The 133,145-nt window shown below is 58.0% G+C and overlaps 3 protein-coding genes and 1 long non-coding RNA gene across 14 annotated transcripts; 1 reads left to right on the top strand and 3 right to left on the bottom strand.

Moving 5' to 3' along the window:
- Nucleotides 1-32,529: 32,529 nt before the first annotated feature.
- On the bottom strand, nt 32,530-34,794 carry LOC133254466 (uncharacterized). Of its 2 annotated transcripts, XR_009738679.1 has the most exons (3): nt 34,641-34,794; nt 34,132-34,520; nt 32,530-33,843 (listed from the first exon to the last, which is right to left on the bottom strand). It is a non-coding gene; the product is annotated as an uncharacterized LOC133254466 (long non-coding RNA). The 2 variants fall into 2 exon arrangements; XR_009738680.1 differs by lacking the exon at nt 32,530-33,843 and having other exon boundaries at nt 33,992-34,520.
- A 19,010-nt stretch (nt 34,795-53,804) lies between these two features.
- LOC133254318 (E3 ubiquitin-protein ligase synoviolin-like) lies at nt 53,805-59,018 on the bottom strand. Of its 2 annotated transcripts, none has more exons than XR_009738650.1 (4): nt 58,341-59,018; nt 56,963-57,861; nt 55,801-55,949; nt 53,805-55,284 (listed from the first exon to the last, which is right to left on the bottom strand). XR_009738650.1 is itself a non-coding variant. In XM_061428584.1 (4 exons), the coding sequence occupies exons 1-3, from the start codon at nt 57,842-57,844 to the stop codon at nt 55,852-55,854; spliced, it is 636 nt and encodes a 211-aa protein (XP_061284568.1). In that variant the 5' UTR covers nt 57,845-58,071; the 3' UTR covers nt 53,805-55,284; nt 55,801-55,851. The 2 variants fall into 2 exon arrangements, 1 of the variants encoding a protein (XP_061284568.1); XM_061428584.1 differs by lacking the exon at nt 58,341-59,018 and having other exon boundaries at nt 56,963-57,233; nt 57,578-58,071.
- Nucleotides 55,941-84,486, top strand: FRMD1 (FERM domain containing 1). 5 transcript variants are annotated; one of them, XR_009738649.1, is made up of 14 exons: nt 65,169-68,686; nt 68,918-69,270; nt 74,077-74,167; nt 74,630-74,709; nt 74,987-75,063; nt 75,842-76,028; nt 76,486-76,641; nt 76,888-76,953; nt 77,050-77,118; nt 77,712-77,886; nt 78,179-78,484; nt 79,642-79,724; nt 79,987-81,291; nt 82,600-84,486. XR_009738649.1 is itself a non-coding variant. In XM_061428581.1 (14 exons), exons 3-14 carry the CDS (start codon nt 69,202-69,204, stop codon nt 80,188-80,190), a joined length of 1,563 nt encoding a protein of 520 aa, XP_061284565.1. In that variant the 5' UTR covers nt 65,169-66,341; nt 66,643-68,686; nt 68,918-69,201; the 3' UTR covers nt 80,191-81,935. The 5 variants fall into 5 exon arrangements, 3 of the variants coding, with proteins under 3 accessions (XP_061284564.1, XP_061284565.1, XP_061284566.1); XR_009738648.1 differs by lacking the exon at nt 82,600-84,486 and adding an exon at nt 81,737-81,935; XM_061428581.1 differs by lacking the exon at nt 82,600-84,486 and having other exon boundaries at nt 65,169-66,341; nt 66,643-68,686; nt 79,987-81,935.
- A 2,449-nt stretch (nt 84,487-86,935) lies between these two features.
- KIF25 (kinesin family member 25) lies at nt 86,936-132,219 on the bottom strand. 5 transcript variants are annotated; one of them, XM_061428575.1, is made up of 15 exons: nt 131,592-132,219; nt 123,752-123,817; nt 119,344-119,460; nt 116,615-116,753; nt 115,924-116,030; nt 113,198-113,286; nt 111,527-111,563; nt 104,420-104,487; nt 98,384-98,458; nt 95,931-96,080; nt 91,170-91,346; nt 89,815-89,987; nt 88,532-88,726; nt 87,995-88,150; nt 86,936-87,183 (listed from the first exon to the last, which is right to left on the bottom strand). In XM_061428575.1, the coding sequence occupies exons 1-15, from the start codon at nt 132,186-132,188 to the stop codon at nt 87,044-87,046; spliced, it is 2,286 nt and encodes a 761-aa protein (XP_061284559.1). In that variant the 5' UTR covers nt 132,189-132,219; the 3' UTR covers nt 86,936-87,043. The 5 variants fall into 5 exon arrangements, with proteins under 5 accessions (XP_061284559.1, XP_061284560.1, XP_061284561.1 ...); XM_061428576.1 differs by having other exon boundaries at nt 115,924-116,027; XM_061428577.1 differs by lacking the exon at nt 123,752-123,817.
- Nucleotides 132,220-133,145: the final 926 nt, after the last annotated feature.

Raw genomic sequence — 133,145 nt, 5'->3', positions numbered from 1 at the left:
CGTGTTCCGGCACTGTCTCTGCATCAGGGACTGTCCCCGCTCCCCGCCCCCAGCAGGGACCAGGCCGCTGGCCCACAGGAAGCCTCTCTCGGCTTCTCGCTGGGCTTTACGGTGGCTGGTCTGCTCTCAGTCTAGAGGCATCTACATTTTCCGAGGACGCTTGGGGTGGGGTGTGCTCGGGACAGAGAAGGTCCTGACAGGGAAGCACATTTCCTGAGGACGCTTGGGGCAGGGTGTGCTCGGGACAGAGAAGGTCCTGACAGGGAAGCACATTTTCCGAGGATTCTTGGGGCAGGGTGTGCTCGGGACAGAGAGCGTCCTGATGGGGAAGCACATTTCCCGAGGACGCTTGGGGCGGGGTGTCTCGGGACAGAGAGCGTCCTGATGGGGAAGCACATTTCCCGAGGACGCTTGGGGCGGGGTGTCTCGGGACAGAGAGCGTCCTGATGGGGAAGCACACTCTAGCTCTATCACTGATCTGGGCTGTTGGACGGTTTTCTCTCTGCAGCAGAAATGATGGTGCCGGTTGAACTGCCAGCTCTTCCACGTTGGTGGGTCCCCGCGGTCTGCTCTCTTCTGCACACAGCCAAGCGCTGTGCCTTCTGGACGCTGCGCTAGTCCCTACAGAGGGACCCGGGGGCATCGACACCAGGGCCCTCTTTACTTGAGTGCTATCTTCCAGGCTCTTTGAGTCCGTGCGCTTTCTGGGCCGTGGACATGTGGTCCCCCAGCTTCCCAACAGGAAATGTTTATGTAACACACGGGACGTGGGAGAGAGAGAGGGGGCAAAGGGTGGGGTCATCACATGTCAGAGGTCCCCATCCCTGACGGAGCTTCAGGAAAACCGTAACCACACTGACCCACAGTCTGGATGATTGGACTCGAGAATGTTGAAGGACATGCTTTTTATTTAAAATTCTCAGAACTTCCCTGGTGGTGCAGGGGCTAGGACTCTGCGCTTCCAGTGCCGGGGGCCCAGGTTCAATCCCTGGTAACAGAGCTAGATCCCAAAGGGCACCTAAGACCCAGGGCAGCCAAATAAAGAAGCAGTTTTCAAAATAATAAATTCTCGTTTCCTCACTTTGGCAGTTTTAAAGAACCCTGTGTCTTTTCTTATCAAAGTGATTTTGGCTTCTCTATAGTATAACTTAATATCCAGCACTGGATAAACAGGCAAGGAAGTATGTCCATCAACTGGCTGGAGTCTTTGCAAATCTAAGGATCTCTAAGAAACACACAGACACCTGGACAGCAAAAGTGAGACCGATGGTGGTTTACAGTTAACCGTGACCACATCTGAGGAGAAACCTTCGCCGGGAACAGGGAGAGAGACAAACAGTTGCTAAAGTGATGAGCATACGAGGGGAAATGGGTTTTAAGGTTCATTTTGTTATTCGAAAAAAAGCTGTGTTTTTAAATCATGCCACAGTTCACAAAGCACGACTCAGCGCACGCGTGCTCTTTGGTCCCAGGTCGCGTGAGCAGGTTCAGACCTGCAGGTTCTGCCCCTAAAGGAGACTGCACTGCTCCTAAAGGGAAAAGGCAGAAGGGAGGACGCTGAGGGCCTGGTGCTGAGCAGAAACGAGCTTGGGATGGGAGGCGCAAACTCAGAGGCTATGTATTGGGCTTTCGTTTTCACGACGGCGGGGATTATTTTGGTTTACAGCTACCACAATCCCTCAGGGTAGCACCGTGCCTCAACCAGACTCTAAGGACAGGCAGCCTTGCGCCCCAAACTACGGTTCACGTCCAAGCCAGGGGACTCGGGCCTCTCACAATACTGACCGTGCTTTATGCTTTATTTCTCGTAAGAAGGCCCTCGGTAAAACATAATAAGCTTGTGTTTGCAGAGGCACAGGACACGCCATGAAGGGCTGTGAGGTGTTTGTGAGTGAGTCTCAGAAGGGGGCTTGGAAGAAAGGCCTGCCCGACGCGGTGATTCCAGCCGCTCCGACTGTGCAAGGACCCCAGAGGCAGAGGAGCTTGGCGGCCGTACGCTGCTGGCCGGGGTCCTGGTTAATTTTTAAAACATCTGTGAGCACTTAGGGACTGCTGGAGAATAAATGAAAAAGCCCTTTCAGCTTTAATCGTCCCCAAGGGAGAAAGCACCATGCCCCTAGGAAGGGGTCACGGAGGGTCGAGAGGAGTGAGGGGCAGGCTTTTCATGGCCCGGCCAGTGTTTGTGTTAAATAAATATTTTAAAAGTCGAGATCCACAGGCCTCCATTTGGGGACCAATTAGTCTTTTCATCTGCAGTTTGTTCAGCCGGACATTGTGCCCGGCCTGTACAAGGCCCCAGACAGCTGCTCAACCCCTGTCTTGAATCTACCCTAAGCCCCCGGCCCAGTGCGGCGGGAATGCAATGCTTCCTCTGAGTGGGTTCTTTGAAGAAGGAGGATTTAAAAGGAAAGTCAGATTATTTTTTAAATTGGGAAGTTTGGGAGCTCCAGAAAAGACTTGCAATTGTAGGATAGTTTATTTAAATTCAGCCTTTCCTTTTCATATTATAATAAGCTAACCTCTTGTCTGAAACTCCTTCCTGTCTTGAGAGCAAGTAGCTTTTCGAAAGGTCGCAGCTTATCCGTTCTTCGGCTCCTCTCCCTCTTCCCGGAGGTGCTCTGTGATTGAAGTGCAGCATAAGTGAAGGTCGTCGTGTCCGACTCTTTGCAGCCCCATGGACTGCAGACTGCCAGGCTCCTCTGTCCGTGGGATTCTCCGGTAAGCATACTGGAGTGGGTTGCCAGTTCCTCCTTCAGGGGATCCTCCCGATCCAGGATTGAACCCATATCTCTTGCATCTCCTGCACCGGCAGGTGCATCCTTCACCACTGTGCCACCTGAGACGCCCTCAGCTACATCGGCTCGGCCCATCTGATCCTCCTGGGCTCCAGGAAGAGAAAAGGCCAAGCTTTCCTTTCAGCAGCCCCTCTGTGGACATCCTCACCCCCACAGAGAGCTCCGAGTTCCTCATAAAATACAAACCCATAAATAATAGCGCGTCAGGGCTGAAAGAGCAGGCTGGGAGCGAGTACACTGTAAGGAAATGATCGTATGAAACTGCAGACAGTGTACTTGCCCCAGGTTGCGTCTGTCCCTGTTTTCGTCTCTGGGTCTGCAGCCGTGTAGGCATTTGTTCCTGGCAGAAAAGCAGCTGTAGTTTTCGTCACCCACTTCTGCAAAGGCCACACGCGGCCCCCGCAGCCTCCTGAGAGTGACTCGGGTGTCACTGAGGTGTGAGCGAGGGAGCAAGGGAAGGGCCGGCCTCTCTGTCCCCAGCGGGACTCCCGCAGCGTCACACACCACCCAAGGTCAAGTGTGCAACCGCGTGCCTGGAGACGCTGACCCGGGAGCCAGCTCTGGATGACATCCCGGCGTACACAAGAGTAGCTCTCATCAAAGCCAGACTCAGGGAGCTTGACGGCTGCCCAGGCCTCTCCGCAGGTGAGTGTCGAGCTTCTGAGCAAACCCAGTTCTTTCAAATTTCAAACCTCAAAACTGTAACGATCACTAGCTGGGACAGCCTCTAAAGGACTGAGTCAGGCAACGGCAGTGAGGTGTCACTGGCTTCCTTTTCATAATTTCAGGCTTTTCACTACGAGAACTCGGGGAAGCAGCATTCATGTTCAGATGCCAACTTGTCTTCAGATCATACGGTCCAGCAGCCGCCCCAGACCTGCCTTTTAACCAGGTGCCCCGGGACTCAGACGCACTGAGCGTCTGGGAAGCAGCTCCTTGTGTCATCAGAGTACACCCTTGGCAGCGTTTCCAATCGTATTGAGGACCGTCTGTGAAAAAGTGATTGATAAAAGGCAGTGACAGTGAATGGGAAGACAGTTCACGGAGCTCAGGTCATGCTTTGCTCCAAAGGGATTACGGTGACTTGGAGTTTTATCTCAGGTAAATTTGGCTTGAGATTGAAAATTTAAGTGGTTATAAATATAAAATGTTAAGATGATCAATAGAAATACTGACAGAAATACATGATTTTAAAAAGTGTCTCTTATTCAAAGGCAGACTTTGATGTATATTTCAATTGTCATTTATTTTCTTTCAATTTAGAGTAAGCGTTTTTTGCTTTAATTTTTTTATTACAAAACAGTTGAAACAGTTGAAATCACTGTAGAAAGTTTAGAAAGTACAGTTAAATGAAGACAAGGAGAGGAAAGGGGGGCGGGGGCAGTCTGTAGTCTACAGTCCAGAGCCGACGCACCCCTGGCATTCCCGTGCAGCTGATTCTCAAAGAGTGAAGCGTCTACATTTACAGATGAAGCGCTGGATAATGAAACTGCTTTAAGTAAGCTTTTCACTTAATAAGTGTAGCAAGAACTTCTTCCCACAGAACTTTGACTTTTTAATCCAAAAATGTTAAAACAGAGCTATCGGTATACTGGATTGAGAGCAGGAGAAGGGGCAAGAGGAGGAGACGGTTCGACGGCATCACCGACTTGATGGACACGAGTGGAGGAGCTCCGGGAGCTGGTGATGGACAGGGAGGCCCGCGGTGCTGCAGTCCAAGGGTCACAAAGAATCAGACACGACTGAGCAACCGAGCAACAACAACCACCAGTTTTAAGGAAATAAGAGGAGAAGAAAATGTCAGAAAAAGTAAAGATTTTTTGGCAAACTTCTCAAACGACACTGCCAGTCTGAGGGCCGATGTTGAAAAGTATTCACCGCAGCAGCTGAGGCCCTCCGTGATGGTCTGGTGCGATCCCGTGTCCGGAAGCAGAAAGCGGCACGTTTCTCCTCCTAAGGGTGGGCTCTGCTCCTGTGGATGCTTTCTCTAGAAGGATGGCTTTTCCAGCTGCTCAGTTCAGGACCTCCTCAGTGGAATCCTGTGTCCTGGCAGGAGCTGGGGTCAGAGTTCAGAGGTCAGCAGGAGGCTGGTCCCATGAAGCCAGATCCAGGTGGGGTGAAGACTGCCGTGCCTGAAGCAGGGGGGTTCTGCCTCTGGTTCTGAAGCCAGTGGGATTCAGGGTGTGGATGGGGAGAGCCCCCTGCCTTTCATCCTCACCACCCCTTGCCCCGGGCAGGCAGATGGACTCTTCACCGCCCCTTCCTCTCTGAGCGTGAAAGGACTGCTGCGTCACATGTTCTGCCCATGAATCCTAGAGGTATTTGCTTCTAGATGTGAGTTTCCTCTAAAGTGGAGTCAAAGGGCCCAAGGGGACTCTCCTGATCTTGTCTGAGTTTGCAGTCTTATCACACTGCCCGCCGGCTGGTGACTGCCTCCCCCAGCTGGGGGCCAAAGGGAACTCAGGAGTGTTTGTTAAATGAAGCTAAACTCCATGAAATGAGGTTTCAAGGCAGCCAACTCCATTTTGCCTCAGCCTCCAGGACCGTGAGCCCACGGGCCCCTCATCTCTGCCATGCGCGGTCCTCTTCCTGAGGACGGTCCTAACCTCACAGCACACATCGCAGAATTTCAGGTGGGGATGGCAGGTCCTGCCTCCCAGGGTCCCGCCTGCTGGCCCGGGCCGGTGCCCCTCTGGGGGGCGGTGTCTTTGTGGGATGGGGAATGCCGCTTCTCCCCTCGAGGGTGAGCGTGATGAGTGGGACTCGGGCTAAAGCGCTGGCGTGATCAGTGGGACTCGGGTTAGAAGCGCTGGCTTCATCGTCACCGTCTCTACACCAGTGCCTCGCGGTGGTCATGGGAGCCAGCTCCCTAACCCGTCCACCGGATAACGTGAGACTTCTCCTTTTGGATTCCTCTTTGGTCCACAAAAACACACCTGTTTGCAGATACATCTTTGCACCTGTGGGCCACTCAACTCCTGCACTGATTTTCCAGCCGCGAGCACACGGTGCCTCACCGGCTCAACACACAGTCGAGCTGGGTTGCCGGGGAGCACGGCACACACCCCTCCAGGGAGGGAAGCCGAGTTCGTGAAGGGACAGCCCCTGTGAAGGGAGACCCCCGCTACAGGACCCAGACGGTAGGGACCCCGCTCCCGCCCTCAGCATCAGCTTTCGGAGAATGAGAAGCCTGGTGGGCGCCTCCCCTCTCCTGAGCCCGCCTGCCCTGCGCGGCACACGCCTGGCCTGTGCAGACTCTCCTGAGCCAGCCTGCCCTGCGCTGCGCACGCCTGGCCTGTGCAGATGCTCAGGTGACGCTTATGGACCAGGAAGAAAGCGAAGTCACTCAGTCATGTCCAACTCTTTGCGACCCCACGGACTATAGCCTACCAGGCTCCTCCAGAGTCCTCCTCTTACCAGGATTCCGTCCATGGAATCCTCCAGGTGAGAGTACTGGAGTGGGGTGCCATTTCTTTCTCCAGCTATGGACCAGATGCATTAATAAAAGAGTGAATACTGTCCAGACATCTGCACTCATCCAATAAATAATCAGACTGGTAGATTGAGGTCTGGAGTGGCAATGAGCCAGCTTCATTCTACAAAGCAATGCCTGTGCCTTCTTTTCTTTGATGCACAGCTTGCCTCAGGAGAGCGATTATTTAAAATCCTTCTCCGAGTAGTCAGTAAACATTCCTCTGAAAGTCACCGCCAAGCCTCAGGCAAAGCTGCCTCTTATCGAAGAACCTGTTTTGAAATCAATAGTTTTGAAGGGAGGCACAGGGTTCCTCAGCCACTGATCGGGAGAGAATGACAGCAAGTCTGGGGTCCTCACGACAGACCCCAGGCAGCAGGTCGTGGCCCTGGAACCTCAAGCGTCAGGCCCCAGGCGGAGAGGCAGCCCCCAGACCAGAGGTCGCAGCCAGTCTCAAGGGTGCACTTAGTTCCGGGCTGGCCGACTTCTAAGTAGCTTTGTGTGTTCCTTTAAAAAAAAAAAAAGGTAATGATTCTTTCTACACCCAAATCCTAGACCATGCAAGGTTTACTTATAACAAAAAGCTATTTGAAGTTCTGCCCATAAATTGTTACTTAGAGATTCATGACCTACGTCCTACACATAAATTTCTGCTTGCTTCGTTGATTTATTTCCCAAACAGCACGTTTTTTCAAAGTTTGCCTTTTTAACACAAGATGCTCAAGGACGTGCAGTTGTGATTTTCATTTACGTGGCAGCGGGAGCGCTAACTGCACGCCGACCCGGAGGGCAGGTCCCGGCCGCCGGTGGCATCACTCAGCTCCGAATGGAGGCTCTGAGCATGCTCAGAGGCTAAGCCCGACTTGCATTCTCAGATGCTGGGGTGCCCTGGGTGCCAGCCGGGGCAGTGATCCCCTTCCCAGTGGTTACTACAATAACCGTCCCAGCTCACCTGGAGAAGGCAATGGCAACCCACTCCAGTGTTCTTGCCTGGAGAATCCCAGAGACGGGGGAGCCTGATGGGCTGCCATCTATGGGGACACGACTTAAGCGACTCAGCAGCAGTAGCAGCAGCAGCTCATCCTCGGTTTATCAAATGTGCTGAGACTTCTGTTTGAAATCGAAGTCCCGTGGGCGGGCAGTAAGCCGGTGATGATGTGGGTCACTGATAGACCTGGGCTCAGAATTAATCTCCCGATCTTGCCAAGAAGACTGCTGCCAGGGAGCCGCTTAACCCCAGTGCCACGGGGACAGGCGCTCCGCTTTCCTCTGAGAGCCACAACGGAGGATGAAAACGAGCTCCGAGCGCGTCAGGAACCCAGCGCTCGCCGGACCCAATGCGGGAAAGCCTCCACTCAGCAGATGAGACCCTGAGCGCCCCCAGGGCCGGGGAGGACAGGGCCCGGAGAACTGAGTCCTTACCTCTGGAGAGAGTGGTCATCTACTAAAAGTTATTCTTGTTCCACTCATTCTGCTGCCTTAGTAAGTGAAATAGAAAACTGACACTTTAAAAAACTTTTTAAAGAAAGCTGACACTGCTTGCTATATGTAGCTGGAGCTTGGCATCTCAGACCAGCACCGTGTCCCACAGACAAATAACTTTCCCAGGAAATCTTCCAAACTCAATAGACCATTTGGCCTCTCGGGTGACATTTTTTTTCCCTGTGAGTGAATTTTAAAATCTTAACGTCTATCAGCAGACCTAACTATATGGACTCTCCATACTCCCATCCCGGGACGCTCCCCAGGACCCCTACCCCCAACACCCTGCTCAGGAATCCTGACACTGTTGCGTAAGCCCCCACCTGCACAGATGCAGTGTGGTGTCTACTCCAGCCTGCAGCAGAGGCTGCCAGCCCAGCAGACAGAGGGCAGGGGTGGGAGACTTGCTGTCTCCAGGGGAGGGAGCGGCTCCCACAGGGAACTGTTTCTACCATGAAAGGACACAGGCTCTGGGGAGGCCCAGCGGTGGGCTGGGGGCTCTCCGAGCCTCTCTCTTCTCCTCCGTGAACCCGGCTTGTTCTTGGCCCTCATATGTCTGCGCCTGCCCTCCCGAGGCCCACGCGTGACCACAGACGTGTGACCGGACTGCTGGGGTGGGGTTGGCTTCTGGGGGCGCCACGGAAAGTGCCCCCAGGATTCCGCGTGCCCGGAGCAGACGTTCAGGGTCCTGGGCTCTCTCAGCTTCCCGGGCTCTCGGCCTGTTTGGCCCCCTGTGCCCTGCCTGTAGGAAAACCAGCGCTCACGGGCCACTCGAGGCCGTGGCTGGCGCTCGTGTGCAGTGAGCGCGTTTCTCCCGCCTCTCAAACGCACAGTGCACTTTAAATAGAAGAGCCATGTGTAGCAAGCAGACTGGACCCATGGACGGCTAATAAAGCACAGCTCCCCGCCACTGCATGTTGTCAGAACCCTCCAATCTGGGCTTATTTTTGATGACTGCAAACCCCCAAGCCTGGCCTTCAACCCCAGGCAAAGCCACTCTGCCCTGGGGTCTGCAGCCACTGAGGCTGACGGCCTGGCCTCTGGGCTGCAGCTTTCTGAGCAAAGTGGCCCCTGCAGGGCCAGCGTTTGCACCCAGCCCCGCGGCTCTGCGTGTCCCGAGCTCACTCGCCCTGGAGACAGCTGTCTGAGCCAGTGGGGCAGGCCTGCTTCTGCTCCAAGCTGGCCTGGGTGTTCCACGAGGTGAAAACCATTTTCTGTCCATGAGCTGCGATCTCCATTTCTGAAAGGACCACACCGCCAGACCCAGTTCCGTAGAACACTCTACCCTGTGGGCAGGCAGCTGGCTCCAGACAAGCCGGGTCGCTGGCGGCAAGAAAGGGCCTGTGATCCCCCGCCTCCTGGGTGCGGGATGCATGGGTGAACAGGACGAGCCTTCCCCCCCTGAGAAGCCACCCCAGATGCATCAGCAGGCTGGCATGGTTCTCCGGGCCCGGCGTGGTTCTGATGTAGCAGAAACCCACACCAGGAGCCCTCAGGGCCGGAGACCAGGTGCTCTGGGCTCTGAGCTGGACGCTGCCCTCTCCAGGGGCTCAGCCAGGTGGTAAAGGGGCGAGAGGGTCTACGCTGGGTGGCTGGAGGGCCGTGTGTGCAAAGTGATGTGGCAGGTCAACCTTTCCACCTAAAAAAATATAGCCTATTCCTTTAGAATAAATGTTTCCTCCAAAATCAGAAACACAGCAGCAAGGAACAAGAGCTTTTGCCCAAAACAACCTCGGCAGAGACAGAAAGACGATTGCCAGAAAGAGGCTGTGGATATCTGTGGTGGGAACGGGCCGTCCGCAAACACGCAAAGGAAGCGATGCGGGCCCTGAGTCAGGGAGCAGGCGGGCGCCTCAAAGGGAGGAGGCGATGCAGACCCTGAGTCAGGGAGCAGGCGGGCGCCTAGGTGGGGTCTGGGGCAGGCATCTCCCTCCCAGCCGAGGGGCACAGGGGCCTGGCTCTCAGCAGCAGGGAACGGGCTTTCTCTTGGAGATGCAGCGGTTCAGGGTCCAGCGGCAGCTCCGGCCTGAGTTCAGGTTAAATATCTACCCAGGCGTCTCTTTGCATCCGAACTTGCGGGTGGGGAGGCGAGTGGGGCATTCTGCAGGGTTTATCCTTTATTAGTGTCCCTGCTTTCTGCGCGTGGCTCAGTGTTTCACTGGGTGGAGGGTCAGTCGGGCAGGGTCAGGGCTGCCGGCAGTCAGCTGTAAGTGCAGGGCTTTCCCCTTTTTTCCGCTCTCTATCTTGCTCTTTCCGTTTATTTTATGCTTGTTTCTGGTGAGTCTGCTGTTTCAGTGACAGTTTTCGGTGGTGTCTTTATGAGGCACTGATCTGGAGGAGCCACAGCGGAGGTGCCCCTGGGGGTCCCCGAACAGGACATCGCGGCCTCCGCACTTCCCCAGAAGTGTCTGCGAACTGCCCTCGGGGGCGGGGAGTCCAGCAGCCGGTCAGCCGGACCCTGGGGAAGGAGGGCCGCTACGCACCCCGGCTCGGTGCACTTTAAATAGAAGAACCGCGGGGAGCAGGGCAGAGTCTTCGTCCCCAGTCACCGCTAAGGGGGTCCTTGCAGGCTCCGTGGCCTCAGCTCCCGGCCCTCGTCCTCAGCCTTCCCAGACCAAGGTCACCGCAGCAGCCTCTCCTCGGACGCCACCACCCGCTCCCAGCGCACGGGCGGGTCTGCGGTTCTGCGGCGGGAAGACCTGGACGGGTCTGGGAGAACGATTCCCGGCGGGAGGCCGGCCTACCACCAGTGTGGGCCGCAGGGAAGAAGTCAGCCAGCACCGTCAGGGTGGCTCCTCCGTGGGTGGACGAGGGGAGCTCGGCCTGAGATGTGTTCAAAGCATGTCTGTGAAATTTTACCGTAAGGCCACCATTCCTGAGGGAAAATATTTTGGATGACCTTGTTGAATCAACTTGGAACCAGAGAAATTTAAAGCTGGCCTTCGGGTCCCCTGGCTGTGGGTTTTTGTTGGTTGGTCGCCTTTGTCTCCGTTGCGCTGCGCCCCTGCAGGCCCTGGGCTCGCTCAGCTTCAAGAACCCGGCCTCCGCCATGGAGACAGCACGGTGCAGTGGATGGGGGGCAGCACGCACGTCGGAAGAGGGTCCTGGAGCGGCACCCACCCACCCCGTGCGGCGGGCAGCAGGCAGGGCGTGGGGGAGGTGTTCCCAGTGATGGGGGCACCAATCCCAGGTTGGCTCCTTGGTTACCAGGGAAACCGGCGGAGGGCGGCCCCGCCCCTGCGGTAACCTGTGGTGGGGGCAGAATCCTAGCAGGGCCTGGGGCAGGGCGTGGGCACAGATGGTTGAGAGGGGAGGTGGTCAGGTGAGGAGGACGTGGCGAGGCGGGCCTGGGGGGCAGGGGCCCCCAGGGAGGAGAAGAGCAGCCCTCTCGAGGGGCTGACCATGCACCTCCCCTAAAGCCTCTGCCGTTTCTCCAGGACCGTCTCAGAAATACGCAGCCCCCGTGGAGGCTACTCAGGCTTCAGCAAGCGTCCCCAGTGACAGACAGTTTACCCCTGAGGCTCCACAGACGGTCCTCTGGCGGAACCCCCTCGCCAGCCCTCACTGGCCACCAGCTGGAGGACCGACGCCTCGTGGCGGGGGGCGGGAGGACTCACGGAACCAGCCTGGCCGAGGCCCTGCCCCAGGCGCTGCTCCGGGCCCTCTCCCAGGCCTCCTCCGACTGCTCCTTCCTTCGGCGCCAGGGACAGACCCCAGCCTGGGCCCCCACACCCGGGAACTGGGAATCCCGGCCCCCAGCGCCCCGGATGCCAGGGCCCCGACCCGCCTCTCCGCCAGACCGCCCAGGCCACCCCGCTGCTGGGCAGGCACCCCAAGTTCAAGGCTGCCAACGGAGGAGGGCTTAGGTGCTAGAGGTGAGGATGCGCGTCGCCCCCTCAGGCGCATTCAGGACCCCAGTGCCGGAACGGACACACACGCAGAACGCCGGACCGAGCGTCAAACAAACCGCACCCCTGCGGCCAGCAGCTCACACAGCGGGCGCCCGAGCAGTCACTTCCTGATCGGTGACCCGCTCCCCGCCGCCGGCAGAGACACCCAAACGTGCGCCTCCCCACCGCGCAGCCGGCTTCTAGTGACCCCGCCCCTCAGCGACCCCTTCCCCTCCAGGGCGCCCGCGCACCCCGTCTGCAGTAGCCGACCCTGCGCCAGCAGCGCTGAACGCCCCTTTTCTGGGCGAGCGGTGAAACGGAGCAGGCCCCGGCGGAGGGGCTTGCGTTGACACCTGCAATCTGGGCGCCACGGTCTGACCCCACCCTCACCCCACACCAGGCAGCAGTGACACGAGTGACCTCCCGGTGTCCCTCCCGTGGGTCCCGCGGGCGGCACGTCTTCCCTGCAGGCCTGAAGGGAGGAGCGCCCCTCACAGGTCCCCGGCCGCACCCCCGCCGCAGGGGCTCTCTGCTTCACCCAAGGGGCCACCCACGTCCCTGTGCCCTGCTCTTCACTCTCAGTGGGGACCACGGGCCGGCGCCGGGTCCCTGGGGCAGTTTCCAGGCCCTGTCGCCCCTGACACGCAGATTCCGGGGGAGGAGGTGGACAGGCCTCCCAGGAGCGGGGCTGGGCGTCTGGGAGCAGGGAAGGAGTGAGGTGTCTCCTGATACAGCGGAGCTTTTAACCCGAAAACCGGAGGGTAGGTGTCAAAATTTCAAGAGCGTTTTCTGGCTTCCTTTCCCTCTATTACTTTGGGTTTCCAGCGCATAAGAAATTATTGAACCGAGTAGTGTTACATACACACAGAGTCCAAGCTGAATTTTAAGCATTAGTAGCCAAGACTAAAAACTTAGGGTGCAAACTTAGTGACTCATGAGCCCGAGGATGAAGGCATGGTGTATAGACTGCGGTCACGTCTTACAGAAAAAACAGTGTTGTAGATAAGAAGCTTGCGGGATTGAAATCCATTATTAGCTTTGGAAGAAAAATATTTCCAATTTCGTTTTAACACCACTCAGATCCTTCCAGTGTTCGTAATACAAATTCATCTTTGACGTTCGGGGTTTAAGTCTAATTCAGCCCAAAGACTTTACAAAAAATGGCAGTGTTTTTATGATTCAGTCCCTCAAATAATAAATGATTCTCTGCTGGTAAAAGTTCAGCATAATTCCCATACAAAAATTGCACTCATTGGTGTGCCAAGTTATTCAAAACTGATGGTAAATTCAGAGTGAGTCAGAATATTATTAACCACAGGATCGAAAGTTTTGATTTGTTCTCAGCATTTCAAAAGTTCTGCTTTTCTGAATTTTAGTCAAATTAACATGCCTGTGAAATTGACTTTTCTTCCAAAGATGAAAAATTCTTGGCCTGACCCTCAGGTCAAGGGAGAAAACGCTATTTAACCCCTCTCTACAGAAGACAGTTTCTAGAATATTCAGTTATATCAGCTCACTTGTTTCTCAACAGTTCTGACACTTGAAAGCATGTAGACTGGGGGAGGCGCTGAGGGAGATAAAACAGGCGTTTGGAAAACAAACAAGTCCCCCAGATGCTGTTAGTAAAACCTGCCATTTCTGGGCTCGGTGTTCGCCTTCCCCAGCGACCACAGTGAGAGATGCTGGAACCCTGAGCCCCAGCCTCGAGCTGTGAGCTGCTCTCCCGGGAAAGGAGAGGAACCAATTGTCTTTGCTCGTGTGGTTCCAGCCACTCACCCTGCCAGCGGCCCGGGATGAAGCCTGAACTGGCACCGAGAACCGAGCAGACTTCTCCTGCTGAGCCGGTGTGGACGCTCGCTCATGTCTTAACAAGCGCCGTTTTGTTGTGCCCAGAAGCTCCTTGAGGAGAATCAGCAGTGTGTGCCCAGAAGCAGTGCTGTCTGCTTGAAGCTGCCGTCTTAAAAGGCAGCTGCTCATCAGGGCCTGTGTTATAAAGGGTTTACGCAGGAGGTACAAGAAAATCACACTTATCTCAGGTATTGAACCGGGAGGAAATTCATGGTGATTTGCGTGACTGTGCTTGTGTCTGGGTTACAGGGACCCTCCTCCCCAGACGTGCAGTTTCCCCCCCAAAGTGGAGATGGGGACCACGGGCACGTGGACGATGACCAGGCCAGGAGGGGACAGGTTACACCGACTCAGCAGTGGACTGGAGCTGATCGGAGGAAGCGGAAGCTTTCTGCGGGAACAGCGTGTGCCCTATTGTTCTTTGTGTTACGATACAACGGGCTTTTTTTCCTAACACCCTAATTGTAGAACTGTAAGTTGATCTCTTGGCTCCAGTCTCTTTGATTTGGGACGATTTCTGAGGAAGTGACAGCCGGGCTTTGACTCTCCGTGCTGGGTAAACTCGGGGGTGTTTTCCTTGGCACCTGGGGACCTCGCCTGTCCCAACTCCCGAGGAAGCCAAAGCCCTCTGGGTCTCCTGGGCAGAATGAGCCTTTGAGCTGAAATTCTACATGTAACGCGTCCTGTCAAGGTGGAAAGAAAAGCTTTGAAAAGCTGAATCCGCATGTTAAGTAAACGGGGGGTGGTTGTTCATCCGTGAGTCCCCGGAAGGCGGGCGCCGTGCAGGAGCGTCGAGAATGGCAGCTGTGTCAAACTAGAGTTGAAGAGTTTAAGAAAATAAATCACACTTTTTAAAATCGGGGTATAGTTGCTTTACAGTGTTGTACAACAAAGCGAATTAGCTGTGTGTACACGTAGAAAAGACAACCCTCAGAATGGGAGAAAATATTTGCAAATAAAGCAGCTGACAAGGGATTAATCTCCAAAATATACAAACAGCTCATGACGCTCAATTTAAAAAAAAAAAAAAAAAAACATCAAAAAATGGGCAGAAGACCTAAATAGACGTTTTTCCAAAGAAGACACGCAGGTGGCCAAGGCACATGAAGAGACGCCCCGAGTCACATTTTTTAAACAAAACCATCAGTAAAAGTGCCTTTTTTGACACTGTTCCTATCACATCACTGAGCTTTTATGTCCTTCATGGCAGAGCAGGGAAAGCAGTGAGCACAATCACGGGTTACACGGACAGATCCGGGTCTGGGCGGACACTCGCTGCATGTCTTACACGGACAGATCCGGGTCTGGGCGGACACTCACTGACCACAATCACGGATTACACGGACAGATTCGGGTCTGGGCGGACACTCGCTGCATGTCTGGACTGGGCTCCCCATCTCTGCAAGGCGGTAAGTCCCCTGGAGGCAGAGACGTGGTCCTGGGACGCAGGCAGCTCAGAATCCAGAAGGTCCGCGGCACAAGTCTCGTGTCTGAGGTCTCAGCAGTGCTGGCCTGGGGGCTGGACACGGCTCTGACCTGCGGGCTCACGTTCTGTGGCGGAGATGGGTGTGAAACCTACAACCCGCAGCTGTTTCGTCAGTGATTTGCTAAACAGGCTCTTGTGACAGCAAAGGGAAGGACAGGGAACCACGAGCGTCAGCCGGGAGATCTGACTGGGCAGGAGCTGAGACTGAAGGCACCCCTGGGGTCAGGCCTGGCGGGGGCAGAGACGCCCAGGAATGGGAGCGAGGGAGAGGCCGTGTGAACCTGTGCAGGGGTCCCAGTCCGGTGGGTGCCACAGACAGACACGCAGACGATTAGCAAGGCGCTTGGGCGGGCAGGCACCGGGAGCCCAGCAGAAATTTGGCAGCGATATGTCTCACCACCGACTCCCTGGTCCTGTCTCATCTGGACGCCTGCACCCAAGGGCCATCCCAGCAATGGGAGGTCTTGACCCATGACCTCCGAGTCAGCTCTGCTGGGGGTGCCCCTGGTTCTCCCCCGTGGAAGGAGACCAGCTGCGCCCCTCTGAGGCCGCCAGCCCCCCACCATCCCTGGGGCTGCCTCAGTCCCTCCCAGTCGCCCCCTCCCATGCTCCCTCGGCTACCTCCTGCCCAGCGCGTTCCCCCAGCCCTGGCTGCTGGTGTGGCGTCCTCAGCCGTGAACCTCCAGAGGCTCCCCTCCTCTGACTGGATGAAGCTCCCAGGACGTCTGTAATCTGGGATCATCTCTGGTCCCTGCTCACCGACCCTGTCCCCACGTGAAAGTCACTCAGTCGTGTCCGACTCTGCGATCCCATGGACTCTACAGTCCATGGAATTCTCCAGGCCAGAATCCTGGAGTGGGTAACATTTCCCTTCTCCAGGGGATCTTCCCAACCCAGCGATCAAACCCTGGGTTCTATCATCTGAGATTTACTGTTCAATAACATTTTCCCATGGCAATAAATTGAGCTTTGAGTAATCAAATGTGTAGGAGACCTAGCTTTTTAAAATGACATCCACGTCCTCAGGGAGCTGAGTGCACTGTCAGCTTGCCATCCAGGCTCCCTTCTCTGGGGACGAGAGAGGTCAGGAGATGGTGCCCCCACCCCGGGGCCCTGGGACAGGGCAGACGGTACCTCCAGGCGCTGCGGCACTGCGACCAGAGGCCCGGCTCTTTTCCGTGTCCACATTTCAAGTACTAATCTGTTTTTCTGGCTTAGCTTGAAAAAATTAAGTTTGATCTTGTTAAGGGAAAAGAATGATGTGAGGGTGTTGGCTGTTCCTTCATGCTATAATTAAAGATGTCCTGGGATCACAGGCAGTTTAGACGGAATGTGATGTTTACAGGCTTACGGGCTTAAAAACAAATTTCCTGGAGGCGACCGTCTGTGAACACACCTCCTCCTTAGCGGGATCCAGTGGGGACGAGAAAACTGTAATTACGCTGCGGCCTGCTCAGGCTGAATCCAGCAAGGGGCACCCTCCTGCTGTGGGAGGCTCCGCTGAAGCACCGAGAGCAGGACGGAGAACCTCCAGGAAACTAAACACAGCTCCACGTTGTGAAGAGAGAGAATCAGGGGCTGGGGGGAGTCATCCCTGCAGCTCCACCAAGTCCTCCCAGGACGGCGCGGCCCACCCTGGGGTGAGGAAGGTGCTATGGAGCCACCCACCCCAATGCTGGGCGCCGGGGGTGAGGCTGGGGGCCAGGGCAATGCTGGAGGGCTGGGGCACTGGTGGAGACCTGGGAATGATGCTGGGGGCCCAGCGCAAGGCTGGGGGCGGGGGGATGGTGCTGGTGGGCCGGGAAGTAACGCTGCAGGGTTGGGCGCATTGCTGGGGGCCGGGAATGATGCTGAGGGCCCAGGGCACTGCTGAGAGTCTGGGGGCGATGCTGAGAGGCCAGGGGACGATGTTGCGGGGCAAGGGGCCAAAGGCTGACCAAGCCTCAGTGCTCACCCTTGAGATCCAGGCTGCTCCAAAGCTTCACCTCGCCTGGGGAGGAGGAGGGGGCACTTCAAGTGGGAAAGGAGACGCGTGTGTGTCTCACCCTCAAACATAAAGCCGAGAGGCAGCTTTCTCTCCAGGGATGAGGCGCAGCAGCCAGCAGACTTCTGAAGGCTGGTTCCCACGCCGGGGAGGGTGGCTCTGGGGCTGTGCTGGGCACGAAACTCAGCCATCCGCTGCTGGGCGCCCAGCACACACCCTCGGGTGCCCGAAGCTCAGGGACACACCTACCTTGTCTCCAGGACAGTCAGGGCTGGGATCTCACAGCCTCTCCAGGGGCGTCTCCAGCACGAATCAGGTCCTTAGATGGACGCCTGATTCCGTTCATCCCGGCATCCCTGACTCCCACCCCTCCTTCAGCTTTGGCTTCTGTGGGAGAGACCTCTGGGACCCCTACACAGGGCAAGGAGCCACACCGCTCACTCTGTCCACAGACCCCAGGGTTTCAGCCTCAGAGTGTTTCCTCAAAGTCTCTGGGTCCTGATTTGTCTCCGTGCCTGCTCCTTGAGCCGTGGGGTCCACCTCGGGGCCACGGGCAGGCTCCTTGAGCCGTGGGGTCCACCCTGGGGCCACGGGCGAGTTCAGGCACAGAAGCCTACACAGAGCGGCGTTCCCACGACATCACAGGGTTTAAAGCAGCGCCTTAAACAAACGTCTCTAACACGTCCGCGTTCGCCCTCATCCTGCCGCAGGGTTCAACCTCCGGGAGCCTGGGCCCAGGCGGGTGTGGCTCGGGGACAGTTCCAGCGTGGCAAGCAGGGGGCTTGGAGCTGACACCGCCCTCTGAGCTGCGTGCCGCCCCCCATAAGGCTGTTATGATCGTAGCACTGTCTCATGGAGCAGGCAAGGAAAGGCACTGAACACAGTGCCAGTCAAGTCCACTCAACACACGTCAGTCGCTTTCTTCCTGGAATTCACTGGGCACCTACTGCTGAAAAAATGCGGAGTGCTCAAAGTGGAAGTCGCTCAGTCATGCCTGACTCTTTGCGACCCCATGGACGCTAATGTCCATGGAAGTGTCCCGGCCAGAATCCTGGAGCGGGTAGCCATTCCCTTCTCCAGGGGATCTTCCAAATCCAGGGATCAAACCCAGGTCTCCCACACTACAGGCAGATTCTTTACCAGCTGAGCCACCAGGGAAGCTCATGTCAAATGCCACCTCCCCAGTGAAGCCTTTTATGACATGACCTCCCAGACTGCCAGGAGCCTGGCCCCGTCTCCCCACCCCCACAGCCCCACCTCTTAATGGCCGGTGCCATCACCAGCCTCAGTCGTGGCTCCAACCCCGGGCCTCCGAGTCCACACCCACCCTCCTCCCGTGCCCCTGAACTTGAAAGGTTGTTGTTGAATCACGCGAAGACACCGGGATTCTTGGCCCCTGGAGGAGAAGAATGCAATCTGGGGCCAGAGACGAGGCTTGATCGCTCAGAGCTTTTGTGTAATAAAGTTTTATTAAAGTATAAAGGAGTAGAGAAAGCTTCTGACATAGGCATCAGAAGAGGGCAGAAAGAGTACCCACTTGCTAGTGTTAGCAATGAAGTTATATACTCTCCAATGAATCCAAAGAATGTCTGGAGGTTGTAAAAACCTCACCAGACCTAGTCGCATAATTTACATTTTAAGATAACAGAAGGTTTAATCCAGAGACTGTCCTTAATCCAGAGACTGTCCTCAGGTGGGATACATTATTGTTATATAATCCTAAGGAATGTAGAGAAGGAAAAAAAGTTTGTCCTTTCTTCCTCCTTGAGAATTCCAGACCCCTCTCTCCTTGGGGACCCCTAGACTCCTTATCAACCTGCCTAGGAAATGACTCTCTCAAACTCACGTTTACTGAGCAGCCACCCCTGCTCACAGCACGCTGGGCACGGAATACCAGGACAGATGAAGCCGTGGAAGCGGGTGGCCAGGCACCAAGCAAGCCGACCCCGCCGCCAGGAAACACAACAGCAGACACTGCGGAGCCACAGGCAGGGGCCAAGCCCAGAGGAGGGGCGGGGGAGGCAGACTGAGCGAGGCCCCCAGGCGGGACAGCGACACTGCCCACGAGCTCAGCCCCACGGGGAAGTCCGGGGAGAGCCCTGCTTCCCTGAACCTTGGAGCTGCCAGCCCCCCACGCCACAACCCCCCCCCCAATCGTCTACACACATCCACAGGTCCGTGGGGACCACCTGCGTCCATGGACGGGGTTCCAACTCCACCCTGGGCCCCTAACCCAGAGGACTTCGAGGTCCAGGCTCCGGTCCCTGCCCCGTGTGTCCAACAGCTGGCCGGACCCCCTCCCCGTCTCCAATGGAGACAGCAAAGCCCCCCGCCCTGTTGAAAGTAATGCTATTTCTGAGACCCTCATCCTCCATGTTATCACATCCTTAATTAAAATGAGGCGGCTGTGACCTCGGGCGTCTACTCTGTGCTCCTGTCCAGTCGGCTCTGACTTGGCACTTGCTGAGTGGTCTCGCTCCTCCTGTGCCCTTCTGCCCGCAGCGGCACGGTGAGGCTGGAGGCAGCAAAGGGCCCTAAATTCCAGGAGCTTGTGTCTCCTGACGGCTCTTCAGGGCATTTCCCATGTTTACAGCTTTCCCTCCACCCAGAGAGACCTCCCCTCCCAGCCCTTCCCCGACACCAAGCCCACCAGCCCCCGACCCTAACCTAAGCTAACCCACCAACCTCCCCATTCTGCAGACCAGCCAAATGCATTCCCGACCCAGCACCTGGCCAGGCTGGCTCCTCGGAGCTCCCAGGGCCACCGGGGCCCCCCTGGCTGCTGTTGGGTGTGAATGGGGGGCATGCTCAGGGCTGGCTGCTGTTGGGTGTGAATGGGGGGCATGCTCAGGGCTGGCTGCTGTTGGGGTGTGAATGGGGGCATGCTCAGGGCTGGCTGCTGTTGGGTGTGAATGCGGGGCATGCTCAGGGCTGGCTGCTGTTGGGTGTGAATGGGGGGCATGCTCGGGGCTGGATGCTGTTGGGTGTGAATGGGGGGCATGCTCAGGGCTGGCTGCTGTTGGGTGTGAATGGGGGGCATGCTCAGGGCTGGATGCTGTTGGGTATGAATGGGGGGCATGCTCGGGGCTGGCTGCTGTTGGGTGTGAATGGGGGGCATGCTCAGTGTGTGAATGGGGGGCATGCTCAGGGCCCCTTCGGCTGCTGTTGGGTGTGAATGGGGGGCATGCTCAGGGCTGGCTGCTGTTGGGTGTGAATGGGGGGCATGCTCAGGGCTGGCTGCTGTTGGGGTGTGAATGGGGGGCATGCTCAGGGCTGGCTGCTGTTGGGTGTGAATGGGGGGCATGCTCAGGGCTGGCTGCTGTTGGGTGTGAATGGGGGGCATGCTCAGGGCTGGCTGCTGTTGGGGTGTGAATGGGGGGCATGCTCTGTTGGGTGTGAATGGGGGGCATGCTCCGGGCCCCTTCGGCTGCCCAGCGGGCAGGCGGCACTCCTGGCACAGGGCAGAGAGAGAGCTGTTGAGACAATTAGTTGCAAAGCTTGTAAGTCTAATAGAGCACAAGCCTTGAAAACAGATACTTCAAAGAGATCAATAATGTTGTCAACAATACTATTACTTTTGCAGGCTACTTTAGAAACTTAATTCTTAAAAATACATATATGGGGCTTCCTAGGTGGCTCAATGGTAAAAATACTTGCCTGCCAAAGCAGGAGACTCAGGTTCAATCCCTGGTCCAGGAAGATCCCCTGGAGAAGGGCATGGCAACCCACTCCAGTGTTCTTGCCTAGAGAATCCCACAGAGGAGCCTGGAGGGCTGCCGTCCACAGAGTCAGACACGAGTCAGCTGGCCTCCCTGTAGACGGGCAGGCTACAGTCATGGAGTCACAAAGAGCTGGACACGACTTAGAGAGTAAACAACACCACATAATACATAACCCACTTTTACATGGTTCCCATCTTCTTGTGCAGAAAAGGTAGTGATGCATAGATCTTTACAGGAAGCTGGACAAAACACAAGAGATTTCTTCCAAGGATTTCAATCGAAGAATAAAGCGTGAAATAGTAAGGAATTCACAGAAAAGGGAGCAGTTTTCTTGCCAAAAAAAAAGACCACACACACACACACACACACACACTGCTCCATGAAACAACCCATCACCGATTTCCCTGCTTGTACTGTGGACAAGACGAAAATGACCCTTTTTCAGTCTCACTGGGAAATCCTATTTGGTCCTAAATGGAAAGCACATGACCGACCTCTGGAAACGAAATTCATCACGGGGTGGACTCGCACATCCCCAATAGGCAGGAGGAGGGCAGTCATACCGGGAGGGGCTCAGCGGCCCCCCGGAGACCAGGGCCCGATTGCCCGCTAATTGGCTCCGCAGGATCCTGCCACCTCCGACGAGGCCTGTGGTGCGGCTAATTGGGGAGCTGCTTGGTGTCACTGAGCATTAACGTTAAAATCAGACACGCGTGCCCAGGGGGCTGAGTCCTCGCTTGCAGACCCGGGGGTGGGGCTCCTCGCAGCGCCCTGTGAAGAGTCACGTTTTATCCATGAGTCTGGGCACAGGCTGCCTGGTGACCATCCGTCACTTCAGCGGAGAGAGATGAAACCAGGAGTCCATCACGCCTCTACGGGAAGCTGAAGCAAACCCCCTTTGTGGGGTTTGTTTCCTGCCCGGGTGAAGCCCCTGCCAGGGAGGGCCAAGTTCCTCCTCTGGGGATATGTTTGGGCGGGTTTCCCCAAAGACAGAGGCCTGTCAGGGCTGGAGGGACACCCCAATCTCAAATGACCCCCGAACTTGGCTAGGAATGGAACAGCCGGGGCAGCAGGCACCAGGCTGAGACCAGGACCCTGCTCAGAGAGGGTGAAAGGTTACGTGACTTAAGTGTTCAGGAATAAGAAGAAAAGGCGGTCGTGGGAGCACGGGATGGGAGAGAGCCAGGGAGTGGCAGGTTCCGGCAGGTTCATCCCCGCGGCCACCCTGGTGACCGCTGCCGGAAATCCTTTCCTTACTGTTACTTCAGAGTATCCAGACACACACACACCACAAAATCTCTCCCCAAAAGATCTTCAATTATTTGAAAAGAAGCTTTATCAGCAAGTTTGCAATGGCGCTTTGGCGCATGCTTGCGGTGGATTCGCCTGAGAAGCTGCTTCACAGCAGTCGGGGGCCAGACCGGCCTCTGGGCCCCTCCTTCCCGACCCCACAGGACACACGCTTGCACCGGCTTCCCTGATTCCCTCTGTCTCATAAGTGCCCGACCGCACACCCGCCTCCTGGGGCAGAGGCCGTGATCTGAGCAGGTCCCGCCTGTGTCCGCCCTCGAGTCCAACTCTGAGGCCATCAGTCCCACCCAGGCCCGTCCCCGCCCCTGGGTATCGCGTTGCTCCTGGCGGACGAGGTGTGTTGTGGCCTGAGACACCGTGCCCGGGATCGGCCATCTGGGTGCAGCATCCAGGGCTGCCTGGCCCCAGAAGTGCAGCAGGGAGCCAGGCTGAGGGTGGGGAGACGCGCGGTCAGAGTCCAGCCGCTGGGCACAGAGCCCCTGCATGGCATCGCCGGGCTGCCCAGGCTCCGCTTCTGCGCGTCTGACTGGACTGGACCGGACCCCGGGGGTCCAGGAGATTCGCTCTCAAAGGTCACCCACTCGCTGGGCATCTGTGGGGAAGGAGCCCCCAGAATTAGCACGAGGGGTCCCACACTCACCCCACGACAAACCCCTGCTAAGATGTGAGTTCAGCCCCAGTTCCCACGATCCTCAGAGACACGTAAGGAAGCCCTGCTTCCCTGGGGGCCACAGACCTCAGGGCACCCTCTCACCCCAAGCGTCACCCTGGCCTCACACCCGCTACCGTGATGGAGGGGTCTGGGGAGGGGTCTGAGGGGCCTGGGGAGGGGTCTGAGGGGTCTGGGGAGTGGTCTGAGGAGCCAGGGGAGGGGTCTGAGGGTCTGAGGGTCTGAGGAGTCTGGGGAGGGGCCTGGGGAGGAATCTGGGGAGGGGCCTGGGGAGGAGCCTAGGGAGGGGTCTGAGAGGCCTGGGGAGAGGTCTGGGGAGGGGGAGGAACCTGGGGAGGGGCCTGGGGAGGGATCTGGGGCCGGCCTGCTCTTTTCTTCTTTGTCTGCATCTTAAGCACACCGCCGCCCTGACTTCTGGTCTCCTGAAGGCTGAGCTCCGCGCTCGTGTGAAGCACGTGTGCCGTGATTCCTGGACACGGCCCTGCTCGGAGGAAACGCCCGGACGTCTGCATCCACCTGAGCGCGTGTGGACGGGCGCCCAGCAGAACCCTGCCCCGGCCTCGACAGTCCTGAAGGTGACTGAGCACAAAGAAGCCTGGGAAGAGCAGCCCAGGATTCCCTGCAGAGCGCGGCCTCCCCGCCTCTCCCCGCCTCTCCCAGCCTCTCCCAGCCCAAACACAAACATCTGCTCACAGACCCCTCCGACCCCTCCTCAGACCCTCAGACCCCTCCCAACCCCTCCCCAGGCTCCCCAGACCCTCAGACCCCTCCCCAGGCCCCTCAGACCCCTCCCCAGGCCCCTCCATCACGGTAGCGGGTGTGAGGCCAGGGTGACGCTTGGGGTGAGAGGGTGCCCTGAGGTCTGTGACCCCCAGGGAAGCAGGGCTTCCTTACGTGTCTCTGAGGATTGTGGGAACTGGGGCCGAACTCACATCTCAGCAGGGGTTTGTCGTGGGGTGAGTGTGGGACCCCTCGTGCTAATTCTGGGGGCTCTTTCCCCACAGATGCTCAACAGGCGGGTGGTCTTTGAGAGCAAGGCCCCTGGACCCCGGGCTTGTTCAGGCGAGCGCTTCTCCGGGTGGTGGCCTGGTCTCAGGGCAGCCCCATCCGGCACGGTCCACCGCAGAGGCCGAGGACACGGCTTCATTTGAATGTGTCTGTGATGGAGAAACGGCGATGACCCTGGAACGTATGTCCTCCAAAAGCCGCAATGCAGCTGGGCGGCCGTCCCTGTGACGCTCGGGCTTCACGCCCGAGCCACAGACGCTGAACGTCGCCCGGGTCGCTCGGGCTTCACGCCCGAGTCACAGACGCTGAAAGTCCCCCGGGTCGCTCGGGCTTCACGCCCGAGCCACAGACGCTGAAAGTCGCCCGGGTCTGGGCTCAGAACGGCGCTTGGGACAGAATCAGATGTGACCCAGGATGGAGCAACCTTTCTGAGGGTCAAGATTGTCCGGGGTAATACCGAAAGAGTGTGGCGATGCTTCCACTGGGGACGGTTGAACGCGGCAAGCGGTCTGGGCGTGAGGAAGCGGCAGTTGGGGCCACACAGAGGACGGGAGCTGTTGGCCCCTTTCCAGGAGGAGCCAGGCTGCGGCCCAAGGACAGACCTTCCAGCTCACGTCTGCCCTCTGCCAGGGCCCCCTCCCCCGGCTCAGGGCAGGAACGAGTCCAAAAGCCCAGAGAATGTCAGCCCAGCAAAGTATGTTTTCCATTGAAAATAGACACCTTTGGTACATCTGGGCCAATAATAAAGTATTTTAAAGAAAAACAATCTGCTGGGAAAGACCACTAAAGTGACAGCTGATTAGTAGTGTGAGTCCGGGTTCAGGGCGCTCCCCGTCTTATGCTGGGGCGGCCCTCTCTCGGCGGCGGAGCCGGCCACGGGCTGGGACACCTGTGAAGCCCTCCTGAGGGTCCTGTGAGGGCCAGGACTCCTTCGTGGGAGGGTGTCACCTGTCATCTGGCCATCTGACCCTGGCGTCACCAGCCAGGCTGCACGTCTACGTGGCCGTTTCCGGACTGGCTCTCGCCTCTGACTTTGCACCGCTTGTCGCAGACCCTGTTTGCTCCTCAGAGAAGGCATCCGACAGCCAGGAGGGTTAAGAGGGGAAGCCCTGGCACGTGAGATGATTCAGCAGGAGACACGAAGGCAAAATGCTCAGCGAGGTGCGTCTGTCACGTTTGGCCCGCAGCCCGGAGAAGGCCGAGGGCCACTGAGTGCCGAGGCCAGCGGCCCGGAGCTCTGAGCCCTGTCTGAGAAGCTGGCCTGAGCAGGAACGTGGGGTCCCTCGGGCAGGGGCCTGGGGGCTGGCAAGGGTCAGAGAAGGCCTGGGGTCTCTGCTCTCTCGGGAGACGGGGAGGAGACCCCGTGTGTCAGGCCGTCTGACTGACGAGGCTGTTTCTCCCATTCAGACTCCACCTCTGACTCCCTGGCGGTCAGCCGGCTCTGGTGGCCTGAGCCTCCGGTGTCTGTGCCGAGGTCCCCCTGAGGCACCGACGCCATTTCCAGCTGGGCGGCCGCCGTGTTCCCTGTGTCTAGTGAGCACACAGCCGCTTTGCATCTGACCCGGTCTCTCCCTGGCCGCCCCGCCCATTGTTCCCTGCTCTCTCTCTCCTGTCGGCCTCTCAGGTCCAGCCGCGCCCAGGATGTGAACAAAAACAATAACCCAGATCCCGACGAAGATTTTGCCGGGGGCCACAGGCCACGCCAGCGATGCAGGCGCGGATTCCAGGCTGCCACGGGCAGAGACGCTCTAGGGCACTTGTGCCCGCAGGCGGGTGAGAGCCTCTGCTCACAGCTTCCTGGCCCAGCTCCCCCAGGGGCTGTGGGGCCGCAGCCCCTCTGCCACATTCAGGAAGCTTCAGTACAGCTTCTCCCCTTCTCTAGCATTTGTCAGTGCTGACCACGCACTGCTGGCCACTCTCGGGGGTCAGACGTCCACAGTCCCCTCCGCTTCCTCCCCTCATGAGCTGTGTGGTCTGGGCAGTTGTCTGTCCCCTCGTCGGTTGCACGGCTCTAACCTCGTGCAGCTCTGTGAGGATCACACAGATGATGCCCATACAGCACCGGGCATCTTGCCCGAGATCGAAGCGTTGTCTGCACCTCCATCCGTGTGACCCACGGAGCAAGGCCTGCTGGTCCCGTCTTGCGTGTCCCGCGCAGAGCGGGGCTCGTGGGAGGCCTTTGTCTGCAGAACTGCAGTGTTTCCAGCCCAGTCCTGAGCCCAGGCCGTATACCCAGCGGCTTTCCGGGCATCTTCACCTGGCTGTTCCGGCAGCTGGCCCCCCAGGGTGCCTGCACTGGCGACCGGCATCTCCCGGCCTCCCTGTCTCTTTTCTGCAGTTTTCACCTTGGGAACAGACACAAGTCCCCCATCTGCCCCACAGGACTTAGAATTAGCCCTGGGCCTCCCCCTCCTCCTGTCTCCAAAGGACTTGGGCTCTGCCGGCGACGTGTCCCTGGTTCCGCCCTGTTGCCCCTTCCCTCCGAACGACAGCCCAGCGGAAGTCACAGGAGGTGAGGGGAGCGGGGGTCTAGCACACAGAGTGTCTCCCGAGCCTCTATTGCCACCCCGGCCCGGCATGCCCACGTCCTCAGTGGCCCCCGCTCCCCGCTAGTGCCCACAGAGGCCCTGCGAGTGACGCAGCTTCCAAAACGCCTCCGCTCTGGGCTCAGGGCCACCCCAGGCGCCCGAGGCCGCCCACCAGGGTCAGCGCCCACATCCATACCAGCCTCGGACCGTGTCCTGCGGGCGTCCCTGTCCCTGCTACTTCAGCTGGAACTGAACCAAAATGAGACAAAATCGATTGCAAGTTTGAGGGGCCACCAGACAATTTTTAGCAGACTTTTAGCTGTTGATTTATTTTTGACTAATTACTGTTATGGGGACAGATGAAAGGACATATTTATCATAAACGGCCGCCATCAGGGGCAGGACAAAACCCAGGCCAAATGATCAAAATTTAATAATAGAGCATGAATTTATGTACACAGACTTTATCTCATTTGATCTTTACTGGCACCAAATGAGCTCAAAAACATGTTATTAGTCACAAAAGAGCACAGAGAGCAGGATTCCATTTGTGTGAAATCTGCAGAACTGGCAGATCCACAGAGAGGGAAGGTTTGTGGTTCCCAAGACAGGGCCGGGAGGGGAGGGTGACAGCCGGCGGGGGCGGGGGTGGAAAGGTCCTGAAGCTGACGGGGGCTGGGCGTCTAGAACACCCCTGAGGTGCACGCTGTGGGTGGAGGCCTGTGCGGCCTCTTAAGGGGCGTGTGCTGAGCCCAGGGCAGCCGCCCCGGTCACGCTTGACACTGACCGAGAGCCATCTGGGTGCCGGGGCCTCACGCGCACCACGTAACCATTGGACTCCCAGCACCCTGCCCTCGGGTAACACCCACACCTTCAGGAGGAGCCCAGGGAGACGGAGTGAGGAGCTTGGGAATTTGCCCCGCGTCGCAGAACCAGGGTGCCCGCCCCCCGGGCCGTCACTGGCCTGGCCGCAGCCTCCCCGCCCAGCCTACCTGCTGCTGCCCGTCCCGCTCGGCAACCGAGGGAAACTTGGCGGGATTTCGAAAACCTGTGCATCTGACACTTTCTCACAGGAGTCGGCCATCTAGGTAGCAACAGGAGAATTTTCTTGATTCTCTTTGGGGAGATCTTCCATAATTGGCCCTTTTTTGATACATGGGCCTTATTTTTTCAAATAAGGTGGACATAGTTTTAAAAGTAAAGTGCAGTTTGGGAAAACGTTCTCTTTGTGGTGAAAACAGTGAATGGAATATGCCAGGAGGCCATGAAAATTCATTTATTTCATTTTACAGCATTTCATGGGGGTGTGACGGACATACAAAAAACTGCTGAAATTTTAAAGACCTTTTCACGGGGACCAAGTGTCTGAGTGGGCACTTTCAGTTCAGTTCAGTTCAGTTCAGTCACTCAGTCGTGTCTGACTCTTTGCGACCCCATGAACCGCAGCACGCCAGGCCTCCCTGTCCATCACCAACTCCCGGAGTTTACCCAAACTCATGTTCATTGAGTCGGTGATGCCATCCAGCCATCTCATCCTCTGTCGTCCCCTTCTCCTCCTGCCCCCAATCCCTCTCAGCATCAGAGTCCTTTCCAATGAGTCAACTCTTCACATGAGGTGGCCAAAGTATTGGAGTTTCAACTTCAGCATCAGTCCTTCCAGTGAACACCCAGGACCGGTCTCCTTTAGGATGGACTGGTTGGATCTCCTTGCAGTCCAAGGGACTCACAAGAGTCTTCTCCAACACCACAGTTCAAAAGCATCAATTCTTCGGCACTCAGCTTTCTTCACAGTCCAACTCTCACATCCATACATGACCACAGGAAAAACCATAGCCTTGACTAGACGGACCTTTGTTGGCAAAGTAATGTCTCTGCTTTTGAATATGCTATCTAGGTTGGTTATAACTTTCCTTCCAAGGAGTAAGCGTCTTTTAATTTCATGGCTGCAGTCACCATCTGCAGTGATTTTGGAGCCCCCAAAAATAAAGTCTGACACTGTTTCCACTGTTTCCCCATCTATTTCCCATGAAGTGATGGGACCAGATGCCATGATCTTCCTTTTGTGAATGTTGAGCTTTAAGCCAACATTTTCACTCTCCTCTTTCACTTTCATCAAGAGGCTTTTTAGTTCTTCTTCACTTTCTGCCATAAGGGTGGTGTCATCTGCATATCTGAGGTTATTAATATTTCTCCTGACAATCTTGATTCTAGCTTGTGCTTCTTCCAGCCCAGTGTTTCTCATGATGTACTCTGCATATAAGTTAAATAAGCAGGGTGACAATGTACAGCCTTGACGTCCTCCTTTTCCTATTTGGAACCAGTCTGTTGTTCCATGTCCAGTTCTAACTGTTGCTTCCTAACCTGCATATAGGTTTCTCAAGAGGCAGGTCAGGTGGTCTGGTATTCCCATCTCTTTCAGAATTTTCCACAGTTTATTGCGATCCACACAGTCCAAGGCTTTGGCATAGTCAATAAAGCAGAAATAGATGTTTTTCTGGAACCCTCTTGCCTTTTCCATGATCCAGCGGATGTTGGCAATTTGATCTCTGGTTCCTCTGCCTTTTCTAAAACAGCTTGAGCATCTGGAAGTTCACGGTTCACGTATTGGACAGGACCAAATGTCCTGCAGGTCTTCAAATAAATTATCTAAACCTATCAATAAGATAGCCGTGCCTATTTGAGAACCACATGTGACGGGTCCGGGGGGAGCGGGCACTGTGACCTTCCCCGGGATCCACAGGCCCGTGAGGCAGGTCCAGCGCACGTCTGTGACCAGGGAGGGGTTGACACTGCTCCGCGCACGCCCCACCCCCGGCCGTGTCCTCACCCTGGGGACCCGCCCCACCCCCGGCCGTGTCCTCACCCTGGGGACCCGGGAGAAGAGGGGCGTGACCGGCCGTGGCCTCGGCCGGCTCTGGTGCTGGCCGGCTGGGCCTGGACGAGGCGGGATGTGGCCCGAGTGGACGTCCTTTCCCCTTGTGGCCCCCACGCACACCTCCCTGCCCCGGGACCACTTCTGGGCAGGCTCCCTGCTTCTCCTGCCCCTTCCAGGTACGGATGCAGCTTCATCTCGGGTCTTGGATGGTTTAGTTCGAGCTGAGTAAACTTTCAATGACCTCAGCTCATCCCTCCAGCCCCCAGCACCCCCACCCCACCCAGGGCTGCCTCCAGTGCAGTGTCCTCAGAGTTGAGCCTGGGGTCCCCCCAGTGTCTGTGCTCCCCTGGGAGGCAGCGCAGGGCATCCAGGGGAGATGGTGAGGGGGCAGGATGCCAACCTCCCCTCCTGGGGACCCCACGCCCCTACCTCTCTGCACACAAGGACAGACAGGACATGTTCCAACTCTTCTTATTCGAACAACGCTCTTCAAAGACGCCCTCACTGGGCGGGAGGTGGGAGGGAGGGAGGGGACACAGGTGCACCTATGGCTGATTCATCTTGATATATGGCAGAAATTAAACCAATATTGTCAAGCCGTTATCCTTCAATTAAAAATAAATAAAAAAGAGGAAGGCCTCGCTTTCCAGGCAGGAGGAGTGTCCAGTTAAAGTCCCAGGATGCACCCTGCTGACCCTCAGGAGTCTCTCTGCAGGTGGCTCATCCCTGGAGACGTGGGAAGGGCCCTGCTCCCGCCCACCGAGCCTCTGGCCGATCAGCAGTGCGCCCTCCCACCATCCCCTCAGAGACCCTCTTCCCGAGGCCTTGGAGCATCCATTTAGAGCCGTGGTCACTGGGGCCCAGGCTGTTCTCAGGGGAGTCTCTGGTTCTGCCCTCAGGCACGCCAAGCTCCACCCTACGTCTTCTGTAAATAAGGAAAGCAGTGGACCTTGGAATAGAGACCCTCGTCAACAACGTCGTGGAGAGGGTCTCACCGCCCCACTCCCAAGGAGTCACTTCTTGCCCCCAAGGAATTAAGACGCCAGGTTAGGGCTTTCCCCGGTGGTCCAGTGGGGAAGACCGCCTTCCACTCAGGGGACAGGGGTTTCATTCTTGGTCAAGGAACTAAGACCCAACATGCTGTGCGCTGCGGCCAAAAAGTCCAGTAAGACTCAAGGCGGGGCCACCTCCCCACGTGGCCCCTCAGGAGACGCCGCCCAGTCTGACTGCATGGACCATCCCTCTTACTCCTGGGAACCCCCTGGAGCTACAGCTCTGACATAACTGTTTCCAGGTGACCTTGTCTGTCCCAAGACTGTCTTATGTCTCATCCGTGTTGTGTACAGACATGTATCACTGCATTTACTCAATGCATGTTTACTCTACCATATAAATGCACCCACGCTGGGGGGATAGACACACAAACCAAATGAATTTCAACCAATGTCAACAAAACACTTCTGACCAAGAACTGAGTCAACTTTCAGTCACATCAAGCTGAAATGAGATGTATGGCCATGAACGCTGTCGCATGGTCCCTAGACACAGGCCGGATGCACTCAGAGACCCCGGGGGACACGAAGAAAGCCTTCCATAGATGAGCTTCCCCCTTCCCCGACCCCCAGGAGGAAACACCAGCACCATCAGCCTCACAGCTACCCCGAAGAAATCATTCTCCTAGCCCCAGATGTGCCCGTAACGTGCAGTAACGCTCACACTTGAGGTGCTCAGAAACGGCCTCTAGCCTTTGTGTCTTCTGAGATGAACATCAGTCTTTATTTATAAATGATATCCGAGACCCTGACTCTGTTGATGCAGAGGCAAACTGCTGCATGGTAGTTTAACATTAGTAGGAAGTTTTGAAAGATGGAAGGAGCCAAGTAGCCTGAAGAGGCAGGCAAACCCCACCCGCAGCCACGCCAGCACTTTGTTAAGCTTCCAGAGTGACGCCCCAGCGTGCTACCCCCAGTACCTCACTAATCCCTCACCCATTTTGTTGAAAGACAAAAACACCACCTTGAGCCAGTGGTGGCAACTGAGGTGTGAGCCAGGAAAGCCCTCACGCTCCCCTACACAACGGTCATGGGGTCGCCAGACCTCTGCCTGCTCGCTCCCCTACACAACGGTCATGGGGTCGCCAGACCTCTGCCTGCTCGCTCCAGTGCCCTGTCTTTCTGCAGAGAGAATTACACCCCAAAGACCAGTTCTCACGTGAGGAGTTTCCATCGATTCTAGAGTCCTGTCCTAGCCGTTTCAGAAAGGTCATAGTTACAGAAGCCAATTCCTTCTGTTTCACAACTAACATGTCTCGGTGCCTCCTGGCCACTCCTGTGATGCAGGAAGCTGCGAAAGGGACGCGGTGCGGCATCAGGCTGCAGAACCTCTCCTTGGTGAGACAGGTGCCTTCTGAGTGCAACTTTATCAACCTGGAAGATGCAGCAAAGGGGCCAGTGAGGCTGCAGGACCTCCTGGACCTGCTGGGATCAGCTTCTTGGGTGAGAGGCGTGGGTTGTGCGTGAGTGTGGTCACGTTGGGTGAGAGGCATGGTTTTGTGTGTGAATGTGGTCATGCTGGGTGAGAGGCATGTTGTGTGTGAGTGTGGTCGTGTTGGATGAGAGGCGCGGGGTGGTGTGTGAGTGTGGACACGCTGGGTGAGAGGCATGGTGTTGTGTGTGTGGTCGTGTTGGGTGAGGGACGCAGGGTGGTGTGTGAGTGTGGTCACCTTGGGTGAGGGATGCGGGGTGGTGTGTGAGTGTGGTCACGCCCTCGGGGTACCTGACCTCCCACCGCCCTCCCTGCCTTCTCGTCGCTTTCCTCCAACAGGTGACGGTGCAGCCTGGAGGAAGCCCCACTCACCCAGTTCGCGTGAGGGCGTCCTTCCATATGACAGAGGTGCCCTTGGGGGAAGACGGGCAGAAACGCCCACCTGAGGTGACCCTCCTCACGCCGCCTTCCTCCCCATCCCCTCACAAAACCGGGAGAAAACCCGGACGGGGGGGAGCCCGGCATAGCCGCTCCCCAGGAAAGCGAGGGGTGGAAACGTCCCGCTGTTCCCCCCACTCAGGTCGGGAGGAGGCAGCCGGTCATTGGCTGAGTTTTGAGGGCAGAAAGAACATACTCGGACCTCATAATCACAGCACCACATGATTTAACAATGCTAACGGAGCTCGAATCACTGTTATTCAGGACCTCAGGTATTTCTTCGCACCTACGTTTTCTCCTTCTAGAAACCACCACAGCACATCTAGAACCTTCCACCATCCTGGAGATGCATATAAGAAGCTGACCGTCCTCTGACCAAGCAAAACCCCTGAGAGCGTGACTACTGCATCCTTCAAATACCACGTGGTGAGTGCTAAGAATCATTCTTCAAGGTTTTCCTTCCAAAACTGACGTGTCAGGGAGGAGCACCCCCTCCACCCAGGGAGGAGGAGGCCACGTCAAAGTGAGGTCCCGCCAGAGGCAAGATGAGGTCAAGGCCGCGCCCTTCTGGCCGGGGTGGCAAGAGGGCTGAGTCCCATGATGACAGAGAGAAAATATCCCCCATGAAATAGAAGTGAAGTCACGCGATATGTGGCCCTGCGGCTTCGGGGAATTAAAGTCTTTCCAAACCGTCTTCCGTACTCACGGGGAATCATTAGCCAAACCTTGCATCGTTCAAAATCCACTTTTTAATTAGGCGTCACCGTGTGACGGCCTTGTTAGCAACTAGGACGGTAGGTTAAAAGTGGAAAAATACCGGGTAGAAAGTCAATGCTTCCAGTAATGAGCAAGTGGAATTTGAAAATAAAAACACATTGCCGCTCACATTAGCATCCCGAAAAGAGAATGTGTTGGTGCCCTGTTGACAAGGTACGTATGAGACACTCGTGAGGAAAACAAGGCTCTGATGATGAAATCAAACAATATCTAAATACATGTCCACGGATAAGGGGATTCTGTAGGGTCCAGTTGTCGGTTCCTCCCAGCTTCATCATCCCAACCAAAACCCCAGCAGGTAACTTTACAGAAACTGACAAACTGACTCGAACGTTTACTGGAGACGCAAAGCCCCAGAAATCAAAACTTTTACATCAACCCAAATACGGGCCCCTATGGACCCAGAACCTTTTGAGCTGTCAGGCGATGAGGCGATGCAGCCATGACAGGGAGAGCAAGGCGAAGACAGAGTTGCCCTCCCTCAGGTCCAAGAAACAAGGCCAAAGCCTCGAGATGCCACGCTCTAGTCAGCACCACAGAGAAGGGCCTTAATCGCAGCCTAAGCTGTGGAATCGCAGCCTCAGCTGTGGAATTGCAGCCTCAGCTGTGGAAACACACTCTTCTATCCGTTTTCTCCAGGCCATATTTTCACAGATATCATTCCAGGCTGCAGAACCTGGATGGTTCATGCCAGCTGATCCGTCCGTCCTGCAGCTAAGTCGCTGCTCCTTCAGCTGATGTTCTGGGTGCCTTCAGTGTGTGAGACACTCACCAGACCCCGAAGCCCAACACTGAGAAGACGGACACGGCCCCAGGGGCAGGGGGCGTTGGATTCCTCATATTCAAGGTAGTGGGCGGGAGTGGACACAGGGGGTTCACGACTCACCTCCTCTGGACCCCAGGCTTCACGTCTGTAAAGCAGGCCTAACATCAGCACCCAGCCAGCGTTGTTGCGGAAGTGTGAGCCGGCGCTTGGAACGATGCTGTAACACTTGGGCGCTGCCCACAGCTGTCACTGCTGTTCATCAACACCACAGTTGCTTTCCCGGTACTGGGACCCAGGTCATAATATCCTGTTGAGTCATGATAATCAGCAAAGGAAATATATAGAAAGAAAAGTTGTACTGATGTGGCTGAACAGACATAATTCAAATGCCTTGTTTTAAAAAGATAAATACTTTTATTAAAATTGGTCGATTTTATGAATCAGATGATTTGCAGTTTAATTTTAATCGTTTATTTTCCTAAGAATAAGACTAACAAAACCTACTTTAGAATTGTTTAGTTAAAAACCCAAATGTAACCAAATAATCCAGAAAGTAATGCTCAAAGTAGGAAGAAATAAATTTGCTGTTTCTCACCATCCTTGAAGGTCTAAGGAAAGGCCCAACTCAATCCCTGGTTTTCGTGCAAACGAGGAAGGAGGAGATGGGGTGCTCTGTGACCGAACCCCGAATCAGGACACCTGGAACCTGGAACCTCGGGAGCATGAGGGGCTCCCAACCCCAAAGCTGCACTTAGGATTTCAGGCTCATGGTCACGGAGCCACCTGCCCAAAACCGTCGTCCAGTCACGTGAGGTCATCTTCTGGGCTCTCAAAAGCTGCACATCACCCAAAGTCCTCCGTAGGAAGAGGGTGGCACCCACCCCCTTCTGCAGCATCCGCTGTCTGCATCGATTCTCTAATCTTTACCCGGGAGTGATGGAAAAGTGACTGGAAAGTTCCCCGCACAGCTGGGTTTCCACGACACTGTTACAAAAACGATTGCGTTTCTACCGTCTCTCAATGTTGGAAGCGAGAAGCCCCGCTCCCCCACAGTCCCCACTGCCCCTGACCTCGCTCCCCAGCTCCCCAGTCTCCCCCACTGACCCAGAGCTGTTCCAAGGCTCTGCTCCTGTAGACAAGACACCCGCCTCTGCCGGGGTCTGGCCCTGACACTGGGAACGCTCCGTGAGCATCCCAGGGCCCACGGAGCCAGGAGCAGCATCGGAGTTCCGTGCTCTGAGCAAAAGAAGAGGCCCTTTCCCACCATGCCCCACCACCCCGCCACCCCGCCCCGCAGGCCCTCCTGACCCCAACACCTGAGACTCTGCCGTGAGCCGGGTCCTCGCGCAGACTTCCCACCCACCTCCGTGGGCCCCAGCCATGGGAGATGGGCTCGAATCTGTTTCTGCCCTCTACTGGGGTCCAGTACCAGACCTCGCGTCAACAAACGCCGGTGGACTTGAATTATACCTGCAAGATGAAAAGGAGCCCCCAGGCCACTGCTGGCCCGAGCTGAGGTATACCCATGTTACCTCTGACCGCCAAGGTCTCTCTCTCGATTCTTCTGGAAAGCAGAGACGCAGAAAGAAAGCAACCTCATGCATAAACGTTCTGCATCTGAGCTGGGAGTTCTGAAAAAGAGAAGCTACAAAAACACACCCTCTCTCTGAACTGAGAAAAGAATCAAGCCTTTTCTCTCTCTGTGTTGGAAAAACAAGCCCCAGGATATAGGCTGGAGTTAATTCTCTCTGTTGGACGACACAGACACTCAACAGCCTGTGGAAATACAGCAGACTCAGGTGCTCGACCCCCCAGCTGGAAGCCTCGCACAAGGTGCTGGGAGGGGTTTTCTCCTGCTTTTCTTTTTAAACAAATGTGAGCTACAGTAGGGAAAAACGATCTGTCACAACACAGAGGATGTTGTTCTAGGAAACAAAGCACAGGGTACGACAGCATCATCACGTCAAATTCTGAAATGAGAGTGGGCAAGATCACGAGGACTAGGTGGTGTCCTCTGTCCCCTGAGGAGTGGCAGCAGCGGGGCGTCCTCCACATCCCCACGGGTTAGCTGCGACCCGTGGACCGCATCACAGGCTGTGCGGACATCCCTCCCCCCGCCAAACCTCAGTGGCCGCTGAGCGGATGGACCCGGCACCACCGCCTGCCCAGGATGTCGGTGTAGGACCCGCTCCTGTTGGGGGTGGGGGGTGGCCTCTCTCACTGTCCTCCCTGGGTCTGAGCACAGGAGATGCCCCAGGGGTATTTCAGGGCCTCAGAGAGGAACCCGGAGACACCCCCTTGTCCCATGTCCCTCTGGAGGCTGAGGGGCTTCGCCTAGTCTAAATCTTGTAAAATTGGGGGAAGCCAGTCATAAAGTTGGATTCCCAGGTGGCGCTGATGGCACAGAGCCCACCGGCCAGATGCAGGAGGCGTGAGAGACACGGTTTGATCCCTGTGTCGGGAGGATCCCCTGGAGGAGGGCATGACAGCCCACTCCAGTGTTCTTGCCTGGAGAATCCCACGGACAGAGGAGCCTGGCAGGCTGCAGTCCATGGGGTCGCAAAGAGTTGGACATGACTGAAGCAACTTAGCACAGTTATAAAAATAGAGAAACAAAGTGAATGTTTTTGGAAGGAGGAAAGGAATTTTACAAATCAGGAGAAACGTGGAGATGCGGGGCCTTTTCTTCTGAGATCTCTGTAAGTAATTTACCCAAAACGTCTTCTGGCTGCAAACACCCCGCCCCCGGGGTCCTTGACGGTGCCAGCAGCGGCCAGCTCTCCCGGGGCTGAGCCTCACGCGCCTGCTGCTCTTGCACAGTCTGCTCCGGGTCCTGGGCCACAGCCCGAGCCCTGCACACCTGCCCTCCTCCTCGGCCCCCAGGGGGTGGCGGGGTGGGGGGTGCTGGGCTCCGGGGGACGGTGGTCAGCGCTGTCACGGGTGCCGCCCAGGACACTCACTTTAAAGCGCCCTGAATGGACCAGCACCTGACGCTGAGTGGACGCTGGACGGACTCGAGGCCAGCGTCCTCTGCGGCCAGAGTCTGGCCTGCATGGTGAGCCGGTGACGCCTCAGTAATGTCTCTGATGCCGTGTGCCTCAGTGAATCACGCTTGGAAATGTTAAGTATATTCTACTTAGAAAAGTGTTCAAACAAAGCAGGTGGAGCCCGGGGCGGCCTCGCTGGGTCTGCAGCTGCCAGAGACTCAGCATCACTGCAGGATTCACCCCGGTGGCTTGTGGCGGGCCGAGTGTGTGTGTCCCGTATCTCCCAGCTGGAGCTGCTGCACCGCCAGCAAGCCTAGCCTTTCAGTCAAGCTGTGTGAGCTGCATCGTGATGCCTGCTGGTTTGCTCCTGAGACTGTGGGACAGCAGCCAAGGAGAATTACTGGGGATATTTGGTATCTCCTGCATGCAAAAGAGCAGGAGAGAAAAGGAACAAGCCCGCCTGCTGTGTTCAGTAACTCAGTCGCTTTCTTTTATTCTCATCTGAAGGGAGCTTTTAGAGAGAGCAATTAACATACTTCCCACAGGCGTTCAAAGTTTTTGTCTTGATTGATGGACTTAAGGTGTTAAAAGAAAATCTCTAACGGTGGAAACACCATGGAGATACAGCACAAACCGCCACCTCCACCTGCAAAGTCAGTGCTTTTCATGGGACAGGGCCGACCTCCCCCCGAGGGAAGGGAGCGTGTCCTCAGAGAAAGAGGCAGAGTTGTGATTAAGAGCAACACACACATGTGTGTGTGGGGGGTGGGGAATGTGCATGTCTGTGCATGTGTGTGTGTGTGTACTATTGTTGGTCGCTCAGTCATGCCTGACTCCTTGTGACCCCACGGACTGTAGCCCGCCAGGCCCCGCTGGCCACGGGATTCTCCAGGCAGGAATACTGGAGGGGGTCTCATGCCCTCCTCCAGGGGATCGTCCGGACCCAGGGATCGAACCTGCGTCTCTTACGTCTCCTGCATCGGCAGGCGGGATCTTCACCACTAGCGCCACCCGGAAGCCATTTGTATATACGTCTGTATACATAAGGGTGTGTGTGTGCGTGTGCAAGTGTGCATGCACGTATGTGTGTGTTCATAAGTATGTCTGTGTGTACATGTGTGTGTGTGTGTCTGTGTGTGTGTATGTGTGTCTGTGTGTATGAGTGTGGATATGTAAGTTTCTGGGTGTGTGTCTCTCTCTATATGTGTGTGTGTGTGTGTCTGTGTATAAGTAGGTTTCTGTGTGTGTGTCTCTATTCGTGTCTGTGTGTGTGTGTGTGTATGTGTGTGTGTGTGTCTGTGGTATACCACGGTCTGGGGCTCAGCAGTGCCTGGAAGACAAAGTGCCAGCTCACTCACACTTTAGTCACACTGAGGGAAGGCCCGACGTGAAGTCCCAGGAAGACCTGAGAGGACAGGACTCAGAGGCGCTGCAAACAAGAACGGCTCACCACCGTGACCGGGTCATCCCTCCCCGCTCACTCCAGCTGTCAGTGTTCACAATGGGGAAGGAACAAGTCTCACCCTGAAGCCACTTTTCAGAAACCGACCTCACACCACTGTCGTCTCAGCCCAAAAAGAAACTCGGAGCTGACTCCAGGCAAAGGGTCACTGATAGGCCTGTCCAGGGAGGTGGGGCCCCAGGGGGTCAGGATGAGAGAAGCGTGGGGCTGAGGGGGCCAGGACCGAGCAAGTGGGGGACCAGGCTGGCGCTCCCCCTCACACTCCTCTCCGGGGGCTTCGGGCCAGGCTGGGACTGGGGCTTGGCGGATCCTCCCCCTGGCTGCCTTGGGACAGGACCTTCCTCCACTGGACAGACACTTGGCCCCTGAGAGGAGACACATCGTTCCCTCTGCGCAGAAACAGGCTAAGATAGGAGCTGAGATGCCTGGCTGACCACCGCCCTGGGGTGTAAGCTCGGCCATCAGTCTGTCTCTGCAAAGCTCGGGGTCTTTCTATCACATGAGGGTCCTCAGCCAGGGCCTCAGAAAGCTGGGCGGGGGGACAGGGCGAGGGCAGGGCCCTCAGAAAGCCGGGCCCCTGGGAGACAGGCCGAGCGAGGCCAGAGGGTGCGCCCGCCCCTCCCTGATAGCGCTTGAAGCTCCTGGTTACCGAGATGAGGCTTCTCTTCTGAGGCGGACGTTTCCAGTTGAAAGACGCTGTTGAAGCAGAAGGCGCTGGGTTTTCAGCCAGCATTGCCTGCAAGGGCCCCCACCAGCAGGGGCTTACCTGGCCCTGCCTGGCTCATCCCAGATTCTCAGACCTTGTGAATTCACGAGGAGAAGGCGTATGACGGCTGCGGGGCACAGGACGCTCCCGTGGGCCGGGCCTCGCTGTGGGCCAGAGGAAGCCCGGGGGTCTTCACACCCACACCGCTTCCTGAGCAGAGGCTGCGGCTGTGCCGGAGGGTTAGCCGCCTTTGTGCAAAGCTGTTGGGTTCATCAGACACAATAGACAGCTTGGTTACTGGACGGCTTCGCGTCTCTGGGCAGCTGACTGTCCCACGGCAAAGCCGGTTTACCTGTGCCTTGGCGTCCCGTTCTAAAGGCCTGGGGTTGCGTCTGCAGTCCCTGCTTAGCACCAAGGCAGGGGGCAAGCCCTGCTCTCACTGTGAGGAGCAGAGGTTTTGGCTGCAGAAGGCGGGGCTGCTCTGGCCGGCTGGAGGGTCTCCTGGGGGCTCGGTTCCTGGGGGTGGGGCGGAGTGGTCTCTGCTCTGTGACCAGCGCCTCCCTCCGTCTGCAGCCATGGGGCTGCTCCTCAGGCGGGGCAGTGGCCGCCGCGCTCCCACATGTAACATAAGGCAGGGGCACCTTCAGCCAGCGGTGTCTCAGGAGTTTGCAGATTTATTTCGTGCGGGGTTGGGCTGGGGGATGTTGGTCCATCCACAGAACTGACATTACAGCGATGAGCTTTGTAAAGTTTTAACTACGTTGGAGGATGCCTGGAGGGCTTCCTGGAGGAGAAAATGGCAACCCAGTCCAGTGTTCTTGCCTAGAACATTCCATGGACAGAGGAGCCTGGCGGGCTGCAGCCCTGGGGTCACGAGGATTTGGACACCACTGGACGACTGCACTTGCTTGCCTTCGTGCATGGAGGACCCCCTACTGATAAAAAGCCAATGCTCGTCTCAGTTCACCCAGGCTCCCATAGCCTCAGACACACGTTTTTCTGAATCCCCCCGTCCTCGCCTCTGAAAGAGACCTCTCTCCTGGAGCTTTCCTGCCAGCTCTTACTCCTGATAACCACAGCGGGCAATGCTGCCAGGCACCTCTGCGCTTCCCTGCCTTACCTGTCAAGGGCTGAGAGGGAGAGGCAGCCCCGTGCCCGGGGTGGGGGCCAAGCCGTGAGCAGAGGCGCGCCAGGGAGTGAGTGCGCAGGGACCCCGGTGCCGAGCTGGAGGGCGCCAAGGGGACGCAGGGGCGGAGCGCAGGAGGGGCCCCAGCCCCCCGGGGAAGCTGGGAGCGGCGCCCACGCTGTGACTGGTACAGGTGAGTCAGCAAGACCGGGGGAGAGGTGAGCTCCTGACGGAGAGGCGGAGAGGCGCAGGCAGCAGTCTCCGGGGTTGGGAGAACTGGGAGGGGCGCTCGGCAGGTACACCCCGAGCTGTCCGGGACACCCGGGAGGAGCCCGGAGAAGCCGTGCAGGGAGGAGCATTCGCATAACGCCCAGGCCATGTTTCCGGAAGGGACTCTTTCACTTAGTAGTGATCGCCCTGGAGCAAAACCTGTGTCCTGTGAATCATCTGCAGGCTGACCCCAGACCTGCTGGGGCCGCAGGGCCGAGAAGGAGATTTGGAAAGCAAGCTTTTGTGGACACTCGCCCGCCAGTGGCCACACTGAAGGGAGGACTTTTTGCTACTCGTTCAAGATGGTTTCAGTCACTCAAGCCAGACTTATCCAGTGGTATAATATTTCCCCCCAAGAACCACCCTGCGAAGCTGAGAAATGAGGCTAGAAGTGATGTCATAAAGTTTAGACTGGAGACATTGGAGGTAAAGCTCAGGATGCTTGGGGAACTTTTTCCTTGAATTCATGCAGTCCAGACAGACCCAGGACGTGGACACTTACCAGGTGACGAAGCCTCCAGGATACAGGGCTGTGATGAATGTGTCATCAGTCAAAGGACTCGCCCTGCACCTGGCTAGGACATCAGACAGAAAATGCAGCAAAAATCTATGGTCGCCATATGGCTGCGGACTGCCTGCCACCTCATCCACATCCCCCTTCCTCGTGGTCTCTCTGAGGGGGCCCAGGAGGCTCCATGCCCACCCCTGTGCAGGTAGCCATGGCGTCCTCCATGGAATGTCCCTCTTCCTCTTTACACTTTAGAAACTTCCTCAATCTTTCCAGACCCAGCTCTTTCCAGGGCTCCCTTCCTCGCCTCCCACCTTCCCCATCCCCCCAGTCCTGCCCCTGCCTTTGGAGTTCCCCAGTCTTTCCCAGTCGACAGGGCAAGGTAGGTCCCTCTTCATCCTCAACTACCGTGGTGGGAAACGGCAGACCTGAGAAGATCAGGCAGCGGTCCTCCCTTACTGCGGGGCCTCAGCCCAGGGGGACTTCTGTTTCTCCTCTGCCCTCCAGGCTGTCTCCTCAAGTGGGCGGAGACCTCCTCCCACTCCCAGCATCCTCATGCATTTTCCCTTCTCTTTCTTTTATTTCGTGTTTTTTTTGTTAAAAGTTCACCCGTGAGCCCGTGGCGCTGAGCCTCAAGTGAAGGAGTGGAGTGTGCGGAGGTGTTTCAGAGCCTGGAGCACTCACTGCAGCTTGCAGCTTGTCGAGATGCAGATCTTTGAAAAACCAGAGACGCTACAGACTCTCTATCATGCTTGCTAAGTCCCTTCAGTCGTGTCTGACTCTTTGTGACCCCAGGGACTGCAGCCCGCCAGGCTCCTCTGTGCATGGGGACTCTCCAGGCAAGAACACTGGAGTGGGTTGCTATGCCCTCCTCCAGGGGATCTTCCCAACCCAGGGACGGAACCTGTGTCTCTTGTCTCCAACATTGGCAGGCGGGTCCTTTACCACTAGAGCCACCTGGGAAGCCCGTCTACCACTGTAGATTTTCCCGTATAACTAAACCCAGAAAGCGCAAGGAACAGTGCTGTCCTGCTGAAGGCAAGTCCCCCATGGACCGACCTGGGAGGGACCGCAGCAACTGCAGGACTTCGTGGGTCCTGGACCGGTAGAGAGAACCCCGCGCCCCCAGAGGCCCCAGCACAATGCTATTTGCAGGCTTGGACTGCCACCTGCTGGAAACAAGCAGAAAGACGACAAAAGGAAAGTAGGTTCTGCCCAGAGAACCTTCCACTCTGGGCCTTTTGTCCTCGGAAGCCTGGCACCAAGGTGACAGGTGCACGAGTCAGGACTTGTGGGACGGGGAGGGGGCCCGGCTCAGAGCTCAGAGAGACACTGCACCGCCCTACGACTCAGCCCAAACGCCAGGCCAAAGGACAAACCGAACACGAAGAATCCACGAGGAAACCGATGGCCGGATAATCTTGTCACACGGGGAAATGCCACAAGCCACACGGACGTGTGTCCTGCGTGAAATCTAAGCACGCGCGTCTTTAGCCTCAGCAGTTTCTCGTTATATGGTGGCCTTTTGTAACCTACTGAGGCGTTTTAAGTACCCTTAGAAATAGGATCCAAATGGCACAATTTACAAAATTCCCAGCAAGCACCTCCTTTACCCTGAGATTGAGTTCTGGTGGAGGGTGGGGGGAAGGTATGACAATGACGATTCTGGCCACAGTGGCGGCCGTTTGTGAGAACTTCCTCGGAATTGCTAACATGATGAAGGGGCTGCTCCTGGGGTTATCTCCATTCTATAGATGAGACTGTTCAGTCACTAAGTCCTGTCCTCTGAGACCCCACGGACTGCAGCATGCCAGGCTTCCCCGTCCTTCACCAACTCCTGGAGCTTGCTCAAACTCATGTCTGTTGAGTCGGTGATACCGTCCAACCATCTCATCCTCTGTCGTCCCCTTCTCCTCCCGCGTTCAATCTTTCCCAGCATCAGGGTCTTTTCCAATGAGTCAGTTCTTCTCATCGGATGGCCACAGTATTGGAGTTTCAGCTTCAGCATCAGTCCCTCCAATGACTATCAGGGTTGATTTCCTTTAGGACTCACTGGGTTGATCTTGCTGTCCAAGGGACTCTCAAGAGTCTCCTCTACAGGTGAGGAAACAGGCATAAAGGAACTAAGAAGCTTATCGAGGGTCCCGCACTCCTTGAAGTGGCAGAAAGGGACTCTCCACTTTGGCTAAATTTAGTCCTGGAGCAATTTATAATTTTCACAGGTGTGTGAATCTGAGAATCACGATGTTCCCAATCTGATCCAACACTTCGGAAGATACTTTCCCAAAAGAAGACAACTTGCAGAATGCATCTCCAAATCAAATACAGGATTTGCTTACCTGTGCTGTTTAGGTGAGGGACACTTTGCTCTTCATCAGGGAGGGGCTTGAAGTCCACTCCAGAGCTCTCCCCAGACTCACAGCACAGCCCAGCTCTGCATCGCGTCACATCTGAGTGTTTACGTTCTGGGCGGGAGGGGTTAGGTTCACTTCCTTTGATATCCTCACTTAATCTTCAAAGCACTCACAGCATTATTCAATAGCTTCTAAGACACTGCTTGGCAGTTCTATTTAATCCAAGAAATTTAATTAATTGAGGGTTTAGGGTTTGTGGAGACTGGACGAGCTGCGCTATTTCATCTCAGGTGGGAGGCAGTGCGAGTGCCCCACGGAGGCCACACCGTGGGAATGTTTTCTCACTTCCCATTTCCGAAGCAGGAACCTCACATCCTGTTCAGATTAGGAATTAGACAGGAGCCTGCCACGGAGCTGACAGCTCTTGTGCTTCTTAGGAAAATGTTTGGTAACCACTTGGCAGCCAGAACGTACAGAAAAAAGTCATTTCAGCCCACCTCTGTGTTCTCCACCATCCCTGCTGGGCACCACAGAGAAACCAACCCCAAGCAGACCCACATCTGAGCTCACACCAGCTCGGGCTTGATGGGCTCATCGAGCAAAACTCCCAGCCCCATGCTGGACCCCCAGCCCTCCCTGCAGAGCTGCACCACAGCCTCCCACGTACAGGAAAGGGCCATGCGTGTGACAGACAATGATGGACGCTGAGGGACGACGAGACCGGGGGCTCGTGTGAGCTACAGACTCAGGTGCCTCCACCTCTCGAGGGCCGTGTGCTCTGGGGCGTGGGCGCACAATGAACGAGGCAGCCCACGGCCCCCACCGCCTGTGCCTCCCTGCCCCATCTGTAAGCCCAGCAGCAGTGGGCCTTCCGGGACCAGATGGTCAGCCTGAGGCCGGAAGTGGACACAGTGTTCACAGGACAGACGAGCCGGGGCCCAAAGCAGATCACCAAGAGCCAGGGAGAAGGGCGCCTAGGCCAGGCTGTGCAGAGGGAAGAGGCGACCCCTGGGGCCACCCACGCTGGTGGCAGGAAGGAACCCAGGGTAGACACAGAGCGACCTCTGGATAGGGGAGTACCCGGGGCCCTGCAGCCAACAGACAGCTGCTCTGCAGCCCAGTACACGGGGGACACCCTGCCACCAGTGCTCTTGGCCCAGCAGGGAGAACAAGTGTCCCAGCTCTTGTCCCCTGAAAGTCTAGAGGTTTCTTTCTCCATCACTGGCTATCCCATGAGAACACATATTTGAGTTTGAAACAGAAGCTATTTCACACATTTGAGATGTGCTAAAATTATTGGTGGATAATGTTGGCAATTTGATCCCTTACTCCTTGGAAGAAAAGCTATGACCAACCTAGACAGCATATTAAAAAGCAGAGACATTAGTTTGCCAAAAACGGTCCGTCTAGTCAAAGCTATGGTTTTTCCAGTAGTCATGTATGGGTGTGAGAGTTGGACCATAAAGAAAGCTGAGCACCGAAGAATTGATGCTTTTGATCTGTGGTGTTGGAGAAGACTCTTGAGAGTCCCTTGGACTGCAAGGAGATCCAACCAGTCCATCCTAAAGGAAATCAGTCCTGGGTGTTCATTGAAAGGACTGATGGTAAAGCTGAAACTCCAGTACTTTGGCCACCTCATGTGAAGAGCTGACTCACTGGAAAAGACTCTGATGCTGGGAAAGATTGAAGTTGGGAAGAGAAGGGCATGAGAGAGGATGAGATGGTTGGATGGCATCACCAACTCAATGGACATGAGTTTGAGTAAGCTCTGGGAGTTGGTGATGGACAGGGAAGACTGGCGTGCTGCAGTTCATGGGGTCACAAAGAGTCGGACACGATTGAGCGACTGAACTGGATAATGACTCCTCTGTGAAGAATGTCACGTCTCAGCTTGGATTCTGCAGCTGCCCCCTCCAGTGTCCTGGGGTCTGGGTCATGGCAGCACTTTGCCCCTTCCCCGCCCCCCTCCCTGATGGGCAGGTTCTGAGCTGTCCAAGGGGTCTAGAAGTGCAGAGCCCATGTTTCCCGCAGCCCCGGGTGAGGTCAGCAGCAGACTGAAGGCTCTGTGCCCAGGTGTGGGGGAGGCATGTGCCCGGCTCTATAGTCAGCTCCGTTCACGCGGCTCCCTCTCTCTTGTCCTTGCACTAATTCCTCCTTCCCAGTAGCTGCGCTGGGTTTAAGAAGCTCGTTCAGGGTAAAGGAGTACGTCAAGGCTGTATATTGTCACCCTGCTTATTTAACTTCTATGCAGAGTACATCATGAGAAATGCTGGACTGGAAGAAACATAAGCTGGAACCAGGATTGCCGGGAGAAATATCAATAACCTCAGATATGCAGATGACACCACCCTTATGGCAGAAAGTGAAGAGGAACTCAAAAGCCTCTTGATGAAAGTGAAAGTGGAGAGTGAAAAAGTTGGCTTAAAGTTCAATATTCAGAAAACGAAGATCATGGCATCCAGTCCCATCACTTCATGGGAAAGAGATGGGGAAACAGTGGAAACAGTGTCAGACTTTATTTTTCTGGGCTCCAAAATCACTGCAGATGGTGACTGCAGCCATGAAATTAAAAGACGCTTACTCCTTGGAAGGAAAGTTATGACCAACCTAGATAGCATATTCAAAAGCAGAGACATTGCTTTGCCAACAAAGGTTCGTCTAGTCAAGGCTATGGTTTTTCCTGTGGTCATGTATGGATGTGAGAGTTGGACTGTGAAGAAGGCTGAACGTCGAAGAATTGATGCTTTTGAACTGTGATGTTGGAGAAGACTCTTGAGAGTCCCTTGGAACTCTCTGAGTTCCAACCAGTCCATTCTGAAGGAGATCAGCCCTGGGATTTCTTTGGAAGGAATGATGCTAAAGCTGAAACTCCAGTACTTTGGCCACCTCATGCAAAGAGTTGACTCATTGGAAAAGACTCTGATGCTGGGAGGGATTGGGGGCACGATGAGAAGGGGATGACAGAGGATGAGATGGCTGGATGGCATCACTGACTCGATGGACGTGAGTCTGAGTGAACTCCGGGAGTTGGTGATGGACAGAGAGGCCTGGCGTGCTGCGATTCATGGGGTCGCAAAGAGTTGGACACACTGAGCGACTGATCTGATCTGATCTGATCTGATCAGGGTGACTGTGCTTAAACGTTTCCATCAGCGTCTCTAAGGTCCCCTCTCCTTAACCTCTCAGTATCAGTTTGGAAAGTGGCCCCTCACTCATCTCCGAGCCGTCCTGGGGCCTCCTGGACACCGGACAGTGGTCCAGGGAGCCGGGGCTCCAAGGAGCCACAGGACGAGCCCGGTGCCCCGCCCCCAAGGCCGGCCCCGCCCACCTGTGCGTGCAGCCCTCCAGCCACTCTGTCCCCTGGGGGCTGCAGTGGCCATTGACGCAGCTCCCACTCACACCTTCGGGCCCAGCAAACCTTCCCGGCTCCTCCCAGGCCCGAGCCCCGGGTTCCTGTGAAGGTTGGAGACCCAGCAGGTCCCGGCCTGGTGCTCTGAGTGAGGTGGGGTGGTCCGACCCTCAAAGGGAAGCTCGCACCCCCAACAGTGCATCCCCCCATCCCCCATCCTGGGGCTGGAGGGACCACAGCCCTGTGGTGGGTGGGGCCTCACTCCCTGGTCCTGTCCAGTGTTTGAAGGAGAAATTCTGGGACACAGGGAACAAGCTTGCAGGACGTGTGCAGGGCATCAGCTTCCGGGCTCTGGTTCAGGAATGCCGCCCGTTTGACTTGTTCTTTGCATCCTTATCGAGCACTTTATTGAGACACTGCAGGCTGAGAGAGTCTGGGGTGATAGAGTTGCAAAGGTGAACAGAATGCCCTGGATCCTGGCTGGGGGTGAGACCGACACTTACCAAACCAAACATGGAACTCAGAAGGTGGAAAGTTCTGGAAGGAGGCAGGAGGGACGGGGACATGGACAGGACCGGCCTTCAGAGCCCGGTGGCCCTCCCGCCTCCCCTCCCCTCCCCTCCCTTCCCCTCTCGCCTGCCTTCCCTTCCCCTCTCTCCTCCCCTCCCCTTCCTCCTCCCCTTCCCTCTCCCCTCCCCTCCCCTCCCCTCCCTTCCCCTCTCCCCTGCCTTCCCTTCCCCTCTCTCCTCCCCTCCTCTTCCCTCTCCCCTTCCCTCCCTCCCCTCTCCCCGCTGCCCCTCCCCACTCCAAATGGACCCTCCCCAGCTTGCCCGTCTGTCCCTGTCTCTCTCTCCTCAGCGCCAGGCCCCTGGCCTTTCTCTCCACCCTAAACCTCTCCTCTCGCTTCTGGATGTACTGTGGACCTGACTATGGCTTTACATCCCAGTCAGGTGTCTGGCCAACTCCTCAAACAGGGGACGCAAGGAAGTCCCAGACAGAGCCCCGGACCTGCTGGTCTGCCCCCTGTGGCACTTCTCCCAGCTGCGAGGCCCCCAGGAGGCAGGTTCTTCCACGGCTGTTGATTGTTCAGCCGGAAAGGAGGCAGGGGTGTGGGTCAGGGTCTGAGAGGCTGGCCGTCTGGAAGGAGCGTGGTTTCCTAGGGCCTTGCATGTCAGTGCTGGTGCCTGGGGTCGCTCTTTCTTTTCAAAGCTGCTCTCCTTTCTCTTGGGTCAGGTATTCCACAAGAGAGGATGGGGATGTGGACCCCCAGGAGGTGGGCCCGCAGAAAGGGACTCAAGTGTGGACTGTGGGGAGAGGGAGGCAGACACGTGGACATGGACCCAAGAGAGAAGAAATTTGAAAAAAATCCCCAGAGTGGGTAAAGAATTGGCCTGCAATGCGGGAGACCCAGGTTCGATCCCAGGGTCAGGAAGATCCCCTGGAGGAGGGCATGGCCACCCACTCCGGTATCCTTGCCTGGAGACTCCCCTGGACAGAGGAGCCTGCGGGCTGCAGTCCACGGGGTCACAGAGGAACACGGCTGAGCGACTGGCACTGTCAGTCTTCCTCAGCTGGCCTGCTGCCACTGGAGGGCCCGCACCCACCCACCTGCTGGCTCTAAGTGTGATCCCGCTTTTGCAGCCAAGCGGCGAGTCGAAAAGAGCTGGCTGGGTCTCTTGCCTTGCAGGAGCTTCTTTGCCACTGAGCCAGCAGGGAAGCCGATGGTTGACTTCAGTGCTGGGCGTTGTGGGTGCTTACGGGAGATTTTCTCTTTGTGTGTCATCTGTGGATTTGTTGTCGTTCAGTGGCTAGGTTGTGTCCCGCTCTTTGCAACCTCGTGGACTGCAGTACAGCAGACTTCCCTGTCCTCCACTGTCTCCCGGAGTTTGCTCAAAGTCATGTCCGTATCTGTGGATGATCGTGTTAAAAAACGATTTTCAAGGTCTGCGGGTCTATGTAAAACATGAGGACTTGTTGGAACCACGCTATGTGTAACTGAAATTTTCTAAGAGAGCAGAACTTTATTGTTCACCAAAAAAGAGAAAAATACGTGAGGTGATGAATGTGTTAATTAATTAGATTTCTTGGGGGGCTCTTTTCACAGTGCTTATGTTTAAAAAATCATGCTGTATACTCTAATATCTTACAGTTTTATTTGTCAATAATACCTCGATGAAGCTGAAAAATATGTATAAATGGGAAAATGTATACATTCCTATGAACAAAAAAATAATAATGATTTTCAGAGGTTTGAAGGCAAGTGCTACTAAGCTGCCTTGACTTCAGAGTTCTATGTCCGTTTTGAATGCATTGGTATGAACCTAAGGATTTGAAAAGAAAGACATTTTTGTGAAAATCCATGTTGACAAACACTGAACAGCAAAGTTGAACTGTCAGCTAAAACGCATGTCTAGCCTCTGGTCACCTGCCGTCACCGAGGCCCCGGCCACCGTCCATCCGGCTTTCTCCCCCGTGCAGGGCCCCGGCCGGCGAGCTTTCCTGGACCAGCGCCTGGAGTCAGGGCACAGGCAGCCTTGCAGGCCGGTCCCAGGGGCTCCCACGTGACCTGAGTCCACCTGCGCCTCGGGGAGACTGGGGCCATCTGTCTGTCCATCTGTCTGTCTGTCGGGCCGGCGCTCCTGTCTTCTCACGGGTGCCTGCAGGTCTCTTCCCAGGATGACAGCCTGACGCCCATTTCAGGGCCTCCCCCACCAGCCTCAGCGGAGACGGGATCTGAGCGGGGGGCCTCAGAAAAGACAGGTTCCAGAGCCTCAGTCCCTGAAGAGTCTGACCAGCGGCTGTCCTTTCTCAGTGTTCCGCAGACCCGAGGAATCGTATGAGACGCTGGGGAGCGACCGGGGCTGCAGTGTCCACACGCTGGCCACCGCCGGGCGTGCTGGTGAAGGGCTCAGAAAGCAAACTCGAAGCTAAAGAGACGTGTCTGCAGGCTGTCCCCCCAGGAGCCCCGGCCTGCAGAGGATGCTTCATCCGGCCCCCACCCCGCTCGGCCTCCACAGACCCTGCCTCTTCTGGCCAACAACCACCTTCACTGAAAAGAGGGGTCGGAACTCGTGTCACTGCAACCCAGCAGCAGGGCCTGCGACTCTGGCTCACCTGCCTCTGCAACGGGGGAGCTGCCTCCAGGACAATGGAGCGCTGGGCAGCAGGGTCCACCTGCGGGCCCGTCGCCCCCGCCACCCCTGTGGCCCGCCACCTGCTCCAGCCAACTGGGCCTGGCTCCAGCGGCCTCTGTGGGTCACCAGGTGGCACTCCCCTCCAGGGAGGACGCAGCCCAGACATGTGTGGGGCTCAACCTGTGCCTTTGGGGCTGGAGGCAGCCTTCAGGTGCCGAGCCGCTGGCTGGCCCACGGGCTCCAGCCCTGGCCGAGGCCCCCAGGGTGGTGCCCAGGGACCCCCCAGGCACCGGGAGCTGCAGGAAGCAGCCTGCTGTCCCCACCCTCTCCCCTGCCCCCCTGTGCTGGCCACAGGTCCCAGGAGTGGCCCAAGTGGTAACATCTGGGCCAGGCCTGGGCACCTCTGGATGGACGGAGCGGTGGTGTGCTGAATCGACCCCCGGGACCTACCTGTCCTGAGTGCTCACCCCCTCCCTCTTTCTTTTCAGCACATCCTTAGAACTCCCTGCTGCTCTGCCAGCCCCTTAGGAGACACCACACCCCCACCCCAGATGTCTGAGCCATCCTCTAGGTGGGGAGCCCCCCGCCTCCCGCTCCCATCTCCCTGGAGCTGGAAGCAGCTCTGGCCCTGCTCTGCTCTGGCTTTACCCTGAGATCCTCTGCTTGCAAAGCTCTGGTTTAGAAGGCTGAGTGCCGAAGAATTGATGCTTTCCTGTTGTGGTGCTAGAGAAGACTCTTGAGTCCCTTGGACTGCAAGATCAAACCAGTCAATCCTAAAGGAAATCAACTCATATTCATTGGAAGGACTGATGCTAAAGCTGAAGCTCCAGTGCTTCAGCCACCTGATGCAAAGAGCCAACTTATTGGAAAAGACCCTGATGCCGGGAAAGACTAAAGGCAGGAGGAGAAGGGGGTGACAGAGGATGAGACGGTTGGATGGCGTCTCTCAATGGACATAAATTTGAGCAGGAGTCAGTGAGAGACAGGGAAGCCTGGCGTGCTGCAGTCCAGGGGGTTGCAAAGAGTCAGACACGATGTAGCGACTGAATAACAGCAATGAATAGTTCACCTGTTTTAAAAGCTATTTTTTTGTGATTCCTCTAACCCGGCATTCGTATTTGAGACTTCTAATTCTACCCTTGGTATCTCTACTTTTCTTGAGCAGCTTGTATTTCTTTACTCCTTCCTGCAGACTCCTGAGGTCTGTCTTCATCTAATTCCTACTTTATTCCTTCATCCTGTATGTATCTACCTGTGATATTGTGATTCATAATGAAAAATATGTATTTGGTCTATTCCTGGCACAGAGCTCCTCAAGCTCTTGAAGATCCCTAAGTGATAAACTGTAAAGCTGTCTTTTGTTGTTCAAATTACTTGACTTTAGCAAAGCTTCTAAGGGTGTGGGCTGGTTGCCAGGAAATCAACCAAGTGATTAGAGGGTTAGAACTTTCAGTTCCGGAGGTAAGAGTCGCTGGAGACCCAGTTCAGTCACCAATGGCCCAGGACTGAAGGAATCCTGCCTGTGTAATGAAGCTCCCTAAACCCCAAAGGACGGATTTGAAGTGTCGGGGTTGGTGACCCTCTGGACGCAGGCGCTGGGAGGGTGGGGCACCTGGGCGGCACGAAGCCCCTCCCCCAGCCTAGCCCAGCCCATCTCCTCTGGCTTTTCCGAGTTACAGCCTTTCTTAATAAACCCAGGAATCTCGTCAGTTTCCTGAGTTCATTGGTCACACCAGTTTAGCCGGTTTCCTGAAACCTTGCGCTACTCAAGCAAATTAATAGAAACCAAGAACAGGGGTCCTTGGAGCCCCAGATGTATATCCTGTGGGTCAGAAGCACAGGTGAGGAATTGGTGTCTGACGTGGGGGCCGGGGGAGTCTCCTAGGACTGCGCCCTTACCCTCGCCATCTGCAGGCTGTCGTTCAGCGGCTCAGATGGTGCCAGAACTGAGTGGAACGGGACCCCAGCTGGTGCTGGGGAGGGCTGGTGGAGGACGCTCCCCACCCCAGGAGCTGGGACAGCTCTCCCTTCCCCAGCGATGCTACCTACCTGTTATTACAGCAGCTGCATTTTCCCACGCCGGGTTTCCAGTCAGGCCTTCCTATGGTTTCTTGGTTTTATATCATTTTGATATCTCTTCTTTATCTGCTTTGATACATTTAACATAATTATTTTAAATCTTTGGCCAATCCACTTTAATAATTTTGATTCAGATCACACTATTGTCTGTTTCAGGGTATTGACCAGCTCATCCTGTTTTGTGAATTTTAAAAGGCAAAACTCTTTTTCAAGTAAATCTTGTCATATCAGTATATTACTTATTTATCAACAATTACTATAACAAAATCAATTTGTATAATTGTACACTTGTTAAGCATGAAATAATACAAATTTAAATTTTAATCACAATAATTAGAAACTCCATGCCACTAGATTTATAAAAATATAAAATAAATATTAAAATATTTATTGAAATATGCTTTGCTTTGGCTGAGAAAATGTTTTAAGTGCATTTCATTACTTCCTGGCTTCAATATTGCATCTTATAAAATGGCACTTGATTTGAAAGTTTTTATGATGCTGTGGATCACAAGCAATTTTAAGTAAATTTTGAGAAGCTATACTTTCCACTAGCAAATGATAGCTGTATATGTCCCGACAGATTCAAAATCATCCAAAGATATATCCAATAAATCACTGCTGCAAATAGGTCACAGTACTTTAATGGGAGTCATCCGATCTTAGAAAATAGCCTGAAACTTTTATTTATTTTTTTTTATTTTTATTTTTTTTACCACTGAGCAGGCAGGGAAGCCCTCTCTTCTTTATTTTAGCAATGGATTATGGAAAATGTGCGATTTTGTCTTGACATGAAAATATTTCACAGCACAGTGTTCTTACCTGATGGGTTTCGTATTTTCTTTTTTTTTTTTGTATGTATTTTTATTTTATTTTTTTTTTAATTTTTTATTCCTTTATTTCTCATGTGTTCCCCATCCTGAACCCTCCTCCCTCCTCCCTCCCCATACCATCCCTCTGGGTCGTCCCAGTGCACCAGCCCCAAGCATCCAGCATCGTGCATTAAACCTGGACTGGCATCTCGTTTCATACATGACATTTCACATGTTTCAATGCCATTCTCCCAAATCTCCCCACCCTCTCCCTCTCCCACAGAGTCCATAAGCCTGTTCTATACATCAGTGTCTCTTTTGCTGTCTCGTATACAGGGTTATCATTACCATCTTTCTAAATTCCACATGTATGTGTTAGTATACTGTATTGGTGTTTTTCTTTCTGGCTTACTTCACTCTGTATAATAGGCTCCAGTTTCATCCACCTCATTAGAACTGATTCAAATGTATCCTTCTTAATGGCTGAGTAATACTCCATTGTGTATATGTACCACAGCTTTCTTATCCATTCATCTGCTGATGGACATCTAGGTTGCTTCCATGTCCTGGCTATTATAAACAGTGCTGCGATGAACATTGGGGTACATGTGTCTCTTTCCCTTCTGGTTTCCTCAGTGTGTATGCCCAGCAGTGGGATTGCTGGATCATAAGGCAGTTCTATTTCCAGTTTTTTAAGGAATCTCCACACTGTTCTCCATAGTGGCTGTACTAGTTTGCATTCCCACCAACAGTGTAAGAGGGTTCCCTTTTCTCCACACCCTCTCCAGCATTTATTATTTGTAGACTTTTGGATCGCAGCCATTTTGACTGGTGTGAAATGGTATCTCATAGTGGTTTTGATTTGCATTTCTCCATTTCGCACACAGCAGTCTCTCTGCGATGGTCTGCACTGTTGCATGTTGCTGTGTCAGGCAGAAAAAAGCAGAGAGACCAAATCTCACGGGGCCCTTACATGCCAGGCAATTTCTGAATGTTTTACAGATATTAACTCAATTAACCCTCAAACTCCTCCTTAAGTTCTATTATTACCCCCATTTTAGGCAAAGAGAGATTAAGTAGCCTCAGATCACATAGCACGAAAGTGACAAAGACAGAGTTTGGACCCCAAAAGTCAGAATCTCTATGCTTAGCCATGGCATAATACCTTCTCTGCCAATTTTCACTTTGGCCAATTGCATGAGAGGTAAGGCTGTTTTGAAGGGGCTTCCCTGGTGGCTCAGTGGTAAAGAATCTGCCTGTCAGTGTAGGAGATGCAGGAGACGTGGGTTCGATCCCTGAGTTGGGAAGATCCCCTGGAGAAGACAATGGCAACCCACTGCAGTATTCTTGCCTAGAAAATTCCATGGACAGAGGAGCCTGGCGGGCTGCAGTCCATGGGGTCACAAAGAACTGAGTACGTGTGCGTGAACATACACACACACTGTTTTGAAAGATATTAAAGTTAAATAAATGTAAGGGAATAATTTATAATGATTTGCTAATCAATTTATTCAACAGGTTTCTGGCTGTGGAAAAGCCTGCTTCCTCTTTGCTGAGTGGTGCCACCTCCCAGAGTGTTGATCTGCTTTGGCCTCAGAGTCCTCCTCTGTAAAATGGGAAGGCTGGTCCTTGCCTTGCAGAATTAAGCACACTACTGAATATGCAGCAGAAAACCAGCATCGTGAAAAAACAGCTTGTCCTCAGCCAGCAGGCTCTCATGGTAGAGTTGGGGCTTGGTGGGGGAGTAGTTCAATTCAGTTCAGTCGCTCAGTCGTGTCCAACTCTTTGCGACCCCATGGACTGCAGCAAGCCAGGCCTCCCTGTCCATCACCAATTCCCGGAGCTTGCTCAAACTCATGTCCATTGAGTTGGTGATGCCATTCAACCATCTCATCCTCTGTTGTCCCCTTCTCCTCCAGCCTTCAATCTTTCCCAGCATTAGGGTCTTTTAGAATGAGTCAGTTCTTCCCATCAGGTGGCCAAAGTATGGAAGTTTCAGCTTCAGCATCAGTCCTTCCAATGAATATTCAGGACTGATTTCCTTTAGCATGGACTGGTTGGATCCACTTGCAGTCCAAGGGACTCTCAAGAGTCTTCTCCAACATCACAGTTCAAAAGCATCAATTCTTTAGCGCTCAGCTTTCTTTATAATCCAACTCTCACCTCCATACATGACTATTGGGAAAACCACAGCTTTGACTAGATGGACTTTGTTGGCAAAGTAATGTCTCTGCTTTTTAATATGCTAAGTTGGTCATAGCTTTTCTTTCATGGAGCAAGCGTTTTTGAATTTCATGGCTGCAGTCACCATCAGCAGTGATTCTGGAGCCCCCCAAAATAAGTCTGTCACTGTTTCCATTGTTTCCCCATCTATTTGCCATGAAGTGATGGGACCAGATTGCATGATCTTAGTTTTCTGAATGCTGAGTTTTAAGCCAGATTTTTCACTCTCCTCTTTCACTTTCTTCAAGAGGCTCTGTAGTTCCTCTTAGCTTTCTGCCATAAGGGTGGTGTCATCTGCATATCTGAGGTTATTGATATTTCTCCCAGCAATCTTGATTCCAGCTTGTGCTTCATCCAGTCAGGCATTTCTCATGATGTACTCTGCATAGAAGTTAAATAAGCAAAGTGACAATGTACAGCCTTGACGTCCTCCTTTTCCTATTTGGAACCAGTCTGTTGTTTCATGTCCAGTTCTAACTGTTGCTTCTTGACCTGCACACAGATTTCTCAGGAGGCAGGTAAGGTGGTCTGGTATTCCCATCTCTTTCAGAATTTTCCAGTTTGTTGTGATCCACACAGTCAAAGGCTTTAGTGTAGTCCATGAAGCAAAAATAGATGTTTTTATTGCATTTTCTTACTGTGATTCAACGGACATTGGCAATTTGATCTCTGGTTCCTCTGCCTTTTCTAAATCCAGCTTGAACATCTGAAAGTTCTCCATTCACATACTGTTGAAGCCTAGACAAACAACAACAACAGCAAAAATCACACTGCAAATGAATCTGTGACATACATAACCCAGATCTGAAGTGAGCACGGGCAGAGTCCCAGGGAAGCCGAAATCTTCACCCCAGTGGGCGGTCTTCCTGTGGCCCTGAGGCTGAACAAACAAACAGCCATGGGGTGCCAGCCACTCCTCCAGGTTTTCGAGTTTCAACAGCAAACAGAAATACCCGCTACCTGATGGAGCTTACACTCTAACCGGGGGACTCCGTCAAAATGAGAGTAAGTAACTGAAATACTAGAAGCCCACACGAGCTGTGTAGAGAAGCGAGGCTGGGACCTGGTGACGCTGGGCTTCGGGGTGCACACTCGCAGGGCCCTCACCCGCTTCTCTCCGGATCACGACCCCCCCCCTCCCCCGCCACCTTCCTGCGGGCCCCAGAGCGGTGCCCAGAGCACGGAGCCGCGCGCATCGCCGGGCGGTGGCACCCCGCCTCGAGCGTCCCCCCGAGGGAGCCAGGCTTCCCGGACCTCCTCCGCGCGCCTCCGCGGTCTCCGCTGCGCCTCCAGTACCAGCCGAGGTCAGGCGGGACCTTTCCACTGGGCCCCCCGGTGGGCCTGGGCCCGTGTGACCCCGGGAGAGGGGCACCAAAGACCTCCGACCCCGTGCAGCTGCAACCCTGGGAAAGGGCAACAAAGCGGACTGGGCAACCTCAGGAAGGTGGGCGGAGTGGGCCGGCGAGGGCGGGGCCTGCGGAGGAGAAGGCGGGCGGGGCCGGGGCGCCTGCCCCTCCCGAGCCCAGGCCCCTCCCCCAGGGTTGCCCCCAACCGCCGCTGTCCCCCGCGGGTTCCACCCTGACTTCAACCCAGCGGCGGCCAAGTTCACGCTGCCGCCAGGACCCGGACCTGGACTCCCGCCCTGACCCTCGGCCCCCCGAGCCGGACCCAGATCCGGACCCGGACCCGGACCCAGACCCTGACCCCGACCCGGACCCGGACCCGGACCCTGACCCCGACCCGGACCCGGACCCGGACCCGGACCCAGACCCTGACCCCGACCCGGACCCGGACCCGGACCCTGACCCCCACCCAGACCCCGACCCGGACCCGTGAGCCCTGCCTGGACCCGGACTCCCATTCCTGCAGGTGAGCGTGCCAGGGAGCGAGAGGCGCCCCTTCCTGCGCCCTGGCCTGGATCTGGCCGATGGCTGTCGTCTCCGCTGCGACTAGCTGGGTCCAGAGCCGAAGCCTCGGGACCGCCCCGGGGCCTGCTGTAGAGGCGGATTGGGCCGGCTCTGCTGTGGAGACGGGGTCGGGCCGGGCTTGCTGTAGGGGCCGGGTTGGTCTGGCTCTGCTGTATGGACCACGTCGGTCCGGCTCTGATGTAGAGGCGGCTAGGCGCCACCTGCCCTGTGGTCCTTCGGGAGGAGCCCCCGGCCCCCGCCCCGGCTCCCCGACCTCCACTCCCCTGTTGTCTCCTCTCAGCCCAGCCTCTGCTCCGTCCCCAGTACCCCGGCCCCCACCCTCCATCCAGGGGTGGCCTGAAATGCGGGTTTTCGGAGCCTGCTCCTGAGGGCTAGACTCTGAAAGGGCAGAGATCGTCCTGCAGAAGGGGCACCCAGGTTCTAGGCAGAGTTTCCTGTCTCTTGTTGCCCCCAGAAGCATGCAGAAGGAAACGCGGGGTGCGGGGTACCTGCAGGCCAGGAGGTCGGGTGGTCTTGGAGGTTGTGCATGGGGGCTGGGTGCGGGCAGTGAGCAAGACTACAGAATGGCTCAGGCAGCAAGTCGCCAAGCAGGGGGCTTCGGGGCTCCCCTGGCTGTCCAGAGCCCGTTTCTCCTTCAGGTCCCGGGAGGCGGCGGGGGGCTGGCAGGCTCTGTGGCCTGGGGGCTGAGGTGAGCGCAGGGGTACAGGAGGTGGTCTGGGGTCTGTGGGCCACAGTCCCTGCTTCCACCTGCCAGGTCTCCTTGAAAACAGAGAGGGCTTTTCTAGGACACTGTCAGCAGGGAGCTGGGCCCTGAAATGGTCCTGTACCCCCGTTTCTGTGGAACCTTGCCCCCCCCACCTCCATTAAAATGTGCCTGGAGACAAAGTGTACCCCACACCCACCCACCCAATCCTGGCGTGGGAGGGGCAGGCGGGAGGGGGAGGGGCGTGCCCAGCCTGTCCCCCCAGAGGTAGCTGGGTGGAGGGCACCCACATGAAGGCCCCACCCATGCTGGGGGCTTGGTCTCACCTGGGGGTGGGGGCTGGCTGTGGGGGCCAGCTGCTTGTTGACAAGAGGAGGCTCCCCGAGTCGCCCCCGCTTACCATGGCCGGGTCTGGCTCCTTCCTCCTGGACTTCCAAGGGTTTTCCCGCACCCAGGATCCTGGTGACACAGGACACAGAAGCCCCGGCTGCCCGCTGACCTGGGTGTGGTTAGGCAGAGCGGGGGCCTTGGGGTTGGCGTTCTGTTGCCCCCATTCCTGGCCCTGGGTTGGGCCGGGTGCCAGTGGGGCTGGGGGCAGCAGGTGCTGGCGGAGCCTTATGCGGTTCCTCCGAGAGCAGCTGTCATCCGTGCTCACCCTCCTGGACATCGGTCTGGCACCATTCCCTTCAGGGGATGAGAGAGGTGAGCCTAACCTTCAGGAGACCCTTGGCCCCCAAGACGGGCCCCTGGGACCTCACTGTGCTTTGCAGCAGGATGAGGCGGGTGGCAGCTTGCCGGCTGCTTCCAAGGGCAGGGCCTGGTCACCTGCCACCTGACCCCAGCCCCAGGGTAGCCAGGACTGGTCTGCCCCACAAGGACTGCTGATGGCACCCTGCCCTCCTCCCAGAAGGGCCTTTCTTCTCGAAGCAGTAACTGCCTAGGAGCCTAAGTCCGCCAGACCTTTCTGTGCCATTCTGCTTTCAACAAGGGTGGGCTGAGCACCGGCCGTGCGGACAAGGGGCAGGCCTGTGTCCCCCAGGCTTCGGCCACCTGACCCCCAGGGGATGCTTGTGTGTCGTAGTGGGCGTGGCTGGGGCTGTCTGGCGGCCCGCCCCCCCGCCTCCCCCAGCAGAGGGCTGACCCTGTGCTCGGGCCTGGCAGACCTGCTCCTGTACTCCTGCCCCGTCTGTTTCAGGCCTCGGTATTTTCAGGAAGGTGGTTGGCTTGGAAAAGTACAAGAACTGGCCTCCCCAGAGTCGCTGGCTTCCTCCAAGTGTGGCGTGTCCTTGGCACACCGACTGGGCACTTTGTACTTGACAGGACCTGTGACCGGTGTGCAACGTGGCTGGATTATGAGGGAGTGGTCGAGTCTCTGGTCTCACAGGCAGGACCTGGGGCTGGGACGTTCTCAGATGACACCTGTTGTCCCAGGGCCGGTGTCACTCAGGAGAGGGTCGAGGTCACCTGATCCTCCCCTCCCCCCATCCTTAGACCTGAGCAGCAGCCTGGGCCAGAGGGTGGGCGGCAGGTGGGGACATCTCTGACTCTGGGAGCCTCGCATTTCCCTGCACCCTTGGGTCCGGGCTCTCCCTCGTCCCTCCCCCTGGGCTCCGCCCCCTTCCCCCTGGGCTCAGTCCCCTCCCGTCCTTCCCCACTGGACTATGCACCCCCCCACGTCCCTCCCCCCTGGGCCCCGCCTCCTCCCCCTGGGCTCCGCCCCCCCGTCCTTCCGCCCTGGGCTCCGCCCCCCTTCCCTCCACCCTGGGCTCGGCCACCCCCCTCTCCGTTCCTCCCCCCTGGGCTCCGCCCCCTTCCCCCTGGGCTCGGCCCTCTCCCCGTCCCTCCCCCCGGGCTCCGCCCCCTCCACTGTCCCTCCCCTCTAGGCTCCGCCCCCTCCCCTCCCTCCGCCCTGGGCTCCGCCCCTTCCCCTGTCCTGCACCCGGGGCCAAGGCACCGCTGCCCTGCGGTCCCCGCCCTCCTGGTCTCCTGCTGGGAGGCCCTGGGCGGCCCGGGGCAGGGGGGGAGGGGGGTTGTTCGGTGAATCAGCTCAGTGAGCAAGCGGGAGGGCGACCGTGGCCGTCACAACACAGACGCGTGGACGACCGGGAGGACAGCCGGGTGCCCAGCGCCTGGTCCAGCGCTGCAGGGACCGCAACCCTGTGGTCGCTGCACGACCCGGAAGCGGCCGGTGGTCCTGCTCACTGCCCTGCCATGGAGCACCCCAGCCCCCAGCTGCACCCGCCAAGAGCCCTTAGATGGACACGCGGTGGCCACGACCACGTCCCCTCTGGACTGGCCTTGCGGGCGGTGGCATCACCAAGGGGGCTGTTCTTGGGGTTATTTCACTCAATAACGTAAGGAGGGGGAAGGAGCAGAGGTTTGCAGGGTGCCCATAGGCACTGGCCCCCCAGGCCCAGCTGTCGGGACACGGAGAGCAGGACCGAGACAGTAACTGACACCGCGAGGCACACACGGGAGGGAGGCCAAGCCTCTGCAAGGACGCGCGCCCCCAGGCCCGCCCCCACGGCGCCACACCCTGCCCCAGGGGACCCTGCCCCCGGCTGCTTCCTCCTTGTCCTCCGAGGCCTCCGCCAAGACCCACTGGAGGCAGCCCCCTCCAGACCCAGCCGCCAGGAACGGTCCGGGGCAGGTGAACAGCACAGTGGTTGTTGCCAGTCGGTCCTTTCTTTGAGGGAATCTCCCGGGGTGCACGCCTTGTGCCAGGAATGGGGTGAGCGGACGCCGCTCTGGTGAAGGAAGCCATGGGTGGTTGGTGACAGTACAGCTTGTTTTCCGCCCCCCAGAGAGTGACATGGCCCCTTGGGCCTCACACGTGTCCACCAAGCAGCTGGGCCCAGGCCCACTGAAACAGTGGGGCACGGACCTGTGCAGGGAGTGTGGGGCGCTAGCCAGGAGACCCGCCCCTGGGACACGGGAGACACAAAGTCTGGGACACAATCGAGCCCCAGTGTCTGCGAGGCACAGGGTCGGGCCAGGGTGACCGGCTGGGAGAGGCCAGTGGACCGTGGGAAGGGCTGCTGCCGGAGGGAGCGTGTCCCAGGCCAAGGGGACGGTGCTGGGGGAGGTGCAGAGAGAGGTGGGGTCCCCGAGGTGGGGGTCTCGGTAGAATTCTGGATGAGGAGGGGCTGGGCAGGAGAGAGGGAAGGTGAGGTGATGGAGACACGGTCAGGGTTAGAGGCCCCGGGGGGGCAGGGGGCGTTAGGAGGGTTTGCCTGGAAGTGACTCCTCATCCGTTCTCAGACGTCCGGGGTGCGGTGAGAAGGGAGGGGTGTCGGGGAGCAGCCGCTCTGGTGACCTGAGTGGGGAGCTGGGGGCACAGGCCGGGGCTGCGGGAGCTGAGTCAGCGAGGGCTGTGTGGGGAGCGCGGGCTGGTGCAGGGAGAGAGCGGGAGGAAGCCTGCGAGGGAAGGAGGGAGGGGTCTGCTCCCTGGACCAGGCGGGCTCTGGACCCAGGAGGAAGGAGGGCAGGGCCCCCGCCCCGCGCTGTTCCCGGCATCACCAGGGAGCAAGGAGTGTCCCAGGTGCACACAGGAGGTGTGCAGCAGGTGGGCGGTAGGCAGGGTGCTCTGGAGAGAGAACCAACGGGAGAGACAGAGACAGACAGACAGACAGACGCACCTCGAGCTGGCCCACGTGACCGTGGGGCTGGCAGGTCTGGACCCCACGGGGCGGGCGGCCGGCGCTGCAGCCCAAGTCGGAGGCCGTCTGGGGAGGGGCGTCCTCTCCCTCCAGGGGCCTGGTCTTTCCCGGCCTTCACCTCCTAGGGGGCAGCCCACCCGCGCCGTGGAGGGTCATCGGCTTTAGCTAAGACCAGCTGATCGCGACATCTGAGAATCCCGTCACAGCAGCACCCCGCGCCGGGCATGTGGGCCTGCCGGGAGGACACACAGGGGCCACGCGGCCACGCGGCCAGGCGTGGTCCTGAGCCCTGTCGGCCCCTGCAGGGTTCTGGGCCCTGGGGTCGCGGGGCGGCCAGCTAACGTTTGTGACTGGGCCCTGATGAGGTTCCCGCTGCCCCAGCGGACGCCCACAGATCGGGAACAGTGATGAGGGGAGCGCGCTCTCCACCACTGACCACGCTTTGCTTGGTTGGTTCGCAGTCTCGGGAGTTTGCTGGGTGAGACTTGGGCCGGCTCAGTACACGGAGGGCTCGGAGAGTCCCGGACGGCAGGCTCACTTGATAAGCGGGGGACTCAGATGCCGCGCTCGCCGTGGGCAGCAGCAGGCGGGACCGGCCCGCAGCCCACGAGCTCAGGTCCACACAGAGGCCGTAAAGGGCTCCGTCGAGGTCACCTCCTGGCCGTCTCAGCCCTGCGGAGTTGCTGCAAGGCCACCTCCCTAACATGGTCCCCGGTGCGCGAACGGTGGGCAGAGGCTGCGTTCCGAAGACAGGGGCATGTACGGTCTGGGTCCAACCGGTGGTCAGCCAGCAGTCACGCCCTCCACCACGGGGGCCCGCTGGAAGCCTCACACTCCCTGACAGCCCACACGCATGTGCGTGACCTGGATCATGGAATAAACGGTGTTCTTCCAAGGGCTATGACTGACAGGCTGGCCCAGCCCTGGAGGTCGCCAGGCAGGGCCAGGCTGGGACTCAAGGGAGGGGGCCCCTCCCATAACCTTGCAGGTCCTCGTGGTAGATGCAAAATAAATGGTAATGGAGACCCTTTGGGAGAGGGCATAGCAACCCACTCCAGGATTCCTGCCTGGAGAATCCCACGGACAGAGGAGCCTGGCGGGCTGCAGTCCACGGGGTCACAAAGAGCTGGACACGACTGAAGCTACAGCATGCGGCATGCAGGCCTTTGGGTCCCCCAGTGTAGGAAACCTCTGCTTCCCCAGGAGTCAGCCCGCTGTGGGGGTGAGGTTCCTGCTCCGTGGAGCTTGGGCCCTGAGCCCTCCCCTGCCTGGGGGCCTCTGTGTCCTGGGCTGACCCTCAGATTCGCTCTGGAACGAGCATGTCAGGATAGAAGCCCCGGTGTCCACCGTGTGGGCAGAGGGCTCAGGGGCAGCACACGCCCTCAGCACATCGGGGGCCCCCGTCCCCGGCAGCACCATCACTGATAGAGGAAGGCAGGAAGGAAGGACGTGTTACAGGGTCTATTTCAGGGCTTTGGAAGGCCTGGCAGGGTTCCTCCAGGAAGCCTGGGAACCTTGAAGGCAACAGCCACTCCCCTCCCCTCCCCATCCTGGGGACCCCCCCACCTTCCCCCAGGGATGCTGCCCCCCCAATCCCCCCTGGGGCTCCATACAGAATCAGACCTGCCCCATGGGGTCCAGGCACATCCTCCGGGCACACCGGCCAGTGGGGACAAGTCACCTAGCTCGCTGGAGGTCCCTGCCAGCAAGTGGGGGGCAACCTGATGTGTCGAGGGTCCCACGCGGAACGAGGGGCCCTGGGGTCACCGCACACGGCGCAGGGACGGCAGCCTCGTTTCACGCCACCCGCCCACAGAGGGGCCCGTCTGTGGGGTCCGCCCGCACCAGAACTCGGCTTCCCTGGGGCAGAAGCAGAAAGCGCGGGAAGAGCGTCCACCCGGGTGGCCGTTCCGAGAGGCTCCTCGCAAGGGCGGGTCCAGATGACTCCGTGGTCTCTGCTCCCAGTGCGTGCGGTCAACGAATGGAGGGTCTGCGAAGCGGCTCTGAGTCCGTGTGATTCGTGTCTCTCGTGTCCTGCTGTGACTTCGAGCAAGTGGAAACCGTGGGTCAGTCCAGGAAATCCGAGGCACCTTGTAAAAGTCGAGAAACCGTAAACTCGGAAGGATCCTGGTCAGGGTCTACAGTGACGTACTCCTCGGGGCATAAGTGCAACGCCCAGCGCGTTGGTCCACCGCCTTTGACAGGGCTTCTCTTCAGCCGGAAGAAAGGGACACGGGAAACGACCAGACGGCCTTGACCTTGAGTCCTGGGGGCACACACGCAGAGGTTCAGGGGCAGAGAACAGACAGGGATGGCCCTCGGAGGGGCTCGAAGGCCAAGGACCCCGCTTCTCTTTGGTGGGAGGTGGGAGCCTTTCTCGGCTAGAGTCATTTCTGCAAGAACTCAGGGCTGAGGTGTTGAGGGTCCTGGGGTGGGGGGAGCTGAGAGATGAGGATCTGGGAGCCCCCCCGAAGTCCACACTGGAGGTGAGGGGGCTGTGGACCGGGAGGTGTGAGGGGAGCATGGCCTGAAGGTGAAGCCCTGAGCATTTGCTGCCCTCTGGACTTGGGGTGGGAGAAAGACCCCAGGCGAGCCCTGAGGCTGCTGTCCTGAGCCGAGGGCAGGAGGGACGGGGTGCCCAGGCCAGGGGGGAGGGGTGGCCGCAGGAGGGGCGGGGCACCCAGGTGGGGGGCGCGGGAGGGGCGGGGCGCCCAGGCCACCCCCAAGGCTGCTGTCCTGGGTGGAGGGCGGGGTGCCCAGGTGGAAGGGCTCGTCTTGTTTTCCAGCAATGGATGGCCCTGCGGGCTCCGCAAGAGGCCTCCTGAGAGAATGAAGGAAGGACCCGCCAGGCGTGGGGCGGCTCGTATCTCCTCCCCAGCAGGCACCACGTGTCCCGAGAATTTCCTTCTTCGCCGAGACCCTCGCACCGGTTTCAGGGCAGAATCCTGCTTTCAGATGAGCAGGCCCACTGTGGCCGGGTCTGCCCTTGGTTCTGCTCAGCCCACGCGGGACTCCCCCGGCCTCACAGGACCCGAGAGCAGGGGCCGCGCCTGCCGGGCACTGCTGAGAAGTGCCCTCCAGCGTGCAGAGGGCTCAGAACCAGCAAAAAATCATGCTACGCCCGTCTGCTTTCAGTTCACCCTGCACAGAGTAAACGACACGCCCCTCCCCACCTCCCCCTCTGCCCCACACCCACCGGGTCACTTAGGCCAGGACCTGTGGGGCCTCGGGGACCCAGGGACCCCTCCCCACTCTCTCGCTGCCGGCGGCCAGTCTGGCTTTGAACCAGCGGCCAAGCGCCAGCTCCGTGCCCAGTGCAGCCTCTGAGACCAGACAAGGCCCCAGCGTGAGGCCCTGGCACCTGGTAGCCTTTTGCCAAAACCCAGGGCACTCTATGCTGAGGGCAGGGGGCCCCAGTGGGGGCAGGGGCTTACTCTGGAGAGCTGGGCGGCGCCTCAAGCTGGAGAGAGGCGCCCAGCCGGCAGACACAGGTGCCTCACGGCCGTCTGTTTGAATAACTCGCTACTCGAAGCTCTAAGCCTTTGCTAATCTTCGCTGACCTTCCCTGTAGCTCAGACGGTAAAGAATCTGCTTTTAATGCAAGAGACCCGGTTTCCGTCCCTGGGTCAGGAAGATCCCTGGAGAAGGGAATGGCAACCCACTCCGGTATTCTTGCCTGGAGAATCCCATGGACAGGAGTCTGGCGGGCTACAGTCTGTGGGGTTGCAAAGAGTCGGACACGACTGAGCAATAACACTACCGCTAACCCTCGCTAAACGCGGGAGAAGGCACGTGCTTCCGCAGCGGAGGGTGTGCCAGACGCCCGCAGACCACGGGCCTGGCTGACCTGCCCCCAAAGCCCCTCGCCCCCGGCTCCGGCTCCGTGCGGTTGGGCAAACTGCCCTCTGCACACAGCTGGCCTTTTCTCTGGGTGGGGAGGGTGGGGTCATCGCGGCTGTAAATCCTAGGTTCACGGTCCTGGCCGGGTCAGCAGAGAGGAGGCTCCCAGAGGGAATTCTAAGAATCTGCTATCCCAGCTGAAGGGCAGCTGGAGCCCCGGGTGGGCCCGGCCACCGCTCGGTGACGACCGCTGACTCATGTCCTTTCGGCACCTCCCTGCTCCCGGGCTGCATTGCCCCGGGGGTCAATCCCAGGGGTCCTCCGCCATCCTCACGGGGCTGGTGAGGGTGATGGGGGCTGGTGACTGGAGTGGTCGCAGGCCTGAGCACACCCGGTGTGCCCCCTGCCGCCTTGGCCCCCGCACCCCCAGCTCCCCTTTCTCAGCCTTGGGGGTCGGGCTGACATGGGTGGGAAGTAACTGAGAGCCTCGGGGACCCCCTGCCGCCTGGCCCCCCCGCCCCCTGCGCCCCTTTCTCAGCCTCGGGGGTGGAGCTTGGGGTCTCCACCCTGTTTCCCCCGTCAGCGCCCCCCTACCCCGGTCCCTGCCTGCCGTGCTCCTGCGAAACTGGGAGACGGGAAGTGGGGGTGGGTGTGCAAGTGCTGCTCAGGGGACAGCGGCCAGGACGTGGGAGGGGCCAGGACCGACAGGTCCCCAGGACCGCATTCTGGAAGCGGCACTGCCAGGCTGAGTGGTGGGGGGCTGGGCGGGGGGCCGTGGGGAGGGGGCAGCAGGGGGCAGTGGTCACGCCCAGGGGCTCTATCCCAGACGTGGGCCCAGGCCCTTGGTGGGGTGAGCTCTACCCGACCTCAGGGGCCCCGCCTGTTAGGGCCCTGCCCCCTCAGCCAGGAAAGCTACGCTCTGACCCGGGCGCTGCCTCTCAGGTCACCTCTGCCCCCGCTGACCCTGTGCCCCTCTGTTTGCTCTGCCCTCGGTTCCAGGCCCCCGTTCCTGAGAGCTGTGTGGACTGGAAAAGGCACGTGCCCCCACCACGGGCCCTCGACCCAGCTCCGTCACCCAGCCCAGTCAGGGCGGGTCCAGGAGTGGGTCCACCTGGGCCCAGGTCCCTTCGCTCGCGGCTGCTCCCGGACAGGGCTGGTGGGACCCGGAGGAGCTGCGGGCCCGGGCGGGTTACTGGGGTGGCAGAGCATTGGGTGTCTTGGGCAGCAGCCCCTGGCATGTCGTGGGCAGCGGCCCCTGGCGTGTCATGGGCAGAGGCCCCTGGCGTGTCGTGGGCAGCCGTCCCTGGCGTGTCCAGGGCCATCCCTGCTGCTGTGATGGACATGGCCCTCGCCCTAGCGTGTACACTGTCATGGGGTCTCTGGCTCCGTGGGTCCCCCGGGCCCATGCCTGTCACCGTGGTGTCCCTGGATCTCAGCCTGAGAGTTGCGCCCAGAGGTGCCCTGTGATGTGCCCTGCAAGGGTGGCGGGGTGAGCCCAAGGCTCGCCTCCACCTGCAGGGGTGGGGAGCGGCCCCCCAGTGAGTAGCGCTGATGCTGAGACGTGAGGAATTCCAGCGCGTTCCTCCCCGCAGGGCCCGCGGTGGCGCCTGGGCCGGAGGTCAGCAGAACAAGAGGCGGCTTGTGCGCCGAGCGAGTGGACGGCAGGTGCTCTGCCCTCACCCCCGCCGGGGCACTGGGTTCTCACTGAGGTCCGGAGGCATACGGGCGCGCGGGCAGCGGGGAGAGCGCCCTGTCCCTGCCCTTCCCTCCCTCCGGCCGGCTCTCCTCTTCTCCTCAGCTGCAAATGCAGACAGTCCTGGGCACCCTCGGGGCATCCCGCCCGTGTCTCATCACCAGGTCGGGGCTGCTGGGGGTCCTCAGTTCCCAGCAGGGATACATCGGGGAGGCCCCAGCACTCTGCACGCCCCGCATCCGATGGCAGTGAGACCCCTGTGCTTCCCATCAGGCTGAGTCTGCCGCTTGGAATTCAGAGCCGCCCTGGACATGCGGTGAGAGCTGGCGCACGTCCCTGAGTCCAGCGAGGTCTGCAGTGGGGGTCTCAGAGGCACTGGAGCAGGGGCCTCTCTGCCTCAGGCTCCCCACGGATACAGTCAGCAAGCCACATTGCCTCTGGCCAACTGCCCCTCCAGGAAAAGTGGGAATAAAAGTAGCAGCTTAAGAAGCAGCAGGGGCTGGACCCGGCTGCTCACTGGACACGGGGTGGGTCAGGCAGGTGACCCTCGGGGGGGCAAAGTGCACGTGGCTGGGCTGGGCTGGGGGGTGGGGGCGGGCGGGGCTGTCACGGCCTCTCAGCCAGCAGCTCCTCCTCCGGACTCAGGTTCCTTGTCCATAAAGCAAGCCGTTGCGACCATCAGAACCGGCTCCCTGAGGGGCAGGTGAGGCGCTGGCCACAGGCGGCGCTGACTCGTCTCACACACACACTGTCACACTCGCAGACACAGGGCACGCACACACACGCTTCAGGCACGCTCACGCACGGCACACACACTGTCACACTCACAGGGCTTGCACACACACTCACACTCACAGGGCTTGCACACACAGTCACACTTGCGCTCACAGTGCACACACGCACGCTCTCAGGCACACATCAGGGCACACAGACGCTCACTCTGTCACACTCGCACACGCAGGGCACACACAGGCACACACGCCTGCTAGAAGCGGCTTTCCTGGCAGACGATGGCATTGTATTCTGTGCACCTGTGGAAGGACTTTTTGTGGTTTTCTACCATTTTATAGCGTATTTTAATGGCGTGATTGAGGTATGATTTACATGTTAAAAATACATTCAAATGAACAATGGAGTGCCGTGCCCCCGCATCTGACCGCGGCCCGTCCCCGCCTGCGGCCGCCTCCAGCCAGGCAGCACCGACCTGCTCTCTGCCTCTGCTGTGGCCTCGTGCACGTGTCGCGGACTCGTGTAAATCGTGTTCTCCGGTTGGCGTGATTTTTTGACATCTGTCCACAAACCAGCCCTTTGCTCCTACTTACTGCTGAATGGTTTTCCTGAGTCGTTTTGTGAAACCTGTACTTCATGGGCCTGTGTTTTGGAAGCTTTATTTCTGAAACACTCTTGGCAAGCCCATCTCGTCGTAGAGGACACGGACCAGGATCCAGAACCCGGGGCAGAGCCCCTGTGCTGTGCTCGTTAGCTGCCCGGTGGGGGCTGCCGTCCGTTCCTGGCGCCTTCGCTGGAGGAAGCCCCGCTTCTGCGCCCCTGCCTGCACCCCCGCGGGTTCCCGTGCGTGTGTGTCCGGGTGCGTGGCTGCCGCCGCTCGGACACTCGTGGAACGGGGCCGTGCCCGTGTCTGTTCTTCCGCATGGCAGGACCATCTGTGGCTCACAGGGCATCACGGGCGGTGAGTCGGGCACCCAGGCGAATGTGCAGGGTCGGGGGGCAGCGTCTGCTTTCCGGCTCTCCAGCCATCTGAGACATCCTTAAGTTGCAGGTTAAAGGGACACACATCTTGGAGGAGAGCAGGGCTGCATTGACCCTGGAGACAAAAGGCAGGGCAGCAGGCTGTTCAGATTCCCTTGACCCCCACAGTGGGCGGGGGCAGGGTGGGCAGCGAGGGGCAGACAGAGCCCAGGCCTTTGCATCTCCCCGCCCACGGCCCACGCCTTCCAAGCCCTGGGGGGCGGGACGTAAGGACAGAGGGAACCAAGTTCCCCAGAACGGCCAGCCACCCTCCGGGGCCTCCTGTCTGTGGCCTGGAAGCCTCTCCCAGCCCCACTCAGAGGGGCAGCTCAGGGCCCCCAGGCTCACCCGGGGTCAGACACTCAGCTTGCTGGCCGGCGGCGGGGGCAGAACCCACCTGTGGGCCCGCCCGTTCCCTGCGCTCCCAGCAGCTGAGAGGTCAGGAGCTCCACTCTTCAGGGCCTCTGGCCGGCACGGGACAGTGATCCCAGCCTGAAGGCCAGGGCGGTCTTCGGGGAGACCTTGTCTGGGGACTGGCCTGGCTACCTCTGGGTTCACCTCCCTCCAGGTGTGAGGGCAGGCGGGGAACCATGGAGACCTGGGGCACCTGCCCCCGGGATGCCCCTCCAGCTCCTCCAGGCTTCCCCGCGGTGGCCCTGGGTCTGCGGTCCACGTCGGGGGCCTTGCGGCCACGATGGGGCCATGCCCAGTCCTCGACCTGGAGGAGGAGGTGGTCCGCCGGGGAGAGGGGTCAGCGGGAGCAGGGTGGAGCTAGCCTCTGTGTTTATTTGCATTCCAGGCATCGCAGCTACTTAGGAGCCTGGACCTTGGCCTGGCCCCATTGCCGGTGTTTTCCCAGCCAGAAGCTCACAGGGCGCTCATCCCCGGAAGCTGGCAGCTGGGTGAGTCTGGGTGCGGCGCCCTGCCTGCAGCCATACGGCAGAAGAGGGCCCCGTGCGTGGGGACACGCAGCCCCGTCCCTCTGGGGGCACGCCGGCTGCCACCGCTTCCCGGCCCTGACGAGTCCTCCCCACAGAAACAGACGGAGGACGCTGGTCCCGAGAACCGCGTGCACCCAGAAGGATGACAGCAGAGCTCCGGGACGTCTTGGTGCTGCTGCCCATGCGGGAGCAGCTGCGGCTGGCTGTGGGGGTGAGCGTGGAGGGGAGCAGGGCCTGGGGACGGGGGGCCGTGAGGGTGAGCGTGGAGGGGAGCACAGCCTGGGGTCAGCAGGGGCCGGGGGTGAGCGTGGAGGGGAGCAGGGCCTAGGGATGGGGGGCCATGGGGGTGAGCGTGGAGGGGAGCAGGGCCTGGGGATGGGGGGCCATGAGGGTGAGCGTGGAGGGGAGCAGGGCAGGGCTCTACCTGGGGACAGCATGGGTTTGACCTATACCACTGGCCGCCCCACACCCTGGAGAAATGGACTCTGGCTCCGGCCACCTTCATGGGGCGTGTGTCCCTCTCGCTCTGCAGCCCCTGGCTATGGCTGAGGCGGAACACAGCCTGGAGCCCGTGTCAGGCTGTGTCCTGGGGCTGAGAGCTGCCCTCTCCCCCTGCGGTGCCCGCGTCCTGCCCTCTCCCCCTGCGGTGCCCGCGTCCTGCCCTCTCCCCCTGCGGTACTCGCATCCTGCCCTCTCCCCCTGCGGTGCCCACGTCCTGCCCTCTCCCCCTGCGGTGCCCGCGTCCTGCCCTCTCCCCCTGCGGTGCCCGCGTCCTGCCCTCTCCCCCTGCGGTGCCCGCGTCCTGCCCTCTCCCCCTGCGGTGCCCACGTCCTGCTGTCTGCCTCTGTGGTGCCCAGCGTCCTGCCTGGTGCCCCTGCAGTGCCCAGTGTCCAGCGTCCAGTGGGCTCATTTTGTTCCGAGGGTCCCATCCCTTCTGAAGCCTCATCCCGGGACCTGGAGGGGCTGGGGGTGGACTGCAGGCAGCTGGGTCATAGGCCTGGAATAAGCGCTACAGCTGGTCAGGGGACCAGGCTGAGACCTGGGCGATGAGAGTCAGGCCCCTCCCGCCCTGTCTGTGAGTGACCGTGAGGTCCTGCCTGGGGGAGGAGACCGCGGTCAGTCCTCCCAAGAAGGGGGGAAGTCGCGTTTACACAGCAGGTGTCCTCCCCAGACCCCAGAGCTTCCTGACTCTCAGAACAGGTGCCGTCACAGGGCCCGGGTCCTTCCTCCCTCCAGCCTTCACTGTCCACTCCCGGCGTCCCTAGTGGCCAGGCTTCCCCCGAAGTCTCATCCCGAGTCTTCAGGGAGGGGCTCTCACACGAAGCCCCCCCCAGCCCCGCCTCCGCATAGTCTCGCCCTCCTCAGCGATGCCCACCGTGCGGGCCTCCCGTGGACACGAGGCTCGGACCCTGGAGCCCCCGCCTTCCCTGCGAAGGGCAGCCCCTGTGTGCTGAGCCGGGGGCGTGGGGCAGGGCTCCATCGGACGGTGTCCTGGGGCTCTCACGGCTCAGGCCGTCCTCTCAGGAGCCGTGTGCACTGCCACTTATGAACGCTCAGCAGGCACGGGGGCACAGCGGGCGCGGGCCCCGGGCGGAGGCTCTGAGGCAGCGAGCAGCCCACGGGCTCCCAGCAGACGGCCCCGCGGTCTCAGGCCGAGAAGCCGCTGTCTGTCCCCGTGGCAGGGGTGATGTGCGCCGATGCTGGGTCACGAGTCGTCTGTGAGGACCGGCACAGCCCTGGGGACCAAGCTCACCTCCCCACCGCCTGCCCCAGGGACCCTCCGCAGGCGGCCTCGGAGCCCTGCGGGCGGCCAGCACCGGGCACGCAGGTGGGACCCTGCTCGCTCCGCCATCCCTGGAAGGGGCTCCTGGAACACAGGAGGGACCGGAGACCGCGCCCTGACAGGGCAGCGGCTGGCGTGCGGGGCGCGTGGGGCCTGGTCTGAGCACACTGGTCTGAGCTGGGGCACGCTGGGCAGGTGGCCGTGGCAGACTCAGAGCCGCCCCGGGGCCTCCGGCGCTCAGCGGCTAGGGGGTCAGTGATGGGCGGGCGGTTCCAGCCGGGACCTTGTTGTGGCTGCCATGGGACGGGGTCTCCCACTCGCCCTGGATGCTGCCTTCAGGTTCTTCTGCGCCCCGTGTGGCCCTCGGGGCGGCCGCTCTCCCGGGGGTCTGAGCTGCAGGCCCCTCTGACCCGTCCTCTCTTCACCGTCCGGCCCAGGGCAGCCCCCTCCGCACTGACCTGAGCCCTGCTGTGTCGGGCTCTGCCCGCTCTCTTCGCCCTCCCGACACGCAGCCCAGGGGCCCTCCCCAGCACTGGTGTGACTTCCCAGATGGGGAAACTGAGGCCCAGGGTTGGGGGGAACTGGGAGCCCAGCTGGGAGCCCAGCCCTGTCCCGGAGCCTGTGTGCGAGCTGGCTGGTGCAGGCCTGGCTGCCCCTGCCCACAGGGCGGGGCGGGAAGCGGGGCGGGGCCCCACTGCGGTGGGCTGCTGGGGAGGGAGGGGGCAGCCCTCACCTGGCCAATGAAGGGATTGATTCTGATGGCCATCCCTGACCGTGAGGAGGAAGCTCCTGCTTCTGTACCTCCTTCCTGGGAACGCGGGGTGGAGGAGGCATGGGGGATGGGGGCACAGGAAGCTACTGTCCACAGGGACGCGTCTGTCTCGTGAGCTCAGCTGGCACGGGTGCTCGGGCCCCATCCATGGACTCTGTCTCTCTTTCCTCGCTGCTCCCCCCGCCGGCCCGGCCTGTCTTAGTCAACTTTAGAGGCACAGAGACGTGTCTAGGGAGCTGGCTGCTCCCTGAAGGGGAGTCTTCATGGAAGGGTTTTTGGTGTTGGTGGTGTTCTGTTGCTCAGTCGTGTCCAACTCTTTGCGACCCCATGAATCGCAGCACGCCAGGCCTCCCTGTCCATCACCAACTCCCAGAGTTCACTGAGACTCACGTCCATCGAGTCAGTGATGCCATCCAGCCATCTCATCCTCCGTCGTCCCCTTCTCCTCCTGCCCGCAATCCCTCCCAGCATCAGTCTTTTCCAATGAGTCAACTCTTCACATGAGGTGGCCAAAGTATTGGAGTTCCAGCTTTAGCATCAGTCCTTCCAATGAACACCCAGGACTGATCTTTAGGATGGACTGGTTAGATATCCTTGCAGGCCAAGAGACTCTCAAGAGTCTTCTCCAACACCACAGTTCAAAAGCATCAGTTCTTCAGCGCTCAGCTTTCTTCACAGTCCAACTCTTACATCCATACATGACCACTGGAAAAACCATAGCCTTGACTAGACGGACCTTTGTTGGCAAAGTAACGTCTCTGCTTTTGAATATGCTATCTAGGTTGGTCGTAACTTTCCTTCCAAGGAGTAAGGGTTCACTGTGTCCTTAGAGCTGCTGCAGGCTGTGGGGAGGGGGCAGCAGGAGGACCTGGGGGAGGAGGGGAGGGAGGTGCTAGGTGTGGCCCCGCCCACGTGAGCCTGGCTCCACAGGGACCCTCGGGGGCAGGTTCCCTGGAGGACGCATGTCTAGAAGGAAGGTGAGCCCGACAATGCAGACACGGAGCTCGGCTGTGGCGAGCCCCACAGGCTCCCCGCCCGGGCCTGCAACCTGGGGCCAGCTTAGTTCCAGGCACGTGCACGCCGGGCTGAGAGCACGGGCGGACCCCGTGTTTACCTGCACTGCGGCTTCACACCGAGCGTCAGGAGACAATGGCTGGGAAGACCCAGATGGTGAATCACCATCCTGGCAGGCTGAGGGACTGACCCTCAACAAGTCAGATGGACAGTGGCAAGGCCAGCCCCCCAGGAACTGACCACTAAGAGGCGGGACGCCCCTCTGAAGACGGTGTGGGTGCCCCGATGACAGAGCTTCCCGACGTCCCAGAAGCCACGGCCTCCCCAGGAAGCCTGCAGCAGCATCCTCGGACACCCCGGGCCAGGCCCCACGCTCAGCACGCAGGGCCACTGCGCTCCAGCCCCACGGCCGCCCTGGGGTGAACGGGTCCCTGACCTGCGGCCTCCACAGCCAGCCTCCCACGCACAGACTCAGCGCCACAAGGTAGCTTCCATCCGTCGGGCCCAACCACCAGCCCGGGAAACGCAGACGGAGGCCCAGAGGCACCCAGGAGACATGTTGGCCACGGGGACAGCACCTGGGTGCCCCGAAGTCAAGGCCTTGAGCTCTGTCCAACCAACAAAGCAGGAAAACGCTGACATTCGTGAGACCACTGGAAATTTAAACCTGTGGGATGTTTGGTGTAATGGGCTTTTTAGGTGGACTAAAGCGTTTTTGGACTGAAGGATTTTTGGACAACGGAAAGCAGACCGAGCGAGCGCACGCCCTCCTCTGGGCACACGCGGGTGAAGGGCCACTTAGGTTCTGACAGTGCAGGGTGGACACATACCCAGGACGGGCCGCGCGGAGCTGGGAGGGGCACAGACCACCCCCCCGCACCAGAGGCTCCTTTCAGGGGTGCCCAGGAGTGGCCTAGCGACGTTGGCTTAGGGTGGGGAGGCGTGGGGGCACCCAGCCTCTGTCCCTGGAGGGGACAGGCTCTCTCTGGGGTCAGGAAGCATGGGGGCACCCAGCCTCCGTCCCTGGAAGGGGCGGGCTCTCTCTGGGGTCGGGAGGTGTCGGGGGCACCCAGCCTCTGTCCCTGGAGGGGACGGGCTCTCTCTGGGGTCAGGAGGCATGGGGGCACCCAGCCTCCGTCCCTGGAGGAGACGGGCTCTCTCTGGGGTCGGGAGGCGTCGGGGGCACCCAGCCTCCGTCCCTGGAGGGGGCGGGCTCTCTCTGGGGTTGGGCACCCCCTCCGTCTTTCACAGGAGGCCCACTGCATGCAGGGACATCTGGTTGTCAGCCCGGGAGCCTCCGGGGACCCTGAGCGCTGACCCCGCTGGGTGGGAAGCCCCTGAGCCAGGCCCCTGCGCACCAGCTCTGCTCGGTGGAGCCCCTCCTTGCACCCCCGCCCTCCCGGGGCTGCCCTGCTCTGCGCCCTGAGGGCCTCCTGCCCCTCCCACAGGTGCAGGCCACCGGGCGTGAGCTCCTTCAGCAGGTGTGCGACCAGACCGGCATCAGGGAAGCCCACTTCTTCGGCCTCAGCGTGGTCAGAAGTAAGCAAGCACCGCCCAGCGACCCCGGGACCCCGGCCCGTTCCCAGGGCAGGGGTGGCGGGCGCTCGGGGCAGACGATCCCCGGCCTCTGCCTGGTGCCCGCCGTGCTGTGCTCCAGGGGCATGGGGGGATTCCTCCTCACTGCATCAGAGCACACACGTGCTCACACAGGCAGTCACACGCACACTTGCACACATAGTCACACACACACTCAAGTATTCACATGCACACACGATCACACTCACGCACACCATCTCACGCTTACATGCTTCTACATTCATACCCATGCACCACTCACACACTTGCATTATACTTACATGCACATACTCGCATGCACACACTCACACGTGTTTACACATTCTCACACTGGTGCACACAGGCACACTCACGGTGGCACTCATGTGCACGCACACACTCACACACTCCCAGCACGCTCTGCCCAGGCCCCGCCTCTCTTCGTAGACAACGAGCACGTCTTCATGGATCTGGAGCAGAAGCTCAGCAAATACTTCTCCAAGGACTGGAAAAGAGAGACATGTGGAGTAAGTCAGCTCCCAGGCTGCTGGCCCTCGAGTGGCCCGTCCCCTGGGTCGTGGCATGGAGTTAGCCCTGAGGGTGCAGGCGAGTGCCCCGACTGTTCTGGACACTTGCTTTCCCTTCTACCAACGTGACATAAAGCCACGAGCAGCCCGCAGGACGCACGTGGGCTCGGGCTGGTCTGCAGGGGTGGGGGTGGTGGCTCCGTCCGGCGCTCCAGCCGGCGGTCAGCCCCCACCCCAAGGCCTCACTGCGGCCTGCGCTCCACGCTTCCAGCCCCAGGGCCGTGGCAGGCCGGGCGCCCCCTTCGTGGCCTTCCTCGGGGTGCAGTACTACGTGGAAAACGGAAGGCTTATCAGGTAGGAGCTCGCTGTTCTCATGCCGTCCTGGAAGGTGATGAGCTGTCAGGCCGCGGCCGCTGAGGCTGGAGGGGAGGGTGGGGGGCAGCCGGCGTTTCCAATCAGATGCGTGTGAGGACCAGGGTACAAACGAGCGCATTTCAAGCGCACAGGTCTTTATGCCCTGGGCTTAGGCTTTTCCCCAGGGGGTGGGGCAGGGTCTGAGGTTCCTGCACAAGTCGGGGGCTGCTCTCCTGCTGGTGCCCCCCCGGGTGGGCACACTGCAGGCTCCTCCTGAGCTCCTGGGCAGGGTTCCTGAGAGAACCCCCTGGAGCCTGTGTGGGGTAACAGGGGCCCTGGAACCTGGGCCTAGGCCTGGGGGTGAGCAGGGCCTGGGTCCAGGAACCACCCCTCAGCGTGTGAGCTGGGCCCCCACGAGCCTGCCCAGGTGTGCCAGGTTCTGGAAGAGTCTCAGGGTGCGATCAGGCAGGTGGGGGGAGGGAGGGCGGCCTGTGCCATGGGGCCAGTCACACCAGTGGTGTTAGAAGTGGACTTGGCCCTGGGTGCCCTGCCCCCGGCGGTGCGAGGAGTGAGCAGAGAAAAGGGGCCCACCCTGGGGCGTGGCGGCTGCAAACCCATCTGCAGGCCGGTCCCTGGGCCCTGCTCACCCGGAGTCTCAGGAGCCTCACGTCCACCTGTGCCTGCCCCGCCGCCAGGCCCCGAGGGCCGGGGTGACCGGTCGGGGTCCAGGAGGTCGAGGGACGCCGGGGTGGCCCCTGAGCCCACCCGCCGCCCGCAGGGACCGCGCGGCCCGGCACCTGTACTACCTCCAGCTGAAGGAGCGCGTGCTGCGCTCGCAGTGCGCCCACCGCGAGGAGGCCTACTTCCTGCTGGCCGCCTACGGGCTGCAGGCCGACCTGGGCGACCACCGCCGGTTAGCGCACGCCGGCCGCTACTTCCAGCCGCAGACCTACTTCCCGCAGTGGGTGAGGGTCTCTCTCCCTCCCGGGGGCGGGGGTCCACGGGAGGGAGGAGTGGGGGTGAAGGGCAGGGGAGCGGGTGGGGGTCGGGTCCGGGGAAAGTTCACGGAGGCGGGAGAGTCCACTGGGGGCGGGGGAGGTTGGGGGCGTCCACAGCGGGGCGGAGCCCATGGGGGGCGGGGTCCACTGGGGGGCAGGGAGTCCACAGGGGTGGGCGGGCAGCGTCCACAGAGGCGGGGGTGGGAGGATCACGGGGGCGAGGGGCGAGGGGGGAGTCCACCGGGGGGGGGCTGGGGGTGGAGTCCACGTAGGTGAGGGTATCCACTGGGGGCGGGGTATCCACGGGGGGCGGGGTGGGGGCGGGGAGCGGGAGGAGTCCAGGGGGGCAGAGTCCACCCGGGGCCAAGGCGGTTCATCGGAGAGGGGCGGGCGCAGGCTGGACCAGGCTGCGGTCTCCCCACAGCTCATCGCCAAGAGGGGCAGCGCCTATGTCCTCAGACACGCACCGGCCCTGCACCGCGAGCAGCGCGGCCTGAGCCCCCGGGAGGCCGAGCTGCGCTTCATCCGGGAGGCTTGCCGGCTGGAGGACGTCCCCGTGCACTTCTTCAGGCTCTACAAGGTCCCTGCCGGATGGGGGGGGGCACGCCTCCCCAGGGCCAGGACAGGCCGAGCCACCGGGGCCCACCAGGACGGGGGAGGAGGGGCAGTGTCCCCACAGCCATCCCAGGACCATGACCCAAGGCCAGAGGGGAAGCGGGAGGAGGCCTGGGGACCCCAACTCAGCCCGCAGACTCCCCGATCCACCAGTGAGGATCTGTGGGGAGGTCCGCGGGCCTCGACCTCACTGACATCTGTGTACCTTTAGGATAAGAAGGAGGACCGACCCACCGTCGTCCTGGGCCTGACGCTCAGAGGGCTGCAGGTCTTCCAGGTGACTGCAGGGGCCCCTCCCCCGGCCCCACCCCAAGCGCTGGCCTTGCCCCTCCCCTGGCTGACTGTGGACGCGGCCGACTCTGCTGTCTTGCAGGAGGTGAACCGCACCCCGCAACTGCTCTACGACTTCCCCTGGCCCCATGTTGAGAAGCTGGCCTTTCTGGTGCGTGTCCGAGAGTTAAGGTTAGGGGTGGGCCTCTGCCCCCAGGGGAGCCTGGCAGACGCTTGTCCTAAAGGGCATTGACCGGGCACGTCATCAGCCACGAGTGCAGGCCCAGCCTGAGGTCTGCGTCGGGGGCGGGGGGTGGTCAGGCCTTGTAGACAGCATCCGCCCTGGAAGCGCCCTCCTGAGGGGCCAGCTGCCCGGTTCTTGTCACCAGGAGAACTTCTGCCTCCTGGGTGGGGACAATAAAGGAGTCAGCAAGGGGCCATGGAAACCCTGTACCACGGGTTCCACTTCTAGACCTCACGGCTGGGCCTGCACCCGGCGGGGGCGGAGGGTGGGCACTGGGGGCGGGCGGGCCATCGGCTCCTTCTCAGGCCTCAGGCGCCCCACATGCCGTGGGCCCAGGGGTGCAGACTCCCCCAGCCCAGAGCAAATGGCCTCACGCTACAGCTGCTCTCAGCCCCCCACCCTGCTCCAGGCGAAAACGGAGAGCGACACAGAGACTGGGAGGGAGCCTCCCAGCACCAGGCCTGGCGATGCCGCCGCCTGGTTTCCTCGTGAAGTCACAGCCCGGACTCCTCTCTGCTCAGGGCAAGAGGTTCGAGCTCTGGCCACACGGGCAGCCCGCGGCCCGGAGGCTTGTGTACCACACGGGCTGCGCCTGGCGCTCCCGCCACCTGCTGCGCCTGCTCCGTACCAGCCACCAGCTGCACCTGGGCCTGCAGCACGCGCGCCAGCAGCTGCAGCTGCTCGAGGAGGCGGAAGGTGGGTGCCATCCCCGCCCCGCCCGCAGGCCCTGCGCGCGAGCATGCGCGGTGCGCCTGTGCGTGCGCTCAGGCTGAGACGCGAGAGCCCTGGGGCAGAGACGACGAGGCCGGGTGACAGCTTCCGCCTGGGTTGCGGGCGGTGACGGCGGACACGGGGGCCCTGCTCTCGGGTGGCACCTCCCTCCCCGCCACCACACCTCCGGGGAGGCCTTGGCTCGCAGGGCCTGGCGGCGGGCTGGACCCCAGGGCTTCCCGCGCTGTTCTCACGGCCGCTGCCCCTCCCCGCACAGAGAAGCAGTGCTACCGGGAGTCCTACGTCAGCGACGCGCGGGACGGCAACCAGGACCCGGAGCCGGCCGGCAGCGGGGACCACGCAGGGCCAGACCAACGTCCCCTGAGTCTCTGCTCGCTCCTCTCGGCCGGCAGCTGCTGCAGCTCCCACGCACCGGCCTTCGAGGTCGACCCCCAGCGGGCGGGGCCCGAGGAGCCCGGGGAGATGTCGGTGGACGAGCCCGAGGGGGTCGCGGCGCTCCCCACAGAGGAGCCCCCCTGCAGCCCAAGCACCAGCCGGAGCAGCCCTGGCTGCGGCGGCAGAGGTGGGCGCGCGGGGTCCCCCCGGGGCCAGGGGAAACGGAGCCTGCCACCTGGCTAGACCCCGGCTGAACCACCGCTGTGGGCACCACTGGAGGCCAGGGTGTGCGTGACCCTGGTTCCTGGGCACTCGGTCACATGGGAGTCCCTGCACCAGGGGGCGGACGGGGAGGGGCAGGGAGGACCGGGGCTCCCTGCAACCACGGCAGGTGGCTGCCCCTGCCCCCCTGCAGCCGGTCCCTTGTAGGGAGCCGGGCCCGGCCATCACCCCTCGTTAAAGACCCCACCGCGGGAAGGCGTTCCACCAAGAGCCCACCCAGCTTAGCATGGTCCTGGTCCTCAGAGATGCTTCCCCAGTAGGTCTGGGAGTGGGGGGCCCTGAAGGGGTCACCCCAGGAAGGTTACACAGACTCTGCCAGTCCCTGGGTGTCTGTAGCACCTTGGAGAGTGGACGTGATGAGTGCAAGGGACCCGCCACCCAGGTCCACCTAGAGTCACCCAAGGTTAGGCAGGGCACACAGCACCACCCAAGGCCACCCAGAGTCACTCAGGTCCCTAGGGTCACCCAGCATCATTCAGGGTCACCCAGTGATCACTCAGTGTCACACCCAGGGTCACACAGTGGGTTTGCGTCAAGCCGCCCTGTCCACTTCACCTTCTGAGGGTCTGGTCCTCCGGTAAAGGACAGACTGGCCCCATCCCTGAGGTGTTGTCCGAGCGTGTGGTCTGTGACCCAGCGTGAGCAGTAATGTTAGTAATAGTAACGTGGCATCTTCCTGGATGTCAGAGCTTGGACAACCTCAGCAGCCAGTGTGGAAGGACGGGCAGCGGGAACTGGCAGGCGGGCATGGGGGTGGGGGGGCTCCTGGGGAACCATCTGAGGGGAGGAGCCCAGGTCGCCCACAGAAACCATCGTTTCCTAAAGGTGCTCTGACCCCTGGCATGGGGAACACGTGTGATAGTCTTTGGGGTTGCAGGTGACCTGCAGGCAGGGGTCCGAGGTCACAGACTGCCGCTCTGCAACCCCAGGCCTGGGGGTGGGCGGTGTGTGAGCCACAGACGTGCCCAGTCTGGTCTCCGAGGTGGGTCCTGGGGGAGGCCCCCCTCTGCCGGGAGCAGGGGGGTGTCCCCAGGCCCTGCTCACACCCCCTTGCCCCCGCAGCCTCCCCGCAGCAGCCGCTGGCCGTGGTGCAGGTCACGCTGGTCAGCATGAGGGCCCCAAGCGCGGAGGCCACCCTGCACCAGGTCGGTCCCGCCGTGGGCCAGGCAGCTGGCTCTCTCCCTGCTCTCCAGTCAGGCCAGGGGCCCCCCAGAGGGCCTACGGGAGACTTGGTGGGCAGTGGAGGGCGGGTGAGGCTTTGGGGGCGAGGCAGGTGGGGGACTGAGAGCTTGGCCTGGAGTATGGGGGTCTTCCTGGGTGTATGTGTGAGTTAAGGGGGCGGGAAGTGGAAGGAAGCCGGACCACGACGGGGCAGCTACGGGACAGCCTCGTGGTCTCTGCCTGCAGGTCCTGGAGGCCAAGGCGGCAGCTGGACACGCAGACCAGTACAGCCGAAGCCTGGGCCACACGCGCCCTGAGCCCGCCCCGCGCCCAGCACCCCGCAGCCGTGCCCTCGGCCGAGCGCTGGACTCCGGGCCGAGGGGGTCCGTGAACTCCCTGTCCCCCAGCCGGCTCCAGAAGGACCAGCTCCCGGAGGAGTTTGTGGTGTAGACGCCTCCAGGGGCTGCTTCACCACCACGGGGCTCAGTCCACGCCACCCGCTCTACCCGCCTGGGGCTCTGTCCCTGCAGCGCGGCTCTATCCACTCGGGGCTGCACCCACCCCCCGGCTCAGTCCCTCTGTCCATCCGAGCCGCCACCCCGAGGCCCCCACCTCCCTGGCCACACTGAATGCGGCCTCTGGCGCTGCCCCCTTCTCCTGCAGAGGTGTGGGCCACCTCTGACTGCCAGGCCTGGAGGTGCCCAGCAGGCCTCACCTGCCCTGCCGTGGGGACCATGGCCAGTCTGAGCTCCTTCCATCCGCCTCCAGGAGGCAGAAGCCAAAGCTTGGGGGTCTGGTCCCTGCTCAGTGGGGTGTGTGCTGACTCCAACCTGCAGGGAAGGGGTCTTAGCAAGCTTCCCAGGAGCCTGGAGCTCAGGGTCACTGTCGTGGTCGCTGCACTGGCCACAGGCTCCCCAGCCCACCCTGTCTGCAGCGCCTGCCACTCACAGTCCTGGGCCCGCTGGACAGAGGCCCCTGGGGGAGGTGTGGGCCCAGCTACGTAGGCCCAGACCCCCAGCGGACCCCACCCTGTCTGCCGTGTGTACACAGGAGGCACTGGGCCTGGAACCGCAGGGCTGCGTGGACACTGGTCCGGGAGCTTGTGAATCTGGCGACGGGAAGTGGGAGGGACGGGCTCAACCACGGTCCCCTCTGAAGGCACGGAAGGAATGTTCCAGAAGGAAGCCTTGAGTGTCCTCCTTTCGCGTCACAAGTCAGGCTCTGAAGGAGCCAACCCCCCCCCACCTCCAGCCCCAGTGTCCGTCCGGCCCCAGGCCATCTAGATGTCAGGCAGCCCCGGCCTCTGGTCAGGTCAGCCCCGGTCACCACCACCCCTGGGCCGTTTGTGGCCACCGCCCCCTCCCCGCATCAGGAGGCCGGGCTGGAGGTTGGGGGAGATGGAGCGAGACCTCCCCCTGAGCTTCACCACCTCTTCGCTTGGCATCACTGGTGGCTGAACGGCTGAGTGGAGTTTCACAGGGATTTCTGGAAAAGCACGCTGAGAGACTTTGACCCTCGCTGGAGGCTGCACTGTGGGTGTCTGAGAGGCAGGTGAGGCCCAGCGTCCTGCTTGGGGTTGGGCCCGCCGGGTGAGGGGCGCTGGGAAGGCGGGCTGCAGGTGTGCTGTCTCCCGTCAGAGTCAGGGCGGCCGCCCCCGGGCTGAGATACAGCCCCCGCCATCCCACCCGGAGGGCCCTGCGTGTGTGGGCCCTTCTTGAAGCCGTCCACCTGAAGGCCAGTGCAGAGGGGCTGGGCTGGGCCCAGCTGGGGCAGGGACCCGCCTCGTGCTGGCGTTCTGTCTTCCCAGACGTTCTGGTGCACGTCTCACCTGCCTCCTCACCCCAGATGGGCCCCTGCCTCCCTTCCAGAGGCTCTGGGGGGCCACTCTGGGGGGTGGGACTCCACGGGCAATGCCAGCCTGAGGCAGGTGACAGGCACCTGGGTGTGGGCGGTGTGGCTTAACCCACCACAGGTCCTCCGGCCTTCCCCCTTGCAGCCCTCCGCCCTCTTTGGTTGCACTGACCTGTGTGGTTCCAAGCGCTGTGCCCGAGATGGCACCGTCCCCCCAGTTCAGGATGGAACCTGAGCCCAGGGGGCAGAGGGTGCAGCCCAGTCTTAACTGGGCCTCTGGATCCTTTTTGTGAAAGCAGTCTTGTTTGTGCACACACCGGGCACAAATAAAGAGCTGGATGCTGGCCCATGTCTGCACCTGGACGGCCCGTGCTGGGTGGGCAGGGAGGCGCGGCCACACTGGTGCCCAGTTGCCCTGATGAAGGTTCCTGGGCTTCACCCTGTGAGGAACCAACTCTGTGTGGCAGAAGGAGCTTGGCAGGAAGGCCAGCCCTCGCCATTGGAGCTTACATTGACCTATTTCCTTTTTTGAAGAAGTGTGACAAGAAACCCACCCTCACCTGTGGTGTGGGGTTGCTCAAGGAGCTGGCCAGCAGGATGACCTGGGCCAGTCAGGGCAGCCTCTCCCCTAGGCGGGGGTTACCCAGGAGGTCAGCTGCAGCCCGGGGAGGTGGCACACGGGGGCAGCCCTCCCAGTGCGCAGCGTGGTCAGCACCAGGGTCCGCTGTGGTGGGACTGGACCTCCGGGGCTGCCCGTCAGTCCTGGGAACAAGGGGTGCCCACACGCCCGGCTGGGCTCCTGCAAACAGGGCTCCCAAGGACACCCATGCTGTGGCCACACGAGCAGGTGGCGAGGACGGTGAGGCGGGGCACCCAGAGCCCTCAGGTGGGGGCGCAGCCCCGCTTCTCTGCGAATTCCTGAGGTCACACCAGGACGGTCCTCGTGGTAGAACACGAGGCCACATCTGCCCTGATCCGGGGTCCACGGTGATCTTTTTTCCTTTAAAGGAGCTTGTGGGAGCGAGAGCCCAGCCCGATGAACTGCTTTGCTGTCGCTCAGAGCTGAGTGTCAGGTTGGGGCCAGGACCCACACACACCCCTAGGCGTGCCCGCGTGTGCACACGAACGCAGGCACACGTGATGAGTGGACACGGAGCAGAGAGGAGGAAAGCCCTCTTTAGAGCTCCCGCCCCAGCACGTGGAGTGGGGCCGCCAGCACAGGGCTCTGCGGCCCTGGGGGCGGGGCTGCCTTGGAGGGGGCGTGTCTGGGCAAAGGGGCGGGGCTCGGGGGGGGCCTGTTGGGGGCGGTGCTCTCTGCCGAGGGGCGGGGCCCGGAGCGGGACCTGTTGGGGGCGGTGCTGCCTGGGGAGGGGGCGTGTCTGGGCGGAGGGGCGGGGCCTGTTGGGGCCAACGCATCCAGCCTGCCCTTCTGTTACCCTGATCCAACCCAGCCTGGCGGAGGGTGACCAGCGCCAGGGCCGAGGGAGGCTGGCCCAGCACCCTGTGTCCTCGCAGACGGAGGCACCAATGCTGACCCGGAAACCACCAGATCTCCGTTCCTATTTCTGCGCTCCCTCTGGGCCTTGTGGAGACTGGGCAGAAAACTGTGCCCAGTGTCCACTCAGCAGCAGGACATCTGTGGTTGGGCAAGTACGGGATGGTCAGAGGCCGGGAGGGGCCTCACTGTGGTCGCCGGCCCCTCCCTCAGCGGCCTCCCTCCGTCTCTGCCCACCAGGGGGCAGCAGAAGGCCAGGGCTGGAGCAGGAGAGGAAGGAGGCCTCTTGAGGACATCAGAAAAACCATCCTTTCATTTTGCCTAAATTAGACCAAAGGCCTTTCAGGCAAAGCAGATACTGGAGAGACCCAGGAAGACAGCTGTGAGTGGTGGACGGGCTGTGGTCTTCACAGAGAGCCATCAGGGCTGCTGGTGGACCGACTCACCGTCACCCGAGGGCTCTGCGGGCCCCAGGGCTGTGGCGGGGGGCTTCCTCACATGCTTCCCTCCACACTTGTCAGGACAGACAGGGAAGCCCCCAGGTTCCTTCTGGACTGTGAAGCATGGGCAGATGGCTCAGGAAGTACAGGCCAGACATGACCACAGCTCCCCCAGCCTTGCCAGCTCGCTTTTGATGGATGCAGAGACTAGCTGGTCATCCTCACGAGAGACCCTAGGGCTTGCTCAGGGCTCGCTCTCGGGCCAGCCACCAGCTGCTGGGGCCTGGGAGCCTGCATGCTGATGATTCCTGCCCATTTCCCCGGGGGAAGCGGCTTCCCAAGGTGCCGCCCCACGGGAGAACCGGGAGGCGTCCCCCAGCTATGCTCAGGGGACTCTGGGCAGCCATCCCCCCACCCAGGGCTCCTGCGGTGTAGACTCCCCAGAGCCGGCAGGCGGGGCAGGGCGGGCTGACCGCCAGGCTGGCAGGGCTGGGCCTTGGGCCCTGCTGGCATGTTCACGGGGTGACACCGTTTGGAAAAATTTGCAGAACCAGGACTTTTCTAACCATTAAGTGATTAGGCTGGCTGTGTCTCCACCTAGCTTGCATTCCATGACCCTCCCCGTGGTCACAGTTTGGTGGGAAATACCCGCAGGGTTCACAGTGACCGCCAGGAGGGCCCCCTGGCCGCAGGCTTGGCCAGGGGGTCTGGGTCACGTCTCGTGAGGACCTTGACCTCCGGTGCCCGGCTGGAATGGCAGGAAGGCAGGCCCTCCCGTGGGGGCTGAAGGGGGCCGGCCCAAACCTCAGCATCAGGAGACTTGGGAGAAAGCAGTGTTTTCCTGGGTCAAGGACTCGTCAAAGACACACCAGAAAGGGCGGGGGTGCGGTCAGACAAAGTGGTGGAATGCTGTGCTTATTTGTGCTATTCGAAGGCTTTTTAGAAGCTTTGACGTCATGACCTGATGGTGTCAAGCTTTTCTCTGTGTCTGCGTAGCCCGTTCTCTTCCCGCAGGAGGCCGTCTCCCTCTGTTTACTAACGTGAGATCAGGGGCAGGCCCAGACCCCCGGACCTACCAAGATCCCGGCTCTCGAAGGGATGGGTCGCAGTGCCTTCTGCTCCCTGCTTCCCCCATGGGGCTGGATTCCCGTGAACACAAACCCCACTTTCCCCCAAGAGCAAATGTAGAAACATACCCACCATTCATAGACCTCGGCCACTGGGAACGGCCACGGCGCCTCAGGAAACTCATGGGCGTGGCTGGAGGTGGGGGCTCGGGGAGGTGGGGTGGGGTAGGGTGGGGTAGGGTGCATCACAGGACTTGGGCGCCGGGCAGGCTGCTCGGCCTGGCACTGGGGGAGCGTGTCCAGGAGGCAGGTTCCCCAGAGTGATGACAAGGCCCCGAAGCAGGTATCGGCATCCTGAGGGCGGGCAGCTTCTCCCTCAGCCATCCCTGCACCAGGCCCTCCCGGGACGGCAGGACAGGGGCATCTGGGTCTAATGGGAGGTTCAGTGGACACGCCTGCTCTGGTGTTCGCTGTGCCCTGTGCCCGTGGAGGCTCACTGGGAGGGTCACTCAGAGCCTGGCCCAGGGCCGCGCTGTCCCCTGGGGGCACAGACCACCTTGGCAGCCCGGCCCCGAGCGTGTTCTGTGGGCAGCTTCTTGGCCCCGCGGGGCCCAGGGTGGCCTGTCCCTGTTTCCGGGCGCCTGCGGCCCCAGCTCCTTCTCCACAGCAGATGCAGGACCGGCAGCTGTCCTGCCTGGGAAGGCTTCCAATCCGCCCCCAACGCCTGGTCCCACTAGTGGGATTCTGAGCCTTGGCCAGCAGGCAAGGAGCCGTGTGAGAACCAGGCTCCCTGGAGTCACTTCCACCTGCTTAGGGCCGAGCCTTGATGCCTTCAGGGCACGTCTCAGAGCCGCGGGCAGGGGTCTCAGGCTGGTACCGCGGCAGGGCTGGGGTCCTAGGATCTGCAGTGCCAGGAAGGCCTGTTCCTCAAGCCCACCGCCTCTCATCCACACCCGCTGCTCACACCCCACCGGACACTCCTGGGCGGCGACCATGCAGGCGCTGAGCCCGGGGCACCGCCCTGCAGGGTCAGGCAGGATCACGCCCGCCGCTTCAACGCCATTCTTGGCAGGAAGGCCACCGTCACGTGAATCCAGGGAAGCTGACACGAGTGTACTTGTCACGGTACTGAGTTGTCACCGTTGTAGAAAGTTCTGTCTCCGTGGCTACACTGCTCACGACGCCTGAGTTGTGAACACGAAACTCCCCCGTGGCGCTCTGCTTTCGTAGCCACGTTTGTGCCGATGCCGCACACAGAAGCACATCACGCAGCCCTTCTGTGTAAACCGTCCCGTCTCACCGACCCACCTCCCGTGGAGCCGACTGTCTATGTTAAAAACCGCGAGTGCAGACTGGTCCCTTCAGTTCCAGCCCAGCCCCGCCACTGGGGGCGCCTTCTCCCCAGGGCACCCCGGCTCCCTCTGTCCCGGTGCCCCTGTCTGTCTGCCCGCTGCCCTGAGTGGGCCTGGCCTGCTGGCCGCCAGCTGGGCGAAAGCACAGCCTGGAGCAGCAGCAGGAGGGCGGGGAGGCCGGTCAGTGACCTCGCCCTGGGCCCGGCCCATCAAGCCCGGCATCCTCAGGCTGGTAGCTTCCATCAGGGTCCCACCAGGCACACCCGCGCCCAGACAGGCTCAGACTGAAACGCTTTCCCCGACGCTCAGCGGGGACGGGCTGGAAGCAGGACGCACTGCAGCCATTTGGGCCAGCAGGGCCACCATCAGCCGTGATAGCTCCAAGCCTGTTTGGGCCTCACGTCCACGCCAGAACCCACCGCAGGCCCAGGGCTGGTGGTGTCTGCGATTCCCCCGGGCAGCCCCCTTCCGCCCCCAGCTCGGGCCCCTCCATTCCCCAGGGAGCCATGTCCTGACAGCCGGGACACGCGGGAAGCAGCCCCTGGCCGTCCCTTCCAGCGGCCACCACCCTCCCGTCGTGGGAACCCTGGTGGGGTCCAGCCTGAGACACTGGGGGTCACTGTGGAGAGGAGCCCCCCTGGGCTGGGCCAGCGTGTGCCCCCTTCCCGGAGGTGCTGGCTGTGCCGGGCGCTGGCCTGGGCCCACGTCAACCCACCCCCGAGCAGACACAGCGTCTCTGCCCGGCCGTCAGCGTTTCACCCCATCACTCTCCCGTGAAGAAAAGGGTGCAGATCTGAACCAGAGCCGGACTCCTTCTGGCTCTCAGATCCCTCTGTCCCAAGCCTGGCAGCCCTTGAGGGGAGGGGTTTCTTCCCACCTGCACGCCCCTCCCCTCCTCCCCCTCCCCTGCCCCTGCCCCTCCCCTCCCCCTTACCCCCCTCCCTCCCCTGCCCAGACTCCAGCTGCCTCCATGGTTTGTCCACACTTGGCTCAACTTCACAAGCACATTCAACGTGTTTATTTCTACAGCACGTACATTATAAGGAAAAGCCAGGAGCACATTTAAGGGAGAAAAGCCCTGAGCCCGTCACTGCTCCTTCACCTGAGCTTTCTGGGGGCTGGATGGCCTCGCTCCACTTGCCTCGCTCGGGCGCCAAACCCCAGGCTCTGCAGCGTCTCGGCCACGTGCCTCTGGCCTGGGGACACGCACACGATCACCTGTAACTTTGCATCACCTCCTTGGAGAAAGAAGTGACAACGTACAGTTGGGAAGAGCCCCAGTGAGAGAAGAGCATCTCCGAAGCCCAGCTCCGGAGGGTCGGCCCGGCCCCCCGTGGCCTCCACACAAGCGCTGAGACAGAGGCCTGGGTGCAGGGAGGCTGGGGCCCCGCCTGGTGCTCTGCGGGCCCTGGGCCCCCTCCAGGCCCTTGGGAAGGGGCACCTGGGCTTCTCCCTGAAGTGGAAGCCCCCTCTTGCGTTGCTTGAAGGGCCAGCAGTAGGGGAGGAAGTTTAGAAAAAGACCTGAGATGGGAATAACAGCAGCGAGGCAGAGGAAGGAGGGAACCGCAGCTCGGCCGTGGAGATGCGAGCGTGGGCTGTGGGTGCCCACCCCCACCCAGCCCCGCGCACCCCGCGGAGCGCCAGCCCCGGTCGGCGTAGATCAGGGGCAGCAGCAGAGCTGGAAGCGGCCCCTTCCTCATCCTGTGGACGGAGCAAGAGGAGACCCTGAGACCAGAGGTGGAGCCGCGTGGTCCCACGGCTCAGAGAAGCACTGCAGGGGCCACACCCGGGGAACATGGGACCCAGCCCGAGGGGCCGGTGGTGCCCACGTTCCACAGCCACCGGGTCACACAACCCTTGAGACAGCCACCGTGTTAACAAGAGCTGCGAATCCTGAGGGAGGGAGGCAGAGACCCCAAGAGCCAGCCAGCCCCCTGGGCAGTGTGGCAAGGAGGAGCAGGCCCAGGGGCAGGGGACAGGGGCAGGGGGCAGGGTAAGGGGGCAGAGCAGGGGGCAGCGGCCCCCCGGGCAGCCGTGGCGCAGAAGTACCGAGTGCGTCCTGCAGGAGGTGGGTGAGCCGGCTGTTGCGGTAGGGGATGTGGCCTCTGCCCTCCGCCAGCGCCCCCAGGACGTCCGAGAGGGCTGCCAGGCTCCGGTTTATGCAGGAAGTCTCCCTCAGGGCTGGCCCCGTCACTCCAGACACACCTGGGGGATACAGAGACCCCTCATACAAGATTCGCATGAATCCTTGCTGACATCAAGAGGCATCAGAAAAGCAAAACAGAGGCAGAATGGGGAGACTGCACTCTGCAGGGCTGCGTGGAGGAGACCCTGTCACTGGACGTCCCCCCATGATGACCTGTGGCCCCGGCAGGGAAAGCCCTGGGGGAGCCGGGCTCCCCTCCCTGTCGGGAGCCTGCGGGGCGGCATGTGAACTAACACTCTGGGCCTCGGTGCTGAGACGGCACCTGGAGGGAGGGGCGAGACTCAGAGGGCATGGGGGGGGAAGCCACCCCTGCAAGCCCCGCCTGCTCACGGTCAGGACCCCGAGGCCTGGCCACCCAGGGGCAGGCTCCCCGCACTCACCTGCACACTCACTGCCCGCCAGGTCCACGAGCTGCAGGGTGGCATGCACCTGCCCCAGGCGGTCCGGGGCTGCCCGCCCGAGTCCGTGCCCGCGGGTCCTCAGGGGCACAGGCGGGCTCTGCCTCCTCCCGGTGGCCGGTGACCGGGGTCCAGGCTGGCAGGGCTCTGCGGACGCTGACCGATCTGACCCTGGAGCTGCAGCAGGGGTGTGAGAAGAGACGAGAGACGGTGCCCAAGCTCCCTGGGTCTCTCCCCAAAGGCGGGAGCCCCCCAGCTCTAGCCCGCAGGCCTGCACCTCACAAGAAGTGAGACTCTTCCTCTTGAACATGGACAGGAAAAGGGCCCAGAGACCCTGAAAGGGTCAAAATGTGAATTAAAGTCTAACTCTGCGTGCTCAGTCGCTAACTCACATGACCCCGTGGACTGCAGCCTACCAGGCTCCTCCGTCCATGGGATTCTCCAGGCAAAAGCACTGGAGTAGGGTGCCGTGTCCTGATCCAGGGAATCCTGCACTGGCAGGAGGATTCTCTACCACTGAGCACCCATGAAGCAATGCCTAATCGGTCCCAAGGAAACTAAACAAGCTTTCTTAGAAAGATTTGGTAACGCCCTGTGCTTCAAGTGGCCTCGGGACAAGCTGGGTCAGGACGGTTTCTGCTCCCTGGCCTGAGTCTGGAGTGTGGACGCCCTTTGGGGGTTAGCCCCTGGGCCCTGGGCTTCTCCGTGGCCTTCGTTCCTGAGCACGGGGGCAGCCCTCCCCCTGGACGGATGGTCCTCCACAGGGCGCTGGCTCCCTGAACTTGGAGAAACGTGTATTCAGGGCTCCAGCCCTGCCCCGGGGCCCCAAGGGCAGGAGAGGTGGGGGGCAGGAGAGGGTCTGCGCTCCCACCGGCCCCGCAGGTGATGCCAGCGCCCTGCCCTAGAGCTTCTGGCCAACGAGGACCTGGCAACACGCGCGTTATCTTCTTACACGGCTGGAACCCTTTGTATACTGGCGCGCGCCTCTATACCAGCACGCACACCTCTATACCAGCGTGTGCCTCTATACTGGCGTGTGTGCCTCCTTAAACCCAGGTCACAGTCAGAGTGTCATTCGTGATGAACATGTCGCGTTTCCCAGGAAGACGCGCAGTATGTATCCTGGGCCCCCTCGTTCTCGGCCTGGGTCCCCCGGCTCCCGGAGCCCGGGTCCTGCAGACCCTCCCCGGGCTCTGGGCGTGGCTCAGAGCCTGCAGCAGGCAGGCTCCTCCGGCCCTACATGCATTTTTAGCATGGGCACTGACCGGGCGTGGACGGCCGCCTGCTGGGCCCGCGGCGGGAGGTGGCTGTGGCCAGGGTCACGGTTATCACCAGGTGGGATCGCGAGGACTCGGCATGCACCGAGGTGGGCTGCTTCGCCCGCAGCTTCAGACCCCTGCCCACGAGCATCAGGAACTGCGCGGCACTGCGGACCGACCTGCGGGTGCACGAGCGGGTTATGAGGGGCCGGGGGTGGTCAGGGAGGCCTGCCTGCACAGACGCCTCTGACATGAGCCACGTGTACCTGGCTCAGGAGAGCAGTGCGTCTGAGACAGAAGAACACATAAGAAATCCAGCATTTCACTTAACGAGGTCTGTTGACTTATCTCGTCTCATTGCTTTACCCTGAAGTAATCAGCTGTTTTCGAACCAAATGGAGCTTCCCAATCTTCTCAACATCAAGCCTACTTGAATTTATGGTGCCCTCAAGGACTCCGAGATTTTAAAATATTTGTCTATCAAACCAAATTTCATCAAATTTATGAAATGCAAACTTAATTTACTTTCTTCTTCTAATTGACGAGATAAGCAGAACTTCTGATCTGCAGGAGAAAACGTTTTGATCATGACATCTAACTGATCGTGTCAGTTATCATGTCATAACTGATCATGACATCCGTTAAAAGTTGGCAGTTTGGGTTAGCTCGCGTAAACTTATGGTCAGAGGTGTGACTTCCTTTAGGCTTTTTCAAATGTTAGAAATGACTCGCAGCACGGACATGTGTATGGCCGAGGCCCTCTGTCCACTTGAGACTATCACAACATTGTTAACTGGCTACACGCCAATACAAAATGGCTTTTTTAAAAAAAGAAACAGCCTGAAGACCCTGCCTCCGCTGACTTTGAGACCCCAGAATGGGCAGCATGACCTTGACCTTCGTGCCTTCTCCTTCATGGGGGTCAGTCAGGTGACCCCTGCCCAGAGCAAACCTGATTCCTGAACGTGAGTTTAAGAACACGAAGCTCTGGAGGAGAAGCTGATTCCTTGGTGTATTCGGTAAAATTCTGATATGCCAAGGGACTGAAGGACACTGGTGTCTAACTGAGGGCCTCTGGAGGGTCCTGGGGCTTCTCCACGCCCGTCCCTCAGCCGAGCCTTGGGGATAACACCTGTCCCACCATCTCTTAAAGAGGATATTTTAAAGCACCATCTAATTTGTCTTCATTATGACTTTAAAAGATCGTTTCTAAAGCAAATTGAAAGTGGAGAACCACACCCTGGGCAAATGAACAGTGAGCCCTCTCTCGGGAGGAGCTCCGAGTCCAACGCCCCGCCTGGCTCTCCGTGGGTCCCCTCGCAGCTGCTGCCACTCACAGAGCTCAACACCGGCTCACTCACTGGTAGGTCAGCCCGCAGACCACCGTCTTTCCTTGCTGGGTGGGCAGCACCTGTCGCTTCGCCCCAGATGCCGCTCGACAGCCGTCGTTAGCCAGAAGGTCAAAAATGTCGTTGTTGTAAATTTCCACTACAGAAACGCCCACCTCCGGGCTCCTGGACGGATCTTCTGAAATAAGCCTGGAGGAGGGTGAGACACACAAGGTAACTAAACCGTCAGAGGAACATAGATGACCCCGGGGAGGCGGGGGTCAGAGAGTGACTTCCAACATGTGGCAACCAGAGGCTGAGAAACGGGCTGCAAAGCTCAGGATTCAGGAGCACTGGGCGGCGCCTCACTGGCCACGCAGGAAGAAGGGAACATCCTCTTTAAACTGCAGAGAAAATGACTGTCTTGGGAACACAGTTATTTTATCTGAGTTGTACCTAAATCAATGCTTTCTGCCCTCAAACTCTAAATACACTGTAAAGACGCTTGAGGAGCCCACAGTCGTGACCCAGAAGTCACCACGCCCAAGCCGAGTCCCACACAGAAGCCCAAAGCAGGCTTTGAGCCCTGGTCCAGCAACCAGGCTTGTTTATTTTTAAATCTGTTCCATTTCAGGAAGCTTAAGCCCATGGTGTTGAGTGAATCCCCCTCCTACAATGCCTTTCAACTAAGCCCTCCCCATGACCTCTCTAAAACCCACCGAGCCGCTAAAGAAAACCACCACTCATCTTATTTTGTTTCAAGCTTTAAAGTACTGCATGCAGACTGCAGATTCATGTAAAAGTAAGGACAAGATACACTTGGAGCGAAACCCACGGTCCCGCCCAGGAAGCAGTGCCTGCTGAGCCCGGCTCCCTCCCAGCCCCAGTGTCCTGGCTCCGTCCCTTGGACCTAACGCCCCACACCATGTGGTCACTGAAGACCAGGCGGTCTTCTCGGGGCATGACCGTGTCCCTGGCGCTGGCCCAGGAAAGCCAGTCTGATTCTGACTGTGTTTCTCTTGTAAAGACACTCTGAGCCCTGGCCTGGGCGAGTCTTCCATAAGCACTGCTAGATGGGCTTTGCATCCGCATCCACAAGACGTCTAAGGATAAAACCAGGATTAGCCTCGTCTAAAGACGAACAGCTAAGGAGATAAAAAAGGAGAATGTGAGCTAAGCTCTCTCGTGAAAGCAATCGCTGGCAGAGTTCATATCTGGATAGTTCTGAGCACTAGGTTTTGCTGAGAAAACTCGAAGCGAATGTCTGAAAAGTGAAAAACCAAGGGGAGCTAATCTACAGACTGTGTGTCCCTCCCGACACGTCAGGAAAAACCCACGTGGCTCCATCTCTCCGAGGGGCCCCAAACCGGAATGAGACGTCTCATCTCTACAGTACCCGGGAGCTCACGGAAACAATTTTCTTCTGTTTGATTATTTGATTTGTTTAATGCATTGATTCACTTGTCCCACAAGAATTACTCAATTGGTGGCAAATTTCAGCAAACAGTGTTAAAAGCTAGTCCTCAGTCTTGGCTTCGAAGAAACAAAGTGCTTATAGGCAAACGACTCCAACGGAGCATGATACGCTTCATATAAAATACGAATAGGCTTCCTGACACGGCACTGCCGGGCGGTCGCTGGGCCCAGAGGCGGTGGAGAGAGGCGGCGACCCCCGTCCACAAGCGGCCCTCCAGGCCTCCCGGCTCTGTGTCCCGGGCTCTGTGTCCCGGGCGTCTGTTCCCGCACGTGTGCCCCTGGGTCCTGACCGCTTCCATTCTGTTGAGGGCTGAATGCGCTCACATGCACGGTTCATATTCCCTGTGCCTCCAACGGTGACTGTGCATGTTAGTCGCTCAGCTGTGTCTGCCTGTTTGTGACCCCATGGACTGTAGCCCGCCAGGCTCTTCTGTCCATGGGATTCTCCAGGCAAGAATACTAGAGTGGGTTGCCATTCCATTCTGCAGGGGATCTTCCCGACCCTGGGATCGAACCTGTCTCCTTCATTGCAGCCAGATTCTTTACCACTGAGCCCCCAGGGAAGCCCTCGGCGGTGTCTAGCAGGTAGGAAAGTGAAGTGAAAGTCGCTCACTCGTGTCCGACTCTTTGTGACCCCGTGGATTATACAGTCCATGGAATTCTCCAGGCCAGAACACTGGAGTGGGTGGCCTTTCCCTTCTCCAGGGGATCTTCCCCACCCAGGGATCGATCCCAGGTCTCCCGCACTGCAGGCAGATTTCTTACCAGCCAAGCCCCCAGGGAAGCCCAGCAGGTAGAAGAGCCTTGCAAATGCCTTTCCCGAGAAGGGCAGCTGACCTTAATGTGGAGGGTGTGGAAGGAGGTGGGAGGGGAGGGCGCGGAAGAAAGAAAGAATCCCCCCGGACTTTATTGAAAATACCTGGGACACTTTCCTTTGGTCCCGTCCGCAGTTTTGGATTAGTCATTTTAGGGCAAGAGGTCATATAAACACCCTCTGACGCCTGAGGTCGGGGTGGTTTTGTGCTGGGTTTGGCCTCAGGCCCAGACTCACCCGCCAACATGGCTGCACGCGTTCCTTCCCGGGGTTTGTCTACTTCTGATCAGAAATCAAAGAGGTAGAAAACTTCCCTTGTCTGGACCATTAGTCCTATTTTTGCAAGCGATGGCAGTGAGTCCTGGGCGGGGGGCAGGGGGGCGGGCAGTGAGCCATGCCCACGGCCGCCACTCGGAAGAAGAGTCAATGTTGAGCTGGAAGGCTCTGACTCATTTCATTCCCAAGACTCAAAACGTAAGAAACCCGCTCTAGAAGCAGGTGATTTAAATGCTCGTCGATGGGAGGCCACCGTCAGGCAAAGCCGTGTGTCCTGTCTCTGGAGACGCTGACTGTCCAAGCGTTGTCCAAACAGCCTTGCTCCGGCATTTCCAGGGCCCGCCGTCCTGCCCTGGGCCCCAGGCCTCTGCTTGCCACCCTTGGGGATGAGCTCCGAGACTTGTCAAGGGAACACTGCCCACGCTGGACTCGCGGGACGTTGTGTCTGCAAGTCCAGCTTTGGCCTGGACCGGACCCTCGAGCAGGCACGTGGCTCGCACTAGGATTCAGTGAAGGCAAACTCAGGGGAATGCCGTCGGCCCATGTCCCCGCCGGTCAGGGCTTTGCCTGCCCCCTGGGGCCCCTGCTCGAGAGCGTGGCAGGGGCGCGAGGCTCAGAGCGGGCGTCTCTGACTCCCGCTGTCCCGGCCCCAGTTCTGGCCTGAGCTCGTTCGATCGCCTCCTCTGTCTCTGGGCCTTGAAGGCAGGCTGGGCAGGGAGGCATTGCCGGTCGATGGTTTGAGGCCTGCCACAGCCACGCTGTCTCCACGGGTCTGGACGGTTGTCTCAGCAGCACAGGTGCAGCCGCTTTAAATGTGGGCGGGGGAGTCAGGGGCTTCTCCCCAGAGACCTCTGGTCCGCACCGCCCTCCCACCCACTCCCCACATCTCCGGGTCCCTCTCCCAGGACGCCCAGGAGAGCCACGTGGTCCTGCCTGGCTCTCACATGGCGACGCCTGGCTTCCAGCCAGCTGCCTGCTGCGGGTCCCCAGGGAGGGACCAGGAGACTCCCCTGGCAGCCCTGAGGCCTCGGTCTCTCGAACTAGTAAGAAACACTTCACGTGGTCTGTGTCCCCAGAAGGAGGCCTTCGCCCTTGAACGGTGAGCCCTGTGTCTGCGAGAGCAGCTCTGCTGTTCACAGATGTCCCGCCCGCGGAGCTCAGGCCTGGCTGTCTCCTGCCCGGGCTGATGAAACAGCATGGGGTCCCCCGAGCTGGCCTGGGTCCCCAGGCTTTCCTGTGTGCTCTGACGGTCGCCCGAGCAACACCCTTGAGGGCCGCATCCCATGGATACCTGCAGGACGCTTGTGACGGCTGCCGCTCCCCAATGCCGACAGTCTGACCTGCTAGGAAATGGTCTCATCCTGAAAATCACAAGGGGCAAGTGGAGAAAGAGAACGACCAAAAAACTGGGAAATATTTTACCAAGGTTTATTTTCAGAAAGGGTTAGTAGAAGCGAATTAACAAATGCGTCTTTTCTGTGCACCAATAATGGAAGAATACTGTTCCAAGAGGCACCAAAACATCCGGCTTTTGTGGGAGTTACGTTTCGCCTGATTTTGAGACACTGGAGGATGCCGCAAGGAGATACGGAGACAAAACCTGAATTCCGGGGGTCGGGAGCTCAGAGGGCACCCGGCCGCGCGGCTCCCTGCTGCGGGAGACGCCTTCCTCCCGGGACTGACGGCTTCCCTGCAAACTTAGGGCGCATGCGCAGGAGCGAGGCCCGCGGCGCACACGGGGCTCCCGGGGCAGGAGGTCACGACGCGCGGAAGGAGACGTCGGACACCGTCTCAGCCCCGGAGCCCTGCCCCCTGGGCCGCTGGGGCCGGCGTTCCCGGTTTCTCCTCGGAGCAACGGTCGGGGCAACCCCGTGACAGCGCGGAGGATGCGGCTCCGTGACCCCCGCGCCTAGTGGGACGGGAGCCTCTCCAGTCGCCCGCGAAGAGGACCCGCGTGTCTGCCTCCCCGGGCGGGGCGGGCGAGACCCCTCAGCGGCAGAACGGGAGCCCACCTCCGCCCCCGACGCAAGCAGCCGGCCACCGGGGAGCCCTTTGAGAAGCGCTGCCTTACTTGGGACAGTCAGCATTACTGACGGACGTGCCGTAGGACTCGCAGCGTCTGCGGTGAAATGCCCCGTCTGACGGGTCCTACGGCAGGACGGGAGTGGCCTCCCGTCTCAGGCCCGTGTCTGCCGCACCCGCCCTGGCCCTCGCCGCCCGCCCGGTACCTGAAGAGCTCTGCAGCCGCCCTGGGGATGATGCCCGTGTCGCCGCGGGGTTCCGACGGCAGGGCCGGCTCCTCCTGGCAATGCGGGCCCAGCATGGTGAAGCTTTTCCCGCTTCCCGTCTGCCCGTAAGCCATGATGCAGACATTGTACCTGAAATGCAAGCCAGACTTCAGGGCAGAAGGACACGCGGAGGGCCTGGCGCCGCGACCGGACTGAGAAGAGTGTCTGTGGGAGTGATTCCCTGTGAATCCTGCTTCCTGAAAAGCCCGTCCTGCGTTTAACTACACCTGTCTTCGGCATAACCCGCCCCTGTGGCTGTCTGGGTGCACACGGATGGTCATATCCGTGTTCACACACACATGCATCTCGGGACACCTGTGTCTCCTAGGCAGCTCTGCAGTTCCTCACGGGAGACCACGAGGAGACCACAGCCTGCCCGAGGAGTCCTTCCTGAGCCAGGCCCTCCTCCCAAACTCCACTCATTGCAACGTCTGGAGTCACCTGAAATAAGTTCATCTTCATAAAATCAGGCTAACGAGAATGCACACAAAGTTTGCATGTTTGCCTTTGATGTCTTAAACATATTTTCCCCGTTACATTTTTAAAAATAATTTTGCTTGGTTTTGGCCCTGCCGGGTCTGCACTGCTGCTCGGGCTCTTCTCTGGGGGGCTGAGCCGGGGCTCCCTGCTGGGTGCGGAGCGCCTGCTCCTCCTGGCGGCAGCTTCTCGAGCAGCAGAGCTCGGGCTCAGGGCGCGTGGCCTTCAGTACTTGTGGCCCTGCGCTTGGTTGCTCCGAGGCTCGTGGGACCTTCCCGGAGCAGGAATTGAGCCTGTGTCCCCTGCATTGGCCTGGGAGGGCCCTGAGCGGAGTTGAGCGGCGGGATCAGAACCTCCGAGTGTGGGGCCTGCCTTTGGGGTCTCCTCCCCCCGGAGGTGGATGGGAGTCTGGGCTCAGCTTCAGCCACTTGCGGGCCAGGGCCCTGCACCTCTGCGGCCACGCGTGTAAAGCTACACCTCAGACTGACTTCACGTATTCCTCTAGATGCTTCCCCTCTTCTCACGGACCTTCTGGGCTAACAGCACAGGTGGAAGAAAATGTTGAGATCCTTCAGTGGCCCTCGTCTTCTGTGAGGCCACGTTCCCTCAATTGAAAAGACGATGGGAACCAAATGCGAGGTCGAAAACCCATCAAGGGCCTCTCTGCCATCACCCTGCGTTTCTCTTCTCCCAGAGCCGAGAGGACTCCAGGCATTCGTAACAAACCCCCCAGCATCCCACCTCTCACACCTTCCCTGAGAGATGCGCGTGTTTGGGGGTGGGGAGGGGAGTGCCTTTGCTGGGACAGAGGGGCATCTGCAGGGACCTTCCAGACCACTGAGGGATAGAGAGGGGAGACACAGCCTAGGACTCGACATGCGCATCTGCTTCATATTTACAACAGGCAGAGACCATGTTAACCACGATGACATTTTTTATTTCTGGAATCTGCTTACTTGAAAGATGCCTACTTAGGAAAAAAAAAAGAGAGAGAGAAAGATTCTCCTGTCGTTTCCAACAGAAGAGCTCTTTTTGTCAGATGGACAGAAAAACCCCAGTGCTCCAGCGGGTGGGCCAGGTAGGCGTGAGCAGTGGGCGACACGTGGCTTCTGCGCTGACCTGACTGTTGGGGTCACGGGTCTCCCCACACCCCCTGAGGTCAGAGGCGGCCACACTGTGGCTGGGTCCCACCCTGCCATTACAGTCCCCATTTCACTGGTGCTGGGCAGGCACAGATCTGCCTTCTTCCGGATGCTAGATGTCAACTTCCACATCAACCCCAGATTCCTCAAAATGCCCTGAAGTGGAAAGTCTTGCTCTACTGGGTCTCGGCACTGCCAAAAGTGACCTTTGTCCCTAGGTCATGGCCACTGCCTTGGGAGCCAGCAGCAGTGTCCCCGGGGAGACGCTCCTTCCCACCGGGACAAACCCCTCGATTTGGTTTCAGCCTCCTTAACAGACTTTACAGGGGGGCTGAAAGGCACAAAGAATCCTGGAGAGAAGGCAGCTGCCCTCTCAGTCTGAAGACAACACGTGAGACACGTGACTTGAGGGCAGGATCGTCAGTGTTCCTGCCTGGAGGATCCTGTGGACAGAGGATCCCATGGACAGAGGAGCCTGGTGGACCACGGGGCACAGGGTCTCAGAGTGGGACCCGACTGAGAGTGTGCGCTCTGCATGCGACGTAACGGGATGATCATCTGGACCTAAAGCACCGTGTTCCTTTAACAGTTACTCCTCCAATCATGTCTCCGCCTCCTCCCAGGAAAGGGCCGTGGGTGCTGGGCCGTGGGTCTGGTCTACACGCGCACAAGATACTCCGACACTAATGCCAGACCCTCATCTGTAGCAGGGGTGAAATCTGCTGCCATTGACCTCCCACTGCGATAATCGGCCTTGGAAACGTTTGCACTCACCCATCCAAGAAGGATGTGAGAAGGGGGCACACGTCCTCAAACACCGCTCTCTGAGACTCCGCTGGGCCGTAAACTCTGAGAGGCAAAGGGAACATGGTGCATTATTGGAAGAAAATGTAAGTAAGTAAAGCAAGTGTGAGTCAGTCAGTCACGCGCAACTCTTTACGACCCTATGGACTGTAGCCCACCAGGCTCCTCTGTCCATGGGATTCTCCAGGCAAGAATACTGGAGTCAGTTGCCATTTCCTTCTCCAGGGATCTTCCCAACCCAGGGATCGAACCTGGGTCTCCTGCATTGCAGGCGGATTCTTTACCAGCTGAGCCATCAGGGAAGCCCTGAGCTTAGCTTTATTATCCAAATACAGAAACCTGAGAAAAACATCCTTGCGTACTTCTCATAGGAATCCCAACACAGTCAATATTCTTTTTTTTTTCAGCAATAAAAGATTAATTTTATTACTTTTCAAGCTAACAGAGGTTAAAGAAGAATGAGAATTGCTTCCTCTGTTATAAAAACGTAATAAGCATAAGCAAAGTTATAAATGCTTGCAAAGCAGAAAGAAAAAGCAAGCAAGAAAAAAAGGATATCATGTAATTATCCCATAACTAAATGAGTTCCACTTAAGTGGGTCCAACAGTAAAGATGTAAAAATCATACTGTGGAAACATTTGATATGTAAAACTTAATTTTTACGTTCACGCTCTTAAAAATGTTTTCCTAGGCCTCAGGTTGGATCAGCTGAACGTTAATACACAAAATGGGACTGGAATGCTGGCTATGACAAGGCAATCCGGTGCGGTTATGTATTTATAAACATGTACGAATAAACCAAAGTAGGAAGTGACTTCCAGAAACCGTGGTTCACTGCACAGCATTGAACACGATGGGAACAGCGCGGGCTGGGAGAGGCAGGGCCAGCGCCCAGAGCTGACGAAGCCACGGTGGGTCGTGCGTGAACCAAACGTGCTTGGCTTTTAAGCTTCGTTTTCTGAAACACGGGTTTTTATTTCGCTGGAACCAAAGCTTTCTCTTCTTTCACTTTCAAACTGTGTCCTAATGCCCAGTGGAGCCAGTTCATCTCTAGAAGCAGGGCCGGTTTTCCACTTCAGGGGCCTTCCTCATAAAACGCTGCTCGCTGAGCGCGAGGACGTTTAGAGCAGTGGACCGTCTGAGCTCTTACTTGTCACCCCAAAATCCCACCAAATAGCAAAAGCAGGAAGAACGGTGAATGCGTCCAGTCTGTGCATCGCCAGCTCCGACAGTCACCCGCCTCCTGACCTCATCTGAACCCCGCCTGGAGCCCTCTGCAGCTGACTCGGGTCCAGCCCGTCCATAAACGCTCGCTGCCTACCTCCGAGGGATGACGACTCTTCAGTAAGTCATCACAGCGTTACCACCGTCACACTTGTAAAAACTAACACTAACTCCTTAATGTCATCCAAGAGGAGGCAGTATACACATTGCTCCAGTGTTCTGACGGTTTGTTTTTCCCATCGGTTTTTAAGTGTCATTGCAGCTGGTCGCACAGAGTCGGACACGACTGAAGCGACTTAGCAGCAGCAGCAGCAGCAGCAGCTGGCCGAATGTCTTCACAGATGTTCATGGGTGGCAAAGTCTTTCTGAATGGGAAACATTTTAGGCTTCATGCACATTTTATTTAAAGAGACACTGGAGTCCTTCTCACGAAGGAGGAAAGGCCTCTCACAGGCCTGCTGCCTGCTCCACTACTCAACATAGTACTGAGCCCTGTCAGCTAACTCAGGGACCCTCGGATCGCTGAGCAGAAGGACACGCTGGCTCTGCTCAGAGCCGATTCGGCCAGACATCCCAGCAATCTGAAGCTGAATGATGAGACAGTTACCAAATCAACAAGAGGGTTTAGTAAAGTAGCAAGTGGTGCAATTCGTGAGCAAAAACCAACAGCATTCAGGCTTACTAACTAAACGAGCTCCCAGGTATAACGGGAGAAAGATGGTACACGAGATAGGAAAACGAAAATTTAAAAACCCTAGGCAGGAATTTGAAAAGAAATGTCTAAACCCTTTATGAAGAAAACATGAACCACCCCTGAAAGACACGTAATTCCACGTGAATGAGCGAGCAGGCATTCGGCACTGTGTTCTTGGCTATGAAGTCTCACCATGGAGATGTCCCCACCTCACCCAGTTCACTGGGTCCTGTCCCAAGTGGGTCGTGAGATCCGATCCATGTAAGAAATCGGACCGTGCAAGTACCAGAGCCTGTGGGCGTGTTCCTGTGTGACCCAGGAGGCTCCCAACTATGATTATGATGAAGGGAGGAAAAGACCTTTTAGGTGGCTGAACGCTATCAGGCGCAAGGAAAAAGATACAAATGACTGTGAGGGAAATAGAGGCAACTCAATCACAGACAAAAGGTTGATTTCCCTAATACATAAAGTGCCCCTAAAAATAGAGAAGAGCAAATTTAGAATATAATAGAGCATTCCTTAAACTTCTAATCAATTCCTTACATTAGAAATCCTTTCTATACTTTCATGGAAAAACAGCTAGAGATAGGAAGACTTTGTAGAAACACGTCAGAGTCACAGGAAGGACGTTGGACCTGACCTCCAGGGGCACAGAGAGATGCCGTTTCTCCCCATGGCCAGCAGCCAACCTGGGGCCCACACGGGCTGGGGACACGGAAGGTCAGGACAGGGGGTGGAGCGGGGGGCGGAACGCAGGCCGGGGTGAGGGGACCCTTCTCTGCTCCCGGCTCCTCCCGGTCAGCTGGCTGTGGAGGCCCAGGGCCTGTGCCTCTGCCCGCCCCGCCCTCCCCTGAGCTGGACGCTGGCCGAAGGGACGGCCTAGCCTCGTCCGTTCTGTGGGCCCCAAATAGCGTCTTGCTCGTAACGGGCTCAGTCGACGCTGGAGCGGCTACACCTAGAAACTACTGCAAATATGTTGGCAGATACATCACAGCATAAAGAGACACACAACAGACAAGCACAGCCAGGAGGCCTCAGCTGCCTGCTGCACAAATTATCCTCAAACAATAAAAGTGACCGATCTTTCCCACTGCATTTTGGGTCAGTTCCTGTCACTTTAAAAATAATACTATTTTCTGTACTCTGGAGAGACCACTTTCTCCTGACCCTGGGTCCACTGGCAGTTTCCTGAAAGGCAAGGAGTTGAGTGGGGCTTCCCTGGTCCCGTGGCCAAGACCCTGCATTCCCAGTGCGGGTTCCATCCCGGCTCAGGGAACTAACTCTCACGTGCTGCGTGCCTCAGTGAAGACCACAGATCCCACGTGCTGACTACAGCCCAGCACAGCCAAATAAATAACTGGACGTGACCCTGGAGCCAAAAGCAGCTGCGTCGGTGCCCTCGCAGTGTCCTGGGTCAGAGCCGGGCGGGGCTGTGCGCCTCCCGGTGGCTGATCCCCAGGGCAGCATCGTGCCTGCGTGCTCCCGGGGTCTAAACACCCGCTGAGCCCTGAGCAGACAGCACGGGGACGCCCACCCTGAGGGCCCCTCACCCCCGACCAGACAGCAGGGAGACCACCACCCTGAGGGCCCCTCACCCCTGAGCAGACAGCACGGGGACCACCCTGAGGGCCGCTCACCCCACCCGAGGGAGACGGGGAGATGCTCCCCTCCCACGTCGTGAGGGCAGACGTTTGCGCTGAGCCCCGTGTCCTCGCCCGTCCAATGGTGACAGAGATGTGCTAGCATCTCTGCTTACAGTGACAGATCTTTTTGACTCTCCTTCAGGTTCTGCCACATTCGTCTCTTATTCTGAAGCTCTGTCACTTTCAGGGCTGTGAGTCCTCTCAGCGTGGACTCCTTTGTTATTAGGAAATGACCCTCTTGCTCCCGGGTAATATTATTATTCATCTGAAATCAAGCCAAGAGGAAACAGACAGCCTGCTGATGAGGGCGAAAGAGGAGAATGGGAAAGCTGGCTTAAAACTCAACATTCAACAGGCTGAGATCATGGCATCCAGTCCCATTATGGCAAATAGATGGAGAGACAATGGAAACAGTGAGAGCCTTTATTCTCTTGGGCTCCAAAATCACTGTGGACGGTGACTGCAGCCATGATGTCAAAGATGCTCGCTCTTTGGAAGAAAAGCTGTGACCAACCTAGACAGCATATTAAAAAGCAGAGGCATCACTTTGCCGATAAAGGTTCCTATAGTTAAAGCCATGGTTTTTCCAGCCGTCACGTACAGATGTGAGAGTTGGACCATAAAGAAGGCTGCATGCTGAAGAACTGATGCTTTCAGGCTGTGGTGCTGGAGAAGACTCCCAAGAGTCCCTTGGACTGCTAGGAGACCAAACCAGTTAATCCTGAAGGAAATCAGTCCTGAACACTCACTGGGAGGACTGATGCTGAAGCTGAAGCGCCAATACATTGGCCACCTCATGTGAAGAACTGACTCCTTGGAAAAGACCCTGATGCTGGGAAAGACTGAGGGCAGGAGGAGGAGGAGGATGAGAGGGTTGGACGGCACCACCGACTCAGTGCACACGAGTCTGAGCAAGCTCCGGCAGACAGTGAAGGACAGAGGAGCCTGGCGGCTGCAGTCCATGGGATCACAAAGAGTCAGACACGACTCAGCAACTGAGCAGCAACAACTTTGATATGAATAGAGTCACTCCGGCATGATTTGTTTTAAATGGTTTGTTTATTTGATTAAATCAGGATCCCCCTATCACAAGTGACAGATAGGTGTGTTAAAGTCTCTCTGAAAAAATGTCTGGTATTTTAAAAGTCCTCCAACAGTGCAGTCTACTTTCTGGGGCCGCAGCCCTGTGCCCGCCGATCAGCGCACTGCGTTGCCGCCTGCCCGGGAGGGCGAGCCCTCACTGGGAAATGCCCCAGCAGCCCCGGCAGACACACCAGCCCCGCCCCCACCAAGTGCTGCCCTGGCGGTAAAGCGTCTGCCCGAAATGCGGGAGACCCGGGTTCAATCCCTGCGTTGGGAAAATCCCCTAGAGAAGGAAATGGCAACTCACTTCAGTATCCTTGCCTGGAGAACCCCATGGACAGAGGAGCCTGGCGGCTACAGTCTGTGGGGTCACAAAGAGCTGGACATGATGGAGCGACTGACATTTTCTCCCCCATCACCTCCCAGCAGCCACTAGAGTTCAGTCTTGTCCAGAACGTCTGTAAAGGAACGAGTCCCAGTGAACCTCTGGGTCTGGCCTCCGCTGCCCACGACGGTGGTCTGTCCTCCCTTTGGGCTGCAGTCCATCCCCGGGGCCCTCAGGCTCCACCTCCCACCGGCTGAGGACAGCTGGCTTGTCCCCGGTTTTGTCGGTCGTGAGTGAAGCAGCTGTCAACACCCACTGTCACGGTTTGTGCAAACATGAGTGTAAACATTTCCGTGAGTCTTGGGTGAATGCCCGGGAGAGGCTGCTGGGTCCAGTGGTCAGGGGTTTACTGCTCCGCCTGCCATCGCCTTGGGCTGTCAGCGCATTTCCCACGTAACTGGACCTTGAGCCTCCGTCCTTGGAGTGATGTCTGTTTGGGTGTTTTGCCGGCTTGTTCACTGGGCTGTCTGTTCTCTGATTTTCCAGGGTTCTGTGTGTATTCTGGATCCGGTCCTTTGTAAGCTATGTGATTTCCAAATATTTTCTCCAGTGTGTGGCTTGTCCCCTCATCCTCTTAACAGTATCATAAACAAAATAGAAAGTTTAACTTCTGACTCTCTCATGGATCATGCTTTGGGCACGTTTCTGAGAACCCCATCTTCACCCAAGGTCACAAAGGCTTCCTCTGTGCACCTTCTAAAGCTGGTGGTTTCAGGCTTGACACTCAGCTTCCACTTTACTTCATTTTTGCCAAAGCTGTGACATCTGCACAAAGACCCTTTCATTTCTGCCCGTGGACGTCCAGTTGTCCCAGCATCACCCGTGGAAAAGACTGACCTTTCTCCACTGAACTGCCTTTGCCCCTTTGCAACCAGTCAGAATGACAGGATGAATTGTGCCTTTTGTTAACCAAACCCTGGTGCAAGGTTTCCATTTGTGTAACTTTGCTCTACCTGTCCTCTTGAAAAGCACTTACCTTTCAAACGTGTATGTCTTATTAATCAAAGCGTGGCCAGGCCGGTTGCACTCCACCAGGACAGTCTCCTAGTAGAAAAGAGTTAAAAAAAAGCAAGCTGTCGTCCCCGAAGGGCTGCATTAATAGTGCTGAGCAGAGGGGGCAGAGCGCGGCCCCTGGGCCAATCGGGCTGATGGCCGCTGCTGTAAACAGGTTCTGCAGGGACACAGCCCGCCCTGTCTGCAGACGGTCTGTGGCTCAGTTTTCCTCCATAGAATGAGTAACTGAGACACAGGCCAAATGGTCCCAAGGACGGTGAGGTTCACTCTGGTTTTTTAGAGGGAAAGCCTGCCAGGCTCTTGATAGAAGCGAGTCAAGTCTACAGAGAGACTCGCACACCACTCCTCCTCTGCCCCGGCCCTGGGCAGCCGGCCCCGGCGGCTCTTTCAAGTGAGGCGGCGTCAGACTTCCCGGGGCCAAAGGAATCTTTCTCAGATATTGTTATAATTCAGTTACGACCGGTGGATTGTTGTTCAAACACATCAACTTTTGATCTGGCTAAACTATTTTCTTACACAACATCCTGTACGGAGAGAAGCCAAGGCGATCTGTGAGCAAGAAAGGAACCTGAGTTTCTCTCGAGCAAAGGAAGGACAAGCCACTGGAGCCGGTTCCACTTCTAAAACAAAACGTGAATCATGCGAACACAACATAGAAAAGGGAAGAATGAAAGCCCCAGAGCTGCAGGGATGCGAGGCCCGGGGGCACCTGAGGTTTCCGTGACAGCAGTCAGAGACGCTAGAGGGGGGTGCGCTCCAAGTCTTACTGACATCGTCTTACCAGTATCACCAACTAACATCAGTGTGCGTGGCGGCCGACTCACGCAGTCGGGTCCGACTCTTTGTGACCCCGTGGACTGCAGCCCGCCAGGCTCCTCCGTCCATGGGATTCTCCCAGCAAGAGTACTGGAGTGGGCTGCCATTCCCTTCTCCAGGGGGTCTTCCCTGACCCAAAGATCAAACCCAAATCTTATGCTTGGCAAGTGGATTCTTTACCAACTGAGCCGCCAGGGAAGTATACACACACATTAATATTTATTTTAGTAACGCTGGTGTCACACCTATATACATGTGTGTGTCCAGGCAAGAGTGCTGGAGTGGGTGCCATCGCCTTCTCCGATATATATATATATATATATATATATATATATATATATGCAAAATAAATACACATGCAAAATGTGGCCTATTTGGGTTTTTTTGCAGGCCAAAACGGTTTGCCTGTCACCCCGGCCACTGGACCTGGAGTCTGCCCAGCAGCCTGGGCCCCGCGCCCCCGCCCTGCGGCAGGCCTTCATGTTCCTGCTCCCCGACTGTGGGGCTGCTCCTTTAGCACCAGCCAGAATGAATCCCGGTGCCCCAGGAGGTACGGTGCAGGCACGCCCCCCGTCTGAAGACAGGCTGAAGTCTACAAATGCCTCGGGCTTAACCACACAGAATTGTGTGAGAATTGCTAAGGTGTACAGTCTCACCCCAAAGCTCCAGGTCACCATCTGAGGACCATACAAAGCCATGAAGACCAGCCCTTCCCCAGGAGGTCCCATGACCCCTCAGGATGCCATCCCTGGGCGTGATCGCTGGATTTAACCAGCATCCGAGAGGCCGCCGAGGGCAGGGCTTCATTTTCGCAGTCGCCGCGTCCGAGTTCTCCCCGGCCTGTCCTACGTTGTCCCCTCACGACACCGCACACCCCGCCTTCTCACAAAGAAGCATCCAGAGTAACCCCTCGTATCCAAATCCTCATGCCCTTGAGCCTTAGACATCCTCTCGGGTCCAGACACCAGGGTTCATCCCCAGAGCTCACTTCACAGTCCCTGCCTTGTGCAATCACAAGGCTCCGAAGGAACAGCATGCTCAGCGTCAGCCATCAGTAATGCTATCTCCCTTACATTCAGCTGCTTCATCATCTATTTAACTTGGATGCAATTCCCTAGGAAGCTTTCAAAGCATATAGGGCGTAAAATTCTTACTCACCAACTCAGTCCTGTAGTCGTAGAGCTAACAGCAAATTTTAATTGTGCTCCCACGTTTTACAGAAAGAAATCTGGGGCTGAGAAGGGTCTCCAGGCACATTCAGGAGGGAAGCCAAGCCTCTGGTTCCCTCGCCGCTTCCCCCCGACCCTGGCCGCTGTCGGGCTGTGTGGGCGGTTTCTAAGCCTTGGACACCTTTCTCTCCAAGGTCAGGGGTCTTCAGTCACGCCCTGGCCCCCCTGCAGCAGGAAGAGTGAGCCCACACTTTCTGGGACGTCACGGCAGATATTGGGGATCCCCACTGCGCAGCACACGGCCTCGTGTTTGGGGGTGCTGCTCCTTCCCCTGTGACAGGCCATGAGTCTGCAGAGCTGGAGTGACAACCTCTCCCAGGAGGGGACACAGGGTACCTTGACCCCCAAAAGACGGCCTCTGTCACCTCGCCTGTGCCGGGCCCCCCGCACCAACGGTTCCAGCACTCATGTGGCCAATTCTCAGCAAACCCACGAGGCTAAAATACAGCTGAAGCCAAGCAGCGACTTCCTGGGAGCAAATACAGGCTGGTTCGTACCAGGTGATAGACTCAGAGAAGCTCGGGAATTAGTGAAATAAATACGCAGGCACAGATGCTGAATCACCTTAAATCTCCACGTTCAAAAACAGAGCAACCAGATAGCAAAACCAAAGACCCACAAAACTCACTATAAAAGTGAGAGACAGGCTTCCCTCCAACCTGCAGGCCCCGAGGGGGTGGAGAGGGGTCAGCTGGACGTGAGCCCGGGATAAATCCACGGCAGCAACAGGGTCCTCCCTGAGACTGGACGAGCGGGACCTGAAGCAGCTCCTGGTGGACAGAGATGGACCGTTCGGGTTCCAGGAGGCCAGCAGCGCATGAAAACCCAATGACACGCTTCCCTCCACACGCTCACGACCTCAGCAGGAACTTCACCGATGGCCTCCGCAGGACGCTGGGAGCTGCCTCTCGGCTTGAGAGCCGATCAGTTACAGGGAAGGAGCAGTGCGTCATCCAGCGTCCCTGGTGGAGGGCACCGCCGGCCGGCCAGGAGTGGGGACAGTGGCTCGGTCAGAGGCTCGAGCGAGAGCCCACAGCCCCAACCACCGCCTTCTTCATCCCCACGCTGCCGCCCCACCAGAGCCCCCGTCTCCTGGGATCGAGCTGCCCAGCCAAGCCTGAGGTCCTGACGTCCACTCCTCGGACGTGCAGAAGATACAGCGGTGCGCTGGGCGGCAAGGGCACACTGTCACGTGGACGGTGGGAGAAGCCCAGGCCCTGGGCCGAGACTGCTGGACAGACCACCGGTCAGGGAGAGGGGGAGACGAGGGAGGAGACTCAAAGGCCAGGCGGCTCGAGGACTCGGCCTGAACGCGGGCGAGACTGAGCCGTGGGGTTAAGGGAGGTACCTTGGGCAGCAGAGCACAGGGACCCGGAACCAGGCGGCCCGGCAGGCGGGTTTGTAGGAGCTGGACCCGCACGAGGCTGGGGAGGCTGCCCTGGCGGAGCCAGCTTCCAGCGAGGCTCGCCTCAGCTCCGCCAGCACTTCCTTTCTTTCGTCCCCTTGCCTGGAGCAATGCACAATCAGGCCATCGTGTTCGTATTATGTTGCTTTGTTTTTAATCTTTCTTATTTGGTCCGAGACACGTGAGATGCTCCCAGGCCAGGGATGAAACCCGTGTCTCCGGTGTTGGCAAGCAAGTTCTTTACCACTGAGCCTCCAGCCCTTGCAGTGTGTTACTGCTTAATTGGCTTTTTAAGAGACATTATCCTGTATGCGAAGGTGAAGCTGGGTTAAGTCAGTTATTGGCAAAAAACTGTCTCAGTCTCTGAATACAATCTGCCCAGAAACAAATCAAGCTAGAAACGTGCTTCCACCTTTTTATTCCCTCACGACAAGTATGTTTGGAGAGCTGCCCGAGCCGGAAGCTGAACGGAGCCTCCAGGGAACAGAAGGGACGTGCGCCTGCCTGTCTGGCAACACAGACAGGCTTCACCACAGAACTGCCTGAAATACCACAAAGAACCTCGAAGAGAAATACAGATGCGGTGAGACTGCAAGGGAGAGCGTCCTCGTGAGGCCGGACAGCAGGAAGGGCCTTCCTGAGGCCGTGATGCTCACACTGTGTGCTGAGGATGCGTATGGGAGCCAGGTGGGGGTGGGCATCAGGATGGGACGGCATGTGCCAGGCCCTGAGGCGGTGCGGGGTGGGGTTGACGGCCATCGGAGGGACAATGAGAACCCTCTCTGGAGCATTTGTGTTTGAGACGCAAATGGGCCATCTCACGCTCTCCCGGCCAAGCCAGAATCTCTTCCTCCACATCAAACAAGCAAACCAAGCAAGAGACACAATGGGCAGCCCTGGCGACCCAGAGCCGGCACAGAGGCCGACTCCGTCTGGGACGGGCTTTATTTGTAGGCTGAATCCAGAACCCTGCAATGTGGAATCGGATCGCAAATCAAAATCAAGCGCTAAAGGACTTCCCTGGTGATCCAGCAGTGAGCAGTCCGCCTTCCAATTCAGGGGCACGGGCTCGGTCCCTGGTCCGGGGACTAAGATCCCACCTGCTGCAGGGCGACTAACCCACGAGCCGCCACAAAACACCCAGCTCAGCCAAAAACAAGAAACGCAGAGCTGCGCTACACGCCCAGGACAAATGCAAACTCGCGCCGGACTCTTGGGAATAAAAGCACAACGCGGGAGCCCAGAGGGCCAGGGTCACGGGCAGACCACTTGCGTCCTCAGCACGTTCAGTGGCAGGAAGGCCTTTAACAGACGGGTCAAGTGAAGGTGAAGCGTGACTTGGATTCTGCGGGTTTCCTAAAGCACAATCCGAAAGGCCCCAGTGGAAAGAAACTTTATCTCATCTTGATGGGTAAAACATTTTCCTAAACCCTCCAAGTTCCGAGTGTGAAGACTCAGTGGAGTCTGCCAGGACGGGCGGGGACCACGAGGAGGATGAAGATGTAACCAAACCACAGAGGGAGCCCCATCACTGGGGGCGGGGCTGGGGGGCGGATGTGCCCCCACAGGAAGCTCCCCGCAGGGACCAGATGCCCTCAGAGCTCGGGAGACGTAGGAAAGGCAGTAGCTTAACCACTTAGAAACGGAGGTGGGGGCCGTACGGTCGTCCCGAGGACTCCCTTGACTCAAACTCCTAATGATGAGGATTAGCTGGTCTTCTGCTCAACCCCACGACACTCGTACTGAAAGCAGCCTACAAGGCACCGAACAGCAGAAGGAAAAGTACTGAAAACAAGGAGTTTAAAATGCTTATTTTATACGGAATTTCATAATCAGCTGCAACAATTTTCATGGTTTCTTTATTTTAAAAAATTAAGCTATTGATCCATTAACTGAAACTACTTTAAAAAGAGTTGCTGAGACTTCCTTGTCAGTCCCGGGGGCAGGGTTCGACCCCTGCTCAGGGAACTAAGATCCCGAATGCCTGACTGTGAGGCCAGCAAAAAGAGTATATTTTAAAACAATAAAATAAAATGAAAACAAAAAGAGTTGCTCAAGTTTATAATATGTTATCACAATAAGACTGATTCAGACAACGGGCCTGGCAGACGAGCACCGAGCCTGAGGGCAGTCGATGCAGCCCAGGACTGGTCGCCTTCCAAGAGGCCGCTGTACTCTAAAGGGCCTGGACTTTCATGTTCAGTGACAATGGTCAATAAAGGAGCTAAAACTGTAGCAATTCATTTTGTGATGGTCATAATACAGCTAGGACATCTTTTAAAACTTTAATTTATGGAGACTTTCAGACAGACACAAAATTGGATAGGGCAGGACAGAGGACCCTCACCCAGTATCTTTGGGCTTCCCTGTGGCTCAGACAGTAAAGAACCCGCCTGCAATGCAGGAGACCGGGTCCAACCCCTGGTCAGGAAGATCCCCTGGAGAAGGGAATGGCTACCCACTCCTGTACTCTCGCCTGGAAAGTTCCATGGACAGGCTACAGTCCACGGGGTCGCAAAAGAGTCAGACACGACTGATATTTTTCACCTCCAGGATGCGTTCACTAGAATCTCCAGTGAAGAACTTTCCCTCCTCAGTGATGCGTTTGCCCTGAAACAAGTTCATCAGGAAGGGCCACAGAAGGTCTCCTTCTTTCTTTATCACGTCTCAGAGTAAAGGACCCACATGCCAGCGCTCTCCCAAGCTGGTCAACGAGATCTAAAAATAGTAATAGCTGTGAACTGAAGGTTTTCGTAAGAGCATGTTATTTTGGTCTGTGTCATTCACCCCCTAAGCTCCACTGTTCCGTTTGACACCCGTGGGCGCTCTGTTAAATAGGCTCTGAGTCCTCCAGCAGGAAGCCCTGACCCTTCCCCTTCCCCTGTCCCAGGCTCGTCAGGACCTGTGACCCATGACCCCTTAAGGAACCCCACCGCCCTGCACCCACTGCTGCTTCTGGCCTTTTCAACGGATAAATGTGAGCAAAGAAAGTGAAGTGAGAGTCGCTCAGTCACGTCCCACTCTTTGCGACCCCATGGCCTACATCATCCATGGAATTCTCCAGGCCAGGATACTGGAGTGGGTAGCCTTTCCCTTCTGCAGGGGATCTTCCCAAACCAGGGATCAAACCCAGGTCTCCCGCATTGCAGGCGGATTATTTATCAGCTGAGCCACCAGGGAAGCTCAAATATGAGGAAAATTGGGCTTTAAAGGGAAAAGACAATTATGAGTTCATAACAGAAGTGTCTGTTTCAAATTTACACGACTAAGTTCATTCTTAAGTCTATTCGTTTTATACTTGCACTTCTTTCCTGCAAACGTTAGGACTCACTCATGTGCATGGATTGACGTGGGGGCTGGAGAATTAATGAAAGGGGTGTGGCTTCCCTCCCTTAGAGCTACAGGCGAACAGCCTTATGGGCTCACATGGGACAGGCACCCAACGCCTCACGAATTCCACGTCTGATAGAAATCAAGAAACAGAAACATTAACTAAGAAAGCATCAATAAAGGAAGAGGTGCTTCCTATTCACTCAGCCTCCAAATCACTCAGCGGTGGCATATTTGAACCGTCAGACGGAACGCTCCCAGATACAAAGTGTAAGGAAAATTCACTCACGTCATCGACTGCGTGGACCACTCCTCCGGACACGGAGCTGAGGGATAAACAGCATGGAAGACACGCGTTACGATGGAGCTCCTGCCGCCCCCATATCCCAGACTTCGGGCTCGCTTCCGGCTCCCCCTTCTCGGTCCCTGGCGTCCTGCGTCTGGGTCTCGACTTCTCTGTCCTTTCTTCCGCTCCCGCTCCCCTCCCCTTATCTTGGCGCATTTTCCCCACACACCTCCGCTCTGTTGGGTACTTTTGCATTCTCTAGCTGTGCTGTGGGACACGTACGTCTACATGTAAACGCCTCCTACACAGACAGCCTGAGTGGGGAGCTTGGGGTGACCGACACAAAGAAAGGCCTGCCGAGGTCTCTGCCTGCAGGAGCCCCAGTTCGCAACTGCAAACCCAGAGAGAGGCGACACGCGCCAGCGCTGGAAGTGAGTAACCGCAAATGACAGGAGAACGTGAAACCCAGTTCACGACGCCTCTCGGGAAGCTTCACCACGCTGAACAGCCCAGGGCGGTGCTGTCTGACAGACTTCTGTGATGATGAGCCGTCCAGCGGCGCACCTGAGACGTGGCCGGAGCAGCTGAGAAGCTACGCGTCCAGATTACTTAACTTTAATTCATTTAGTCACAGACCACCTGAGGCAGGAAGTGACCCCGTCAGGCAGCACAGAAGCAGATTAGTAATGCGACGGGGCCATCTGCAAACAGCACCCAGAGCACGTTCACGGAGACGCCACGTTTCGGGACCGCTGGCTGCTGGACCGCACTGCAGAGCTAGACACTCCACCACTTGTTTCACGCGCAGGACTGACCGAGGGCTTCCTAAAGGCCCTCCAAGGCCAAGCGCCGCACTGTAGCTCGTGCGGAGAGCAGAGCGGACGGGCCTTCACAGAAGAAGGACGTGCGGGCGGGGCACGGGGAGGGCCTCGGTGAGCGCAGTCCCAGGGGCGGGTGTGAGCGGCCACCGCGAGCCCTCGGGCGGGCCTGGCCCGACCCGGCGGGGCAGAGGACGCTGTGGGCTGAGCGGGACGCGGGCCGGGGAGGCCCAGAGTCAGGAGCTGCTCCGACGGGCCGCCCCGTGGAGACGGCCACCGGGCATGTGTTTCATCGGAGAAAGAAGGGAAAGTCAGGGTTATGATTTTCAAGGAAACGAACTTCAGGTAACTTGATGTCACCCGTCACCACGGACACTTTCTCTCAGTCGGGAGCTGAGTAGTGACCACCCCTGATCTCTGAGGGGCTCTGGGGGCAATCAGAGGGCAGGGACCAGCAAGAGCGGCCTGCACCACTAAAGGCTGCCCGAGCGCCTGGGCAGCAGGGCCCCTACGACCCCTCTCTTTCTTGCTCAGATGTTTTGGCCGCGTTCAGGCACATTCCAGAGAGACTGGCAGCCACTCACTCACTTAGCAAGTCAGCTCCATCCAGAAAAGGGCCTCATCCAGAGACCAGAACATAGGAGGCAGGTGCCGCTTCTGTGCTCTGTCCCTAAACACACACACGCGTGTGCACACAACACACATATGCAGACAACACACAACACATGTGTGCCCATAACACACACCACACACGTGTGCATACAACACACACACAACATACACACCACATGTGTGTTCACACACGTAAACACACATGTGTGCACATGTACGCACACAGAGTGAGGAAGCAGGTTACCTGTCTGGTGAGACCGGCTCCTGAGCCTCGTCATCGAAGGGCAGCAGAGGGCGGATCCGACAGTGGACTCTGATGTTGCCCTTCAGCTCCTGAAGCAGCAGGTTTCCTGTGAGCCTGGGAGCGCGTGGAACCCAGGGACCATTTCCTCGAAGAGCGTCTGCTAAGGACTTTCCCGAGACGTGAGCGCTGGACTTTCCCACAAGCCTCAACGAGTGAGAAAACCCCTCGGAGCAGGGAGTGTCTGTGTCACCTCAAATGACACAGATGTTTTTAAAAATTCACTCTTACATTTGCTCACGTGGCAGATGATTACCATGGGGCTGTGCACATCGAGAGGCTGCCGTGTAACCGCGCCCCGGGCTAATCTCTCAGGGATTCGAGAAGGCTTCTGAGCGGCTTGTCACCCAGACCCTCCCAGGGGTAGATGTGAGGAGACGATGCAGAAACAGAGACGAAGAATAAGGCCCTGAACCTCCACCAGCACAGCCCGGGAGCCACAGCTGCCTGCACCGGGACTCACAGAGCTGAGGCACCCGCTATCTTAGGAATTCACAGCAGGAGCGTGTTGAGTGTAGCCCCGTGGACATGGCCACGTTTCCACAGGGCTGTGCCTGGGTCCCTCCAACAGGGAGCTCCTGTCTCCTGGGTGAGCTGAGTCACCACTACACGCTCCTTACTGGAGCCTCTGACCCGCGGCCCTTTGACGCCTTTGGGGCCACACTGAGGGGGCCCTTCCTGGAGCCTCTGACCCGCGGCCCTCTGACGCCTTTGGGGCCACACTGAAGGGGCCCTTCCTGGAGCCTCTGACCCGCGGCCCTCTGACAGCTTTGGGGCCACACTGAAGGGGCCCTTCCTGGAGCCTCTGACCCTCGGCCCTCTGACAGCTTTGGGGCCACACTGAAGGGGCCCTTCCTGGAGCCTCTGACCCGAGGCCCTCTGACAGCTTTGGGGCCACACTGAGGGGCCCTTCCTGGAGCCTCTGACCCGCGGCCCTCTGACAGCTTTGGGGCCACACTGAAGGGGCCCTTCCTGGAGCCTCTGACCCGCGGCCCTCTGACAGCTTTGGGGCCACACTGAAGGGGCCCTTCCTGGAGCCTCTGACCCGCGGCCCTCTGACAGCTTTGGGGCCACACTGAGGGGCCCTTCCTGGAGCCTCTGACCCGAGGCCCTTTGACAGCTTTGGGGCCACACTGAAGGGGCCCTTCCTGGAGCCTCTGACCCGCGGCCCTCTGACAGCTTTGGGGCCACACTGAGGGGGCCCTTCCTGGAGCCTCTGACCCGAGGCCCTTTGACGCCTTTGGGGCCACACTGAAGGGCCCTTCCTCTCCCAGCTTGTTGGAAGCCCTGCTCCTGCATCCCCCGGAAACCTTCCTGCCTGCTCACCCTGCCAGCCCTCGCTTCTCCAGGGCATGTCCACCGTCCTCCTGACACGGCTGAGATCAACCCAGCCCTTCCGCGTCCTTCCTGAAGCGTCGTGTCGGGGACAAGAAGCACGTCTCTAGGCAGAGGGAGCCCCCTCCTTCTCGGAGGGGGCTTCTGTCTACACCACTGGGTAAACCAATAGCTTCCTTGGCAGCCATGGACACGAATGGCCAGCCCCCACCAGGACTCCACGGACACCTTGTGCCTTGGTGCCCAGGGGACTCTGGAGCCATCAGCTCCTCCTCCTCAGCTCCTCAGCCTTTGGAGACAGTCCCAGAAAGCAGGAGAAATAGCTGCAGGCTTGCCAGATGCCCACAAACATCCCAGGCCAGAAATCCGGATGCGGGGAAGAAGCCGCGGCTTCTCAGGGAGCCGTGCGGACCCTTGGGACCCAAGAGGCCTGGGGAGAGGTGGCCGCTGGACGAGGTGGGGGATGCCCGGAGGCGGCGGCTGAAGGGAGACCACCAGTCATCCGGGGGTTATCACAGCTGCGAGTGACAGGAGCGACCTCCCAGGACAGGTGGGCAGCCAGAGGCAGGTCAGAGGAGCCTGGAGGCCAAGGGACAGCGACCCCGGGGGACTTGTCACCCGAGCTTGGGCTGCAGGTCGGCCAGAGGGCCCACGAGTAGCCACAGTAACGGCGGCTCAGAGGGTGGGGGGACACCGGCTCTAACTGCTGGTCTGCCTAGAAACGGACCTCGGCCCAGCCAGGTGGTGCTGGCGCTGGCGGGGCCACACCCGGTCCCCACACAAGTGCCTGGTGTTCCGGGGACAGGCCAGGTGCAACCTGCTGAAATATTTTGCTGTTCAACCTGTCTGCGATCAATTCCTTCCAAACTGGTATCTTCAAAGTCATCAGCCTGCCTGCTTATTTCTATCGTCACATGAAATTAGGGCCCAAAGAGTCCGGGTCTGGACGGAGGCCGGAGCACATCCCCAGGCCTTGCCCAGCTGTCACCTCTGCACAGACACTGGCTGGGTGGACAAGAGCTGGCGAGGAGGCAGGGCCTGCCCCCTGTGCCCGCGAGCGTCTCAGAGGCGGCTCAGGCTTTACTGGGCTCCTGTCCTGCTTGGGGGTCTCCGCCTCTGCAAACTGCTTCCCCACCCACGCCCGCCGGCCCGCCCGAAGGCCCCCCAGGTGCTGGGTGGTCACCTCCCGCCACCGCATCGCCCAGCCTGGCCTAGGGGCCCAGCCCTGTCCCCGACAGAGCAGCCAGAAGACCGGGGAGGCGGCGGCCCTCGGGGGGACAGGGACCCCCGCCCACACTGCCCCCGTTGTCAGGGTCGGGCGCAGGGTCACCCACCGCCAGGGCGTCCTGCAGCCGCCGCCGCTCCTGCAGCTCCCGCTGCCAGCGCTCTGTCACATCCCTCAGGGACTGCTCCAGACGCCCCGCCTCCGCCGAACAGGCTGCTGCAGGCAAGGTCACCCCGTCGGAGCGGCTCCCGAGGGCCCGGCCCCTTCCACCAGCCCTGGGTCCAGTGCGCTGCAGGCTGGGCCCTTGGCAGCCAGGGCACCAAAATACAGCCTGTGCCAGCCTCAGGGAAGGCCCTGGGTCTCAGGACAGTGGCCATGGACGCTCATCTCCATCCTGATGGCCTACACCATGGTCTGGACAGGGGTGGGGGGCACAGGGTGGGTTCCTGGGGTGCCATGGTGGGGCAGGGGGCACTATGTGGGCTCCTGGGGTGCCATGGTGGGGCAGGGGGCACTATGTGGGTTCCTGGGGCGTCATGGTGGGGTGGGGGGTACTAGTGGGTTCCTGGGGTGCCATGGTGGGGCCGGGGGCACTATGTGGGTTCCTGGGGCATCATGGTGGGGGCCCTTACACAGAGGGCCCTATTCAGCCACAGGTTAAGGTCAAGAGGTCAAGCGGTCACCCAGAGAGCAGGGACTCAGCCCTGCCCGTGAGCTGTCAGGCCCCCAGCACTGAGGGGGCTGGATGCCCAGGCCCCAGGCGGGCTGCTCGCGGCATCTCCGGTCGGGGTCTGTCTTACCCAGCAGAGCCTCGCAGTGGAGCTGGGCCGTCTGGACGGCCTGAACTATCTCAGAAAGACAGTCCCGATACTCCTCCCGGTAACTCTGGAGAAGCCCCCGAGAAGAGGACCGAAGCGCCTCCATCTCTCGTTTCAGCTTCTGCAAAACAAGGACCCACAGGACTAACATGATGGGCATGGCTGCTGCTCATCACAGCGCACTCACCGGACTTCCACAGGGTGAGGACACAGCCCGCCCCGGCACAAGGCACAACCACACACGGTCGATCAGACCCAGATCTGGTCAGGCCGTTGTCCTCAACCCAGACCCAGGCACGCTCGCCAGGCACACAGACACGCCCCGGCTCCCTCCCAGCACTGAGCCCAGACCTGGGGTCTGCACTTCACAAAGCAGCCTGGGTGGCTTTACACACTTGTGCAGCTGAAGTGCTTAAGAAAATCAGGTCTTTCACCAGCTTCCGTAGGAAGCGCAGCCCATGGCCCAGTGGAGAGTTCGCCGTAACGATTTTCCGCCTGCTGTTTACTTCCTGCGACAGGGGGCTCCCCTCCCGGGAACAAAGCTCTAATCTACTCCCCAGGCGTGAGAACAATGCCCGCCTGGGTTATAAACGTGCACAGCGGAATTCCAGGCACACAAACACTGGATTCCAGAGCCCCGGGAACAATGCGACAGCCCAGCTGAACAGCACTGAAATAACTTGGAGGTATGCTGGCGCGAAGACCGGTCCATGAAGTGAAAGGACGGAGGTGCTGCCCTTTAATACCAAACGCTTAACTCATGGAGCCCTAACTGGGCTGAAACACACGTTCTTGGTCCCTTTCCTAAGTCTTTCTGGCTATAAAGTGGGGACCGTTTCAGTGTGTTTAGGAAACATTTTCATAAAACATCAAAACTAAATTGAATTAAATTATTTTCACTTTGTGGAACGCAGATAAAGTTATATACTTCACTGAAGGATGGATTAATTTTACCCAGTTGGAAGAGAATGAAGAATTAATTCCATACAAACCCATTCTAAATAAACTAATGCAGCTCATGCTGGGGGCGGGGCGGGGAACCACCCCAGGGCAAACTAACCCTATTAACAGATGGTGCTTCTATTGCTGCAATGATGATCTTTTTTCCTTCTAATCTTTACCCAGGTCACACTGTTTGTAACAAAAGGGGAACAGCGCTGGAAAGGCACCCACCCTGGAGAATCGCCGGCGGACTGTGTGCCTCGCCCCCCGCTCCTGCCAGGAGCCGCAGTGCTTTAAAGGAGGTGCTCTCTTGGATAATCTGCTGTGCTGCTGCTAACTTGCTTCAGTCGTGTCCGACTCTGTGCAACCCCATAGACGGCAGCCCACCAGGCTTCCTTGTCCCTGGGATTCTCCAGGCAAGAACACTGGAGTGGGTTGCCATTTCTTCTCCAATGCATGAAAGTGAAAACTGAAAGTGAAGTCGCTCAGTCGTGTCCGACTCTTAGCGACCCCATGGACTGCAGCCTACCAGGCTCCTCCATCCATGGGATTTTCCAGGCAAGAGGACTGGAGTGGGGTGCCATTGCTGTACAAACACCATTTAATGAGATGTGTACGAGCCAGTTTTCTAACATTTGACGCGAAGCGTGGGTGAGAGCAACTGTGACGTATGAAATTCCACAACCAGGAGCATGCAGCACTCCGCCTTGCGGCCAAGACGCGTTTCCTTCCTGTCTCTGCACGAGGCCTCAATCGGACTCTGAGGTTTAGCCTTCTCTTTAGTTTCGGAAAGCAGAATGCCCACGGTGAACTGCGTCTACTACTGATTATAAAAATGGGAATCATTTTGTCGTTTAATAAACAAGACCACGCAGTCGCCTGTGATGGAAAGTCCACACATAACACCCTGTGGGGCTTTGCTTCCTGAAACGAAGGCTGCTTGTGATTCCATGAGAGTGGATCGTCAGGCTTCCCTGGTGGCTCAGTGGTGGAGACTCCACCTGCCAGTGCAGGAGACAAGGGTTCGATGCCTGCCCGGGGAGGATCCCACATGCCGCAGGGCAGCAACGTCCGTGAGCCACAACTGCTGAGGCTGTGCTCTGGAGTCTGGGAACTGCTACCGCTGAGCCCCTGAGCCCAGCTCCTGGGGCTGGTGCGCCCTGGAGCATGTGTCCACAGCAGGAGAAGCTGCTGCAACGAGGAGCCCGAGCACTGCAACACGGACTCCGGCCTGAGCTGCTGGTGGGGAGGCCAGAGGCTCCCATGGTCTCTGGTGGGGCAGGGCCCACTTGCCACAACTGGAGAAAAGGCCGAACAGCAACAAAGACCCAGCACAGACAAAAATAAACAAGAAAGTTATTTTAAAAGAGCAGATCCACCGTGATAAACCACAATGGAAAAGAATATTTAGAAACCCGAACGTGCGAATGTGAGTGAATCACTTCTCTGTACAGCAGAGACTAATGCGACATTGTCAGTCAACTAAACTCCCATAACACAAACGCCGCCACAGCTGCTGCTGCTGCGTCGCTTCAGTCGCGTCCGACTCTGTGCAGCAGGCTTCCCCGTCCCTGGAATTCTCCAGGCAAGAACGCTGGAGTGGGCTGCCATTTCCTCCTCCAGTGCATGAAAGTGAAAAGTGAAAGTGAAAGCAGAGCACATCTATCTTGACCCGCACGACTCACACAATTCCCTAGAAAATAACCACTCTCTCGACTGAACACAAACGCTCCTCCCGCGAGTGAAGACGGACCCCAGGGAGTCCTCACCTGGGCAGCGAGGCAGAGCCGGGTCAGGGCGGAGAGAGAGTGTCCTCGCCAGGGCATCTGCTCCCTGAGAAGTGCGTGTGTCTCTGCCCTGCGGTCCCTTCCGGTCACTTCCCAGGACTGTGGCCCAGAAGAGAGGAAAAGACAACTTAGAGCATTGGGACAGACACAGGGGCCTTTTCTCTGACGGAGACACTTCCTGATTGTCCGCAGGATGCCAATCTGCCCACCAGGAGCCACTGCCCAGGCCACAGGCAAGCTCAGGGGCCACAGGGCATCAGTTTAGTCGCTCAGTCGTGTCCGACTCTTTGTGATCCCATGGACTGCAGCACGCCAGGCTTCCCTGTCCATCACTAACTCCCAGAGTTTATTCAAACTCATGTCCATTGAGTCGGTGATGCCATCGAACCATCTCATCCTCTGGCGTCCCCTTCTCCTCCTGCCCTCAATCTTTCCCAGCATCAGAGTCTTTTCAAATGAGTCAGCTCTTCGCATGAGGTGGCCAAAGTATTAGAGCTTCAGCTTCAGCATCAGTCCTTCCAATGAACACCCAAGACTGATCTCCTCTAGGATGGACTGGTTGGATCTCCTTGCAGTCCAAGGGACTCTCAAGAGTCTTCTCCAACATCACAGTTCGAAGAAATCAATTCTTCAGTGCTCAGCTTTCTTCATGGTCCAACTCTCACATCCATACATGACGACTGGGAAAACCACAGCTTCAACTGTATAGACCTTTGTAGGCAAAGTAACGTCTCTGCTTTTTAATACGCTGTTGAGGCTTGTCATTGCTTTTCTTCGAGGAGAAGCGTCTTTTAATTTTATGGCTGTGGTCTCTGTTTGCAGTTCTCCCCAGAACTGCCAGCAGTGATTCTGGAGCCCAAAAAAACAAAGTCTGTCACCGTTTCCATTGTTCCCCATGGATTTGCCATGAGTGGTGGGACTGCAGGGCACCGGCCACCGAAACAAGCCTGCAAGGACCAGGCTGGGCGAGCAGGGCCCAGGTCAGCGCTGCTTCAGGGGCAGGGCGGGCGCAGCGGGAGCAGCAATTAGGAGGCCCCGGGGTGAGGGGAGCAGCCCACGGCCGGGGGCCCAGCGGGGGAGCCCAGAGGCCCCCACCATCTCCAGCGGGGGCGGGGCCTGCGGGCGACTCCCTGGAGGAGCCACAGGTGGTGGACGTCGAGGAGGACTTGCAGCCCAGGCGCATGTTCTGAAAGCTCACGCTGGTGCCTGCGGGGAGGACGGGGGGAAGGGGACAAGGCGCTCAGACTGCGGACGGCGGGCCCTCGTGGTCTGGACGTCAGAGCATCACCGTGTGAACAGCGATGGGTCAAACTCTCAGGATGGGACGGAAACACGGGCTCCGGCCTGAGCCGCGGGCGGGGAGGGCAGGGAGGCCCCGGGCACAGCCAGCCAGCTTGGGCTTCCCTTCGTTCCGTTTGACTCCCACGGGCTTCTCTAGGTGTTCGCGCTCTCACACTACGTCCTCACGAGCCAGCGGACGCTGCAAAGTTTCTCCGCAGAACAGCAAGCTCACGTCCCCACGCAGTGAGAACGCGTGGTTAAACCACCCATGACCCCGCCTTACCACCTGCCTGGGAGACAGACACACAGCTCAGAAGCCACATGAGAGGTGGGCGCGCACTCCACTCCATCAGCGGAAACCGCTGCTTGTCTTCTGGGGCCGGGCAGAGGGCAGAGGAGATGGCCGGGGGTCCGGTGGGGCATCCCGGTGAGGACACAGGCCCGTCCTGTCCGGAGAGTGTGCTGGGGGCCCACACCCGGCTGGTGGGACTCCAGCCTCTGGGCAGGGGCACAGGGGACACTGGAGGTAATGCCATTTGCAGGGGGCACCAGGACAGAGGCCCCGAGGCGTGTGCTTGGAAGAGGGCACATGGACCCCGGAGGCCGGGCAGGACCGAGCGAGGGCGGGACCAGACGCTGAGCTCTGGGCAGAGGCCAACCGCCCAGGGGATGGGGCTCGGCAGCTGAGCAGCCGGTCTCGCGGGAAGGGCAGCCCTGCCCGGAGCGCCAGGGGACGCAGCTGACACAGTGTCAGACCCCGGAGGGGAGGAAGCCCCCACTGACACCAGAGGCCAGCGCCCCTGCCAGGACGAGGGGCCAGGTGGCAGGGCTGGAGGAGCAGAGGCTGGGGAAGAGGGAGGAGGTTTCAGATGTTTCTCAGGGAGGGCGACCCCCAGGGAGAGGGAGAGAACCAGGAGTCAGGCTGGATGAAGACCAACACGAACACAGGGCCCCTCGGGCAAAGGACACGGGGCTCGTCCAGGCGACTGCGAAACGAACACGGGAGTGAGTGTGAATCCTGGGAGGGCCGCAGTCCCACCATCGGGACGACAGCTGTCTCGGCCTGCACGGCAGGGGGTGAAAATGAGACCACCGTTTCGTGGCAGGTCCTTGAGTGCTGGACACACTGGCGCAGACACAGAGTCTGCTCCCACCGAGGCCGGGGGCTGAGCCAATGGTGTCGGATGCCGTGACAGAATGGGGGATGTGGGCCACAGAGACTGAGATTTTTCTGTCAATTTTCAGACAAGAATACAGGGACTCATAAATGCTCGAAATTTTACAGGCTGTATCTGACATTCTATATCTAATGATCTTACATGTAAAACAAGCAAAAAAAATTGTCTCAATGACAAACTGGAAAAATGGTTGGCATTCCGAAGCTCTCCCACTGGTGGAACGAGCTGTGGTCCTGGAGAAGACACTTGAGAGTCCTTTGGACTGCAAGGAGATCCAACCAGTCCATCCTAAAGGAAATCAGTCCTGAATATTCACTGCAAGGATTGATGCTGAAGTTGAAGCTCCAATACTTCGGCCACCTGATGCGAAGAACTGACTCATTGGAAAAGACCCTGATGCTGGGAAAGACTGAAGGTGGGAGAAGGGGCGACTGAGGATGAGATGGCTGGATGGCATCACTGACTCGATGGACCTGAGTTTGAGCAAGCCCCGGGAGCTGGTGACGGACAGGGAGGCCTGGCGTGCTGCAGTCCATGGGGTCGCAAAGAGTCGGACGCGCCTGAGCGGCTGCAGAACAACCACTGGGGCTGATGGTGCAGACACACGTGGAAACCCCAAACACGTGCCGGGAGTTTATTCTCAGGTGTGAGCAGCCCCGGCCACAAGGGATTCCAGGCAGTGACCTGCCGGGGCAGCCTGAGTCCAGGACGATGAGGCCGGGGAAATGCCGCAGAATGAGTTCAGGGTGTCACCTTCCATCAGTTCAGGCCAGCTGGAGGCCGAGAGAAGCCATACAATAAGTGTGCTCAGAAGCTCCAGAAAATCACAGACTTGAAGGGGAGCTAATAAATTAATATGCGCTTTGTTTAAAGCTAGTGTGACTAGCCCTAAATTAACAGGCAGTTTTAGTGTGACTACATTTTTTCAGTGAAACAACAGGGTTATCTGCAGGGCGCCGGGAGCCTGAAGCTTGCTTCCCCCGGGGATGGTCGGGGGCCCTCCAGGGAGCGGGAGTGATTCAATGGGGGTGTCTGGATTTTCTGTTGCCGCTGTAACTATGCACCCCAAGCTGGGAGGCTGGACTGCGCCAACGTTTTCCTCCCGTCCTGAGGCCAGCCTTCCAAGACCCAGGGCAGAGCTGCGTGCCCTGCGAGGCCCAGGGGGGCCCTCCCCTCCACTGGTCCCGATGTCGTCAGGCCCCTCTTCTTGAGTCTTCCGCATTTCCCTCCTTTGTCCTCTGTCACCGCTGCCTCCGTCCTACAAGGCCCCACCCCAAATCCAATCCCGTCTGCAGAGGTCTTATCCCTGGTCAAGGTCACGTCCACAGCATCCAGAATTAGGAGGGAATGGACATCTCTGGGGGCCACTTTCCAGCTGACCAAAGGTGGCCACAGCCAGTCACGTAGGAATAAGCAAAGCAGGATCCGCCAGCGTTCCCCATGTGTCAAAGTGAAGGACAAATCTGCAAGAGAAGTTGGGCAGCACTGCTTTGAGCGCTGCCTCCTTTTTCTCTGGCTGTGGTGAGGGAGGCAGATGACGCGGGTAGAATCACACACAGGTTCGTCTTCGGGGCGGAAGGGAGAGGTCGACAGCTGACTGCGGTGCTGGGATTGTAGCCGTGAGCTTACTGAACACCGGACCATACGTTTCACCCGAGTGAATGTCTGGTACCTGCGTAAGTCCTCAATAAAGCTGGCTTTAAAAGCACAGGCAGCTTGTTAATTTATTACTTCCTAAATACTCATGAGCACAGAGATAATAGAAAGTCAGACCTACAGATGGTTCAGCATAAGATACTTTAAAGGGTCCTTGCTGGGGGAAGAAGAGCATCTCAACACTTTCTTCTGCAGAGCCTGAAACAAATCTGGACGCTGAGTCACCACACACCGGACATAATCCATCCCAACCGCGAGACAGGTAAGAGTATTACCTCCGCCAGTTTCAGGTGAAGAAGAGCGTTCTCCGTTTCCAGCTCAACTATTCTCTCCTCTTTGGCCTACAACCAAGGATCCAGAAAGCAAACGACCAGCGTCAGTGACAGTCACCAGCAGCTGCCTCCACCCCCAGAACGATGGCTCACACACAAGGCTGCAAGCTCTTGGCCGGCAAGGAGGGGAGCAGGCGGTGGCGGGGGCTGGAGGGCCACCCGGGACCCTGGTGGACCCCCGGCCCTTGTCTGCGACCCCGGGGCCCAGGTGAGAGCCCCAGACCAGCAGCTAGGGGCTTGCTAGAAGCCCAGAATCTGGGACCCTCCCATCCCAAATGGACCCAAGTCTGCATTTCAGTACGTTCTCCAGGTCACGGTGGGCACACGCAAGCTGGAAAGGCAGGACTCCACAGACGCTGCTCATCAAAACCCACTGCTTCTTCCCTTTTATTCACTTACTCAGAATACACTTGTTAGAAACCGACTGTGTGCCAGGGGACCTTCCAGGGGCTGTGGAGTCAGCACCCTTGTGGGGTAACTCACACACCCGTGGATGGAGCCGGTGAGCGGAGAGAGTAGCAGCTCCGCTAGAACTGAAACAGGCAATGTGAGCTCCGACAGGCCACTCCCTGGAGGCGGGCGGGTGAAGGGGGGAGCCCGTGCAAAGGCCATGTGGCAGGAGTGAGCTTAGCAAGCGCAGGCACAGAGGGAAGGCCAGTCAGCCTGGGGCACGGCAGCGAGGGTTCCCTGACCCCTGGAGGGAGGCGTGAGCAGGCAGGAAGGAGCTGCAGAGCTCAGGGCGGAGGAGTCTCAGTATTAGCCACGCACGGATGCTGAGAGCACCAGCTCCTTGGGGGTCTGGGGGAGAGGACAGTGCCAGCTCCCGGGAAGGCGGGTTCAGGCGGGGCCCTCCCACTGGGGAGCCTTCCTTCCCCCAGGCTTTGACGAGCAGCTCACAAGGAACCCGGTCAGTTCAGGACATGTGAACTTTGTGGACATGTGAACTCTATGTGACTGCTGAGAAAACCCGAAACCTGGAGCCATCTAGATTTCTGTTATCCAACGCAGTCAATTTTACCTCTTAAAAAACAACGCCTCAAATATTTCCCTGAGAGTTCGCTTAATCCTAAGATCCCACCAGCTCTTACCTCGACAGGTGCAATGGTCAACGCCCACCCCCAACTGCAGCTGTCCTAAGCGACAGCTCACACACCACTCGCCCAGCTGAGTGGACGATTCAGAGACTCTAAGTACATTCATAGCTGTGCGACAGTCGCCAAAACTAACTTTAGAATCTGTTCACCACCCCTAAAAGAAACCCACATCATCACCCGTGACTCGCCACACCCAGCGCTGGGAAACCACTCACTCACTTCCAGTTCCTGCATTTCTGCCAGTTCTGGACACTGTAAGTAGAGTCATACGAAGTGGGGTCCTCTGTGACAGGCTTCCTCCCCTCAGCACACATTTTTAAGGCGTAACTGCATCGCGGCATGTTTCAGCATCTCGTTCCTTTATTGCCTGATACTATCCCATTGTTTGGAGGGGCCACACCTGTCATTCACCAGCTGAGGGCCAGCGGGGTGGCCTCCCCTCTTTGGCTGTCATGAAGGGGGCTGCTCCGAGAGTCCCTCCCTTTGCTGAGGACGCTCTCCTCAAGCTTGCGCGTGCCCTAGGACTGGCACTGCACGCAGGACCCGTCTGCAGCCGGTGGAGGAAACGCCGGGTTGCATTCATTTCACACCCCCACCCGCAGCGTGCGTGAACTCCGGGTCCTCTGGCCCGCCCAGCTGCCCTCTGTTTTTCTGATGACAGTCCTCCAGGGAGTGCGCAGCAGCACCTTGCTGGGGTCTGGCCTGGATGTGCCTGGTGGCTGGTGGCCCCGAGCACTGTTTCAGAGGGCAAGCCTTACCCACCCTCAGGGGGCAAATTCCCTCCAAAACATCTGGTCATCTTTGCTGATACCGCTCACTGCTATGGAGTAGAAACACCACTGACTTCTGTGTATTGACCGTGTATCCCACCACCTTGCTGAGCTCGTCTTGTTCAGTTGCAAAGTCATGTCCGACTCTTTGTGACCCCATGGTCTGCAGCACGCCAGGCTTTCCTGTCCTTCACTATCCCCTAGAGCTTGCTTAAACTCATGTGTATTGAGTCGGTGATGCCATCCAACCATCTCACCCTCTGTTGTCTCCTTCTCCTCCTGCCTTCAATCTTTCCCAGCATCAGGGACTTTTCCAATGAATCAGCTCTTCACATCAGGTGGCCAAAGTATTGGAGTTTCAGCTTCAGCATCAGTCCTTCCAATGAATATTCAGGACTGATTTCCTCTAGGATGGACTGGTTGGATCTCCTTGCAGTCCAAGGGACTCTCAAGAGTCTTCTCCAACACCACAGTTCAAAAGCATCAATCCTTCAGTGCTCAGCTTTCTTTATGGTCCAACTCTCACATCCCTAAATGACTACTGGCAAAACCATAGCTGACCTCACTTTTTAGTGCTAATAGTTTTTTAGGTGTTTTTTTGGTGGGGGGACGTGTGAATTCCTTAGGGTTTTCTGTGTATGAGATCATGTCATGTACAAACAGTCTTCTTTCCTGATCCACATGCCACCCCCCCATTATCTTATCTAATCATCCTGACTAACGCTGCCAGGATGAGACTGGACACAAGCGGGGACGACGAGCACCTTCCTCTCATTCATCATTAAGGACAAGGCCTGATGGTCGCTGTGGGTTTGCACGGGTGCCCTTTATCAGGTTGATGGATTCCTCTCTGTTCCTAGATGGCTGAGTGCTTTTTCACGAAGGGGAGCTGAATATTGTCAAATGCTGTTTTCTGGGTTGATTGAAATAAGGGTGGAGGTTTTGGCCTTTATTCTAGTGATGTGGTTTATTACATTAACTGATTTTTGTTGCTAGACCAACTCTGCGTTTGGGGGTAAACCCAACTGCAGTTTAGTGATGATGTATAACCCTTACCCTTTATGTACACTGCTGGGTTCCGTTTGCCAATGTTTGTTAAAGTTTGAATCTAGATTCGTAAGAGACTCTGATCTGTAGATTCCCTGAGGTACTTATGTGTGGCTGTGCTGTCAGCGTGATCCTGTCCTCACGGAGCAGGAAGCGTCCCTTCCTCTTTTATTTTCTGGAAGTTTGTGAAAGACTGGAGTTAGCTCCTCTGTAAACATTTGGTAAAAATTGCCATTGGAGCCATCTGGGCCTGGGCTTTACTCTGTGAGGGTTTTTTTCATTTATTAATCTCTTTACTTCTTCCAGCTCTGTTGACATTTTCTAGTTCTTCCTGAATCAGCTTTGGCAGTTTTGTCTTTAAAGCATTTGACCATTTCACCCCAGGTATCTAATCAGTCCGCAGTGCTGCTCACAGTATTTTCGTATAATCCTTTTTATCTCTGCAAGGTTGGCAGTCAAGCCCTCTTTTATTCTTGATTTTATTAACGTGAGTCTTCTCTCCATCAACCTAAAGCCTTGTCAATGTTGTGCATCTTTTCCAGGAGCCAGCTTCTGCTTTTGATGATTCTCCCCATAGCTTTCCTTCTGTCTATTCCTCTTATTTCTGTTCTAATCTTTAGTGTTTCCATCCTTCTTCTAGGTTGGGTCTCATTTTCCTTATCCAGTGTGTCCTGAGGTGAGGTTAGGTCATTGGCACGAGATCTACCTTCTTTTTAAAATATAGGTGCTTAAATAAATTTCCTTTTAAGCTCTGCTTTGGCTGTATCCCATAAATTTTGGTGTGTGGAACCTTAATTTTCATTCATCTCAAAATATTTCCTAATCTCTTTTTGGATTTCTTCTTTAAATTGTTGGTTATTTAGAAGGTGTTTTTAATTTTTACATATTTGTGAATTTATCAAAGTCCTCTCTGTCATTAATTCCTGGCTTCCCTCTATTGCAATATGATAACATACTGCATCTGATTTCTGCCCGTTTCAATTTATTGAGGCTTGTTTCACGGCCTTGCATGCTGCCAGTCCGGGGCCCACCCTGCCCACCACACAGCCCCGCTAAGGTCACCCCCAGGGCAGGTCATTCCTGAACCCCTGACCCCACTCGCACCTCCCCAGGACTTGGTTCCACCTGCTCTGAGGAGACACTCTGGACCCAGGTGAGGCCCACGGTGGGTCTCAGAATGGCCGACCACACCCTGGAGCCCCATCAGTTCCTTTCCGAGCTGACATTTACTTTGTGAGTATGAATTTAACTCAGATGACCATTATATCTACCACTATGGGCAGGAATCCCTTAGAAGAAATGGAGTAACCCTCACAGTCAAAATGAGTCCGAAATGCAGTACTTGGGTGTAATCTCAAAAACGAGAGAATTATCTCTGTTTGTTTCCAAGGGAAACCATTCAATATCCAAGTCTATGCCCCGACCACTGATGCTGAAGAAGCTGAAGCTGAATGGTTCTATGAAGACCAACAAGACCTTCTAGAACTAACATCCAAAAAAGATGTCCTTTTCATTATAGGGGACTGGATGCAAAAGTAGGGAGTCGAGAGACACCTGGAGTAACAGGCAAGTTTGGCCTTGGAGGACAAAACGAAGCAGGGCAAAGGCTAAAAGAGTTTTGCCAAGAAAACACACTGGTCATAACAAACACCCTCTTGCAACAACACAAGAGACGACTCTACACATGGACATCACCAGATGGCCAATACTGAAAGCAGATTGATTATATTCTTTGTAGTCAAAGATGGAGAAGCCCTATACAGTCAGCAAAAATAAGACCAAGAGCTGACTGTGGCTCAGATCATGAACTCAGTAAGGAGTTCAAAATTTAGACTTGAAGAAAGTAGGGAAAACCACTAGGCCATTCAGGTGTGACCTAAATCAAATCCCTTATGATTATACAGTGGAACTGACAAACAGATTCAAGGGATTAGATCTGATAGACAGAATGCCTGAAGAAATATGGACGGAGGTTCATGACATTGCAGAGGAGGCAGTGATCAAGACCATCCCCAAGAAAAAGAAATGCAAAAAGGCAAAATGGTTGTCTGAGGAGGCCTTACAAATAGCTGAGAAAAGAAGAGAAGTGAAAGGCAAGGGAGAAAAGAAAAGATATACCCATCTGAATGCAGAGTTCCAAAGAATAGTAAGGAGAGATAAGAAAGCCTTCCTAAGTGAACAATGCAAAGAAATAAAGGAAAACAATAGAATGGGAAAGACTAGAGATCTCTTCAAGAAAATTAGACATACCAAGGGAACATTTCATGCAAAGATGGGCTCAATAAAGGACAGAAATGGTATGGACCTAACAGAAGCAGAAGATATTAAGAAGAGATGGCAAGAATACACAGAAGAGCTCTACAAAAAAGATCTCAGTGACCCAGATAACCACGATGGTGTGATCACTCACCTAGAACCAGACATGGTGGAATGTGAAGTCAAGAGTGCCTTAGAAAGCATCACTACAAACAAAGCTAGTAGAGGTGATGGAATTCCAGTTGAGCTATTTCAAACCCTAAAAGATGATGCTGTCAAAGTGTTGCACTCAATATGCCAGCAAATTTGGAAAACTCAGCAGTGGCCACAGGACTGGAAAAGGTCAGTTTTCATTCCAATCCCAAAGAAAGGCAATGCCAAAGAATGCTCAAACTACCACACAATTGCACTCATCTCACACGCTAGCAAAGTAATGCTCAAAATTCTCCAAGCCAGGCTTCAGCAGTACACGAACCATGAACTTCCACATGCTCAAGCTGGATTTAGAAAAGGGACAGCATATTAAAAAGCAGAGACGTTACTTTGTCAACAGAGGTCCATCTAGTCAAAGCTATTGTTTTCCAGTAGTCATGGATGGATGTGAGTTGGAGTATAAAGAAAGCTGAGCACGGAAGAATTGATGCTTGTGAATTGTGGTGTTGGAGAAGACTCTTGAGAGTTCCTTGGACTGCAAGGAGGTCCAACCAGTCCATCCTAAAGGAGATCAGTCCTGAGTATTCACTGGAAGGACTAATGCTGAAGCTGAAACTCCAATACTTGGTCCACCTGATGTGAAGAACTGACTCATTGGAAAATACTCTCATGCTGGGAAAGACTGAAGGCGGGAGGTAAAGGGGGTGACTGAGGATGAGATTTTGGTGTTGACCATCTGGTGATGTCCATGTGTAGAGTCTTCTCTTGTGTTGTTGGAAGAGGGTGTTTGCTATGACCAGTACGTTCTCTTGGCAAAACTCTATTAGTCTTTGCCCTGCTTCATTCTGTATCCCAAGGCCAAATTTGCCTGTTACTCCAGGTGTTTCTTTACTTCCTACTTTTGCATTCCAGTCCCCTATAATGAAAAGGACATCTTTTTTGGGTGTTAGTTCTAAAAGGTCTTGTAGGTCCTTAGAACCATTCAGCTTCAGCTTCTTCAGCGTTACTGGTTGGGGCATAGACTTGGATTACTGTGATATTGAATGGTTTGCCTTGGAAACGAACAGAGATCATTCTGTCATTTTTGAGATTGCATCGAAGTACTGCCTTTCAGACTCTTTTGTTGACCATGATGGCTACTCCATTTCTTCTAAGGGATTCCTGTCTGCAGTAGTAGATATAATGGTCATCTGAGTTAAATTCACCCATTCCAGTCCATTTTAGTTTGCTGATTCCTATGGCAGAAAGTGAAGAGGAACTAAAAAGTCTCGATGAAAGTGAAAGTGGAGAGTGAAAAAGTTGGCTTAAAGCTCAACACTCAGAAAACTAAGATCATGACATCTGGTCCCATCACTTCATGGGAAATAGATGGGGAAACAGTGTCAGACTTTATTTTTGGGGGCTCCAAAATCACTGCAGATGGTGACTGCAGCCATGAAATTAAAAGACGCTTACTCCTTGGAAGAAAAGTTGTGACCAACCTAGATAGCATATTGAAAAGCAGAGACATTACTTTGCCAACAAAGGTCTGTCTAGTCAAGGCTATAGTTTTTCCTGTGGTCATGTATGGCTGTGAGAGTTGGACTGTAAAGAAAGCTGAGTGCTGAAGAATTGATGCTTTTGAACTGTGGTGTTGGAGAAGACTCTTGAGAGTCCCTTGGACTGCAAGGAGATCAGTCCTGGGATTTCTTTGGAAGGAATGATGCTAAAGCTGAAACTCCAGTACTTTGGTCACCTCATGCGAAGAGTTGACTCATTGGAAAAGACTCTGATGCTGGGAGGGGGTTGGGGGCAGGAGGAGGAGGGGACAACAGAGGCTGAGATGGCTGGATGGCATCACTGACTCGATGGACGTGAGTCTGAGTGAACTCAGGGAGCTGGTGATGGACAGGGACGCCTGGCGTGCTGCGGTTCATGGGGTCGCAAAGAGTCAGACACAACTGAGTGACTGAACTAAACTGAACTGAACTGAGGATGAGATGGTTGGATGGCAGCACCGTCTCGACGGACATGAGTTTGAGCAAGCTCTGGGAGTTGGTGATGGACAGGGAGGCCCCGTGTGCTGCAGTCCATGGGGTCGCAAAGAGTCAGACATGACTGAGCGACTGAACAGCAACAATATTCCTCTTCCTCAATTGCGTGTCCCCCGAGGGCCGGGGAGACAGCCTACTCCTCTTGCCTGATCTCTGACATTTAGCCCAGGGCTCAGAAGACAGTCAGTAAAGTGGGGGTGGGGCGTGGAGGGAGAGACGTCCCTGGAGGGGGGACACTGAGACCCTTCGGGGGTGGGGATGGGGAAGGCAGTGAGCGGGGAGGCGGGGATGCCCACCGCTGGCCCCAGGCGGGGGTGGAGCTTCGGTGGCGGGGCGGGGCTCAGCGATCAGCCAAAACCGCTGGGGCTAAGTGGTGCCTTGAGTTGAGGGGCGGTGGGGTGCAGGTGGCCTGGGGTCCCGGGTCCCTCACCTGCAGTTGACGCTGCAGCTGCCTCGCCCGCAGCTCCCAGAAGCACCCCCAACGGCTGCTCCGCACTGGCATCGTCTTGGCCTGTGGGCCGTGGGTGGTTGCCAAGGCGATGCGGGTGCGGGGCGGGGCGGAGTGAGTGGGGTGGGAGGGGGGCGCGCGGGTGGACGTGTAGGGGTACCGGGGGGAGGGGGGGCAGTTTGGGGGGGGGGCGTCCAGGGGGGCAGGGGTCCTGGCAGGAGGGGCCCCGGGGGCAGGAGGGGCCCGGGCTCTGTGGCCCACACCTGCCCGGAAGGATGACGCGCAGTGACCGTCGGGCGCAGGGCCGCGTGGATGGAGCGCGGAGATGTGTCTTCTGGCCCCAGGGCCCGGCGGACAGGGCTCGGAAGGCTCTGGGCCGGGCCGGGTCGGTGGGGACAAGGACCCCTGCCCCTCACCTTCTGCGCGGTGACCTGCCTCCAGCCCTGCGTCCTGAGCACTGCAGCTGCGGCAGCTCCTGAGCAAACTGCTGCCCCCGTGGCTTGGGGGCGTCCCAGCCCGAAGGGCGTCTCCACACACAGCGGAGATGAGCTGGCCACCGCTGGACTCTGGGCCCTCCATGCTGGGTGCCCCCGGGAGGGTGACTGCGAGACGGAGGCCCTCCGGAGGCCGGACTCAGCTGGGATCCCAGGTGAGGCCCCGCCCAAGGCCGCCAGACCCTGGCCCCACCCACAGGCCCCTCTCCCTGCTCTGATCGGTGGGGAAGGGGGTCCATGGTTCCTTTGGCTGCCACAGGAGACAGGGCTCCTTCCTGAGAGGAGACCGGGATGGAGAAGATGAAACTGCAGCAGCGGGATTTTTCAAGTATCTAATTAAGCAGCTGTCACTACCAGGAGAGAAACACATCACACTGTGTCCAAAGACTGGGGGGTCTGGGCTTTCATGGTCCTGGTGGCTTAGCTGGTACAGAATCCACCTGCAATGCAGGAGACCCTGGTTCAATTCCTGGGTTAGGAAGATCCCCTGGAGAAAAGAGAAGCTACCCACTCCAGTATTCTTGGGCTTCCCTTGCAGCTCAGCTGGTAAAGAATCCGCCTGCAATGTGGGAGACCTGGGTTCAATCCCTGGGTTGGGAAGACGCGCTGGAGAAGCGAACAGCTACCCACTCCAGTATTCTGGCCTGGAGAATTCCATGGACTGGGTAGTCCGTGGGGTTGCAAGTCAGACACGACTGAGCGCCTTTCACTTTGCTTGAGTTACCTTCAGTTACCCAAACCGTGGTCCTTAAACAACAGAAATCAGCACAGCGAAGGCCCAGCCCCAGCCCCTTCACCTCCCAGTCTGGCTCACCTGGCGGGGCCTGGTGGACAATCTGCTCACCTCCCAGTTCTGGCTTGCCTGGCGGGGCCTGGCGGACACTGCTCCTGACGCTGCCCTTGTGTGTGGAGCCATCCTCCTGCAAAGAAACGTCTGCGGCTGGGGGCGGTGCAGGGTATTTTTTGGCCGCACTTTTCACCTAGTGTTTTTCTCTGTTAAATGTTTTATAGTATTAAAAAAAAAATTCCAGTGTCCACTCAG

The sequence above is a fragment of the Bos javanicus genome, chromosome 9 (assembly GCF_032452875.1).
Source record: "Bos javanicus breed banteng chromosome 9, ARS-OSU_banteng_1.0, whole genome shotgun sequence".
Classification (NCBI taxonomy): domain Eukaryota; kingdom Metazoa; phylum Chordata; class Mammalia; order Artiodactyla; family Bovidae; genus Bos; species Bos javanicus.
The sequence above is the reverse complement of the archived record's forward strand: the minus strand, read 5'-3'. Positions and strand labels throughout refer to the sequence as shown.

Excerpts from the sequence above, each read along its gene's own strand:
- LOC133254318 (XM_061428584.1), bottom strand. The coding sequence starts at position 57,844 with ATGTCCAGGAGGGTGAGCACGGATGACAGCTGCTCTCGGAGGAACCGC. Across the intron at positions 57,234-57,577 it reads AGGAGCCAGACCCGGCCATG|GAGACCTGGCAGGTGGAAGC; the intron begins GTAAGCGGGGGC and ends TCTGTTTTCAAG. Across the intron at positions 55,950-56,962 it reads CCCGACCTCCTGGCCTGCAG|GGTTGCAGCTGCACGGGGTC; the intron begins GTACCCCGCACC and ends GCCCTTTCCCAG.
- FRMD1 (XM_061428580.1), top strand. The coding sequence starts at position 69,202 with ATGACAGCAGAGCTCCGGGACGTCTTGGTGCTGCTGCCCATGCGGGAG. Across the intron at positions 69,271-74,076 it reads AGCTGCGGCTGGCTGTGGGG|GTGCAGGCCACCGGGCGTGA; the intron begins GTGAGCGTGGAG and ends CCCCTCCCACAG. Across the intron at positions 74,710-74,986 it reads GGAAAAGAGAGACATGTGGA|GGCCGTGGCAGGCCGGGCGC; the intron begins GTAAGTCAGCTC and ends TTCCAGCCCCAG.
- KIF25 (XM_061428575.1), bottom strand. The coding sequence starts at position 132,188 with ATGGAGGGCCCAGAGTCCAGCGGTGGCCAGCTCATCTCCGCTGTGTGT. Across the intron at positions 119,461-123,751 it reads TTCACCTGAAACTGGCGGAG|TCCTGGGAAGTGACCGGAAG; the intron begins GTAATACTCTTA and ends TCTGGGCCACAG. Across the intron at positions 116,031-116,614 it reads CCACTGCGAGGCTCTGCTGG|CAGCCTGTTCGGCGGAGGCG; the intron begins GTAAGACAGACC and ends CCTTGCCTGCAG.